At 40.5% G+C, this 144,179-nt stretch overlaps 1 protein-coding gene across 3 annotated transcripts; it reads left to right on the top strand.

Annotated features, from left to right (window-relative positions):
• Nucleotides 1-37,692: 37,692 nt before the first annotated feature.
• Prkg2 (protein kinase cGMP-dependent 2) lies at nt 37,693-130,260 on the top strand. 3 transcript variants are annotated; one of them, XM_050150066.1, is made up of 19 exons: nt 37,693-38,099; nt 45,379-45,852; nt 67,633-67,799; nt 71,007-71,120; nt 71,698-71,803; nt 72,883-72,946; nt 77,343-77,420; nt 79,399-79,493; nt 82,581-82,649; nt 85,328-85,426; nt 86,548-86,701; nt 88,510-88,646; nt 91,053-91,142; nt 93,300-93,441; nt 114,445-114,608; nt 119,233-119,355; nt 120,843-120,905; nt 126,202-126,268; nt 128,012-130,260. In XM_050150066.1, the coding sequence occupies exons 2-19, from the start codon at nt 45,392-45,394 to the stop codon at nt 128,105-128,107; spliced, it is 2,289 nt and encodes a 762-aa protein (XP_050006023.1). In that variant the 5' UTR covers nt 37,693-38,099; nt 45,379-45,391; the 3' UTR covers nt 128,108-130,260. The 3 variants fall into 3 exon arrangements, with proteins under 3 accessions (XP_050006023.1, XP_050006024.1, XP_050006025.1); XM_050150067.1 differs by lacking the exons at nt 37,693-38,099; nt 45,379-45,852; nt 67,633-67,799; ... (5 more) ...; nt 82,581-82,649; nt 85,328-85,426 and having other exon boundaries at nt 86,548-86,678; XM_050150068.1 differs by lacking the exons at nt 37,693-38,099; nt 45,379-45,852; nt 67,633-67,799; ... (6 more) ...; nt 85,328-85,426; nt 86,548-86,701 and adding an exon at nt 86,714-86,947.
• The last annotated feature ends 13,919 nt before the right edge of the window (nt 130,261-144,179 follow it).

Raw genomic sequence — 144,179 nt, 5'->3', positions numbered from 1 at the left:
GACCTCATGCTGTTCACTGAACTTCATAAGGACATAATCACTGTGTAAACATAGCACATCAAAAGCAAAGTAGACTTCTATTAAAGTTCTATGTGAGAATACAGTCTTTGCTGTGTTATTGTTTTAAAAATTGACTTGGCCTTAGTTCAACATGTAATTGAATTGGGCCAGTGATAAACTCTTCTACTCAGAAATGACTTCAAAATTGTTCTTCTTGAATTCTTAATGTAGATGTGAAATTGAGGTCATGCTGTTGAATCTTTCTTTGTTGTTGGTTTTGATTGAAAACAGTCTGATTTTCTGGTATTTTCCTCTAAGAAAGAGCAGTGATAGATAAAGTCTTTTTTTATCACATTCTCTGAGAAAGCACCTTAATTGTGCTCTGGTCATTTTCTTTTCCACTTGGTCTATAGCCAAAGATCTGAATTACACAGAGACCCCCAGTGAGAAGCTTAGTCTGGAAACAGCTAATACTAGATCTCTGGACATCAGAGACTTGTCTCAAATATACCCTTGTACTATCTTGGGGAACATGACACTTTTTTCTTTGGTGTAAGAACCCTAGAATCTTTTGTTATTTACAGTGCTGTGTTATAAACAATTGTGTTCCCATAAGCAACTGATAGGATCACACATTGCAGAGGCAAAGAATGTTCTATCCATATCCTATACAATAAAGGTAATTTCTTTTACTTTATATTAGTGTGGGGGGGTGGGGGGTTGGGAGGGAGAGAGAGAGAGAGAGAGAGAGAGAGAGAGAGAGAGAGAGAGAGAGAGGAGAGAGAGAGAGAGAGAACAAAATTTCAGGAGTCAGGTCTTTTTTTCCATGGTGAGTTCCAGGGGTTGAACTCAGGTTGTCAGGTTTGCATGATTACCTATTATCCCTCAAATTACTTTAGAAGCCACCACCAGTAAATCTACCCCAAAGGCCTTGGGTTTAAAACATGCTGCAGCAGGGGCATCTAAAGCTACTGGAACTGTTTTTTTTATCTCCGTAAAATGTGTTAATTATCTACTATTCTATGCATAATTAGTTTCATCCATCAAGACTTTTCTTGGTGAAGGGGACCCTTTCATCTGTGTTTCCTCCCCGAGTTGTTCTCACATGAGTGTGCTGTTTGTTCTTTTAGTACCATTTGGAGTTGCTTGAGGGAGGACACACAACACAAATGACAAAGACATAATCTAACAACATTTTGAAGCTAGACAGTGGTTGAGAATGAATGTATTTCTAAATCACATTTCAATTCACTGATGGCTTGCTCTGGTTTCTGAGGAGCAATTGTGCCAATCTTTTCCTAATTTTCCTTTTTCTGGTGCCACTTTGGTAGCTTGGTAGTTCTGGTGTCATTAGCCATAGTTGGTGTTTATGGCATAGAAACTGGAAAATTGGACACACAACAGGTGTGTTATTCCTCCCAGGAGACCGTGTTGTTAAACATTTCTCAGAAAGTGGCTTCTGACAGTTAAAAAATTAGGGGAAAGTTAATCATGAGAATCTGCCATTGAAAACCATCATTGTTGGGGATCCTGCAGCTGTCAGTTAGGGATGGTCTGGGTAGACTGTCTGGAAGTGCCGGGGGAACAGCTGCCACAAAGAACAAATAGCCAAGTGTAGTTTTTGAAAAGTATGAAAAATAGTACAGTTTTTCCTGTTAGTTGTCACTTTTTAAGTCTGTTTTGAAGTCTGTTCTTGTACACAGGTTTTAAGGCTTACTATTTACAGCCTGAACACTACATGTGTAGACAGAAGTTTCTCTCCCATCTGGTCCTGCAGCCATTCAATCGCAAAGAAACATACAGAGACATACATTAGATATAAACTGGCCTATTGCTCAGGCTGATCACTAACTAACTCTTTCAATTTAAATTGACCCATAATTCTTGTCTATGTTTAGCCATGTGACTTGTTACCTTTTTTTCAATAAGGCCTTCTCATCTTGCTTCTTCTGGGTTTGACTGGTGACTGACTCTCTGTCTTTCCTCTTCCCAGAATTCTCCTAGCCTGGTCACCCCGCCTATGCTTCCAGCCTGGCTACTGGCCAATCAGCATTGTATTAAACCGATATGAGTGACAAATCTTTACAGTGTACAAGAGTATTATCCCGCAGCACATGTGTTAAACCATTTTCACACATCTTCACTCTGTGGTGTGTGTAGCTGGTGACATTGTCTTGTCATTTATCTCCTGAGTTCTGCATTTACCCACGCTGTTGTGGTGCCATGCAAGACTACAGGCCCTGTGTGCATCTCAGGGCTGCCCCTCTGAATCCTGCCATCTACTACCTCTCAGGGGCTAGGTTCTGGTAGATAGGTATAGGATGTGCCCTTGCTAGCTCCTCAGGGCTTCGGTGCACTGCTTTGTCCTGGTGTCCCTTATTTCTCTCTTAAGAAGTGTTGAGCGGATGACTCAGTCAGGCTCTACAGTGGGTATGTAATGGAAGAATGAAACCTCAACCTGCCTCATGAGTCCATCGTGCCTTTGCATCGATGCACCCCTTCATTTCCACACACTGCCTTGCTGCTCCTTAAACCTCACCACAGATTCTTGTCCAGCTGCCCTCCATTGGACCCAGGGAAGAAAAGTTCATCTTCCCCATAGGAGGAGCTCCAGAGAGTAGTATGTTTTTGATTAAAAGCAAGGGTCCAGTACTTTCCTGAAAGATAAATTCTTTCTGGCTCCCATTTCTCATCTTGTGTTGGGGGTGGTTGGAAAGAGGGGGTATAGAAATACCTCGCCTAACACCTCAAGCCCTGGGGAAGTGTCTGAATCCAAATTTTCACAGTTCTTTTAGGAACTTAACACTTTTATTTTTTAAGCCAAGGCCCAACCTAATACTAGGAATCCTGTTGCAAAAATAGATTTATTTCTTTAACAGTTTTTATGCTTCAGAATACAGAGAGGGGACAGGCAGTGCAACACATTAAACATTGAAATGCTGCAGAAGAGTGTGTGGTGAACCCTTGTGTGGGTTTGTGCATGTGGAATCTATGTCCACGGAGACCCAGAATCTGCTGAGCTGATGTGAGAGGTCTCCTCCGAGCTGCTAATGTTACTGTTCACTCATCCCACAGTTATCCCAGAATCTCTTGAGGAGCACTTTATCATATTTTGTGAGCTTATCTTTTAGCAATCCTCTTGCTGCTCGGAAAGGACGCATGGAAGGCCAAGAAGAGCAGAAAAGCTTTGAGATATCCTGTGATAAGTCACATTCATTTTTATCCTGTTGGGAGAATCCCATTCACTTCCAGTGTGCCCCTGATTCAAAACAGGTGAGCCTGCTTTTAGAGAAAAGGAGGTATGTTAGAAATCTGCTCGCTACCATAGCACTTTCTCTGCAAGGTCAGTTTTAGCATCAAAGGGATATGTATGCTTTTATTTCCCTTAGAACTAGCCTGGGTTTGGTCAGAGCTTCCCTATAGAAAGAATGAAAACAGGAAGGAACACAAGCGCTGGGAGGTTGAGCTGAAATGGTCCCAGGATGGAAGTGATTGAAAACAAGGCAGGTAAGTACGATGAAGGATTCTTCTGGGAGAGGGGTGGTTAATTAAGCCGAACTCTAGTGTAGTCCTGCAAAGTATTGATGGATACTGAAGGATGATTGGCTCTGGGAAGCAAACCACTGAGTTTATGATATGAGCTGAGCAACACATGCAGAGGGTCTTTGAGACGTACCTGACACACCATAGAAATCATTTAGTGTTTGCTTCCCTTCCCTTCCTGCTATCAGGTGTCACATAAAATACACGTGCAAGCCTGGGCCGGAGCATCATCATGACAGCTTTGTCCCAGCAGCATTTTCAGTGCGCGTAAACGATGACCTCAATGTGTGAAAAGGCTAAGTGAGAAAAACAGCGGAGTCACAGGTCAGGATAGAAATAAAAACCCCAGCTCTTGCTGGAATGGAGAAGGAAATAATAGCAGTCTAGCATTTGAGCAGGCAAGAGCAACTGTCAGCCCAAAGTTAGTATCCTAAGGGACCAATCCCAGAACTAGGGACAAACTAAGCCTGGGGAAGAATGCTGAGATGTCATAATAACAAGCAGGTGCTATGGTGATAATGAACCTTAGCATTTGGAATGTGTTCAGGAATTAAATTCAGTTCTATCTGAGGCGGCCAGGAAGCTCTGAATGCAACCAATGGGCCCTGAAAAGATGAGTGTTTCTATTGCACTCTGGGTAAGGCTCAGAAGTGAGAGTTTCTTACTCTCCAGCAAACGAATATGAGTCTATAGTGTCTTGAATATTTGCATTTCTTTGCAGTATTTTTTGTAGATATGATATTTACACCTTTCAGTAAAGATTCCAAATGAGACTTCTCTTTCACTTCTCAATGTACTCAAACTTTTAATACATGTGTGCCCATGCACACAGACAGAGTATAGACTCAGTTCTGGATCTCATTCCACAGAAAAGTCTTCAAATTTACTTGAGCTGGAAGTCCTGGATCAGATGGTAGTGTAGGAAAGTTGTGACTCCTCCCACAGAGTAGTTAAACTCCTCCCACACAGAGTAATTAATCTCCTCCCACAGGGCAGTTAAACTCCTCCCAGGAAGTAATGAAACTTTCAGAACAGTTCAGGAATTCTAAAAACTGAGGCCAGTTCACGCCCATCTTATTTTAATATAAGTTTTTTTTAAGAGCAAACAATCTTTTTTTATACATACCAATCCAAGTTTCCACTCCCTCCCCTCCTCTCATTACCTCCACATATCCCCCCACCCCACCCAAATTCACTCCTCAGAGAGGGTAAGGTACATTGCTTTGGGGAAGGTCCAAGGCCCTTCTTACTGTATCTAGGCTGAGCAAAGTATTATCCAAAGAGAATAGGTTCCCAAAAAGTCAGTACAAGCAGTAGGGATAAATCCTGGTGCCACTGCCAGTGGTCCCCAGTCTGCTCCATGCAACTGTTAACCGCATTCATAGGGACTAATTTGGTTCTATGCTTGTTCCTTCCCAGTCCAGCTGGTGTTGGTGAGCTCCCATTAGCTTAGGTAGACTGTTTAGTGGGTGAACACATCATGGTCTTGACCTCTTTGTTCTTATTCTCATTTCTACCACTCTTCAACTGGGCTTTGGGAGCTCAGTCTAGTGCTCCTCTGTGGGTCTCTGTCTCTGTTTCCATCAGTTGCTGGATGAAGGTTCTATAGTGCTAGTTAAGATGTTTATCAGTCTGACTACAGGGCAAGGCCAGTTCAGACACCCTCTCTTCTATTGCTTAGGGTCTTAGCTGAGGTCATTCTTGTGGATTTCTGGGAATTTCTCTAGAGCCAGGTTTCTTGCTAACCCCATAATGGCTCCCTCAATCAAGATTTCTCTTTCCTTGCTCTCATCTCTGTCCTTCCTCCATCTTGACTATTCCATTCCCTCAAGTTCTCATAGTGCCTCTCCTTCTCCTTTCCTCTTCCCATTCCACTCTTCCTTCTCCCCCCTCCCCTGCTCCCAATATTTTCAGGTGATCTTTTCTATTTTGACTTTCTAGGTAGATCTATATATGTTTTTCTTAGGGTTCACCTTGTTACTTAGCTTCTCTAGGAGCATGAACTATAGGCTCAATATCCTTTGTTTATAGCTAGTATCCATTTATGAGTGAGTACACACCATATTCATCTTTTTGGGTCTGGGTTACCTCACTCAGGATAGTGTTTTCTAGTTCCACTTATTTGCATGCAAAATTCAAGATGTCATTGTTTTTTCCCACTAAGTAGTACTCTAATGTGTAAATGTGCTACATTTTCTTTATCCATTCTTCAGTTGAGAGTCATCTAGGTTGTTTCCAGGTTCTGGCTATTACAAATAATGCTACTATGAACATAGTTGAACAAATGTCTTTATATATGATTGAGCATCTTTTGGGTATATGCCCAAGAGAGATATTGCTGGATCCTGACTCATGTTGACTCCCAATTTTCTGAGAAACCACCATACTGGTTTCCAAAGTGGTTGTACAAGTTTGCATTCCCATCAGCAATGGTTGAGAGTTCCCCTTACTCCACATCCTCTCCAGTATAAGCTAGCATTGGTGTTTTTGATTTTAGCCATTCTGACAGGTCTAAGATGGTATCTCAGAGTGGTTTGATTTGCATTTCCCTGATGGCTAAGAATGTTGAACATTTCCTTAAGTGGCTTTTGGCCATTTGAGATTCTTCTATTGAGAATTCTCTGTTTAGGTCTTTACCCCATTTTTAAAATTGGGTTATTTAGAATTTTGATGTCTAATTTTTTGAGTTCTTTATATATTTTGGGGATCAGTTTTTTGTCTCTTGTGTGGTTAGTGAAGATCTTTTCCCATTCTGTAGGCTACCTTTTTGTCTTATTTACTGTATCCTTTGCTTTACAGAAGCTTCTGCATTTCAAGAGGTCACATTTATTTATTGTTGCTCTCAGTGTCTGTGCTACTGGCTTTATATTTAGGACATGGTCTCCTGTGCCCATGCATTGAAGGTTACTTCCCACTTTCTCCTCTATCAGGGTCAGTGTGGTTAGATTTATACTGAGGTCTTTAATTCATTTGGACTTGAGTTTTGTGCATGTGTATGGACATGGATCTATTTTCATTTTTTTATATGTTGACATCCAGTTATGCCAGCACCATTTGTTGAAGATGCTTTTGATTTTCCATTGTATAATTTTAGCTTCTTTGTCAAAAATCAGGTATTCATAGGTATGTTGATTAATATCTGGGTCTTTGATTCAATTCCATTAGTCAACCTATCTGTTTTTATGCTAATACCAAGCAGCTTTCATTACTGTAGCTCTTTAATAGAGCTTGATATCAGGAATGGTAATGCCTCCAGAATTTCCTGTATTGTACAGGATTGTTTTGCTTATCCTAGTTTTTTTGTATTTCCATATGAAGTTGATTGCTCTTCTTTCAAGGTCTGTGAAGAATTGTAGTATGATTTTGATGGGGGATTGTATTGAATTTATAGATTGCTTTGGTAGAATTGCCATTTTATTATGTTGATCCTACCTATTGAAGAACATGGGAGATCTTTCCATTTTCTGGTATATTCTTCAATTTCTTTCTTCAAAGACTTAAAGTTCTTGTTGAATAGATCTTTCTCTTCTTTGGCTAGTGTTACCCAAAGATATTTTATGTTATTTGTGACCATTGTGAAATCATGTTTCTCTGATTTCTTTCTCAGCTTATTTATCATTTGTATATAGGAGAGCTACTAACTTTTTTGAGTTGATCTTATATCCTGTCACATTACTGAAGGTATTTATCAGCTGTAGGAGTTCCCTGGTAGAGTTTTTGGGGTCCCTTATATATACTATCATATCATGTGCAAATAGCAAAAGTTTGAGTAAGCCCCTCTTTAAATGGCTTTGATTTCTTTACAATTGTGTTGCTTGACAGGATGGGTTCTGGTTGATTATTTTACCCATAATACAGTTCCCTCCTGCACCTCATTTTCTCATAGAACAATTATTTCTGGACATGCCACTTTGGTAGGGCTCCCAATCACTACTTGAGTAGTAGGTACAAAAACAACAAGGGTATATTGACTGACATGGAACTATAACTAGCCATATTTAAGCAGAATAGGTTTTATTAGTAGACACCTGTAGCTCCAGGAATTATTTTCAAAACAAGAGTAGTCTGTGGAGTGATCTAATTATGATTGGGAGGAGAGTTGGAAAACACAATGCCAACTCCTGAATATTTTTGTAGCTCTTGGTTCCAGGAATGCGCTGCCCGGTGTTTTGCTGGATGATCAGAAACCATAGCCAGAATCACAGGCTACAGAGCCATGAAAAGTGCATAGGACATGAATGATTCCTGTCCTGCATGCTTCTTCTCAGTGCCTGTTAAGCTAATGTCTGGTGTTAGAGACCTCAGCTAAACATGTTGCAAGAAAACAAACCCTCTGACAACCTTGCTATACATGGGACACTGTACAAACAAGACAAGCCTGCCTCTACCTCAAGCCATCTTTCATGTGACATCAGCTCACACAAATGCATAGGAATAGCTAAAGATTTAGGTACATTCTGGAATGTTGGTTTTAAAGAAGATGGTGTTATGCTTTTTGTAATTTATAGGAAATAATTTTTAGAATTTTTAGAAATATAATTTTTAGATTTTTATTCTTCCCAATAGTTGAAGGGATGCTGAAATGGGGCAGAATGAGAGTTGATCATCAGTCTATCATATGAGTAATGGAATTATTCCCTAAAGTTTGAATCTTAAGCGTGAAAGGTAGAAGGAAAACGGGCAGAACCAGTTGGTCCCAATACAATGTCTTGAAGACTGGCCTCTTGCATCCCCACAGTGCTGATTCCTGTGATTTAGAGTCTCAGATTCTGTAAGTCTCCTTTTGTGTCTGTGAGCCCCATCATAGCTTTACAATGACGTTTCCTCTGCCTGTAGATAGAAGAATTGAGTTCTACTGGTGAAGAGGCCATCGTATCCAGGCTTGTGATCTTCCACTGTATACCCCCCTCGCTGCCTAAAAAGCATTAACTCTGCTGTTTGTCAGCGTGAGTAACTCTGGGTATTTTAGTTTTTAGTGCTCACAAGCCAAAGGATGCCTCAGATATCATCTAAGGCAAGTTAACCTTTGTTGTAGGGGAATCCCACTTCAAACCTTTTTTGTAAAAAAAAGATGAAGAAAGTGAAATGATTTGTAAGCTCATTTCTTTTCTCCTCAGAAGCACTCCTGTGTAAGTGGAGACTTTTCTGTCCTATCCAGTCCCACAGCCACTTTAAAAATAATTACTCAGACTTAATATTTATTTACAAACCATTTGGCCTATTGCTCAGTCTTATTACTAACTAGCTCTTACATTTAAATTAACCCATAATTCTTATCCACACTTTACCACATGTCTTGGTACCTTTTCTCAGCAGTGCCCATCTTGCTCTCTCTGAGTCAACAGGTGACTCTCTAACTCTGCCCTCCCTCTTCCCAGAGTTCTTACTTTGATCATCCTACCTATACTTAAGGTTCTAAAACTTACTTTTGTAACTCTGTTCTTGTGTGTTGTGGTGTGCATGTGTAGGTCGGGGACAACTTTTCAGGAGTCACTTGTCTCCTCCTAACATGTACGAGTTGAACTTAGGTCACGAGAGTTGGCAGCAAGGGCCTGTATCCTCTGAGCCCTGTCTCTGACCAGCAACATGGGATTTAAGCTATTCGTGTCATTGTTAGGTAGGAGTTTTGTTATAGGAATTGTAGGCTGATATGAAAATACTTAAATGTCACCCAGGAATCTCTTTGAAAAGCACACTCAGTGAAGCTCCTGGGGCTTCAAGTTCTTAGTGGAAAGGCTTTGGGGGTTCTGGGTTTTCAGGGGAAAAATTTCTTAGGGTTTTAATGATCCCCCACCTAAATTGGGCCTGAACCTGTCTATCAATGTTCACTGGAATATAAATGTTGCAATTGGCCCAGCCACAATTTTAACCATTGTTCATACTTCACGTGTTCTTCTAGTCCTGCACCGAAATTCATTCTAGCAATTAATATTTAGCTGGGTTTCTCACAACTGATTCAAAGCCTTTGAAAAGCCTCCCCTCAAAGCTGCTGTGGGATTTCAGCCGAGTGAGTTTTAACAGCTGTGTCTGCCCCTCTGCCTGTAAGTGGAAGTTAATTTCCCCTGGGGCCTTTCCATTAATTTGTTTTTATTTTTTTAGGATAGCCAATATGCTTAAGCTGGCTAGGTTCTAACCCTGGACATGATGTGGGTGGCATCATCGCTCTGCTTTTAATCTGTGTCCCTTTGAGGGTTTTCTCTGAAGACCACCCAGATGGAGGGATGAGGCAAGGGCAGTCTGAGTGGTCATGTGACCACTTCTTGTCACTCACATACATGCAGCACCCAGGGTGAAATAAATCTGTCAGATGCTGGACGGGATGTGGAGAGGGGAGGAACTGTCAAGAGATCAGGGCACTCAATAGTTTTTCCAGGTAGGAGAGAAATATTCCTTCCTCTTGATTTCTTGTATGCAAACCATCCCTCAGGCTCTTAAACTCATACCGATAGGAATGTGCCAAGCTGGAGAACTCTCTTCTTGTTACAGTTTGCCTTGGTGAGGCCTGAGGATGTCCTTGGGTTATCAGTAGATTAAGGAAAATGTGTGTCTGACCATTTTCTTATGTGAGTATATGTGCAGTATTAATACTTTGGGCATGAGATGAAAACACTGAAATGAAGTTCTGCCATGCATTCATCAAGGTTTTAGATTGTTCTTACATTTTTATTTGGTGTGATTGGAAACACACGAGAGTCTGCCGTGAAGATTAACTAAAAGCAAGCTTCAAAGAGGCGATGCTTGGACACTTTCTTGAAATACCCCAGAAATTCGAAAAGTAAGAATTCCTTAAGTGATTTCATTTTAGTCCCTTTAAAATAATTGCAGAATGGAATCGGGTTTAATGCACTTCATCCTTTTTAGCAAATTAATCTACAAACTCCTCACATAGTCAGTTAAGGCAATCAGGGTGCTCTTGAATTGATAGCATTTTGAATGCATTTTGGTGTAAAGACAAGGTTTTGATGAGAGTATGTTAGAAAGAATTGGATCAAACAATCATATCACCTCCGTGAGGTCCGCATTTGATTACATTTTCACCATAGTCCATTGCTTAGAGGTGCCTGCCTCATAGACTAAGCTTCAGAAGCCAATGTCTCTGCCATTCATTGAAGTAGAAACAGTTTCTTTCCTCTTGATTGTAAGACCCAAGGCATCCTCGGGCACTGTGCCCATGCTTGTAGTGACGTGCTGAGGAAAGCACTCTTCCTGTAAGCTTGGCTTTAAGAAGACTGAGTGGGGCTGGACAACCAAGTGGGCAAAATGGTTGTCTTCATTGTTACATCTCTCTTCATAAGTGTAGTTACTTGTTGAGTACTGTTAGGGAATGTGGCGCCGGTAAGATGGACCTAGGAACTAGAAACTTCAAAAGAAACCCCTCCCCCGCCATTTCCCCCAAACTTAAATGTTTACTATAGACAACACGTAACACCGCCAAAAAAGATGTTAGTTTTAACGCGCTACTTGGTATAATTAAGGTGCTGATCAAAACAAAAGGAACGTGAATTGATTTCTACTCGGAAGAGCCCATGTCCCACCAGGGAGCTGCGCATGACGGTTGCTGTACCGGCACGGTCTGAACTCACGGGAAGACATGACTTCCTCTGGGGTCTGGAGACTGGAAATCCCAGATCACACTGCCTGCAGATTCAGCTTCAGGGATGACCTCCTGGCTTGCACGTGACTGCCCTCTTACTGTGTCCTTAAAAGACCTTTACTTTCTGTAGACTGGGAAAGAGGGATGCATTCTGAGAAAGAGAGATCCCTGCCATCTCTTTCTTGAGGCAGAAGGTCTCTAGTCTTATTGGCTTAGGAACCATTTTTTTTTAAACCCCAATAAATCTAACTTGCTACCTTACAGATGCTGTTTCCAAATAAAAGGCACATTGGAGATTAGAGCATTAAGATGGATTTTGGCAAGGCATAATTAAATTTATAACAGAGATCAAATCATGAATATAAAGACCTATTTATTTAACAATGCTGTAATAAAGATATGAATAAAGTACTATTATTTCTTAAACAAATTAGGAATTAATTCTGACTAGGGCTGGGGCAAGTGTCATAGTGAAGCTAGCATTTTAGTTTGTCTAGGAAACCCCTGGACACTGACTCTGACATGAGGATTTATATGCTTTCTAGAGGAAGTCCAGGCAACACTTGGCGTAGAGTGGCTTCAGCTGTGTGCTGTATAGGAACCTAGAGTTTGGTTGGCATCTGCCAAAACTGGCCTGATTCAGGAGAGAGTGCTGGATGTTCATTCTCTTACACTAAGCAAGATCTAATTGCTGCCCCGAGGCTGGGCTGGGGTCAGGCAAGCTTTGAACTCCCAGGCCCTCCAAGCTCTGGCTCTGCTTCCACACTTGTTCCAGGAGTTTCAGGACAGTCCTCTACAGTCAAACACAGAAGCAGACTCTGAGCTCTGGCTCTGCTTCCACACTTGTTCCAGGAGTTTCAGGACAGTCCTCTACAGTCAAACACAGAAGCAGACTCTGAGATGTGAGGGGACAATCTCTAGGGCCACACTGCTAGCGGCTACTATTTTCCTGGATTATTCAGAGGATGTGTTTGGCCACAGAAAAGGTTCCAAAGGATAGCGCTGTATCTGACCTGGTAGTAGTATAAATCAAAATCCTGGACACCTGAAGACATAGGGCCATAAAAAAAGATGGATGGTAGGAACACAGGCTGCGATAAAACTATGAAATGTTTTGGAACTATTGACTGTAAATCTAAAAATAGAAATTATTCCATGGGCACTTTCTATTTTAAGGACCTACCATGAGAACAGATATAAAAGCTGGGAGTATACATGCTTGTGATGCTATTTCGCCTCCATCCCTGGTCCAGCACTGAGTTTCTTTGTGCTTTTAGCTTTTGAAAACCTTGTGTTGTATTTGGTGTTCTGGCCTCTTAAGCCGTAGAGAAATGACTCCAGCAATTCTCTGTCACTTGCTCACTTGGCCAGGTAGACTCTTGAGTCTTTACCTAGTTTAGACCTCTTATCTAGCATTTTGAATTTCCTGCTACCTTTTAGGAATCAGCTTCCTAAAGTTAGTTAATCCTAAGTATGTATAAAGTCCCAGTTTTTTATATAAAGCTTTATAGTACTAGAAAATGATATGGTTGAGTGAGACAGAATCCGACTGATGGGTCCAGAAGGGCTGCGAATGTTGGTTATCCTCTGTTCCGTCAATGAAGTCCTGAGTTGCTCCCATCTACTAGCTGTTTTGAACAATGTCCACGTTCTGCAAATAATGCTGCTATGAACATAGTTGAACAAATGTCTTTGTAGTATGATTGAGCATCTTTTGGATATATGCCCAAGAGTGGTATTGCTGGATCCCGAGGTAGGTTGATTCCCAATTTTCTGAGAAACCTCCATACTGGTTTCCAAAGTAGTTGTACAAGTTTGTATTCCCACCAGCAATGGATGAGTGTTCCCCTTACTCCGCATCCTCTCCAGTATAAGCTATCATTGGTGTTTTTTGATCTTAACCATTCTGACAGGTGTAAGATGGAATCTCAGAGTTGTTTTGATTTGCATTTCCCTGATGGCTAAGAATGTTGAACATTTCCTTATGTGGCTTTCGACCATTTGAGATTCTTCTGTTGAGAATTCTCTGTTTAGTTCTGTACCCCATTTTAAAAATTGGGCTATTTAGAGTTTTGATGTCTAATTTCTTGAGTTCTTTATATATTTTGGAGCTCAGTCCCTTGTCTGATGTGGAGTTGATGAAGACCTTTTCCCATTACTTAAGAAGTAGCTGGGCAGTGGTGGCACATGCCTTTAATCCTGGCACTCAAGAAGCAGATTCAGGTGGATCTCTTTGAGCTCATGGCCAGTCTGATCTATAGAATGTGTTTTAGGACAGTCAGAACTACATAGAACAACCCTGTCTTGAAAAATCAAACAAAACAAAAACGAATTAGTGTATATTGAGCACACTGACTTTCACAGCAGAAAAGGAGTCTACATAGTGCCTCAACTCTCACTAAGCACTGAAATGAAAGCTGATTATGGAGAACATCTTGCATTAAGTAGAGAATTCACCTCATTAATCAGAATATTTTAAGCGTTCCGATGTTTACTGCCTATACTGCAACTTTAAAGCACTAGGCTTAAAGGATGTGAACCCTTGACTTAATCAGATGTTGAAAGAGTAAAAATAGCATTTGTGTCTGGTTAATTCGGGGTAGTATGCCCTCAGCCAGCTGCAAGAACAACATGATTTCAAATAGGCCCTTTCATGACTGAATTTAACCCCAATATATTAGGCAAATCTTTTCAGACACATGAATTCCCAGGCGATTCAGCCAAGTCGCACCAACCATAATTTTTGCTGTCATGAATGTCTTCTCTTAGGATTTTTGTTCCTTTTTTGGAATCTGTCAAATTGCACGGTGAGTTCTTTCTGCACCACACACTGACTTGTGGTCCCAGCCCACCGAAGGCCTTGCAACGTGTCTGTGCTGGCTGACAAACAAACTCCCCAAACTGTCTTCGTGCCTTTGGTGCCTTGGTGAACTTCCACATTGTAGGATCATTTCAGCATGGAGGGTGCTCTTGGATGAACTGGCAAATACTCAGGCTCGTACATGATCTCTGGGAGGAGATGTGTAACCAACCGTATTAACTTTGCTATCCCAGAGTTCATCTTACCATAGTTTGGTTCATAACTCCAATCCCTTCAGGCTTGTCAAGATATTTATATTTGACCCGTAACTCCCTCTCCATACCCATCATGAAGCTGTTACTGTAATATCCTGACTTCATGCCTCTGTGAGAAATCAACCTGGCTGCCTTGCTCCGTGAAAGGGATAAGTTTTATATTTTTCACATCTCAGCACTCTTTTAAAGGAGCATGACAGATTCTAATGACCAAAGTGGAGCAATCCCAGACTGCAGGCAAAGCCTGGGACTGTGGTGGCAGCTTCCATGGCTTCCCACATCAAGTCCCATCCATGAGAGGGCATATCTGTTCCCTCTCTTTCCAGTTCCTTCCCAAGGGATATAATTTTGTCACAAGGGCACTGCCTACCAAACCGGCACAAACAGACAGTGAGTTGTATGACTGTGTACATGGGCAAGGGATGTGAGAGGAATTTGAGGCTGTGGTACACAGTGACCCCAAACCCCAAAGGGGAGGGAGTTCCTGGAAACTGAGCTTCAGCTGAAACCCAGGAGTTTAAATAAAGTAAGAAAGTAAATGTCAGCTTACACCACAGGAGTGAAAGCTATTGACAGTGGATTAGGGGGAAAATCATAGCAATTATCTACACATTCCTATCAAGAATGTTTTCCTCATAATTTAATAATATTCCCACTAGCTCTAAATGGGGTTTCAATGCTCATATTTGTGTGTGTGAAAAGAGACTATTAGAAAAATAAAACCATGAAATATAAAAATGTTTGGTTATGTTCCTGCTTAGCTTGTTTTCAGAAATCTCTTGAAATCTCAACGGGAACTCAGTCACCTAGTCAGTGGGAAGACTTTTTATGACTTTGGGACTGCAGATGAAAGACGCACGCAAAAGATGAACTACCACTCACCTTTTATCCTTCTGTCTACTTTGAAATTGTATTCTTACTTTTAAGAAAGGTTCCTCCCCTGTCTTTGTGTTTCACTTCGACTAGTGTAACATCTATGGGCAGGACCTGTAGGATACCTGTCCTCCTGTGGTCTCTAATAACTCACCTGAGACTTGAAGACAAAAGCAGGAGGACATGGGAACCCAGTCCAGAAGTCTTTACTCAAAAGATCTGGATTCAAGTACTGGCTATTATCATTGATCAATTTTGTGATTGTGGGTAAATCTTTCTGCCTTTTCCTGTAACTTAAGGACAATAAAGCCTATCTCATGAAGCTATTTTGTGGAGTGACCGAGATGAGGGGTAAGCTTTAGCACACCAGGAGGGCTTAAGAGACACTGGCATAGCACTAGGGTAGGTAAACTAAAAAGCCCATTTAGCATATGAATTTCTGGTTCTGGGACTCCAGGTTTTAGATACCCGCACAGATGCCTTTCGCATTTCCCTTACATGCTCTACCAAATATGGCTTGGTTAGTCCTCACTATGCTCTTGGGAAGTAGCTATTTTCCTATTTCAGAAGAGAAAAATTCAGCCAGGTGGTCCTGCCTGTATTTCTAGTAGACAGTAGAATTAAGGTTCACATCCTGATTGAAACCATTATTCTCTGCGAACCTTCACAGTTATCAGCAAAATAGATCATGTTCTTCTAAATTCCACAGTTCATCTTAGGGTCATTTAAGACAATCTAGTAATATCACCATTGGTTCTCATGGCTAATGTTCATGACAGAGATTTATAGATGCTTCAAGATTCTGAGTCTAATGATAAGAAGTATCCTTTACATACCTGTTATATGCTACAGTGCTTTTAGTTTACTGCCATGTGTGTTGTGGGTAATTCTTTTCACCTCTGAAAGTAAGGTGTGCTTTAAAATCATTCTTATTTCACAAACAAGGAAACAATCACACACACACACACACACACACACACACACACACACACAGAGAGAATCAATTGTCAGAGTATTCCGTTGGTGAGGGAGGAAGAAGACCTGATATGTACGGTCTATTCCAAGAAACCCACAGCACTGTGTCCTTGATGGTCTGTGAGAACATATTTACAGCCAGAAAAGCTATGTTAATCCTCATCAGTCCTCAGTAGAAAGAGTTTACCTCTTGTGTCTTCATATTCATAAGATGCAGCCTCGCGTCTCTTGTCTAATCTCTGCATCATCTCATCTAAGCCCCCAACATACTTCATGTAGGAAACAGCAAGAAGATGAAAGAATCCCATATCTCTGCATTTTCTCTTTAATTCTGCTTTGTAGCGATCTATGTAAGTAGAGGAAAATGGCCATACCCTTTGGAGAGAACCACCCTTCAATCCTGGCTATAGATCTCAGGGTTGTTGTTAGTATATGTCTCTCTAGCTTTCTCACTAGTAACTTAGAGAAAGAATACTTACTTAGAGATTTATTGTGAAAAATAATGAGATGATTATGGACAGTAACTTCCTTAGAGTAGATGTCTAATGAATATCAATGCCTTCCATTTTGTCCTCTATTCCAGTCAGCTCAAATGCCACATTACAAAAACAAACAAACAAACAAAAAACCAAAAAGAACCAACCCAGTAAAACCATCAATTTATTCTAATTTATAGGACTATATTATGTCTATAAAGTTTTCCAGGACATGTGGATTGCACATAGTGATCTGCAAATAGTGATCTGCTATACAGGTAGCTGTAGATATTATTTGATGCCTCAAAGGCTGGCTTCATGATAAACTTATATTAAGATTATTTTGACCATTTCAATAAGTGATTGCTAGCTGACACAAGTTACATTTATCATTAAAGCTGTCAAGATACTTTATTTGGATTAATGTTCTATGTCCTAGTTGTTGGAGACTTTTTTTCCCCCTTCCAAATACAGAAGCAGAGGATGTAAAGGAAAAATTCTGGCTGCTTTTATTGGATGCATCTTTTATTCATTTCCAAGGAAAGATTATGTCCAGTCCTGCAAAAATTCTGTTGAGTGGGAAGATAGCTTCTTAAAGAGAGAAGGCTGAGGAAGCCTTGAGAAGCCAGACTCCAAGGTGATTTCTGCAAGAATTTACATTAAGGGTTTTTCAACTTTGAAATTGGGGAAGAAAGTCTCTAATACCTCCTGGCACACTGGCTCTCTATTCAGAAAGAACTATAACAAGAATCACTTCCTTGTTGATTCTGGAAAAATCAAAGAAATTGGATTATGAAAGAGACCTTGTTGGATCTAGAGCTTTGCCAGGTGCAGAAGGGATGCAAAGCAAAGTTAGAGAATTCTCATGCTGTCCAACCTGCTAAGATAAAAGCAGAATTTAAAACAAGAAAGAAAGGGGAAGAGCTATTGTGCCACTACTAAAGATGAAAGGAAGAAAAAGGGCCCCAGCCAGAGAGGTGATGAGGATGTGTGAACTGACCTTTGCCCAGCTAGGGACTGTTAGAATAAGAGATGAAAGCTCAAAGAAAATCAAAGTGACCTAGCACTGAGGTTAGGGTTTGTTACCTGGGATGGCCGATTTGCAATCAAAAATGAAGTTATCTAGGGCTTAATCTGTGTCTTCAAACCAGATAAACTCTGTATATTTGTGAACGAAATTAGAGTTGTGTAACCGCTGAAGATTTCCTGGAACATTGAAAATGGCCGAAACTCAGTTAAAGCCAACACAAGGAAGGCAGTGTGGAGACCAAAGAAGGCAGAACCTATCCATCTCCTCAGACAACCACAAGGGGAAACTGTTGACACTTTGAAGCACACAGCAGCAGCCCACTTACAAATGGTGGTGGTGGTGGTGGTGGTGGTAGTGAGAGAGACATGGCTAACTTTTTGTTTTTCCTATTCTGGGTGTGGAACAAGGGCCTAGTACATGAAAGGTAACTCTTCTACCACTGATTTACATACCCAACCATCAAGACATATTTGGGAGTAGGAAATATCCAAGAGTTTTGTTTTGGAGTTTGGAGCATCCCGATGAACCTACATTTTTGCAACATTTTCCCCCTAAGGAGAAAAACGTAAATTACATAAAGCACTGACATGTATATTATATTTATTATGTTAGTAATACTTCTTTAGAAGTAAAAACATAAAACAAAACTTAATTCTTCTAGTAGTTTTTTACTAATATTTGCTAAATTCTCTATGAAGTTGGACAATAAGATACATGGTTAACTTCCGAGGGAGATTAATCCAGTTAGAAATAGAATCACTAACTAATTTTCCAGGAAGAGAACTGTAAGGCTAGTTTGTCGAGCATTTCTTGGTTGAAAGTGTCACTGTGCTTGCACACACATGTGCCCACAGACACATACAATACAGACAGAGAGACAGACAGACAGACAGACTCACACACACATATACACAAAATGAAAGCAGAGAATATGGACTTGCAAGTAAAGGTGAATTAACTAGAAAACCTCCTTTCCCTGAGAAGAGATTACTCATCAAAGCAACAGTTGTTGGCTGGAGACTCTCTGGGGCTTTGAGACACTGCCAGAAACATCTGGATACCCTTTGGAATACTCAGTCAATCTTGACAACCAAACACATTTAGCACTTTCTGTCGAAAAGCAGCATTGGCCCTTTCAATATTTACCCAGTTGAGGAAATACCTCTGACATGCATGAAATTTAACTTCACAGGACTAAGTGTATTCTGGCAAAAATACTGGAATTTTAGAAATACAGCATTGGCATAAAAATAAATAATGTTTTCTGTTGACTTGAGAATGCTGGTGGGGGGACCTTGATCTAGCTCTACTATAAAATAGGTCTTGTTAAACTTGGAGGAAAGCAAATTTTCAAGCACATACTTCAGGCATCCATACTAATTGAAAAACAAGGCCTGTTTGAGGTGATGATGAGGATACAGCTTCTGCCTTCATAACCTGAAAGAGGTAATAAAAACCCTTGTGGCTAGTCACAGATAGCTTATCTCGGAGTGCCAGAGAGATGAAGTGTGCTTCTAGGAGATGTTGATCTCAGCAGGTTTCTGCATAGTGAGAACAGTTCTTGGAACTCAGTGATATCTACGAGTGTACCTTCTGAAACCCAAGCAGCAAGCATGCCAAAGTTCAATGAATGACAGCCCGGCAGTTGTGCAATGGAGTGCTTTAGTAACACAGGACAGCGACTGGTTATCTGATTCTTGATTTCATAGGTCAGAAGTTGGGGTTAGGCTAATCAGGTCCCTTATCTTCGCTGGTCTTTGCTGGTGTTATAGGCTGGATTGTGGCCCACCTACAATCACAACAATTAGGTTTAAGTTCTAAGCCCTAGGATCTCAGGTTGATATCTGTTTGGGGATAAGTCATTTTCAAGAACAACTAAGTTAAAGTCAAGTCTTCAGGCTAGCATCTATTCCTGGATGGGCTGGTATCCTTATAAGAAGTAGAAAGAGGGATATNATATAATCAGAGGACGATAATGTGGAGACACAGGCAAGACAGCCTGAACTGGGAGGCACAGTCTACAAGCCAAGGAAAGAGGCCTGAGGTAAACCTTTCTTTCTTAGGCTATAGAAAGAACCAACTACGTGTGTGGTGGCATAGGTCTTTAATTCCAGCACTTGGAGGCAGGTCTCTATGAGTTCAAGGCCAGCCTGGTCTACATTATCAAGTTTCAGGCCAACCAAAACTACATAATGAGACCTTACCTTGAAAAGAATAAAAAAAAGCCAACTTGGCTGGCACCTTTGCATTGTACTTTACACAGTAATAACATGAAGTTCACTTAACTCAGTCCACGGTGCTATAGTGTCTACTATAAGAGCACTGGTACATGAGTATCATGGTTCTCTCATGACTCTTCAGGCAGCTGGTGTTTGGCCAGCCTGCTGGTTGTTAGGCTTCAGTTGGGGCGTACAGAGCACTCAGGACCTCTTTCTACACGTGTTCCTCTTCCAAACATGCTCATTCATATGGCGCCTGAAAACTTCTAAGAAAACAAGAACAAGTGTTCTAAGGTCTCATAAGATATATAACTGGCCCAGTATTGTTAAATTAAAATACATTGCTGTATTTTATCGATCAGAACAATAAAATGGGCCAATTGGTTATTACAGGAAATAGACTCTCCTTATTACAGGGAGGACATGTGAGCTACCATGACCCCTGTCCTCTTGCACAATGGCTATTTGACACTGCCTCACAGTACATCTTCCCCAGAAGAGATATGTGGGATAAGATTATGCTCCAATGCAAAATCTGGAAACATTTACAGTCAAAAAGTACGCAAGCTACTATCCAACAATTAGGAATAGGATGTTGAACATCATGGACGATTTTAAGAATATTGATTCTTCATTAGAAACAGTGTTTTGCAGGGCTAGAGAGATGGCTCAGCAGCTAAGAGCACTTGCTGCTCTTGCAGAAGACTTGGGTTCACTTCCCAGTAGCTTCCAATAACTCCGGTTTTGGTCTCCAAGCATTTGGTGCACATACTTACACACAGGGAAAATGTTTCTCCACATTATAGGTGATTTTAAAATGGTGCTTCCTTAGACACACTGGACATGAACCTACTTCTGGTACAGTGTTTATGACTCATCTGGGAAGGAGGTATGAGATGACAGACTAAGGAGTGGCAGTCACAGTGAGCAGCCTAAAACTTCCAGGATAATAGAGCATGGGCAGAGACTCCCTCTTCACGGAACTATCAACCCTTCTTCCATAGTTCTTGCTAAAAAAGGATTTCAACTCATGCTTCCAACTTCAGGGTCCCTTAGGGCATAGCTACCTTGAGTTCCAGAAGCACAGCACAACATAGCTTCAACCTGATGAATCCCATGGAAAACTCAGCGTCCAGCATCTGCTAGAGCACTTCTGCTTCAGAAGACAGGGTTATATAATTTTCCCAGCAGACCCACCTCCCTAGGAAGGGGCAGGAGACAGAAAGTTTGTTCATTGTCCTGCAGTCTGTGTCGCCCTTCCATGCTGTGCAGGTACATGTGGCCTGGGCACTGTTTAGGAAATGGGTGAACAGCTGGAACTATGTGAAGAGTAGGTTACTGGGGCTCTTGGGTTGTGTCTCAGAGGTATCACTGTCAGTAAAACCTTGGCCACATGAAGCTAGTGGTCACATAAACATGCTAAATGGCAATAGTGACTTCTTGTGTGGTTATAACCTTGGGTGCAGTTTATTGTAAGGTGCTGTAAATGTCAGCAGGGCTTTATGTATCTGAGAGTGGATGATTCTGAGGCAAAGAAAGAGTATGTTGACATTCCACTGAGTCTGAGGATGCCATGTGATGAAGGCTCTCTTCCTCAGGTGATAACTGTTGAGGATGAAGAGGAAACCACTGTGGAATCAGGAGGGCAGGGAGAAAACCTAGGGGATGTTGAAGATGTAGACACTCAGAAAGGGAGATTCTGAGAAAAAGCATAGGATGAAGATTTGAAGGTTATATCTACATCACCAAAAAAAAAAAAAAATAACAATAGCTACCTTGCTCGGGCCTGCTGTAACTCTTGCAAAGAGCTTCTGGGCAGCACTTTTGCCTTGTGGAGTTTGGTGGAATTAACAGAGAAGCCACAAGCACAGGAAAAGTGAATTCGGAGAGTGAACGCACCTGTAACCTGGGGTGTTCTGACCAAGCGTGCTCTGAAGGCAAGCTCATCCAGCTGAGGGTGGCTATAGACAAGACTTACTCAGTGTCAAGTGTAAATAAAAGCAATCACAAATGATGAGCCCCTGGGGACTGTCTTAGTGATACCACATACACCCATTAATTGCACTCTTCTGATTGCAGATGCAGTGTGGGCAGCTGCTGTGAGCATTGCTGCAGTGGTGGACTGTGAGCGGGATAATCCTGTGAGCCATAATGACCCCCTTTCTCCTCGATTTTGTTTCACAGAATTTTATCACATCAACAGGGAAAGCGATTGACACCCAGACCTATGTGCCTCTTGGCATCTGATGGTGCATGAACTACGCATCTGTTGGCATCTGTTGGCATTCGTTGGTGTGTAGTCTATGCATCTGTTGACATCTGTTGGACTGTGTCCATTGGTAGTTGTTGGTGCATGGAAAGCTTTGATGTATGTGTGGGAAGAGTCACCAGCTCTGAGTGAGTCATCTAAGTAAGAGCATATTACAACCTTCTTGACCCTTTGGACATACATTTAGGCCACGATGCCTGAGATGAGAAAGGACATATACTGAAGAGTGGATGAGAATATGATTTCCTTTCTTGTACATGATCCACCTACTTCATTTTCCAGACCAGTTTTCTAGTGCAGAGAAGGAGAGTCAGCTTTCAAGCCTACCTGCTAAGAGGGTGCTACTGTTCTAATATCTCCGTCTCTGCCAACACTTGACCAAAGAATGTGGTTCTTTGTTATCCCTGATGAACACGATGGTTTGTTCTATTGATAATCCCAACAAGTTTAAATAAAAGGCAAACAAAATGGTACAAACAGTGCATGAGTAGAAGGGGAATTCGTGGAACTGGCCCGTGCACAGAGACTGGAAGCCATGCAGATTCCTGGTGAGGAGGAGAAAGGCCAAAGAAGGAACGAATAATGACTAAGGAAGATTCCAGAAGCAGCACACTCTGGAGGAAGCCATTTTGGGGTGAGATGAATAGATGGAGTAGTAAATGAAAGTGAGACTAGTAAAAATGAAAGGCCTGAGAAGTCAGGTCAGAGACAACTCTTGTGGCCACCTGTGAGCATTCTCAGAACACAGAAGGCGCGTCATTCCTGGTACAAAAGTTTACAGTCCTTGATCACTGAGGAATCTTGATTTTATTATCTATTCTACTCTTGGTTTGAAGTTCTAAAGAGGTTGTGCATGCAATAAAAGGGCTCTATTTCAGTCATTGTCTTATATTATATTGATAGAATTGAATGAAAATATATGACAAAGGGCTTACCACTTGCAGAATTCCCAGAATAAAGCAGTGACCAAAATGGGACTTCAACTTGAACTACGAACTCATCGATCCTTAGTGCAGATCATATATCCAAGTAATAAAATCCTATTCAATTATAAAAAGTTCCTTTAAACTTATCAGAAGACATACAATTAAGATTACCCTCTCAATAAGCACACATTGAGTGGCCATTAGTAGGTGCTTATGGTAAGTCCTGGGAATGCCAACTGGAAAAAAACCCCTGTTGTAGTATAAGAGGAAGAATAAAGGAATAATAAGTTAATTAAAAACAAAAGTGGTGATCATTAGCTCTTGTGGTAAAGTACATGTATTCCTACAAAGGAAGTATATGGACCTGAAACAGGACAAAGTCTTCACTGTCAGGGGACTGACAGGGCCAAGTGAAGGTGATACTGAGCCAAGAACTAAAGATGAAAAAACCCATCACTGTAAAGAAAGGTAGACAGCGAAGTGCAAAGCCCCAGTGAGTGAAGAAGGTGATAGAGTAGGATTGTTTCCATGGGAGACCAGAGGCTAGCTACTGCCATAGGGCCTAAACCGCAAGAAGCGTGAGTCAGACCATGCTGGGCAAGGACTGCATTCATTCCTATAATGGGGAAGCCCGCAGGAGATTTTAAGTAGAAAGTGACTTAGCCTATTATAGAGTACATACAGAATAGAGCAAGAAGATGAGAACTAGGGGCAATGAAAGCAAGTTTGAAGTGGCTGCTATAGTTCATTTACAAAGGGATGGTAGCCTAGAGCAAGGCCTTAGGATGGAGGACTAGACAACAGATGTGGGACCTAGGTGGGACACCCTGATGGGGAATAAGAAGTTTGGTTTCAAGTGAAGGCAACAGTGGACCATGAAGCTTTCACCCAACTGCAAAGCTAAGACTGAACTTAAATCTGAGCCAGCCGCAAGTTTTGAGAAGGTCATTGCTCTACTTCCCCAGGTATCTGAACATAAAATCATTTTCAACAACCAAATAGTCAAAATCAAATTCTCAAGATTCCATCTCCTCCCTCAGGATTCCCTGTGAATTTACACCTGTGAATTGTCAAATGCTGAATTATTTCCAGATATGCTGTTGGTTGTTCAAGTGCAGTTTAGCAGGGCCCCTTGAAAGAGAAGGGGAGTGAGTGTTTCAAACAGAAATCAGGCTGCATTCCTGACCCAGGGGTGGTAGCCTAGGGAGATCTATGCACCGATCAGCAAGGTGAGTTGAGGATCCTATAGTACCTTAGGAGTCAAGAAAGAACTGTGGCGGTACATTAGAGAGCAGGATGAGAGCAGGGGGCCTGCTTAGACCAGGAACACCACAGCCAAGTTTAAGGTGTGGGTGTCTGGGTGGGAAGCCTTGGGGCAGGGCAGTCACGTTTGTAGTCAGAAGCCAGGTCAGATATCTTTGGGGGGCAATTCTAATCAGAAAATGAATAACTTCTCTACTCTATTTTTTCAAAATAAATGTATTTTTATACTGTGTCTCTATTTTGACTGGAGAGAGGTAGTATGGAGAGTTACTTTGCCTGGTGTGAATAAAATATCAAAAGCAATATATTGGTCTGCTGACTCCTTTTTTGAAAGACCTAAAAAATGACATCAATTTTATATTTGGAAATTCTCACTTTGTTCTGACTCGATCTATATGGTTTGGTTTATAGATAATTCAACAGCAACCTCGTCTTACAAAAGCTTTTAACTAAGCACATTAAATTCTGATATTACTTATAATATCTCAGTTTGGATTATACCAACTTATTTTTCTTTTTATATTCCCATTTTCTGACTTTCAGTAGCTGAGTTGACCAATCTTCTGCTCCACAGGTTTTATAAACCTGAGATGACTAATCCGTTCATCTTCCCATCATGAACAAAAACACAGTGCACACAAAGCCTGCCTGCTCAGTCTGTTCGTGGAATGAAACTCAGGTAGTTGCTGTTGCAACTTGTTGCAGGAGACTTGGAGGAACTAAACCGCATTAAAAATGACATGCAATGTTCAAGTGTAAGAAGGAAGCATGCAATATAGATGGAGGAGAAGGAATGAAGGCTAGCTATGCTCAGAGGACAGAGAGAACTTTCAAAAGCAAGTGATTTCAGAGGCAAGATGGAGAAGGCTAAGTGAGGTAGAGAAAACACCAGGAAAGGGGGAGCAAGAATTACTCTGAGACTACAGTTTCAAGTCCTTAACTGTGTTAGATGTGTTGAGGAAGATAGGGAGCCCAATGATGAGCAGAAGCAGAATCCTTCAAGGCTTGTAGGCTGTGGTGTGGAGTTTGGACTTTATTTTGTGTATCAGGAAATGGGGGATAGGGAAAGATCTTAGCAGAATTCAACATGGTCAGACCTCACATTCTTCAGAAAGTAAATTGTCTGCATTGTGTGCATGAGAGAGAGGCCAAGAATATTTGCAGATAGCATTGGTTGGTGGTCCCTGTAATGGGACAGGGGGAGGCATTTAGGAGCATGAGTAAACCAGAAGCTAAGGAAGAAAATGGCCAGGCCAGTTTAAGAGACTCAAACACTGAAAAACTGAAAACTTGATGACTAGATATGAGAGTTTGCTGAATGGTAGGGCCTGGTGGAAGGTTTGAGGTCTGTGGCTTCAGAGACAGGAAAATGATGGTGCTACCGTGAGGGAAGATGCAGGGCTGCTCTGGGGCAATGGAGCAGGCTGACTGCGAAGGGACAGAAAGATCCTGAGGAAGCATCTGAGTGTTGAGTGACTGCATGCTTTTTGAGAAAAAAAGGATGCTATGGAACAGTATCCTTATAAAACTCCCCTGGTGCAGGAGGTTCTCAAAAGTGGCTTTAATAAGCTTCATGCCTGGGAGAGCCTTGTTTGGTATCTTAACATAGTGTCTTCTCTCTGTCTCTTAGAGAACCTGCATTTCCTCCTGTGGTTTCTGATCAGTTAATGGTGACTCGTCCCCACCTGCTTAATTGAGCTCATTGTTTCCGAGTCAAGATTGGGTCCTCTTTCTTACCAGTGTCCCCGAATCTTGTTGACCCCTTTCATTCATTTCCTATTATGGTCAGTATTGGACCGGATGCACCCCCTACTCCCATACCCTCAGACTTCCACAGACAATGACCTTCTCCAGAGTCTCTCATCAGCTTGCTTAGTTGCTCTTTCTTTCTGATCTTCCCCATTCATTTCTATCATTCAGACTACTGCTGGAGCCACCTACTCACGGAGCACAGCTGAGCACAGCACTTTGCCACTGGGGAACATCAGTAGCCCCTCGGTGCTAAAACAGTTGCGTAAAGACCCCTTTGTTTTCTGGTTTCAGTTCCATTCTCTAGCGCAGATGCCTGCTGTGTCATTCGCAGTCGATGCAAAGATTCTCAGACATCCACATTCTTAGAATGCGTTATTTTTCAGGCAGGCTCTGGATGAGCGGAGAGAGGGCCTTTAAGCTACTCTGTCCTTTCGCCACCATTGCACACAGATTTAGTTTCTTATTCGTTAAGGACGCAATTAGAAGTGGACTGTGTCACCCCCAAAACGTAGGCTGAAGCTCCGGCCCTTGGATCTTGTGGGTGTGGTCTTATTTGAAGATGAGTTTTTGAAGCTATCATGAGAGGAGCTCATGAAGGCGACCCTAATCCAGTACAGCTATTGTTCTGAAAAAGGAAAACCTTTCACACCGAGAGAGGCAGACTGCTATGGGACGACAGAAGCAGAAGCTGAAACTGAAATTCTATGGTTATGAGCTGAGGGACACCATGGCCTGGTGCCTGTCACGGGAAGCTCAGATGAGGGTAGGTATCAGAGGGAGGGTGAACTGCTAACATGTTTAGAAATCTAGTTTCTAGGATCGTGACACAACATATTCCTCCTGTTTTGTGCTTTCAGGGTATAGCTCATTGCTATGGTAGTCTGAGGAAATTGATTCAGAAAGCACAGTTCAGAGAGTAAGCAGTATAGTAAGCAGGACGTAGACTTCTCCCGGGTCCACCCGCCTATGCTTGGGACACTGTCCTTGAATGCCTCAGATTTGCCTCTGCATGCACGTGTGCATGCATGTGTGCTTGCAGGCGTGTGTGTGTGTGTGTGTGTGTGTGTGTGTGTGTGTATTTTAATGTATGAGCTTACTGCAGCATCCCTGAAGAATTTACAACAAGGACTTTTGAAGAGAATATTTACAAATGCTATGCTCCTCAGAAATTCAATGTGAGCAAAGCCTGTTCATGAAAGAGTGAAAGGCTGGGGCATGCGTGCTCAAGGAGCTGAATCCTGCATCACTGCAAAGTCCATTGCCACACCACATCCTTAACTGATAAAGGCTGCGAGGTGCTACTTAACCCTATGCTCACACATGAGACCTCTTGGTCTTTCTTTTCCGGCCCTGTGATTTATTCTATCAAAGACTTTATATTTTATTTTAATTTACTCTGTGGGTGTTTCAAGGAAAAGGTTCTTGTACATGAGTTATGGAATTCTGACTTCATCTCAATAATTACTGTAGCGTGTTTGACTGTACTTATCAAGTTTGTTTCTTGAATATTGTATTATTTTCGATGTCCTTGCTTTCACACGTATAGGCTTCTTTACTTAGGATGTCAACCCATTCATCTCTACCAAAAGAATGCTGCAGAATATTTGATTGTGACAGACAATATGTGTTAGGGGTTGTGGAAACGCGGCTTCATTTGTGCTCACAAACAGGCGAGGCGAGGGTAGAAGGTGGTGGCAGCGACATTAGAAGCTGTGTATTTCAGAGGACAGAACCAGTGGCCCCATCTCTTGACATCTTGCCAAGACTAATGTGATAACACTCAACTTTCACTAAATACTTTTGCTTTTCAAAGTTCCTATGGTCTTTGCACTTCGTTTTACATTTATTTGCCATGCTTTATTGTAATTATTTACTTGGGTTTGGAGTCCACTAACTGGAGTTCCACGATCATCTTGTTGTTGTTGTTGTTGTCTGTGTTTCAGTAAAGCTCCATGCATGGAAGTAATAGTTCCTGAGAGGATCAGCATAAGACAAAGGCCAGAATTTTCTGTTTTACTCTAAAATGTCCAGAAAACAGGGAACTTGCTCTTTTTTCTACTTTGACTCCTCAGATTACAATTCTGGTTGTTGAATCAATAGTATGGTCAGTACACGAATGAACGGTTTCAGCTGTTAAAAGTCCTCCATGTGGTTAATTTTCCCTGTGTATTTTCCGGGTTTTTAGAGCAACAGATAAATGATGATGCGAAAGGGCCTAAAGTTGGCCTCATTGTTCTTAAACCACACATAGAGTGAAGCTTATTCAGCTTCATGATGAGGACTATAATCTGATTCTAAAATCAAGAAAATGTGTTATAACCGAGGAACACATCTTATTTCATTCATATGTTGTCTAACTTACTTGCACTTGGGAATTGAGAATATTTTTCAAAGTCGAGTGATTCCCACACATTTTCTTTATTTTATTTTATTTACCTGTTGGAAGGTGGGACTTGGATGAGCTGATTATGCCATTGGCAGAAACTCAGAGACACCCAGAGTGATAATTAACCTAAGAAATCCTTGCGACCTAAGGAGTCATGAGGAGTCCTAGTCTGGAGCACTTCTCAAAGTGTGGTGTGCTCTGGGAACCATGGGTACCCCTAAGACCTTGGCATCCAGGCATCCGCCATGGTCAGTCTTCACTGTTAACTCAACTAGGTTACGGTTTTTTCTAGGAGACACTTCTGTGCTTGTCTGTGAGGGTATTTCTACCTTTCATCCGAAGTCTTGATTGGATGAAGGGGGAAATAAGAGAAAGCTGACCAAGCAGCAGTCTTCGTCTCCTGGCTTCCTGATGGAGGATGTATCCTCATATGTCTGCTGACATGCCCCCCCCCCCATGGGGGACTGCATCCCCTCAAACTGTGAGACAAAATGAGCATGCCCACTTTTGGCTACTTCCACCAGGCCACAGTAGTGAGAGAAGTAATGACCCAGCTTCATGGATCAGAATGGCTGTCCTGACAACGCTGAGAACTTAACCTTCTTTTTCCCTTCATGCAGTGCCCCATCCACCTCGTGAGAGATGATAAAACATTAAATCAAACACAGACATCAATATACAAATCTAGACTTTTGCACCTTCTATCAGGTCAGCATTAAAAAGATTTACTGAAAAAAAGAATAAAACAATTCTTCTTTTCATTAATTTTTGGAAAGCAGCTATTTTTATGCTCCTATGTAACACTTATTAATAATAGTTATTTAAAAATGAACATATGTTTATAAAATTTCTTAGCTTTAGTTTTGAATATGATAAATATTGATAGACAGAACCCACATAAACAAAAATATGAAAAGGGCCCTTAATAATTTTAAGACTATAAAAGTCTTCTGAGACCGAAAAAAATCACAACCTCTGAGCTAGACAAATATGGACTCACAAGAAGTTTCAAAGCCCACTGTCCACCCAGAAAGCATTGCGTCCAGCAGGCTTCATTCCTGCTGGTACATAAGTTGGGTGCCAAAGCTGTCAGGGAACCACATCCACCCCATCCACCACTATGTTTCTCTAACCCACTCCCCCCACAAAGCAGTTCCTTTTCTTCCCAGGAACCTGCATCCAGAACCAGATGATATTTCACCTCTGTCCCAAGGCTAAATTTTGGTACCCATCATCCCTGTTGCAGATCCCTCAAACAATTCCTCTCTCGAGGCAGATGGACTTCAGTTCCTACGCAAAATCTGAGGACATATCATTGCAACTGACTCTTTCAGGGGGGACACTGATTATGTCATTTTTGAAATGTTCCCTCAGTAAAGGAGGAAAAATGAACCAACTGTTAATCATGGCTGCACAATTTCTAATAAAAATCTACAATTTAAAAATAATCAGTGCATGCCTTTTTTCATTTTTCTTAAATTTAAATAAAAGTAGAAGAAAAAAAGAAATTAATCACTGATCTTACCGCTAACAAACCTAGCAATATTGACATCCCTGTTCAAGAATGTTTGCTGATGACTCCACCTACGTGTTGGATGCTTAGCGAATGTCGGTAGACAGCCAGTCTGCATGCTGTCATGCATCCTTGTGGCCTCTGAGGAGGAAACTAGAGTCCAGGACCATCCATGCATACACTTTATTGTATTCCATCAACACAGGAACCTGGTCTTCAATGGATCACCCTGGACCGTTAAACTTGTCACTGCTCCCAGTTAAGCTCTCCAGAGGAACATCAGATAAATAAGCCGCAATACTGGTAGCACATAAGCAGGAGAAAACAAAACAAAACAAAGCAGACACATAGGTTAGGTCACCTTGTAGTATTCCCATTTCCAAATTCATGAAATGGAAATACTTGGTGGCATTTGACAATGTGTTACGACAGCGGAGGAGCTGCATCTTGCACCATGCTGGCTGCACACACGAGGTCTGGAGATGATCTATGGTTTGCTGTCTCTGAGCAGATGGTTCTGCCTGGCATGATGGCATCAAATGAGTTCATTTAATGGTACACTGTTTACACAGACTGCAAGACCTGCGAAATAATTGACCCAATGAAGGACTGACTCCTAGCAGTTATCTTTATTTCAGGGAAATAGTATTGCTTACGGATTAAATGAAACTTCTGGTGTTTTAGAGGATTTTCTGGAAAGAGCAGTTTGAATTTGGGAAATGAAACTATTTTATATCTCCAACGAGGTCCTAATGGATTTAGCTTCTCTTGGATGGTTATATGAAGAGACAAACATAATGCATTTCAAACTAAGGTTCTGCTATTTGGCCAAGATAGGAAAGTAACAGTCCATATCCATTTAGTATTTTACTCCAGAAAAGCCAACGGAAGCCAAATAATAGCACTCACATTATTTTATCTTCCTTATTTTGGCATTAAGTCCACATTACTGCTAATGTAAATTAGTGTGTAATGACAATATAAACAGCCTATTAAACAAATGAAAATTCAAAACCCAGTGCCCTACTGGTTTCCAGGTATGGGTGTGTGTTCTTTTAAAATGTACACTTGGGAGTGCCATTTATAGATCTGTGGCTATCTAAAGCCATTTCTACTGTTTGGAGCACACGGCGGTTGGGATTCCAAACAGCTAGCTTACCTCTTGTCACTGGACTCAAGGACGTGCCGGGTGGAGATGTGTATACTCAAGCCATGCTGCATTCTAGATGCAAGTTATGACTAAATAGATTTCTAATTCTATTTTCCCCCATAGATCTTCACTGATTACCATGGAGGAAATGTTGGTTTGGCCCCTTAGGGGTTTACAATTTAATCCTACTAGGTCCATGAGAATCTGGATTACAAAACACTTTGATGGAAGCTGTCACAAAGGGAAAGAATCTGCCAGGATCTAGCATCTTAAAAATAGGCTTGGGGGGCATGGGTGATTCTGAGTGCGAAATGTCTGGAGTGAGTGCATAGTTGTTTTTTCTGTTACTCACCCCCCATGTTCGGCTCCAATGCTGCACCAAGACCTCGATCTTCTAACCCTCAGTCATTTCTTAGAAAAGCTTAGCACAACGTTATCATTACCTCCCAGATCCTGAATGTCCAGGTCAGTTGAGGTCCCGTAGAAATCTTCCTTTCAGTGGGGCATCCACCAGAAAGAGCAGGAAGGGGTTGTAGGCCAAAAAATGTGATCCCTGCGTCAGCTACATAGAGTAGGGAGCGTGTTGATAGTGCTAAACAGGATCTGAGAGAAGGACCCAGTAAATCAGGACCTGCATTTTCACACACTCCCTGGGAAGATAAAGTCCTTTGAGAGTCAGAAACATCAGTCTGGATCCTCCTAAGACACCAGTGTGTGTTCCTCTGAGATGAAGGCCTGATGTGGATGCCCCTCTGTAAGCTGCGACTATGTTTTATTGCCATTGAAGGATGGAAGGGTGTAGTAATAGAGTGGAATACTCTCCTGGCTTGTGTTCCCTAGAAAACAGAACTCAGAGAGACCACACTTACTGCAGAGACTTTATTCGGGGGATTGCTCCAGGGCAGCAGCAGGGAGGGAGAAAGTGGAAGCAAGAAGGGAAGAGAGCAGACATAGGATGGTACATTGCCCATTTGACCACAGCGCAGTCTCTTTGCAACCAAGTCGGTTGCTGAGTCATGGAAGAGCAGCCAGAGGTGAAGAACCATTAAGTCTCAGAACAGCTCTTGGGTGGGCAGACAGACCAACAATTTATCTGTTGTCTTCTTTCTGGCTCCTTCCCCTCAGTGGTCAAGATCATCTCCACAAGGCATGGACTCCACTGTATTTCTGGGCCGTGCTTTGGTCCCCTCCGACCAGCATCGAGGACAGCCAGAACTCCTGTGAGTTCAGATAAGTCAACCCATGAAGCTGGAGTTATTGAGGATCCCTCCACAATGAGTGTTAGTTACAGAAGCTGTGTTAGTGTGGTCCTCAGTTGCAGGGAGGTTGAATTCAATGGCTATAATAGCTCCAAACTTGCAACCATAGAGATAGCATGAGCCACTGCTAGCGCTGTTGTAGCTGAGGAGCAGAGCCACAGGCCCTGATCTTGAAGGGAAACAGGTCTGGGCTGCTATTGGTTGCATATATACTATCAAAATCAGTCATCTCAGTAACAATTCCAAGTATGACCGTGGAAGTGGATGGCTGAAGCTGAGTGAGATGTATATTAGGTGTGAGGTTAATTGTGGGGAAACAGAAGTGTTTAGAGGCCAGCGTGTTGGATGTGTGGTTTTCTGAGACAGCGCAGACTGGTGGGATGGTAGGATGCCAAACTCTAGGGACCTGGTGCAGAGTATGCAGGGGCATGATAGCTGCATTTTGGTTGCTGTGGCTGAAATATCAGAAGGAAATGACTTGAAGTAGAGGATAGAGTTGTTTTGACTCAGCTTGGGTGGAGTTGTTTGAATGTTCCTTGTACTTTGGTAACAATCACTGGGGTAGGAAGACATGGTAGAGGCAGTTCTTCACTTCCTGCATAGGACATAAGAAGGATCCAGGGGCAAGGTATTTACCCACCCCTTAAGGACCCACCTTTGGTGTCCTACTTTTTCAAGCTAGGTTTTACCTTCTAAAGTTTCAAAAACCTCTCCAAATAGAGCCATTAGTCTAGAGCCAATCATTCAATACCCAAGTTGTTTAGAGAGATACTTCCTATTCCAAAAACTGTAATATTTAAAGGGCATCCACAACTAAGGAAAAACACTCTTTAATAAAAAATCAATGCAGACAAAACCAGATAGCTAGATTAATTAATATTTTAGTACTTTGTGGAAAATTTACTATCTTTTGATTCCTGATTCAGCAGAGTGCTTAATGAAGTAATTATCATTCCAAACCATTGTCTTTATCTCATAAGGAAAATCAAGAACATTCCCCATATTCCATGGCATCTCAGAAGCATAAGTTTAATTTTCCCGGATGATCTATGACCGTGGGAATCAGCCCCGCTGCATGCGTGAGGAGTGACGCAGCAAAGGCAAAGCAAAGGAGAGCCATGTCCTTGTGTGCTGGCAGCTCCCACCAGGGAGGTACAAATGCAGATCGACGGGGGTAACACAAAGCAGAAAATAATGAATGCCATGCGAGGAGCCGAGAAGAAATGTGGCGCTGGGGGTTTCTGACATGGGGCCGGATACCCACAAGCAAAGACTGATGATAGGAAGGGCAGCAGGGTTAAGAGCAGAGTCTTGGAATCTTTCAGACTGGGCAGAAGTTGAGGTAGTAAAAGGAAGAGGGGAGCGTGGTCTAGATAGAAGCCAGTTTAGGGACAGGGCACAGGGAGGCTCTAGCCACTGCCTAGGGAGGCAGGAAAAACGTCCAAATGCACCTGTAATTAACGCTTATGAAGCTTATCCTCCTCACTCAGATTAGAGAGGAAGGCTAGGCAAGTGAGAGGCCACTAACCCCTCAGTAATGCCAGGCTGGAATAAAGCAATGATCCCAGTGACTGGGCTGGCATGATCATAAGACATTAGAAACAGTAAAACTTTGTTTGCATAGAAGAAGAGACACTATGTGTGTGTGTACAGATACACACACATATATTATATATATACATATATTTATTATATATATGGGTTTCATACAGGTCTTTGATATCTTTGTGAAAAAATGAAATATAGGGAGGAGTTTAATTGTTAAAATTATTTTCTAAACAATGAAGAGACTTGAACTAGGTTATTTATGGAACTGTAAGGGTCAGTTCTGCAAAGTCCTTATTTTCAATTCTAGTAGGAGAGGTGGGAACACGTCCACAAGTCTGGAACATGGTGCATCCCCATGCTGTGGTGTCAGAGAGGGCCACTGTGCTGCATTCATGGGAGTCAAGGAGGCACTGGATGGTGGGGTGGGCATCCTAGATGCTCTACAGCATGGAAACTGGTGGAAGTCATTGCCCAGCTGACTTATCATGCCAAGTAATGCTGGAACCCAAACACCAAAGCACCAAAGGCACCTGCTACATTTCCTAGATTAGAATTTGGTGAAGCCAAAAGAAAGAAGATACAGTGGTCAAAACACTTGTAAGGACTGCTCAAGAAGTCAGGTTTCAAACTTGTATGGAAACATGTGAATGAGGAAACTAAGAAAGGAAGCCATTGCAGGAGATGGACAAAGGAGATAACACAGTATGAGCCACCGGGATGCTGGTTTTGTTCTTTTTGCATCCCAGATCTGCTGATATCCAGAAGAGAGCTTGGCTTGATGGTTTTAAGTTGAACTTTGATGCTAGAAGCACTGAGCCAATTTGATTGTGTTTTGTGGAGGGGAAGGAGAGAAACAAGACTGTGTAGTGGATCTCTAGAGGCTCCTCTCTGGAAATTCGTCCCAGGAAAAGATCTCCAGTTGAAAGAGACTGAACAAGAATTTAGTAGTTCAGGTGCTTGGGAGTCTGGAAGGATTCCTAGAACCTGCTCCCAGCTCAACCTGCTCCAGTGTGGTTCTCTGTGGGAAGGGGTAACAGGAGACACTGAGAGACTTTTGTAAGGCATGGTGGCTATGCTGGGACTTCTATCATTGGGTGCAAAATGAGGAGAAAGTGAGCCATTTTGTTCCGTACATCACTGCAGGCTATGCCTGAGCTTTGACGTCATTAAAATGCCCATTCTCTCGTGAGAAGCTTTAAGAGAGGTAAGAGGAACCAAGTGTATCATAATCACATATAAGAGAAGGTTTATACATCAACACTGACTTTTTGTGTCTGAGGACCAAAGAAATGCCTCTGAAGGTGCTTAGAGGTAAGCTGCATTCCTCTGTCAAAGGCAGAGAAAAGGCGATCGGTGATGTCATTTCACTCTCTGATGAGATTGAAGAGGTCAAGATCATCAGCTTTATCAACTCAGTGATTCAGCTCCTTGAACTTGCTTCTATAGTGCAGTATATGGTATAAGTGACAAAGTACACAACCCTTTACCACACCACCAGGGTCAGACTTTACACAAAGGGATTCCCTCCTCTCCTCCAACTGATTCTTACTCCTCTTCAGTTTGAATGACATTGCTTCTCCTCAGTGAGATGTTTCTGAGCTTTCCTAGCCTGCCTGACCCTGCCTATTCGGGATCATTGCCACCTCCTCCTCTTCCGTGTAGTCATCCAACTAGCAACTGCAGTCCTGAAGATTTCATGGGTTAATCCTGAAGAGCCCAAATCAAACAACCAAAGTACCACGCCACTGTCCCTGTTCTCTGCCTCGGGAGCCGGGCACACGACCCAGTTTTGAGAAAGGGGAAGGGTGAGAAGCAGGCTCACTGGAGGTTTCTGAGAGAGACTGTCCTGTTCTTGAAAAAGACACTGTGTTGCCTTCTGGCAGGGCCAGAATTGCATAACTCGAGTCTCCAGTCCAAAAGCTATGGGTGGGGCAGTTCTGGGGATAAAGCTGGCATGCCAGGGATAGCAGACAGAATAACGGAAACAGTTCACAATCCTCCCTGGAATTACTCAGTCGGTGAATTGACCAACTACAGCCTCTTGACCTTGGGACTTCTTGCTGCATGGAACAATAAATGTCCTTATCATTTCAGACATTTTACTTAGGTTATTTATTAATAGCGACAGACTCCCATGAAGACCTCATATTCTCTCACAGTATTTATCACATGTATAGTTTCGGGTTTAATGTCGGTGTCTCCCACTGGATGAGAGACTCTAAGCTGGCAGGATAAGTTCATTTTGTTCACCATCGAATTTCCAGGAGTAAACACTAGTAGTGAATCAGGGCTTGCTTAAAACTCTCTGAGAAGAAAAATGGGCGAGAGCCTCAAATTCTTAAGCAATAGGGCTCCCCCTTCCCTCTCCTCTTCCTCCTTGTCCTCTTTCTCTGGCTTCTCCTCCCCTTCTACCCTGCCCCTCTGCCCAGATTGTATGTTTTTCTTCCGTTTCTCTGCTGTCCGTGAAGATGACCTAAAAGAACATCACCTGGGTGCTAGGAAAGCGCCCAAGATCTTCTTTAACCCTAGTTTTTTATTTTTTTTTATTTTTTTATTTTTTGCCGCTGTCTGTACCCAATACTGGCTTTCAAGCTTTGACCTCATTGACCAGAACTTACCTGTTGTGTGGTTGACCTAGCAGCATGCACACACTGAGCCAACAGATTTCATGACTCCTACTGTTTCTTGTATTCTTTAAAAATGGTAGCTTTGGCTCAATGTGTCAAGTCTGACTTAAGATCCCTTCTAAACCAGGACTTACTCATGACTTAATTATTTTTCCACGGATTTACCCCTTTTCTTTAAAATTCTTTAACCCCATCTTCTCTGGTTAGGAGGTATTAGAGGTCAGCATAAAATGTACAGGCGTGTGAAAAAGTACCGGGGCTTATTTTATCCCCACTGAGGAGAAAAAAAACCAACAGCCGTTTTTCCTCCTCTGAAACTTAATGGCCCTATTCAACAAGTGTACACGGGCCTTCTTCTATGTGGGTTTATGTATGTAGTGCATGCCGGAGTTACAGGAGACCCACAGCCTCCGGGTGGTTGACCCCCCCCCCCAGGGAATCCAGTTCTAACATTCTCTGGATACAAATCAAAGCATAGACCCTTACTGTACTGTCCACTCCGCTAAGAAACTGTTCTTGTCTTTGTGAATTTGCCAGGATGTCCCTCTGGGAGAAGGAAGAAAGGGGGACTTGCTACAATGGGATCTCACAACACTGGAGCCCAGCATACTCCGGTGGTTGATTGTATCTATTTATATTTAGAAAACCATAATGCACTCCTTGTGATACTGTGCCTACAAGGCCACAGGAGAGTATTAAATTACCTTCGTGAATGCTAACAAAGCCTTACAGATTTTAGGAGGGATAATCTCAGTCACTTTGAAACTCAGTTCAAACACTGACCCACCAGGCATCACATACAATAGGCAGACCAGAAGCGAGTTAAGGCTCCGAAGTGGTGGAAGCAACCCGTGGGTCACATGTCTTCTACAAGGGCACCACTGTGACACCAGAGAGCATGTCCAGGATGTGTGCGAGCAGATTTGCGCTCTGGAAGGGAAGGTAGTATAGAGAGAGCCAGGCAGGCAGGCAGGCAACGAGAGCAGGAGCCTGCAGTGAAGCAGGCTGGAGGCACAGGGGTGGAGAGGGAAGGCGATGATGAATACCCCCCTCAACTTTCCTCTCCCTCGGCCCACACACTTGAAATAGAAATAATAACACAACCAACCACCCGCTTGCATCCACGATGTTATCGCCCTACTTAAGTTGCCTCACTCCGGAGGTTCGGGGTATAAAGTGCAGACTGTCGCCTTTGCTGCAGGCTGGCTCCGGAGTACAGGTTCGCGCCGGCGCCGGTGACCCCACCTTCAAGGAAGCGGTCTCCGGGCTCTCCACGCCACGCCGGGTTGACCCCCGCCCTCCTCCGTCCCTCCTCTCCGCCGAGCTCCCTCCTCCCTCCGGCGCGCCTCCTTCTCGCAGCGGCCCCCGCAGACCAGCGAGGCGGCAGCACCCACGTCGCCGCAGCTCCTGCCCGCAGCGCGCCCGCCGCGTCCCTGGCTCCCACGCAGCGCGAGCGGCGGCGCCAGCAGCCGGGACCCCGCACGGTGCGCACGGTGCGGCGGGGGAGAGCCGAGTTGAGTCCAGCTGGGGCCGCAGGAGGGCGGCGTGGCGGAGGACGCCGAGACGCCGCGGCCACGCGGAGTGGACGAGCTGCGCACCTGGAAAGTTACGCGGCGGCCTGGTGAGGCTGGGGGGCTCGGGCACCCGGGGCCGGGGCGCGGAGAGGGACGGCATGGGGACACGAGGGTGCTGCCGGGCGTGCATTGCGCGGAGTGTGTTTCTCTCTCACTCAGCGGGTCTCTCATGCTGTTTGCATGTGGACATGTGGGCGCTTGCTTTGGCGCCGGTGGCTCCGTACAGCAACTGGGTTCAGAGCACAGTGTGACTGCAACATCTTTGAGCTCTGCTGGGACTGAGGGCTCAGGACTGCTGTCACGGTGGCCATTCAGGCTTTGTTCTCCAAGGTCTGGCTAGCAGACTGGGGACGCAGGATTCCTGCAAGGACTTTTATAAGTGCTTGTAAACTTGTTTGGGTGTCCTGTCACTCAGCACCCTGAGGGACTTCCACATTTTTGCATATCCTGGCAAAGAAGGGAAAAGAGCAAGCAAACGACAAGAAACCAGTCTCTTTGGAGGCGAGAGAAAAAGACAAGGGTTCCAGTTCAAATATGAGAACTGAGTGCCTAGGCAGAAGAGGGGAGAGGCATGGGGAGAGAACAGAACCAGCTCAGGGGACCCTTAGGAAGGATGCTGCCTAGCTTACTGCCTCTTCGTCTTATTTCCCAAGTTCTGTAGGAAAGGGGCAATTTCTCTTAAAGAGAATAAAACATCCACCTGCTCCCTGCCACACCCCCATACACACAAAAGCCTTAGAAACCGTTTCTCTTCTTTGCGTCTTTGCAAGTTTCTATTTAGCTCACGGAGAAGGCGAGCATCCCACAGAATAGACAGCAGCTGTTGCTCCTGTTCCTGTTGTTTCTCACACCAGGGTAATGGGGTGATGGGGTGATGAATCTCCTCGGAGAATTAGACTGTTCTCGGAATTGCAACAAGGCGTAACTAAGAATAAACACTTGCAAAGACAATGCCTGGGAGCCTACCTTTAACAGGCCTGGACTCCAGGCCTCTGCATTTGCAGGAGACAGACGAGAACTCACTTCAGAGGGGAAGCAGATGTGTGCTGCCCAGTGGTTGCCCAAGCCCTGTAGTCCCCTATTGTCCGATTCCTCTGTGTTGTTCTCCAGTTATTCCCTCTTCCCCCATGTTTTCATTTTCTCTACTTGCTTGGCTCATTATCCTGGGCTTCTAAGTCTCTTGTTTCTATTATTGTAAAAATTCTTTGCATGTTCCGTTAATATCATCCTGAAGTCCCAACTCTTGGCATCAGCTCTTTCCGCGGGACCTTTTAAATGAGGGTCTAGCTTCACTCTTCTGAAATGTCTAACGTCTGTGCTTTCGTCTCTGATCTCATTTCTTTTTGATGCTTCTGGGATTTGAGCTGCTGCCTGCTGGCCACTTGAAATTTCTCTCTCCATGGTGTCTATAGGACTTCTCTTATTCCTACAATTTTTTCCTTATCCCTATTCAAACCAAAAGGGATTGCTTCTCCTTCTCTTCTCCCATAAATTATAATCTTGCAGGTTTGATGTATGTCCTCATTTGACAAGGATTTTCTTTCTTACCTCCCTCCGTGGTCTCATCTCGTCATGTGAATTCAAGTCTTTTCTTTGTAGAACTTATCTGAGTTTTTCCTTCTTTGCTTCTTGCATAGGCATCCCCATCTTGTATAGGCATCCCCATCTTGTTGGTGCAGGGGCATCTCAAACTCACTAAATCTTCTTTCTCCACTGCTTGGCCCCTCTCTCTGTGTCCTGTGTAGTGTCATGGCGGATCACTGTAGATGGTGCTCCGTGGAACACCAAGTGAATGAGGGACACAGAATGGAAACACCACCTTCCTCCAGCTGCTCCAAAATCAAAACATTGGAGCCGACTTGCCCCAGTGTCATCTGTGCAGTTAGAGACTCTACCCCAAATTTGACTCTCGATCGCTTCAACTGTTTTTGAGATTATAATATAGTCATAACATTTCCTTCTTACCTTCCCTCCCTCAAAATTCTTCCTTATGTCCCTCCTGCTCTCCTTCAAATTCATGGCCTCATTTTTAGTTGTTATTATATGATATACATATGTATCGATCTAGATATGTATATTATATATGTATTTTAGATATATCTATTTAGATAGAGATAGATCAAAAATTAGATAGATACGTAAGATATCCTGTTCAGTCCATATAATGTTGCTTGTATGTGTGTTTACTTGTTTGTGTATTTTCAGGGCTGGCCACTTGTCACTGGACAACCAATTGGTGTGCTCTTCCCTGGGGCGGATCCCCTCCTCAGCTTTCAGCTGTCCTCAGTTGCCTGGCGTTCTCTGTGTAGGTGTCCTCCTCACTTTAACACATAGCTTCTGACCGCAGCTCTACTTTTCTTTCCAATCTAATGCTTATGTTTCGATGCTACTGCTCCTTGTGTGGTCATGAATCCCTGGGAACTTCTTCAGTTTCCACTCCCTTGTCAACTACAGCTACATGCCTTCATTTCTCCCTTTCGTTAGACTTTCTAGTTCCTTATTTATTACTGCTTACTGCACTCCTGCGCTTGAAATTCATGCAAGTCTCTCGTTTTGAGCATGTCCAACATTAAACTGGTTCTCCATCTCCCAAATCCACTCCTCATTGTGGCTAATGGCATCGGCTCTCATCCCGTTACCACAAGGTGAATATGAAGTCTTGATTCCCTTTCTTCCTGCCATCACTCAAATTCCATTGGCTCTAATGTCCTGACTTGTGCACCCCAGCCCACATTTCTGTGTTTATTGTGTATATGTTTGTGTAGCACCCAGCCCACCATACCACCCCCCCCAAGAGAGTTGAATGAAATGCTACTAAATCTTTTAGTATATAGGATACATAGTATTCAAACAATCCATCCTGTGAATTCTGCTGGGGGTGAGTTAGTCCACAGATAGCTGGCAGTGGCTGGAAGTTTGGTATGACAAGCTCATGCGGTTGTGAATTAGGAGGAAAACATTCTCCAGATCAGGATTCTGTGGACAGATAAAACAGCAGCAGACTCCAGACTGGGCCTGCTGTCCAATGTCACAGGGCAGGTGGAAATGGGGTCTCAATTGTGGCACTGCCAGGAAAATTAGCTGTTTCTCATGGGGTCGGTTCTGTTTGGGCGGCTTTAGGGAGAAGAAGCAGGGATTTAGGTATTTAGTGATGGCTAATTGTTTTCTAAAAGAGCTCTGGAGAGATCAGTAAATGATAGTCATACAGATACATGCCAGTTTCATATAATCCTAGAATTTATCTAAGGAAGCCAGTACAATCCCCTCCTCCAATTTCAAACTAAACTGCCAATTTGATTTTTTTTTTAAATCTACTCTGCTTTTCATGATTTATTGAAAGAAAGGAAGTTGCAGTTACCTATAACGATCTCTCCTGTGAAATCCTCTATAGTAATGTTTTCCTCCTCCCAGTTACCATGGAGATAGTCTGTATTTTCTCTAGTTCAAGACGTTTGAGTCATTAGGATAGGTTTGAGACTCTGGGTTGGCTTTAATCTCATAAGCACATCTTACGTGGATTGGCGCAATTGTCTCCGTTTTCCTTCCCCTAAGCCTTCTTCGTTTGCTTTCCTAGTTATTCCAGGAGCATTATCTTCTAAAGGACAGATATGACTATACAGCTTGAAAAAGAACTTGGCTTGCATTGAAACCCAGATACCACAATAAGGCGTGTGCATTTTTGGGTTCTTACTCCAGTATATTACTTTTTTAAGCCTTATTACTCATTGCTTTCCTTCCACCCATCATGCTTTCATCCTGTTTCTTCAGTAAGTTAGGCTTTATGTTTTCTTGCATGTATTTCATCGTAAGTGTTCTGTTTTCTAATGAATAGATTCCCTACTTTCTGGCAGTTTTAGGTTCATAGAACAATACAGTAACTAAGTACGATCCCCATCAGTTTTTGTTGTTCCTAACAACTTAGAAAATTTTTTTTTTTATTTTTTTCTTTTTTTTTTATTTTTTTGTTTTTTTTTTTTTTTTCTTTTTTTTTTTTTGTTTTTTTTTTTCTTAGTCTTTTTTTTTTTTCTATATTTTTTTTTTTTTTTTTTTCATTTTTTTGTTATTTGTTTTTTTTTTTTGTTTTTTATTGTTTTTTTTTTTTTTTTTTTTTCTTTTTTTTTTTTCATTTTTTGTTTTGTTTTTTTTGTTTTTTTTTCTTTATTTTTTTCTTTTGTTTTTTATTTTATTTTTTTTTTTTTTTTTTATATTTTTTTATTTTTTTTTTTTTTTTATCTTATATTATTTTTTTTTTTTCTTGTTTTTTTTTTTCCTTTGTTTAGTTTTATTCTTTTTTTTTTGTTATTTTGTTTTTTTTTTTTTTTATTTTTTTTTTTTTTTTTTTTTTTTTTTTTTTTTTTTTTTTTTTTATTTTTTTTTTCTTTTATTTTTTTTTTTTTTGTTTTTGCTTTTTTTTTCTCATTTTTCTTTGTTACTTTTTTTCTTTTTTTTTTGTTTTTCTTTTTTTTTTTTTTTTTTATATTTTTTCTTTTTTTTTTTATTTTTTTTTTTTGTTTGTTGTTTTTCTTTCTTTGTGTTTTTTTTATTTTTTTTTGTTTATTAATTTTTTTTTTTTTTTTGTATGTGTTTTGTAATTTTTTTTTTTTGTTTATTTTTTTTGTTATTTTTTTTTTTTTTTTTTTTTATTTTTTTTTTTTAATTCATTTTCTTATGTTTTTTCATTTATTAATTGTTTTGTTTTTTTTTTTGTTGTTTTTATATTTTTTTTTTATTTAATTTTTTTTTATGTTTTTATTTTTTTTTTTTTTAATTATATTTTTTTTTTTTTTTTTTTTTGTTTCTAGTTTTTTTTATTTTTTGTTTTTTTTTTTTCCCTTTTTTATTTTATTTTTTTTTTTTTTTTTATTTTTTTTTTTTTTTTTTATTTTCTGTTTTTTTTTTATTTTATTTATTTTTTTTTTTTTTATTTTTTTTTTTTTTTTTTGGTTTTTTTTTTTTTTTATTTTGCTTTTTTTTTCTTTTTTTTTTATTATTTTATCCTTTTTTTTCTTTGTTTCTTCTTTTTCTCTTTTTTTTTTTGTTTTTTTTCTCTTTTCTTTTTTTTTGGTGTTTTTTTTCTTTTTATTTTTTTTTTTCTTTTTGTTTTTTTTTTTTTTTTTTTTTTTTGTTATCTCTTATTCTTTTTTTATTTTTTTTTATTTTCTTTCTTTTGTTTCTTTTCTTTCTTTTCTTTTTTTTTTATTTTTTTTTTTTTTTTTTCTTTTTTTGTTTTTTTTTTGGTTTTTTTTATTTTTTTTTGTTGTTTTTATTTTTTTTTTTTGTTTTTTTCTTTTTTTTTTCTTTTTCTTTTTTTGTTTTTTTTTTTTTTTTTTTTTATTTTTCTATTTCTTCTTTCTTTTATTTCTTTTTGTCTTTTTTTTTTAATGTTTCCTTTTTTTTTGCTTTTTTATTTATTTCCTTTTTTTTTTATGTTTATTTTTTGTTTTTTCTTGTGTTTATCTTCTTATTTTTTTTCTTTTGTTTTATTATTTTTTCCCTTCTTGTTTCTGTCTTGGTTTGGGGCAGCCTCCATTGGCTGGTAGCATCTATTTAAAATTTGGAGGCTGTGTTACATTTTTGCACCTAGCCAGCCTCTGTGGAGGCCACAATTAATCTGGTAGAAGTAATGAAATCAAGTCAAGAGCTCTGTTTCTCTCTCAACTTGAAATCTGGAAGGGGGAGTGGGGGGATGCATGTTGATGAACTTCAGCTCTGATCCTCTGTTCTGATTTTATAAAATCAGAAGTATTTCAGATGATTTTCACAGTTCTGTATGGTTACCCAGACTATGTCATCCAAAACCGCGGTGCTTGGTGTGCAAAGGGCGGCTAGGGTAGCATCGGCTGTCTTCTGCTGTGCACATTTACTTGATAAGCTTATGACCTGCAGGTGATTTACTTATAAAATATTCTATTTTTTAAATTTTAATTATGTGTAGGCGCCTGTGAGTGCGGTATTTATGATGACTGGGCATTGGATCCCTGGGTGACGGAGTTACAGGTGGTTGTAGGCAGTTGGCACTCTGCTAAACCCTGACTTACTTTTTAAAAATCTACTATTATTTATGTGGAATTGTCTCAGTAAACCTAAACACACATCTTAATTTCCCTTGGAGTAATAATATCAATGAAACAAAATGTTTTGGTGCTAGCTTTTTAAATTTGTAATAAATGTTAAAATAAATACATAGCTTTGGATCTTTAGAACATGACAAATGAACTAAAATTATTCCTTATAATCTCTAATTTTCCTCTAGAAACCTGAGACCCACTGGATTAACGATAACAACTTTGGGTACTCCACGAGCCTGACTCTGAGTGTGTGTGTGTGCGTGTGTGTGTGTGTGCACTCACACATACGTGTCTATGCCTAGGCAGGCTGGAAGTTGATGCTGGCTGTCACTGTAAATTCATTTCTATCTTCTTATGCATTAAAACATGGTCTCTCGCCCGACCCTAGAGCTCTCCAATTTGGCTAGGCTAGTTACACAACTTGCTCCAGGTATCTCCTGTCTCTGTATCCTGGGCACTAGGAATACAGGCAGGCTGACTCACGTGCCTACCCAGCATTCATGTGGATGCGACCTTAGTTGTGCTGCAAGTGCTTGACCCCCTAAGCTATCTTTTGAGCTCTGAAGGTTTTCCTAACAAAAGGATAGACCACAGGCCATCACGTTTTGCATGACGTGACGGCGATCTAAAGCGAAGGATGTAGTAGAGACTTCATGTGGATGTTTTCTTCTCAGGGACCACGGTTCAAAAGTTTTTAACAACTAGCGTTGTCAGAGAGGCAACACTTACGAGAGTGCCAGGCAGGGACAAAGTGCTAATAAAGAGATACCCAGTCTGCCTCTACTCTGGGAGGAAGGCAGGCATGTTTTTTCTAAACCGAGGGGTGCTCTTTACTAGAGCCTCACTGGGACCTGCAGGAGCTGTGACATTTCCAAGCCTCTGTCGCTGTGGCTGCCCCTTGGCATCTAATCTCTGACGTGCTGACATTCACACCGCAGTCTTGTTGGATGCTCTTGACAATTGTCCAGAGGGAACAACCAAAGAGAACAGCAGGCGACTCAGGTCGGTTGTAGAAAATGCTCAGGTGTGATGCTTGTACTGGTGAAAGAACAGGGGAGAAGGAACCCAAATGCTAACTGCTCCCTATAGAGGGATATTGAAACTCCGTCATTCGTTTCCTCTGTACCCATGGAGGAGTTTATTGTTCATCAAAGGAGGGCGACTGCCGTGTGTCTGTTTATAAAGCAGACTGGAAAGGGGAGGGCTGTTAGAAAACGGAACTCCACTTTCTCATTCCCAGTTCTGTGCCCTCCCTTAGATTCCTGAGCAACATGGGAAATGGTTCGGTTAAACCCAAACATGCTAAATATCCAGAAGGCCGGTCAGGGAACCTCGGCATGGATGCCCTGCGGAGCAAGGTGGCTGAGCTGGAGCGGGACCTGAGGAGGAAGGATGCGGAGCTTCAGGACCGGGAGTACCACCTGAAGGAGCTGAGGGAGCAGCTGGCCAAGCAGACTGTGGCCATCGCGGAGCTCACCGAAGAGCTGACGAGCAAGTGTATCCAGTTGAACAAGCTGCTGGATGTCATTCACGTGCAGGGAGGAAGCCCTCCACAGGTCTCTCCTGACAAAGTGCCTCTGGAGGTCCACCGCAAGACCTCGGGGCTCGTCTCTCTCCACAGCAGGAGGGGGGCGAAGGCTGGAGTGTCTGCGGAGCCTACTACCCGAACCTACGACCTCAACAAACCCCCTGAGTTCTCCTTTGAGAAAGCAAGAGTCAGGAAGGACTCCAGGTAAGAAGTTTCTGTGTTTTGTTCCTTCAAGGGTTCTTCACAGTAGGAAGGGCCAGAGAGGTGGCCATAAAGCTTCCCAAACGGCCGAGGGCAGGGGAACCCCATCTGTGGAGAGCTAGTGGAAGGGGTTTGTCTGGGGACTTGCTCTTATTATGCAGCCTTTTCTTCAAATCTGGAATTGTGCTTTACCTGGGGTGTGAGGTGTAGAGTTTCAGAGACAGGTGCAGCCGAGGGGCCAAGTTTAGTAGACACCTCCCTGTTCTCTTGACACTCCCCGAGAAAGGACCCTGATGGAGACACAAAGGATGAGGACGCCATCCGTTCACAGCACAGTCCATGCTGGTTGTTTAAATAAGCAGCACAGATCTCGCCTTGTGTGGAGAGATAGCACACAGAGAGAGACACACGAGGATGCTTGGTTATTAATTGGAACAAAAGGCACAGTGGCTAGAAGCCGCGTGGTAGGCAGTGTCCAGGGAGTGGGGTGTAGGTGAAAGATGGGCAATTATCGTGAAGGCCTGGCTGGTGGATGACATGACCTTTAGCTCAGACACAAAGGACAAGCGCTGAGCAGAAATCAGGTGAAAGGCAAAGGGAATGAATTAAAAGTTAGAATTCATTTTTAAAATTTGATTGATTGCCATTTAAATGTTTCAAATCAACATGTAGTATTTCAATACGTGTATACAATGTGCATTGATCAAATTGGGCATTTAGGATTTCTGTGTCCTCACCATGTATTCACGTTGGGGACAAAACTTTGAACTTTTGAAAGAAAATGTTCCACTGTTTTCTTCTTAACTGTATGCCAGTGTGTATATATGGGTAGACTTTTGTCTAAAGTTTGATTTCCTGATTAGGAGAGATTGATTAGAAAGGTGAGTTATGGTCTCCTCTCTGCATTGTCTTCCAATGAGTAAGTGCTTTTAATTGACATGAGAGCTTTGCCTTGGTAATGTCTTGGCTGAGCCTGTATCTCTGCGCATCATCTATGAAATTAAATCAAATTTTAATTTACTCACAGGCACAAGTAACATAAATCAAGACAAAGCATCCAAGTTAAACAAATAGCTGATTAATCTTGACAACAAAATTATGAAGGGGGGTTTAATTCTTCACCTTGTTGACAGCAGTTGAAGCAGTGGATGATCAATAAATACTTGAGAGGAAAACCAGTCATGCTGAGTTATTAATCATATGATTTTGTAGGTGAAATGAATCTGGTTAATAGTAGACATTGGTAAGGTTTTGTGAGGCCCAAAGTTTTACTATCTAAACCAACTAGTAATAATTATTTTAGTAGTATGGATTTATAAATTACAAACATGCATATTTTTCAGAACTTGAACATTAACCACTATTCTTTTTGATAGACTCTATATTTTGATATAAGGATGTATACCTATACACTATGCATTATATCATTACACACACGTATCTATGTGAACATGTGTAATAGACGATTTACTCTCATTCCCAAATGTTCTCAAATTGAATCTGGTTTTATATATGGGACAGTGTATGAGAAGCTTACCTCTAATCCATCTCTGTCCTTCTATCCACATAAGCTACCCTCTCTCCTGTTGAAACCAAGGGTTTGCTTAGTTGCTTCGTCTGAAGACTTGCACTCACCTTGAGAGTAAGACACTGCTCTCCCAGAGCTGAATAATAGGAGACAAACGTATTCCTTTGAGCTGTTTGGTTAGCTCGGTTGTTACACGGCAGAGATGACTGATACCTGAACCCTTTGAATTTCTCAGCGAAGCCCCCATCATTTTTCTTCAGTGACGGGGGTCACTGGAAAGGCAGCGATTCTCTGAGTAAGGGTAGCTGTGAGTCCTCTCACCCCCGCGGCAAGCCAGACGGTCACATGTCTATGTGTAGGTCAGGAAGAAGAGAGGCAATTATTGATTCTCTTTTATAGTTTTGGAGATCCAAAGACGAATTGATTTTCTTTAATGATTCATTCTAAGCAGAGCAGCAGATCATTCATGCCCTAATAATTGTCATCTGCTCTCATAGAGCCTTGAGGTCATAGGTGAAATGCTTAAGCAGAATATGGGCCTCTCATCTTTCATTGACTGACTTGTGCTTCAACTTCCCTTGATAAATGTACAAACACATGGCTCCTTCAGTCCGAAACAACTGGTTGAGCCCAGCTAACTCAATCCAAGCAGAGCTGTGATTTTCCATAGTCTTAGAAGTAGTCACCACAAACAATTCATTTCTCCATTTCTCAACACTTCTGGTTTTGAGTCTATCAAAATAAATTTTGTCTATTTCTTGTGAAGTTCATGAATAAAAATTATAAGAAACAATGTTCTAGAAGTCAGAGCATTAGGAATATGGGGTGTTGGTCACTAACAAGACCTAATACACGTAACCCATTGATTTGGCCACTTTCCAAGCAGAATGCAGTCAGTTAAAATGGCTGTTCTGTTCATTCCTAGGCTCTCATAATTTATTCATGGAGCTTCTGTAATGTTTCATGAATGAATTGAGATCTAAATTTATAGCTAATATATATGTACCAGATATACTTTGGATAACTTTTGCTCTCCACGCCAGTTCAAGAAAGCCGTTGAATATCACTGTGGTATGTTCTTGTAAAAGAATGCCTTTGCCAGCAGTGGTTCACAGCTCCCTTAGAATCAACAGTCTTGGAGCTGTGAACCATTAGGAGAAATCAGAGGATGACATTTGGTGATATGACAAATTAAGAACTTTGAAGTTCTATAATCCACGAGGAGCTGACACTCACAGCCCCACACCTGTGACTTTGAAGACCTCTCCACAGATACACTGTGGCTGCTGAGTGACCCTCAGTGACCTCAAGACAGCCTTAGCCCATGCCAGCTTTGTTGACCTGGACCTGCCAAGTGCACTTTTAAAGTCTGAAGAGGCAACTTGCACCACTGTACTTCTGTGCTTAAAGCGGGGGGACATGTAGTGGCATGGCAGGGGGCCGAGGAGGTCTAGACATTTTTCTCTGCTACAGTTCAAGGATTTGTTCTTAAGGATTAGCTTCTGGTAGAACTTTGTGCAATGACTGAATGGCTCTGTAACCCATGCTGTCCAGTGTGGTACCCGGTAGTCAAATGTGGACCTTGAATACTTGAAATGTGGGTAGAGCCTGTAATGAAATGCATTTTCAACTTCAGTTAATTATGGTTATATATCTACATGCATCTAAAGACTATTGGTTATTGCCATTCTAGAATATGTGTTTCCTGTAACTTCCATTGTCACTGATAGAATCGAGGTCTCTATGGACTCTTTGGGAATACTTTATAGACAAAGTAAGGCCAGTATAGGTAAAGCCACAGAAAATGTAAATGTTCACTGTCCTAGCAGACTGAGGTGGACACAGAGCAGAATCTCTGTGAAGTGGCCTTGGACTTACGGGGCCCTTTGTAGTCACTTGGCATTGAGCCTGTGGACCAGTTTAGATCTTCAAAAGCAGACAGCTGAGTAGGCAGGCAGTCTGCTTCTATCACAGGGACCAGGTTTACCGGAATGCTCTAACTCACAGGAGAGTCTCTCCATTCTATTGGGAGTCTTGGTCTCTGATTTAAATATGACATAGGTGGATGTCAGAAGATCTTAGAGCTAGAGGAAGCTTAGGGATCCTTTCATGCTACTTTCTTCTGAAAAGAGTGTAGAAAGACACACCTGGACATTACAAAATAGACCACGGAAGGTGGTGAGCTCAGATGGGAATCTTAGCTTTGACTTAGCAATTTCTGATGTTGTAGATCTGCCCACAGACCTCAGTCCTACAGTTCAAGTGCCAAGATGCTTTATGATGACAGATTCTGTGGTTTATTAATGGTGGTGCTTGCTCCTTCTTCCGTGTGGAGCTGAGTAGGACCTGTCTGCTGCGCTGATGGTCAACATGAGCTGTGCCCTAAGCTAAGGCCTGCAAGTAAAGGTGTGAAGAATGGATCTAACCCAAGCTGTATTGCACATGGCAGATCACGTATGGTTATGTGAACGAATCCTGTGCTTCTCAAGGCAGAGACAGGAAAGGGTTCAGTATTTCTGTCCATGTGAGACTCACCATGAGCAGCAAGTTATTCAAGTATCCAGAGTAAGATCAGGTGCTGAAACTGAGTTTTCTGTTTCTGTAGACATTGCTTAGCCAACCCCAGCATTGGCAGAGCAGAATTATAAGCTCATGTCGAATTCACAGGCAAATTCATCAGAGACATCTGGTAAGGAGCTGGTCTGAGCGCCTTTCGCTAAGAGCGCTTAGACTATCATTTGGAACAATTGTTCATCCGTGGAAAGGAAAGCGACAACAAAGCCTTGCCCTCGACCTCAGATGTTGACTCCGGTTATAGCAAGGACAGTTTTATTAGTCACTCCTACTGCAGGCGCTGAATAGGTGACGTGGGAAAGGGCTGGTGAGTCACACGTTGAAGTGAGATGTGTGAAAGGAGTGAGGAACAGTACGCTGTTTTCACTTGTGCTTCCTTTCTGAAGCAGTGCTGAGCAGTTAGTGTGCACCGGAGAAACGTGTCTCCCTTCCTCAACGGAGAAGTACCTTTGGAAAGAAATAATGTATTAGTAAATGTGTGTTGATCACCAGTCTGGTGCTTCACAAACATGGAGATATGTAATCCAACGACTCTGCAGATCATCGCCGCCCCACTTTACATATTACACACACACACACACACACACACACACACACATGATGTGGGATTCCCCTCTGTATGCTGTGAATACTGTTGGTTAATAAAGAAACTGTCTTGGCAAAAGAGTAGAGTTAGGCAGGGAAAACTCAACTGAATTCTGGGAGAAGGAAGGTGGAGTCAGTGAGATGCCATGGAACTGCCAGAGGGGAAAGATGTGATCTGACAGCTGGAATCTTGCTGGTAGACCACGAGCCTCATGGTAAAATATAAAATAATGGAAATAGGTTTAATTAGGACGTAAGAGCTAGCCTATAAGAAGCTAGAGCTAATAAGCCAAACAGTGATTTAATGAATGAATACGAGTCTGTGTAATTATTTTGGGAGTCTGGGTGATCGGGAAGTGAACAAGCAGCCTCATACAAGATACACACACACACACACACACACACACACACACACACACTAGCAACTGCGGGCTAGTCACCAGCCTAAATGCTGCATAAATGTGGAGACATGCAATGCTTACAGTAGATCATCATATCCCACCTTCTGTATGAAAAAACTGGAACCTTAGGCATGACATCACTTATTTAAGGGGGCAAGTTCCTTCGTTTCTGAACTGGAATTCAAAGACACAGATGCAGAGGTCTAACCTCTGCTACATGTTATTTTCCAAAAATTAGAATTAGAATAACACTTGTCTTACTTTGGTTGAAAAACCTTGCAGTAAATTACCTGTTAAATAATTATATCTAGATAATTAAAATGCTATAACTAGCAAAACAAATAAAACACTATCAAGTAAGCAAATAAACCCCTCTCTGCTTTTCTTGATTCTCCATGAAGAATGATACCTTCAGAAAGGGCTTCTCTGAAATGAGTAGGCAGTACCAGGGAGTTGCATGGGGATGGGGCACAGGGGCTGAGCTGGTGACTTATACATTGCTACCCGAGAGCTTTTAACAGACAATTAGAAATGTTCAGAACAAATTCTAGACTTTTGCTTATTAAGTTTCGTAGTTAAAAATCTGGTGCATACGCTTAGAATACTGCTGCTAGCTCAGCCTCACTATTTATCCAAGCAAACACTGAAGCGCCGGGTCCAGTGAAGGCCTGGGAAGACAGAATTCCAACTGTTTGATCAGATTGCTAGAAGCCATGGGTGATGCTTGCCAAGTGCCATGTGCGCAGGAGGTTGTCATGGTGTTTGGAAACAAAGGTTATGATTTATAACAACAATGCTCCCATAGATACCCAGATCCAAGCTAGCTGCTGAGGGATGGGATGAGAAAACAAAGTTATTATTTAACTATTAGATGCCGGCCGCTTTCCATACATTAGCTCTTTGATGCTTTGGACTTGCCTAATCGGATTTCTTTCTTGTACCAAAGGTGAAATTAAAGCTCAGGGTAATTTATCACTCGACTTGAGCTTGTAGTGTTGATGGATTGTGGAAGCAGGTTTGCACTTTGAGTCTACCTGGTGCCTAGTGCGTATCTCAACCAGATGCAGCCTACAGTATGAATGGCTTCCCTTAAAGTCATATAAGCAGGCTTGGGGAATTCTAGGGGGCTAGGGTGGGTAAGAGGTACCCTTAAGCTTTATGGAAGAGGGTAGGTTAAATAAGGGGCCACCATCTAGAAGTAGTTAAATGAATTAATGGCCTCCCTAGTGCGGACAGTTGGCTCCTCTCACTTTCAGGCTCTTCCTTTTTTTCTCTAGGAATACAGGGTTCTGAGCTGGTACAATCAGCCTCTCTCTCTCTCTCTGCCCTCAACTCGCAAATGCTCTACTTATTCATTTCTACCATTTATTCCTTCTTGCCGTGACCCTGACTTCCAGCTGTCAGCAGCTAGGTTTCAGGAAAACATTTAACGAAGTCTCAGAAAATACCCAGTACTTGAAGTCTGACTGTTTTGAATATTCTGAAGTTAAGTGTTCACTGTAAGAGTTGAGGATATGCCCCCTTCCCCAGGCTACATTGTTAGGAGGAAACTCTGTGATATTTTTATACTGCACAGAAACTGTATTGATTCTAACCAATAGCTTCAGGTTACAGCAAGCAGTGGATGACCCTGCACAGTAACAAATTCAAATCAATGCTTATTTACTGAGTACTCAATCAATGACGCTCCATCTTTTAAATAGAGTTAAGCCACTTTTGTCATTGTAACCCCACGGGGTGCTAGTACACGAGGCTTAGTAAACTGCCTAGTTCTTGGTCGTCATCTGCAAGTTCTTTTAAAATACATTTTTATTCTTTGAGAATTTTATGTAATATATTTTAATCATATTCTTTCCAATGTCTCCCATATCCTCCCTCCCAGATCCACTCCTTCCTCACAGATCCACCCCTCCCTCCCAGATCTATCTCCACATCCTCCCCCCCAATTCAACCTCTACATCCCTCTCCTGATCCACCACTATATCCACATCTCTCAAAATTTCTGTCCCCTATTTTCTTCCTTTTAATAACACATAGACTCCAGTTTGCACTGTCCATATATTCGTGTGTATAGGGCCATATACTGGAGTGTGGTAAACTTACCAGGATCCACAACCCTTATGAAAGGTAACTTCTCTTTCCTCCATAGGCCATCAGCTGTCCGTAATGCCTCAGTTAGGAGCGGGGTTCATGAATCCCGTTCCACTCCAATTAGGAATATTGGCTGCCTTGGTCTTGTGCAGCAGGCAACCGTATCTCTGGCGAGTTCAAGAGCACAGTGGTTCCATTATGTGCAGAAGACAACATTTTGCTGTGCTTTTCCTCAACCCCTGGCTTTTAGAATCTTCCTCTCTTTTGAGATGGCCCTGAGCCATGGGAACATGATATATTACAGTGGTTCCAACTGTGAATGAGCACTCCAGAGGCTCGAACAGTTGTAAGCCTCTCTATTTGCCACCATCATTGCATGAAGAAATTAATCTGATCAGGTCTGAAGCTTGCCCTGCTCTGTGGGTAGAAGACACACACATTTATAGGGCAGTCTGATACGATGTACGTTTAGTAAAATAATACAAGCACAGTCCCCACTGGGGCTTGTGAGCTCCACAAACATGATTTCTTGGCTAGATTTGCAGTATGAGGCATGTGTTTCCTCCTGTGGAATGGACCTTAAATCCAACCAGAAAGCAGCTGTGTACTCCTATAACATTCATGCCACTATTGCATCCATGGGCATATCCTGACACTATTGCTGCAGTACACAGGTTCACAGTGGGTAAGACCATTGTCTTATATTCTCTCAGTAGCCTGCATAGCACCGTCCAGAATCTAAACTATGTATCACCTCACCTAGCTGTTAAGCTAGCTACAACATAACCCCAGCAACTTTGACATGTGTTTTATTTTGCTTTCTGGATCCTCAATTTGTAGCTACTATAGACTTTCTTGGTCATACGAGTTTGGAACTGTGTAAGCTGGCTTTGAACCCCTGTCTTGGAGGCCTGGAGGGGGAGCGTCTAACTTCTTTTTGAAGTCTTCTGATAGAGGGAGTGCCTTTCAGATACACTTCCTCATTCAGTAATAATCGCTGTCTTCTAGACACTGTGTGCTTTCCTTGCTGTGTCCCCACAGAAGACAGTAGTAGAATCAGAGCAGTTGGGGAGACAGTATCTTCCTTTCTCTGCTTGTTAGACCAGAAAGTAGCATTGCCTTGGCCTAGGTCTCACTAACACTGCAGTCTCTGTGAGCCAACACCACTCCCTGCCCGCCTTCTCTGAGTTAAACAGCAGTACAGTTCCGAGGCAAGAAGAGCGGAGACAAGGTCAGCCTCTCGGGTGCCTAGACTTTAGGGGAGTCCCTTCTTTGCAAAGGGTACCTTTCTTATCCTAGGACAACACCTCTCCCATTTGAAAATGATCTGTCTTTGAAGTATTTTTCAGCTGTAAATCTTTCAGTGTGGTCCTAACTGACAGGTGTCTTTTTTTCTTCTTTAAATCTAGAACCAACCACAGCTGGGGGATGTTTTATATATAATTTATGTCTGAGTATGAGTGGTCAGGGATCCCTGTCTCCGTGTAGGCCTCTCAGGACAATGTTTTGCCACACCAGCTCAGCCTGGGGCTGTATTTTCTAGCAACAGTTTGACAATCTTTTCAGAAGTTATAACCAAGCTCTGAGGGTGGGAAGGAAAACAGTCTCTAGAGCTCCCAACACCCCCCCCCCACATACACCATAAGACAAGGGATGGGGAGCTAAGGAGAGACTAGAAGTGGTCACTGTTTGAAATGTCTTGGGACTAGAGATATTGGCACTAGGAACTTGGAGAAAACCAAGTAATAAGTTGCTGCCCAATTAGCAATGTAAACAACAAGTATGTGCTACCTCAGAGTGTTCCCGGTTTGTGTAGTTAGGTCACAAGGCTGTGCTCTTTTCTAGAACCTTCTAGAGAGAGGTTCTCCTCCAAGCTCATATAACTGTTTGTAGTATTAAGTGCATTGTGTTTACAGAGATTTCTTCCTGGTTTCAGCAGAGGTCTGATGTCAGCCACTCAGACCTGCTGTGTGTGCCTCTCACAGGCTCCTTACCACAGGGCACTTCTTTGTGGCAGTTGGGGAGTCTCTTTACAGTTGACTTAGATAGGGGTAGCCTTCCACTATTGTGTGTTTTGTTGGTGAGCAAAAAATCCTTGGCTTTGTATGGCAAGGTGTTATGTAACAGTGTAGAGGCCATCCCAAAATCTTTTATTCAGGAGTCTCCCTGATCAAAAATGGCCATGCAGGTCTAAAAGGCACACATGCAAAAAGTTCAGAGTCATACTTCTGTGTCCATGACAACATTCATCACCAGAGCCAAATGACAGGAACCACCCAGTGTTTTCCAGAGAAGGAATACAGAAACAGGATGTGGTGTGCAGAATGCAGACCTGGGGAAATTATACAGCCTTAGCAAGATGTTATATCTCATGCTATAATAGAAATGATTTTTTAAGACATCATGCAAAGTGAAGTAGACAAGGCTCAAAAAGGAAAAGTGTCATGTAGTTCCACATAGGTGAGATACCGAAAGCAGTCAACTACATATAAACTACATATAAAGCAGAGTGGAGATGGCCAGAGAGATGGACTGTGTAACAGGCACAGAGCTGGGGCAGATAAGTGATGCCTACAGACAGTGGGGATATACCTAATGCTACTGAACTATGCATCCTAAAGTAGCTAAATGGCACACATTTATATAACATACATTTTATCACAATCGAAAAAGTAAGTATTAGAGTCCTAGGCTGATTAGCAGTGTACTCCCAAATGCTAGGCCATGCTTCAAGTTCCAGATGTGGGGACTTGGAGGACAGAGTCAGGAATACAGCTGTTCTCATTTTTGTTTCCATTTGTTAGACCACGAAAGAGAACATGACATATCAAAGTGCTATAGTAAACATTGGTTAATAATCAGCTATTAATTACTCAGTGTTACTTGATGGCTTGCTTGACAAACACACCCATTTGTTAGATACATTGTTGCTGCTTTATGCATCATCCCCATCCTTCTAGTGTTGCAGAACTAGAGAGGAAATGATGGCATCCCTTGTCTATACCTATAGCTCTTCAGAAAAAGAGTTTTACATTTGCTTATTCATTTGATGTGTGTGAATGCATGTGTGTGCACATACGTGCAACCCACTGAGCCATGTCACTGTAGTAGTTGCCTGGGGCATTATTTTTAAAGGCATCTGGGTCCAGCCCTGGGAGAGGCTGCTTAAATTGGTTTAGATGAGATTTCAGGCTCATCCTGTAGATTTATAAACACTGCTCACCTCTAGCACTGAGAACCCCTGTGTTATAAGGAGGTGTACTCCTCTCCCCGTTCAGATGACTTCCAAAATAATCAGTTGAAAGATCTAAGATCGGAGCTAATTAGATACTTAGAACTGTTTATCCTTTATACCTAATTGCCGTGCTGCGCCATCAAGTGCACACATATCATCAAGTGTGTCAGGCTAAGCCCCTTGTACATTTCGGTTGTTTTCAACATTTCATTATTAATCTCTGTTCTTTAATGCCCGTGGGGAAAGAACCATCTGCAGAAACCCGAGAAAGAGACAGAGAAGTGTTTGTTGTAAGCAGGAAGAAACAGCAACGTGATTAAATTAGAGGTATGCTTGATTACATGGACAGCAGGTATGAGAATGGGCAGGAGAAAGTCATGCCTGTTTTCTCATTTCCACGGAATGATGGCTTCCCTATGCAGGCTGGCTTGTCAGTTTGTAAATACATACATTTATTAGATATCGTTCTGTTGTTTTGTCTATCAACATTTAGGGTGTGGAGATAGGAAACGAAGAGAAACATACTCTGTTCTATCTGTTTTATTAGGTGACTGGCATCATTTGTACCCACTCTTGCCCCTCCGTCCATAATATTTAAACAAACAGAAGTAATTTGAATGCTTTCCAGATTTTTTGATATCATTAAATTCCTAATATGTGCCAGGCATAGCTTGAGAGGTTAGGTAGTAGCTGGGGGAGGAAAGCATAGATTTGGTCTCGATGTTCTGGCTCTCTTTAGGGAAATTATTATATTTCTTCCATGAGTGGTAAATACTTGTAAGAGATAGCTCTTTTACTATATATATATATATTTGTGAAATGAGTTTTCATTGTTGGAATTCACCTGTCTGGAACTCAACATAGAGAACAGGCTGGCCTTGAACTCAGCAATCTTCTGCTTTTGCTTCCAGAGTGCTGGAATAAAAGGTGTGTACCACCACACTCAGTCTTAAGAGAAAATATCAAAATGGATATTGAGGAAGATGTAGATATGGGGATATAATGTGGGATGGCACACTTGGGGACAGCAGATAGTTCAGTGAAGTTCAGTGGGTCTGGATACCATAAAATGGGAAGAGACTTGACAAGTAGAGCCGTTAAGCCAGTAGGAGAGTTCTACCAACTTTTGGAAGTGATTTCCCTGGATGAATATAGGCAGAACTTATGTAAAAAGGAAAGGGTTTTCCAGTTCTCAGTTTTGAAGTTGGTGGTGAGCAGCTGAATCATCATGGTAATAGCTAACTCTTGGGCAGTATATTTTATGTCCCGGTTACTGTTCTAAGAACATTATGCTCCTAACTTGTTTAATTCCCATAGAAATCCTACGACCTGTGGACTGCGTTTATTGTTGTTTTACAGCTGAGAAAAAAATCTAAGGGGTTAGTTGACGTGCTCAAAGTTCCACAGCTAATAAATGGGAGACCTTGGATTCAGACTCTGATATCCCAGTTCAAGGTCATGTGTTCACAGCAAGAGTGTCCTATGTATGTCTCTTACTCAATTATATAATTAAGCCGTGAAATAAAACCCCATGCTGCATATGATGTGGTCACAGAATTGATGCTTGTAAGAAAACCTTGGTAGTAGGAGATGGCCAAACCTCACATAAAGAAGGACATCGATGACATGGTGATGAGGCAGTGTGACAAAGACGAGACCAGATGTCACTGCCATCCAGGACTCAGAAGCTGGGCTGAGAACTGGGCAGTGAGAAATGTAGGTGAACTTTGACAAAGGGAATTTCCTGAGCCTGCTTAGAAGATGGGGATTTATGGCTCAGAAGAATGTTGATTATGCAGGTTGGTGCTGTAAAAGGATTAGGAAAGGTTGCGATGTTGCCTCAGCTGGGATGGATTTGAGATCCCGCCCACTAGAGGAACTTGCAGTGGAGTAGAGTTGTCTCAGAAATGTGTGTTTTTTTTTTCCCTAGAACCTTGGTTTTTCATGACTCTCCAGAACAGCATGCTATAATTTCTTGTGTTGCCAACTGCTGATGTTGCCATGTTGTTGCAAGGAGGGGGGGGGGGGGCTTTGTTTGTCCTGGCCGCCCAGCTAGCTTTCATCCAAAATAACCATGCAGAAACTGTATTCATTAAGACACTGCTTGGCCAATTAGCTCTAGTTTCTTATTAGCTAATTTCTTATATCTTAATTTAGCACATTTAAACTAATCTGTGTATTGCCATTTGACTGTGGCTTACTGGCAAGATTCTAACCAGCGTCTGTCTCAGGCAGAAGATCCATGGCGTCTCTCACTCTGTCCTTCTTCCCAGCATTCAGTTCTGTCTTCTCCGCCTACCTAAGTTCTGCCCTATCAGGCCCAAAACAGCTTCTTTATTCATTAACCAATGAAAGCAACACATGAACAGAAGACCCTCCTACACCATTTCCCCTTTTCTGTTTAAACAAAAAGGAAGGCTTTAACTTTAACATAGTAAAATTGCATATAACAAAACAGGTATCAAATAAGAATTACAGTTATATACTTATATTTACTTTATCTTTTATCATAACTAAGGAAAACTATAACTAAAACTATCTATTCTTCAACTCCATCAAAGACTTCAGAAGGATATAATATTTTCTAAGTAAATAGGAAGTGCATTATAAACAATTTCTAAAACTCTAGAATTGACAAAGACATCTTGCTACCTGGACATTTACCCAAAGTTCTTCTGTACAGTTGGGGCATCCATCTTCAGCCTACAGGCCCATAGTATCCAGTAGACTTTTCCATGAAGCTGGGAATTTCAAAGACAGATCAGTCACTTTCTTCTGTGTCCTGAAGAATGTCTCACAGACTCTTTTATGAAGCAGGAACCCCGAAGGATCATCTCACCTTTAGACAAGTTTAGCAGTCATCTCTATGCAGGTTTTTCATGTCCAGTTTATGCAACAGTCCAGGCAAGAGCAGTTTCCTGCCCAAATGGCTAAGGAGCCTCTTCAATGTCCATCTTCCTCTCAAAGTAGCTTGGTGTTGCCAGGAGCAGATGTGTCTCACTGTCATGAAAAGTCCTAAATTTTTTAAAACATTTAAGTGCCATATTCTGTCAGTCTCTGAAAGATTTGAAGAATACTTAACTAACTGAAATATATCTTTATATATCTAGAAAATCTAACTAACATGGCTACAAACTTGACTATTATAGATGATTATCTATTAACCTATATTTCTTAATTATACTTACATTTTAAATGATTACACAATCACAACACCTCAGTCAAGAGCAGAAATATACATATAACAAGACTGACCTTAAATTTATATCAATAAAGCAAGATCCATACCAATGCAAAATATTCATCTCTATATCATATCCCCCTTTAAATGTAAAAGAACATTTACAAACAATATTTGGGAATATGGGCACTGTTTTTTCTCTCCAAACTGTTTCCTGCTGTATGGGGGCGCTTTTAATCAGGTCTTTCATGGTGTATCCTGTGTGCTAGGTTCATGCCAGTGAGCAGTTGAGCAAAATAATTTTTCAAGGGTGTTTACGGAAGCCTTTCAGGAGACTTTGGCCCATAAAACCATATTGGTATAGAATCAATCCAGAGGTTCTCATCTTGTGAAAAGAAAAGAAGAACCTCTTTTCCAAAGCACCATATCCTTAGACCCAAATTCTGAAGTCAAAATACCTTTATAATATGCAAGCTGGTTTAGCTTAGCAGCCCATATTGTAAAAAGATTAGGAAAGGTTTGATGTTGCCTCAGCTGGGGATGAATTTAAGATCCTGCCCACTAGAGGAACTTGGAATGGAGTACAGTTGTCTCAAAAATGATTTTTTTTTCTAGAACGTTGGTTTTCCTTGACTCTCCAGAAGAGCATGCTATATTCCTTGTGTTGCTAACTGCTGGTGTTGCTGTGTGTTGTGGATTTTCTGTCATGTTATTGGTGATGAGGTGCAGAGTATTCCCATGGAGCACGTGTGGGTGCCATGCCCCAACCACAGTGGAGAAACCCACAATTCAGAAGACTGAGTAACCGGCCCAGGGTTGTGGAGCTGGGAATGAGAGAGCTGATATTTGAAGCTAGCATTTTCCATTTCCTGAGCCATAAACATTTTAACATACATTGGGAGCAATGGTGATTCCGGGGAAACAGTTCAATGGTTTAAGTGCTTTCCAGGCAAGCACAGGTACCTGATTTCACATCTCTGGTACCCACATAACAAGCCATCTGTGCTAATGTGCACCTGTAGTCCCAAAACTGAGAGGCAGAGACAGGGGGACCCCAAGCATTTTCCCTGCCAGCTTGTTTAGCCAACTGGGAGGCTCTAGGTTTAATGAGAGACTTTGCCTCAAAAAAAAAATTAATGTGGAGAACGGTGAAGGAAGCCTTTCAAAGTTGGTCCCTGGCTGCACATGTGTGTGTGTTATCACAGTGTACACAGACTGGTTTCTTGTCGAAGCACACAAATAATAAAGTGACTACATCCATGTAATCATTGATCATTGCGTGAGAATAGAACATTGCCTCAGAAGCTCCTAGTGCATCTCCCAGTTTTATCCATTATCCATTTCAAAGTTACTCACTGTACTACTGTTCCCATAAGTTGAGTTTTACGTGTTTTCATAACTTACTTTATTGGAGCTATAGATCACAGCTCTACAGGCTCTCCCCTTTTCTTTATATAGCAAAACTCATTTGTGTTACACGTAGTGATGACTTAAGGATTATCATTGCTGTGTGGTGGTGTTTATTGTATGATCCTAAATAACTGACCTTCTCTATACTGGAAATTTCTGGTTTTATCTTAAGGTAGTTCGTTTCCCATCTAGTAGCCGTACAAGTTTCTATTTCCACAAGCGATGGAAGATTTTCCCCTTGGTCCACATCCTTGCTATCATGAGCTGTCACTTGTGTTATTGCTCTTAGTCATTATTATAGGTGTAAGATGAAATCTCAGAGTCATTTCGATTTGCTTTTACCTGATGACTAAGAATGTTGACTATTTCTTTAAGTGTATCTCAGCCATTTGAGTTTCCTATTTTGAGGAGTCTCTTTTTCGATATGCATCCCATATTTTAATTGAGTTGTTTGTTTCTTTGATAAACCAGTTTTTGAGTTCTCTATATATTTTGGATATTAGCCCTCTGCTGGATGTGTAGCTGCTAAAAGTATTTTGCCATTCTATAGTCTGCCACTTTGGCCCATTGATGGTGTGCTATGCTATGCTGAAGCCTCTCAGTTTCATGAGGGTCTGTTTATTAATTGCTGATCTTCCTGTGATTTAAATTCTTGTTTATTTTTAATAATTTGATTTATGAATATTCAATTTAGAATAAATGTATAAATGGTCTATATTATATACATTTTCTGTATACTTTTCATATTAAGAGTATTGTAATTTCAAGAGGGACATAATGGTACATTTACATGTAATCTTAGCTCTTCACAGACAAAGTCAGGAGTGTCTAGAGTTCAAAGCCAATCTGGGCTACATAATCTGATTATGTTTTAAAATAAAAATAATAAACAAAAGGATATAAAATGATGGACTTTTAGGGATAGGAAGCTGTCTATCAAGTTATTAGTAATTTCTTTTTAACGTATTTTTATCTTTCTGAGAATCTCGCCCATGATAGTGTAATTACACTGTTTTGACCCATTCCTCTTTTTCTGCTCCACTCCTTCCACGTCCTTCAATTCCTCTCGTGTGTGTGTGTGTGTGTGTGTGTGTGTGTGTGTGTGTGAGAGAGAGAGAGAGAGAGAGAGAGAGAGAGAGAGAGAGAGAGAGAGAGAGAGAGAGACCACTTCATGTAATTCATCCACATGGTTTTAGGGCTGACCTCTTGGTATTGGGTAGTTGTTTTCTCTTTCTCAGCAACTGTTTATTGCCTATAACTTCTCATCTAGGGCTGGGGTGTGTCAAATGGTGTCATCATGTGGAGGCTCTGTTTAGGCAGCTATATCATTATCATTTCATGGGTACAACTTCCCTTTCATGTCTAAAAGGCTCTACCTAGCAGAACATTCTGCTCTTCTGGCTTCTGCCAACTTTCCAATCATTTTTTTCACCACCTTTCTAAGCTTTAGGTGTAGAGGTTGCGTTACAGATGTACTAAATTTGGAGCTTCTTTGACAAGAGGGTAAAATCTACACTTACCTGTGGCAGAAGAGTAAATATTAAGCATGCATTGAGAAATAATTTTTCTTTAGGTAAATGGTAGCAGTGAGTTCCCATCTAGTGTATATGGCCTCTCTGCCATGTTTAGTTGGCTAGGTTTACAGTACCAGTCATAAATTACCTCCCATTGATATGGCCTTAAGTCCAAGTCGACAGCTGTTTGCTACCCCCATATATAAGTGCCATTATTAAACCCTTGAGGATGACTGTGTTGCCATGCTGGTCAGCATTGTGATTCATAGGCTTTTAGCTTCGCACTCCAGAATGTTAAACATGTTTAAGATAGATTTAAACATTTGATCCCATATTGGCACTTTTCGGTGATGGGGTGTAGACTTCTGGAGGAAGTTAGGCACTGGGAGTGGACTTTGAGAGTTTATAGCCTTACCCAGCTCTAGTTTTCTCTGTGTTTCTGCTGGTTCTCATCTGGGATCACATCCCTTCGGTCTGGAGTTATCCACTATTAGGAATCTGTTACCAATGGAAAAGTACTTTGAAAATGTGTTCATTTTGCGTTCATTTTTGAAGTCAGTTTTCAGAGCAGAGATATTGAAATGGGCTCTGTGGAGCACTTTGGAGATTTTCTATTGTGCTCTGGTTTCCATTATTTCTGCTGAAGAGTGAATCAGTCCTCTTGTTGGTCATTTGGAGGTTATGTGTCTCTTATCTTGCTGCTTTATTAACTCTTCTGTTTGTATTTTGTTTCCAGCAATTTAACTATGGTGGGCTTAGATATAATTTTAAAAATATTTTTATTAAAAAGTATTGTGGTGTATGTGTGTGCATGATTTGTGTATGATATGTGTGTGTGTGTGGTGTGTGTGTGTGATATGTGTGTGGTGTGTGTGATTTGTATATTTGTGATGTGTGTATGTGTGTTATGTGTGTGTCATGTTTGTATGTGTGAGTATGTGTATGATGTGTGTATGTGTGTGATGTGTGTATGTGTGTGTGATATGTGCATGTGTGTGTGTAATGTGTATATTAATAGTACGTATGTGAGTGTGGGGGCAGCATTAATGTGAAGGTCAGAAGACAACTTCAGGACTCAGTTCTCTGTTTCCACCTTGGTTGCTGGAATTAAACTCAGCACTTTTATCCACTGAACCATCTATCTGATACCATACGCATAATTTTAATTGTATTTGGTCTGGAGTTTATAGTGCGTCTTTTCTATGGCTTGGTATCTTTTAATTGATTTAATGGCAGTGTCAAATATGATTGTTGTAGGTGACTAATGGCAATATGATTGTTGTAGTTGAAGTTTGACTAGTTGTAGCTGGCTAGTTTTATGTCATCTAAACGCAAGGTAGATTGGGAAGAGGGAAACTCAACGGAGAAAATGCTCTCACCAGCTTGTTTGTGGATGAGCTTGTGGTGCGTTTTCTCAATTAGTGATTGGTACTGGAGGGCCTAGCTCACTGTGAACAGTGTCATCCCCAGGTAGGTAGTCTTGGGATATATGAGAAAGCAGGCTGAGCAAACCATGACGAAACAGCCTGTCACTGGCAGCCTTCCACAGTCAGTGCTTCCGCTCCTGCCTCCAGCTTCCTGCCCTGACTTCCATAAATGATGGACTACAAGCTATAAGATAAAATAAGCCCTTTCCTTCCTAGATGATTTTGATCATTTTTTATCACAACAATAGAAATTCTAATAGTACATTGAGTTTTCATGTCTATTACAAAACTACCCGAGATAAACAGTGTAAAGGAGGAAAGGTTGGTTTTATTCAGTGTGTAAGATGTTTTAGTCTGTTTGCAGCTGATTCTCTTTCTTCTGAGCATTCAGTGAGATCAAACAGAGTGGTAGGAAGGCTATGTCCTCCACCTCCTGTCTTCCGTGAGGTGGAAAGCTTTGCTGCACCAAGAGACCCTTCCTATGGAGTCACTGTTCTGTTAGCATGCCTCTAAAAGTCTCAACAGCTGGATCTGTTTTCTGTCATCTGTCTGTCTATTAGCCACCTATCATCTTCTGTTGTTGCTTTGTGCAACCAGAGAAAGTTGTGCTGATAATTAGCTGGTGTACATTGAAGTGAAAAGTTCATATTCATGAGTGTGTGTGATGTTTGTGTACGTTTGTATTTGTGCGTGCATATACAAGTAGAAATCAGATGCTGGTGTTAGGTGTCTTCCTTAGTCACTCTCTACTTCTTTATTCAGATACAGGGTTTCTTTTGAACCTGGAGCTCTTCAATTCTTCTAGGCTGGCTGACCAATTAGCTACCAATTAGATTCACCTGTCTCCCCCACCCCCTCACCGTGGATAAGGATACGTGCCACCCCACCTGGCTTTTACCTGATTAGTGGGCTCTGAACTCAGGTCTGTTTGATTTGCACCATAAACCCTTTGTCAACGGAGCCACCTCTCCATTCTATTTATATTCTTGATGCCTGTTACATGTGTCCTGTGTAAGTGTTTGAAAAAGTGGTCCAGTGCATTTGGCACAAATCCAAACATCCTGAGAGTAGAAAGGAAGCTTCGTGTGAAATCTGCATCCACTCAGGACACTGGAGACCTTTTTTTGGTTGATAAATATGGTATGAGTAGCTTGAGGAGAGGAGAAGCTAAGTCACACAGGAGGAGAAAACACGTTCCTCTTTTTAAGGTAAAGCTGACAGAACTAGGAGACAATAACAATCCTACTTCATTAAAGGATTTGTTCAGGAAATGACCTATGCTGTAAAAAACAATGAATAGTATACTCTAGAATATTGATTGCCTCCACAGACAAATGGTATTTCATAGCAGTTCTATAGAATGTAAGCAGAAGTCAATATACAGATAAATGATTTAAAATGATATTTGAAACACTGCTTCAAAGATAATTGTTTACTGCTAGACTTTTGTGAACTTTCAGTTTTTCTTCATCTCGGGCACTTTAATGTGTCCCTAAAAAATGTATGCTGGGAGACCAGGGTTTGTGGGCACTGAGAAACAATATTGGAATGCTACATGGGCACTGAAAGTTCACTGGTGCTTGAGCCTTTGGACACTGTTCCTATCTAGCACTTTAGCCAAAAAGGCTGCCTAGCTAAAGTATGCGCTCAGTATATACCAGCTGGGGGATTTTTATGCTTGTGGATAAACTAGAGTTCAGCCCAGACTGAAACATTCAGTCATTTTTTTTTCTAGCAAGATTATTTTTGTAATATGGTGCAGGATGCGCTGCAAGGAAAAGTCCCAAGAAGCTGAAATCTCAGAAGAGAAAGCTGTTAACTTTGTCCAGAGCTGTAACTTGTTCTTAGATGGTGGTGACATCATTGCCACCTGAAAATTAAAAGAACAACAGTGGTTCTTTTGTAACAGAATCCAAATAGCTAGATGCCCATCGGTAGATGAATGGATAATAAGAATTATATTAAATATATAACAATTATATTTATTAGATTATTCTTCAGCTTTCAAGAAAGATGAAACCACAAACTTTGCAGAAAATGCAAGGGCTTGATGTGTAATATTAAGCAATGTCACCCAATCCCCCAAAGAAAATTAGCTTGCACATTCTCCCTCATTCATGGACCAGCCTATAATGTATGCATTCGTATATGTAAATGCACTATGTGTGGCCACGTGAAGCATTTAGGTGATAAGGGAGAAGGGAATGTACATAAAGGACACATGAGCTATGGAAGAGGCTACAAAGCTAATTGTTTCTCTGGTTTCAAATCTCACATGGTTTTTCATAGTGGATAAATGCATAAAAATATAATTGCTACTGAAAGCATAAAATCCTACTTGAAGATCCAGGGCTTCAGAATGGCCCTTCTCACTGTACATACATGAAAATCTAGGTCTTCAGAATAACCCTCTCACTGACCATACGTGAAGGTCCAGGTCTTCAGAATGTCCCTTCTTGATATGCTTATGTGAAGATCCAGGGCTATTATTCAGCATAGCCCTTGTTACTGTCCATAGGTTCACTGAGATGGACAAGTTTGGATCTGGGCAGGAGTCTGCTTGAGTGCATACTTTATTCTAGCAGTGCGATACTTGTATTAAACATGCAATTTTTACATTTAAAATAGAACTGTCAAGGTTCAATGATGGTTTAGATGGAAGAGGAGGGAGTTCTTAAGATGGCCCCTGGGTTTGGATGTCTCTATGGATGGGGGAGACACTCTAAGAAGGGAGGGTTCCTACGTAGGAGATCATCTGTTTTCTTCCAGTGGATGAGGTCATGAGTGAAGTTACTCATTTTAGGAAGACTTAGCTTGTGTTTGAAAATCATTTGTATAGAAAAAGGTTGCTAGTTTCAAAATTAAAAATAATAATCTACCTTTAAAGGGTATTTGAATGAATGATGCAGAAAAACTGATTTAAAATCCCATTGACAGTAAATGGACTATGTACAAGCTCTGACAGCTCATGGAACAGCTTTTCCTCTAGAGCAATACTTTGTATCATCTCCGATGGAGTATGCTAATTAAATCATTTGAAACACATGGCAGTTGAGGAACTGTTTTGAGCTGCTGCTTTTCCCACAGAAGGTAGAGGATTCTAGGATTGACAATAAGGAAGACTTGAATCTGAGCAGTGCAGGGTGTGTCTCTGGAAACGAAGTTTCTCTCCAGGCTAGTCATACCTAGAAAAAAGAAAAAAAAACCAGGCAAACCCAGACTTGCACCCCACCCCATGTCAATCAAACCTAAGGAGGGGCTGCCTTTAACCTTGGAAGAGGAAGTGGGATAGAAGGAAGTGTCATAGATGGCAGATTCACAGGCTCGGATTTAAGTCTATGGAGGAGTAAATTTCTCCTACCTCTCATTCTGCTTCTTCATAAACATGGGACTAGTACTATTTTATAGTATATAGGATTAAATAAGGTATAGAAGAACACTACCCCTGCCCTGTATGTGCACGTGTGCAGCAGGGAAGGGATGCATACGTGCACCCATGAAGGGTACTGCTTTGTAATCTCACAAATGCAATTTCTTCCTGTTTCCTAGATCTGCTCCCGTGTGACAGCTGCATGGCATGGGAATTTTCCATTGAGAGATAGGATTATAAATGATAACTAAATTGATATCATAATTACTACCAGTAAAACATTCCAGATATTTTTGAGGATTTGATGCATAATATATGGTTATTCTATAGGTACAGTTTTTGATGAGATCAAGAAACAAATATGTCTCCGCAAAAAAATTTATAAGCTTGTAGATCATAATATCAGAACCCAGAATGTCATCATGAATCATTCATGCTTTTCATTACTTCTGTTATTGCCCCCACAGTGAGAAAAAGCTCATCACAGATGCCCTCAATAAGAACCAGTTTCTGAAGAGACTGGACCCCCAGCAGATCAAAGACATGGTGGAATGCATGTACGGGAGGAGCTACCCACAGGGCAGCTACATCATCAAGCAAGGAGAGCCGGGCAACCACATCTTTGTGCTGGCAGGTGAGTTTCACATTTTTTTTTTTTGAGTTCTCATATGAAATGTTTTTGCTGATTTTGGCCTTTTTAAATTTTAATTAAAATTTATTTTACATTCTGACTGCAGTTTCCCCTCCCTCCTCTCTTTTTAAACCATTGCTCTTCTGTTCCTGTTCAGAAAAGGGCAGGCCTCCCATGAGTATCAGCAAAACTTGGCGGCATATCAAGTGGTAAGACTAAGCACTTCCCTTTGTATTCAGGCTGGGCAAGGCAATCTAGGATGATGAAGAGCCAGCCAAAGCACTGGGGACAGGAATTGCCAGGAGTCCCACAGTAGACCAAGCTACACAACTGTCACATATATGTAGAGGGTTTAGGTCAATCCCATGCAGGATTCCTGGTTGTTGCTTCAGACTCTGTGAGTTCCTATGAGCCAGGTTTGGTGACTCTGTGGGGTTTTTTTGTACTGTCCTTAACTCCTCTCCCTCCTACAATCCTCCCTTCCTCTCTTCAGGAGGATTCCCTGAGGTCTGCCTAACGTTTGTCTGTGAGTCTCCACATCAGTGTCCATTAGTTACTGGATGAAGGCTCTCTAATGACAATTGGGGTAGTCACCAATCTGATGACAGGAGATGGCCAGTTACATATCCATTATTGATAGGAGTCTTAGCGAGGTCATCCTTACAGATCCATGAGGGTTTCCCTTGCACCAGTTTTCTACCTGACCCTGAAGTGCCCCCTCCATTTCCAGCCATTTCTTTCAGTACTCTCCCCTTCCACCCATCCCCCAACTCAATCCCTCAAGTTCCCATCCCCACCCGCCCCCACCCAAACTAGATCTCTTCTATTTCCCCTTCCTGGAGAGAGTCATAAGTCCTCCCTTGGGTCCTCCTGGTTCCCTAGCCTCTCTGAGTCTGCGGATTGTAGCAAGATTATCCTTTACTTTATAGCTAATAACCACTTATAAGTGACTACATGTTATGTTTGTCTTTCTGGGTGTTGGTTACCTCACTCAGGATGATTTTTTTCTAATTCCGTCCTTTTGTTTCAAATTTCTTGATGTCATTGTTTTCAGCAGTAAAAAAGTCCTTCACTGTGTAAATCACCACATTTTCTTTATCCATTCTTTTATTGAAGGACATCTAGGTTATTTACAGGTTCTGGCTATTACAAATAAAGCTGCTATAAACATAGTTGAGCAAGTGTCCTTGTGGTATGATTGAGAATCCTTTGGGTATATGCCTGAGATTGATATATATGGGTCTTGAGTTAGATTAAGTCCCAATTTTTTGAGAAACCACCATATTGATTTCCAAGCTAGTTGTACAAGTTTGCACTCCTACCAGCAATGGAGGAGTGTCCCCCTTACACCACATCCTCTCCAGCATAAGCTATCACTTGTGTTTTTGATCTTAGCCATTCTTACAGGTATAAGATGGATTCTCATAATCGTTTTGATTTGCATTTCCCATATGGCTAAGGGTGATGAATTTTTTTTGTGTGTGTTTCTATACCCTTTGAGATTCTTCTGCTGAGAATTCTGTTTTAGGTCTGTATCCTAATTTTTAATTGAACTATTTGATATTTTGATGTCTAATTTCTTAAGTTCTTTATATATTTTGGAGATCAGCCTTCTCTCAGATGTGGGGTTGTTGAGGATTTTTTCCCACTCTGTAGGCTACTGTTTTGTCTATTGACAGTGTCCTTTGCATTACAGAAGTTCAAATTTTAGAGGGATAGGTGACTCACAGAAAATACTTTCTTCTTACAACCTTTTTTCTTGCCTGTTTCACACTGGTTTTGGCAACACAACAGCTTTCTGACAGGAGAAGATAGGTCATTAAGTCAACAAATATTTATGGAACCTGCTAAGAGAGGACAAGCACCTCACTCCAGTCCATCTTGTTCCTTATCAGTAATTCGGATCAGTCTTGGTTAGAGATATTACTGCAGCCTTTGAGACACACAGCCCACATGGAAGTGAAAATTAGTTGGTTTCTTATTTGAATTAATTATGGTAACATTTAAGGACTGAATTGCCTGGCTTAATTATCTGCCTGAGCAAATTAATTTGATAATTAAAATTCTCTCCTTTATAAAATACAGCATGAATATCAAATAGTACAGCATAGTTATCTTAAACTCTTGATATTCCATATAATCCTTCAGTATTATTCACATCCCATGAGCTATAACCAATTAAGCAAAGAACCTTGACATGAACTAAGATTCAGCATATCAACAAGATAGCTCCAGTAAGTGGTTGTGATGGAGTCAGAATTAGCTGTGATAAGAAGTCATTGAACTGCATATCTAATCTGTGGAGTTTAGAACCAAAAGAAAAGACCTTTTTCTTCCTAGAATATAGTTCTGCCCTAGCAAACATCTTTGTTTCTCTTGTCTGGCACTTATAACGAAAGGTTCCTGGAACAATATCAGCTCTTATATCAGGTTTGTTGAATTGAGTGGATGACATAGTGATCCAAGCTATTTGGGAGTAGGACAATGAAAGGTTGACATTGCTTCCCCAATTTTTCTTCCTTCAAAAATTTAGATATTTTTGCTTATGGCTTTTTTTTTAGACAAAGGTTCGTTTAAAGATGAAAGAAAAGAGGGTTTCCAGGGCAAAGCAACAGTAGGAAGTGTGCTTAGTGCTCTGTTTTCTCTGCCCCAGCTTTGTGTGGGTCTAGATATGGACCCAAATGGGAGGTTCAGCAGCAGAGGATCTTGGGATAACTTTCCAGGGTTACACAGGCAACAACTGATGCAAGCCAGTTGTAGCACTAGGTAATGTGACCTGGCATGGCTCTGACAAGTTTTCCTTTCTTCACTGAAACAGCTGTGCAGGGTTTTTAAGAACCACTGATTGTCGGGCTCCTGGTACAGGAGAAATAGTTACATTTTTCATTGGGCAGAATGAATATTGTTAGTATTTACATAACATTTAACCTGTGTTATCTATTGTTTTAAGTTCCTTACCTGTATTAACACTTAATTCTCATGATTACATGAAATGTATGTGATTCTCCCCACCTTCCATGATGAAAAGCTGCTCGGAGTGAGTAAATGGCAGGTCTGGATTCAGGCTGGATCCTTCTTTCACCCACTGTGATAGACTCAGCTTCCTAAGTAGCTTAACTGAATGCCTTGTATGATTTCTGGTTATTTTTTTCTCTATGAAACCCAGGTAGATTTTGATGATTTGTGTTTCTCTTAAATGATACTTGACAGAGGGTAGACTAGAGGTGTTCCAAGGAGAGAAGTTGCTATCGTCCATCCCAATGTGGACCACTTTTGGGGAACTGGCAATTTTGTACAACTGTACCCGTACTGCCTCTGTGAAAGGTAAGAAGAGAGAAACTGTGGGATCACCACTGTATCTAAGGTTGTCTCCTAGCCAAGCTGGTGGCATTCTGCCCTATATACTCTTATTTATAAAAACATAATTGCATTAAAAAGATTCATATGTGATCTTTGATACGAATAATTCAGGTTAAGAAGAACTTTCTCCAGGGTGGGAATTAGCTTTAGGCAGCAGTGTCTAAGCATCGTCAAAAGACATGCATTCACATCTTTGTGCGTACAAGGCTTTTAACTTCCAGATACCTGCTTATGAACTCTTTAGCATCTGGCTTGGCTTCAGGCTGGCCAGCATGACTCAGGAACACATCCTATGGATGTGGTGTGTAACTGGAAATTGCAAACTATTTGAATATCATCCTACCCAAATCAATCCTGGTACCCTCTTCCAAATCTTGGCAGATTTCAAAACTGAAGTGATGGAAAATTACCCACTCTTTCATTGTTTCCTCTCATTTGCATGTTTAAATGCAATGAATATATAGTCACTGGATAGCATTTTGGAGGATTTTCTTTTTCTGATGCTAAACACTGTTGTATTATCTTCTCAAATTTTCTAAAGCTATTACCAATGTTAAAACGTGGGCACTCGACAGAGAGGTATTCCAGAACATTATGAGGAGAACAGCCCAAGCCAGGGATGAGGAGTACAGAAATTTCCTCAGAAGGTGAGAGTAACCATGTGACAGAAGCAGACAGGTCAATATTTGCCAGTGTAATGATTTTCCTAAGTTTCCCCAATTCAAGCAGTTTCTATATAATTGAGCAAGCAGCAAAAGATTTCCCTTGCAGCAAATGGCAGCAGATACCAAAAATTACATTTGCTTATGCATGGAGTTATTTTCTTCTATTCCTTTTATTTCTGTATTGAAGGAGCGAACCATAGCATAAAAGATCTAAAAATTTATCTGAGTTTGCTCACCAGGCTTTGAAAAGCACTTATGGTCTGAGAGAGTCCAGCAAACGACTAATTCTTTTCAAAATAATTTTAGTTATTATTATGGCGTTTTGTTTATTTATTTGTGCATGTGTGTGTGTGTGTGTGTGTGTGTGTGTGTGCAGGTGTATGCACTTAGATGTCCCTGTTACCTACCTCTGGAAACACTGTACAGTAAGATTAATAATCAAAGAATTTGTCACCGATAATTTTCATGTCCCCAAAAGTTCAGTGTTTACTTAAATTACAATGATTTAGATGAAAATCTGATCCTTCCTTTTTGAATAGAGCAACTAACACAGGCTCTAAGAGACATTGAGAAGGAGAGAAAAACATTTTTCCAAATGTTAGACACTTAGAAAACCAACCACAATGTTTACATGTTTCCCCCTAGAGCTGACGGGATAGGATTATTGCCATTGTAGGATCTTGGTACCTTCGTTTTTGCACACATGGCAAATGCCTGGAATAGTATAGTGCATATGAATGATTTCCAGTTGTCAAGAAATTCTGTTATTTATGGGTTCTCAGTTATTTAAATTCTTATTTTGGAAAAACTGACGTGCACCACATTATAATAGTAAGTGAATGTAAAACTTTAGTGACTGTATGCCATGTTTGTTTTTCAGGATATAATTAATTAAAGGTTGGGTGTGGTGTTGCCTGCCTGTAATCCCAGGGCTTAGTGGGCTGAGGCAGGAGGATCATGAGTTCAGGGGTAACCTGGACTACATACTGAGACTTTATCTTAAAACTTTTCCTAATTAAAAAAACAGATAATTAATTTAAGGTTTCTTTTTAACTTCTAAGTGTTTCCTTGCTGAAGAACTTACCTGAAGATAAACTAACCAAGATCATTGACTGCTTGGAAGTGGTAAGAAATGTTTAAGTAAATGTCATTAGAAGATTTTAGAATCTAATCATATTATTAGTACTATAAATAAATAAAGAGGAAAAGATGGTAGAACACTAACCTACAGAGACCAGGAGCAGGTTTTGATTGTGAGACCAGGAGCAGGTTTGGCCCACTCACCCTGAAATAAGGGACCAGCAAGGGTTAGATAGCTTTGGAACTTGCGAAAAGAAATTGGATTTGCATGGGTAAGATGAAATTTGATTTACATATTTTAATCTTTTTAGTTCATTTTATACAACTAATCTGCCTTACTCAAGAGACCTTTGATTTTCTCCAATTAACATCACAATCCCCGCAGAGTTTTCACAATATAATGGAATCAGTGAGGCATAATTAGAAAACAGGGTACAGAAAGGGCATGCTGGGGCTGTGGGGGAGGTGTCTGGAGCCAGACCATGCAGCATGCTGTACTCATTCTGGGCCATGGAAACACGCTGGAAGAGATTGCAATCGAGCGCTTTACCTCTTTCGATATCTAGAGGCACACAGCAGATTGGAGCGTGTTCCAAAGCTTATTCCTGGCATCCCCAGATGGCTGCTTTTATGCCGTGTTGTCAAGCCTTATTGTGAATAATGCTTTTATAATGTACCTTGGGTTTTGATGATACTCAGTTTAGCAAAAACCTCTTCAGATTTCAGAGATTATAATTCAGAGCAAATAGCCTCTCTCCCTTTCTTGGGGGCCCATTTCATTGAAACCAAAATGACTTTTCTGAGGTGACGAGGAGGTAGGGATTGGTGGCAGTACCGTAGCTGGAGGTGACACCCGTGCAGAGCTGTTCTCCGTTGTTATGATTGACAGGGGCCCACCTGCTCTGATCGTTGACCTGCCCCTGTCAATCATAACAATGTAAACTCCTATGTGCTGAGAAGGAAGCAGTGACCATTTCACCCTAAACCTAAATGACGTCAGTAGTGTTTACACATAAGTCACGAAGCATTCGATAGCTTGTCAAGGACAGGCTATGGGGACATCATGCCCTTTCTTCTGTCCCCTGCGGCTTTGGATGTGACATCAGCTTCAACCAGCCTCTGTTGTCTGTATCCTTTTGGGATTTTCCCAGTGTAACATAAACCAGTCACAGATGTTACAAATTAATAATTCATCCTAATTTCTCAGGATGTTTTCTTTTCAGGCCAGAGAAGCCCTATATATACATATTTATTTTGTTGTTGTTAACCAAAAAAGTCTGTTTTTCATATTACTAATAGAGGAGATTCACCAGACGGGAATCCCATGCTGACAGCAAATATATAAACTTGATGTCATTAAAAATAAATGGTCAGTTAGACATATTGATAGTAGCCATAGGCAACAGCTACAGAATATGCACATGAATTTCTCAAATTATTAATTTGAGTATTAATTAGCAGGCAATTCAAGTTTGTAAGCTTCGTCTTTGAAAAACACCCAGCAAAGCCTGATTGCATCTCAGCATCTGCAGACTGCGGTGCCGTTTATAAAGGCTTCTTTATTCTACCTGGCAAACAAGCGTGTCTCTGTAATGTGTGAAAATTCTCGGATGTGCAAGTGATTAGCAACGGGGTAACAGGATCTGTTTAGTTCTAAGAAAAACACATAATTTCCCAGCAAAACTTGACTCCTGACCCATCCACGGGGTCCTCACCACAGTTGGCCCCACCCCAGTGTGGGCAGGTATGACTGAGCACCTACTGAGTTCTCAGAGCCCATGTCCCGAGACCCACAGTCTTCCAGAAAACAAAAGGTATCTGAACTGCTGTTTGGTAGAGAAGCCTTTTGGAGTGGCATTTCATTTGTATTTTAATTAATAAAGCTTGCCTGTGGATCAGAAAAGTAAAACAGCCACACTGGCCAGCCTTACAGACCAGGCAGCAATGACACACACCTTTAATCCCAGTAGCCACACCAGCTTGCCATAGAAACCAGACAGAAAGTCATGCACACCCTTAACCCCAGAACTAAAGAGCAATATAAGATAGAAGGAGACAGCTCTTAGTCTTAGCCTCACCCTGAGAATCCTGAAGGCAGGATCGCCACTTCCGACTTAGGTCGAGGTTAGAGCCAGTGGTTGGCTGCTTTGCTTTTCTGGTTTTCAGGTAGGCTTTATTTATTAAAGCTCAAATGAAATGCCATTACAGCCTTTTCCCCTTTTTCCTTTATGTATAGGGAGAAAAAGGCAGAGAGAAGGGTTGAGAGTCTTTGTTTCTCTGTCCTCCAGTTCATCACCCCCCACCACACACACACACACACACACACACACACACACACACACACACGCGCGCACACACACACACACACACGCACACACACACGCACACACGCAAGGACAAGTGCACGAATACCAAGCAGTGGATCCTGTGAGGTTCCAAAGACACTCAGCACAAATGGCTAACTCTGTAGCCTATTACTATGCCAAAGCACTCTGCCACCAGGCCTGCTCAGTACCTGTCTACGTGTGTGTGTACCTTTATGGGTATATCAAGTATCCATGTAAAGCGAACCATCTCCCTACAGGTTAGAGTCCATGACTTCTCGGTCTTCTAAGGGAGCCAGCGATGTAAGCACAGGACAGTCACTGTTTGCACTTCTCTTTTTGGTTGCGGTGTCTGCCCTGGCCTGACTGCCTGCATTCCTCAGTTGGCAAATACTGGGCAGTCTAGCATCATAGCCAGCACTCACCACTATATATTTTTGGTCTGACCTATTTCCACAGCCTTTCCTCATCTATGAGTTACTGTCCAGGCACCGGGAGGTATTATTTGCCTTCCTTCCGAGGTTTGGGGTGACAAAGAATCATCCCTGGGTTGGTTCTAGCGGGGAAGCCGCCCGCTAAGACATAATAAGACCCTTCTCAATGTCCCCTTTCAAGTTTGTCCCCTTTCAACTTAGCTGGTTAGCAGGAATCAAAGCCACACCTCTGCACATATAAGGGATTTTGTCATGGTTGAAGAGCAGTCTGTTGGCCCCTCAGTAACTTTCTCATGTCATGTCTGCTCCACGTGGGTGTTGAGGACTGAGGCTGGAGTGGGGATAAGAGACTAAAGGTGAGTTCCTCAGGTGTGGGCTATCTTCAGCTTAAATCAAGAGACTGGTGGTCCAGAAGGAAGACACCTTGGGTTGTAGGGTTGTGGTCATCCTTAAGGGTCACAGTAAAAAAAAAAAAAAAAAAGTAGCTGCTCGACTCTGACTTTAGGCTGTCTGGTCCCCAGAGTCAGGAAGCTAATCAAAGGGTGTTGCTTAAAGTCTCTAGGTTCGTGCCTGATTGTTTTAGAATCTACAGAAAACTAGTGAATTTCTCTAACTTTGAAAGGAATGTTCTTAGTTGATGTATTTTTTTTTAAAGAAATTTCGTGTAGAGCAGGGCTTTGAATCTGGTTCTTCTGGTTTTCTTCTGGTTTCATGTGCCTTTCTAAGAAATGTTGAAATGTCTTATTAAGATATAAAATGATAGGAAAATTAAAGCTGTGTTCATTGATATGAGGAGTAATATTCAGTCTATATTTTTCCTAAATGATCAGAAAGTTATTGAAAGGCAAACACATTAAAGTAGTTAAGTTTAGAATTTATTTCCCAGTCTAAAAGATACAAATAAGTGAAATTATGTTGTCAGTTTTGCCATTTAAAAAAAATTAAACAAAGCCACTTTGTTAATGTAAATAAGAAATCCATTTTAGTTCTCTGACTTGAGACAACATATTAAGGCCATACAGGGTAGTATCTGTCTGGATGTGCTAAGGATACCAGCTTGCTCCTTTGCTCTGTTGAGTGGATACATTACTTCTGCTCAATAATTCTCAAATTATACAATTGTGTATGAAAAACAAAAAAATTAATACAAGAAAGAAATAAACGATCATTTGCACTTTCATGAGGATAAGGCAACAGTAAATCCAGCATTGCACATGTAGGTTCTGATGTTTCTGGGACCTTTCGTGTTGAGGGTTCTTTAGAACTAATGAACTACCTGTTCTGTGTACAGATTCCTTTTAGGTATCATTGCTGCACAAAGGAAAATAGAGGATGCTGTTCCTCATACCCACTGGGAGTATTTTCAAATCATCATGCAATCATACATTCCTTTAAGAACCTCTGACCTACTCTCCAGACAGTTACTAGACATTGTAGTTCAGCCAGAGGTGATATCACATTGTGTCCCTGGCTGTTGAATGTTGAATACATGAAGTTTCTCAGTAAACACAACTCTTCTTTCTGATCAATAAAGCAACTCTCCTTATTTTTTACCACAGCATTAATGGCAGGGAAGGGCATCTTACTTGCCATCCGCATTCATTCAAAGACACAAAGGGTTCTATTTCTTCCGTCATACATCTCCACCTGAGCTGATGTTCTGTGTGCTTCTCATCCCGATAGGAATACTATGACAAAGGTGATTACATTATCAGAGAAGGAGAAGAAGGAAGTACCTTTTTCATTTTGGCAAAAGGAAAGGTAAATGCTAAGTAAAACTTAAGTTATTAAGACTTCTGCTCTGATTGGTGTGCCATCAATGTCACTGTGTTCTGAGTTGCCTTGTAAGAAGCCCCCTGACTGAAAGAATAATCAAGTACCACTGATAGAATCCCTGGGGTTTTCTACGAGGCCATCTGCATTTGGGGATGAGGGCACAGAAACTTGTGATGGACCACAGCTGACATAGTAGCTTATCGGTAACTGCGCACAGGTTGCTCTGTTTTCTGTGGAAGCCTCTCTGTGTGTGATGTCTATAAAGGCTGGTTTATTTCTAGATGCTCATTTTAGGATGAGTATGTGATTGCCAGTCAGCCCAATGGTTCAAGAACAGGCTGGAATATCATATTTATGTAACAGATATGACCACCAGTTTGGAAGAATGAACTTAACAAGTAAAGTTTCATTCTTTGGAAGAATTCTGGCTAATAAATAAATTGCATTTGTTATTATCATTTAAAGTATTAATTTGTTGTGACATTTATAAATATCAATCACAAATTCTAGCTAATATGAAACAACACTTATTAACATTTAACTAGAGTAATTCATAGAGGGAATATTGTGAGTTTAAGTTTCTGTGCTGTGCTCTTCTAGCCCGTGCCTAGCCCATGCTTCACTTTGAAATGGCCACTGAGTTGTGAGCCCTTTCCCAGTCACCATTTTGCACTGTTTTGGAGGTTCATAAGATGAAGCCTACCTATGGAGAGACTTCAGACTGATACTCACACTATTATTGATTAGGTTATCAACTGTGATAGAATTTCTGAAGCAAAAAAGTTCCCCACAGGACTCAGATTATCTATTCTGAGGATCTCTCAAAAAGAATCACTGGGTTTACATTTTAAAAACTGGAGTTTGGAGCCAGATGTGGTGGTGCATACCTTTGATCCCAGCACTTAGGAGGCAGGCAAATCTCTAGTTTGGGTTCATTCTAGTTTAAATACCAAGTTCCAGGACAGCCAGGGACACACCATTTGAAACCCTGTCTTTAAAAACCAATCTATATATACTGTCCTTCGGTAGGTGATTTGAATGAAACATTCTCCTGTTACAGTGGGCTGTCTGTACCTGCCTTAAAAAGAGCAGGTATAGTGGATTACAAGAGCACAGTGCAGGAGTGGATTACAGTAGTAGTGTAAGAACTGTAACAGTGTGATGACTGTAATAGTGTAAGGACTGTCATGGTGTAAGGACTGTAACAGTGTGACTACTGTAACAGTGTAAGGACTGTAACAGTATAAGGACTAACAGTGTAACTACTGTAACAGTATAAGGACTGTAACAGTGTAACTACTGTAACAGTGTAAGGACTGTAACAGTGTAAGGACTGTAACAGTGTGACTACTGTAACAGTGTGACTACCGTAACAGAGTAAGGACTGTAACAGTGTAACTACTGTAACAGTGCAAGGACTGTAAACAATGTGACTACTGTAACAGTGTAAGGACTGTAACAGTGTGACTACTGTAACAGTTTAAGGGCTGTAACAGTGTAACTACTGTAACAGTGTGACTACTGTAACGACTGTAAAAGTGCAACCACTGTAACAGTATAACTACTGTGACAGTGTAACTACTGTAACAGTGTAAGGACTGTAACAGTGTAACTGCTGTAACAGTGTAAGGACTGTAACAGCGTAACTACTGTAACAGTGCAACTACTGTAATGGTGTAACTACTGTAACAGTGTAAGGGCTGTAAACAGTGTAAGGACTGTAACGGTGTAACGACTGTNTAACAGTGTAAGGACTGTAACAGTTTAACTACTGTAATAGTGTAAGTACTATCACAGTGTAGTGACCGTGACAGTGTAAGGAATGTAAGGGTGTGATGACCGTGACAGTGATACAGCCTCCTCTTTTCCTTCCTTCACAAGGTTTTGCTGAGTTTGTCTGATGGGTGTGTGGTCAGATCTCGTTTACTCTGATCTCTCTTCTGAATTGTTTCGCTTTGCTTAGGTGAAAGTCACACAGAGCACAGAAGGCCACGATCAGCCCCAGTTGATCAAAACCCTGCAGAAAGGGGAGTACTTTGGAGAAAAAGCTCTGATCAGGTGAGTCCATAAATTTATACAACACTCAGGATTGGACTGCTTTCCATGTCAAAACTACTCTCTAACCAAACACTAATTTTGCCCAGTAAATAATTGGAAGGTCTTATGTCACTAAAAACAAGATTGGTTTTTAGCTTTAAAATATTAGCAAAAAAATATAAAATGAGAAAATTATTAAATTAGAGCAAGGTTTTATGTTCCTGTTGTTTGAAATACTATCCTACTCAAAATTTTCTTTTTAATTAAAATGTGTAGAGTGCTGGCAATATGGGTCAGTGGGGGAGGCACTTGCAACCAAATTTAATGACCCGAGTTTGATCCCCAGGATCTGCATGGTGGAGGGAGAGAACTGACTGCCCTAGATTTTCCTCTGGCCTCCACATGTGCATCGTGGCATGCAAACACACACGTACAGATACCACATGTAAACTCAGAGCAAATAAATATCTGTAATAAAATGTTTTAAAAAAAATCACAGCAACTTTTCATATTCTAGGTGTCTTTAAAGCATCATGTCAAAAATAATCTTATTTTAAAGAAATTTTTGTGAGCACAATTTATAAGTGTTAGCATCAGCTCAAAATAATGCATTTGAAATTTCTATGTGACCCTTCTATCTTTTGAAGTCTAAATTAATTTACTATTGACCTAAAAGATGGAAATACGTTTTTAAAGGCTGACAAGTGGCTCAAGGGACACTTTGTACTCCCTCCCTCAATCAATCAATCAATCAATCAATCAATCAAACAAAAAACCCCACCATATCTTAAGAAATGCATTTCGTAAATAGAAATTGTTTCATAAAATGGAAAATAGAGTTCAGAAAAAGAAGCATTTTTTGAGTTCTATATGTTTTTAAGTGAATAACATGGAGTTATTTAGGAAATCCTTAGCTCTTTATATTATCAGCAAATGGTTTTTGTTTCAAGTTTATGCTTGAAGAAAAGAGTTACTGAAGAAAAAGTTATTTCTGCCCTTTTATTGTTTCCTGAACTTTCACCTATTAAGCTCTAGTATGGATGATTTCTATGACAGGCTGCATAATTACAGTGCAAAGACAAAGTGCTCCAAAATTATCCAAAGACATATCTGCTTATCTAAAATTCATATGTCTTTTATATTTCAAAGAATGCCCAAGTACTAAAACATAATGCATTGGGCTTTAGTTATTATGCGAGAAATTTCAAAGTGGAATTTAAAGACAGGCTGAGTGTTTTTTTCTTATTTCCTAGCTGGTAATGGACTCGCTGTGATAATGAAATTATCTTCTTTTTTACACTATCATAATTATCTAAGACTTCAACATTTTTGTTCTTAATACTTACACATTCAAGTAATAATTTCCTACCCACTTTCAAGCAAAACAAAGAAATCTTGAAGATTCCCAGGACTCTATAACGTAATATAACTACTAAGTAGCTTTTGAGAGCTGGTATGCTAGTTGGTTTTGCAGGACCTGAGCTGCGGCTAGCCACGTATGGTTCTTTTCCTATAGGAAATATGAAAATTTATGTTTAACGCAGACAACCAACTCTTCAAAGCATCGGAAAGCACACGGCTAAAATGAATGGGAAGGAAATGTGTGTGCAAAGGTTTCTTCTAGCTTTATATTTTGCACGCTTTTATGATTGTCTTTTTTTAGGGTTGCCTACCATGGCTCAGTCTAGCATCTAATTTATATGTTTTCAAAATTTGACATTAAATAGTCTCAAAGGTTCTTTCATAATTTTATTCATAAAAATAAATCCATGGCGCTTAACCTACATATTCTGAAAGCACACGCGGGAAACCGTGGTGGTTACGGGGTGTGCAGAGAATGATCTTTGTGACAGCCGTGAAGTGGACGTGCCAGACAAAAACCTTTATTATTCCTTTGCTCTGAATTCATAAGCCAAGCTCATGATTCTGTCTGTGTCTATGCTTGGTTCTCTCTCCCCCATTCCTGCCTCTGTTCATACTTCCACCTTGACCGCTGGTTCCGTGTGTTTAAACTGATCTAAAGCTGTTTGTCCTGCCTCTGACTGAAAGACCCTAAGGCGCGGTTCATTCCACTGTTACCCCTAGAAGGAACCCTAAACCCTGAGGGCAGATGGTAAACTTCATAAGATGGTCTTTGGATATCATCTAGAAAGAAAGGGGGTTTCTTGGGCCTCCAGGAGATGGGCTACCTGAGTCTTCTCCGTCCTCCCACTAAGGAAATGCGAAGGAGTCTACACAATTGCTACTGTTGCTGAAACTGTCCAGAGCTGTCCTTGCGTTGACCGCATTTCATTGGTACTCCTGGGTTACTCTTAGGGAGTCTCTTAGCACTGGATGCTATCAATATGCAACTTTGTTTAGTGTCCAATTTATGACTAGTAGAAAGAGAGAACTAACATGTGAGCCAATGTCACTGAGGAAATGTGGGATGCTTCATCCATCACTACTGACATAGACAGTTTTACTGCCTTCAGTTCACTGTCTCTCATTATATCTAAAATATCCATGGTAAGAGTCTCCACTCCATTTCATAGAAGGAAGTTAGCAGTGCTAATTACACTATGGTTCATCATCAACTCTAACACAGATAGTAATTTCAGAGATTTTACTGAGAAAAAAGTATCCATTTTATACCCTATGATATGAAGGCTTTTCAGTTCTCAGTTAATGTGTTGGCATGGCTTTGTAAACATATACGTGGATTCTATTTCTACTGATTTACTGTATGATGCTCACATCTCCCTGGTCAGCTGCTTTCTGTGCTGCTTCCTTGTTCATTAGGAATTCCCCTCTGATGTGGGAGAGCTATTCCATTTCAGCTGTGAGAGAACACACACACGAGATTCCACATTGCAGTTGGTGATTGTTCTGTGCTTCCTGAGCGGTTATTTTCCCTGAATTCTTTGTGTACATAACCTTTACTGGGACATATTTCAAATCCATTTTTAAAAGGTTGAATATAAAGTACAACGCTATTAAAAAAACAACTATGGTTTTTGGATGGTTTAGCTGGTGGATGTGAATTCACATAAAGTCACGGGTTCCCTAACAAAACAGACTTTTAGTTTCTAACTGTGTTGAGAGCTGACTTCTCTCTTTCATCTGCAGCGATGATGTCAGATCAGCCAATATAATTGCTGAAGAAAATGATGTCGCGTGCCTCGTGATAGACCGAGAGTGAGTATCCTGATGTTGGAAAACGCAGGCACCTGCTACTTGGAAGACTTGGCTTCTGTTCCTCGGATCTCTCTCTGTTTGCACATTCATCGCCACTTGGAAATGCTGGTCAATGCTCAGCTGCAAATGTATTCCATTAAAATTCATGAGCAGGAACTGGGCCTTCTGATCAGAATCTGTCTCTGTGGCGGCAGATGCTGGCAGGCTAAATATTTTGTGTGCAATGTTGGTACATAATTATCAGCAATGGGCTGAGTTAAATTCTCTGTCTTTTAGGGAAATCAGTTTGTTAGTGCTTTTATGGATTTATTTGTGTTTCTGTGGGTGTGCCCTGAGTGTGAGTATCCAAGAGACCAGAAGAGAGCTTCAGATCCCGGGAGCTGGAGTTAGAGGATGTTGGGATCCACCTCATATGGGTCCTGGGAACCAAATATGGGTCCTCTTCAAGGGCAGCAATTTCTGCTAACTGTTGAGTCATCTCCCCAGCCCAGAATCTTCCTGTGAAGTCATTAACTAGTTTCATTCTAGAAAGACATGACCATCTGTAGTAATTTTTAATGATATGATTCAATATTGGTATCATTCTTATGTAACTTTTAAAAATAAGGCTGGCTTTTTAGCCCTTACTACTTAAAAGCCCATTTTAATCTGACTCCTTGGACCCTTCATTAATCAGTTAAATATTCGCTGGTTATGTAATCAATCTAAAGAATAAATCACATAAACCAAAACTGAGCCATTGTCTATGTAGAGACATGGTGTCATGAAAGAAATCAGATGCACTCCTATGAAATACTAACAAAACCAGTAAAATGACAGATATAACAGTGCTATATAGTCAGCGGCTGTTTGTTGATAGCATTTACTGAATCGTAGATGTGAAACACCAGAAAGAAAATTAGAACCCTAGAAAAATACTTTTTATCGTGGAAATTTTCAGACATTGAAAAATAGAGCAACACTGTAAACTTCATAACGCAAGAAGTTCATTCATCATCAATGCATTTCTAGTGTACGACCCATTCCACAGATTCATGGTGTCTTTTTAGTACTTTCAAGGAAATTTAAAATATACATTTATTTTGTCTATATATTTCTGTACTGTCTCCAAAAGTCAAATACTATGTGTAAAACCTCACAATCCTAATGTTAACGTATCTAGAATGTAATTTTAGTACCCCCAAGCTCTTATAATTCTTTCCTACAGATAAGACAAGTGAACCCCAAGTGAGTTGAAGGTCTGCTCCCAGCAATGCCATCTGTGACCCGACAGGGGCTACTGCCCAGGTCCTCCGGCTCATTTCCTCCTTCTGCCAACCATGCCACAGGGCTCCCGTAGCACCTGGTCAGAAAGAGAAGCAACCGTGGTTCTTGGAGGTGGAAAAGGCTTTCTTTGATTTTAAATTGCTGAAATGTTCCTGAAGACGGGACTTCTCTAAGCTAAGAGAAAATGTAGAAATCACTCTAGGAGAGGCAAACCTGCGAAGGCGCAGGGCTGAGAAAATGCAAACTTTATTTAGATAAAAGCAATCCTGAGATGATGACTGTTGGAGGGAAAATGTGTTAGTTCAGTTACATTCCATGACTAAATCTGTTTTCTATGAGTTTTCAGAAGCTATATTCACGTGCTGACTAACAGCTGTGGTATAATTGCTCCAGAAGCCAGGAGAAAATATATGAGAGAATGAACTTCATCTATTGTCACGTATATCAGATAATGTCACTCAGAATCCATGAAAAAATGCAATACTTTTATGTGCTTTGCGAATTATTTGTAGGCTTACCGTTTTAAAGTGTTTAATTTACATGCATATTGGGTTGAGAATATCCACCTGGCGCAGTGAAAGATGAAACGTTGTTGAAGTAGGGGTGAGGAAGATGAACTGTCAGGTACGAATAGGTTAACCTGCAGCCTAGGTTTCTGGGGCCGCTGGGGTTATGGATCTGTGAGTAAGATCTCATTTCGCTCTGGAAATTATTTCAGTTTTGTTGATCAATGAAATGATGAACTCTACTTATGACTTAGAGAATAAATTAAGATCCTACAGCAATAGCAGCAACAGCACCATTTGTGACACTCGGTGCGATCATATTGATCCTTAGAGTTTAATTTATAAAATGCTTGTCCTACCAACCTACTATCAGCCCCAGAAACAGAGAAATATGTCATTTGTACATTGTGACCGCAGAGCCAGCGTCTGGTGTAGTTCTTGGCTCAGCAGATGGTGGCTTGACCAAAGGGCACCATATTCACACTAAAACAGAGTGACAGAAAATCTGGAGATCCTTATTTCTTCTGCCCTAGTTCATAATTTGAAACAAACTCTTGATTGTTGTGCAAGAAGAATATGGTTGAGTTACCTTTCCTATTTTGAAACTGTGAAGAAATGTGTGAAATAGCTGGATGGTAATAAAAAAAAAAAAGGAGGGATGTAGAGAGAGTCATGTATCTGGAGCTTGCTGGCCAGCAATCTACTCTAATTGGCAGGCTCCAAGCCAGTGTGAGACCCTGTGCTAAGAGAAGGCTGACAGAGAGCTTCTGAGTAATGACACTCAAGGCAATGGCCAGTACACACACGGGTGTTCCCCCGTGTCAACGTAGAACCACAGGGAAACGGGAACAGTGTTAAATTGCCGTGATACCGCCACAACAGAACATTTCATTTTATTTTACTTAGGACATTCAACCAAACTGTTGGGACATTTGAGGAGCTCCAGAAATACCTTGAGGGGTATGTGGCCAACCTGAACCGTGATGATGAAAAAAGACATGCCAAGTAAGTGAGCCAGCTTCCTCTGGCAGCAGCAGCAGCAGCATGTGCCCTCATTAGAACATTCTAGGGACACCATTTCATCTCCAGAATGGAGAGGTTTGAAGCCTCTAACTGAAATCTTTGAGGCTGGGTAGGAATTTGAGGGAGAAATTTCCAGATAAAGGGAACACTTCAGAATGCTGCCTTAGTTCAAAAGAACTTGATTACGGGTGAAGAGCAGGCTCACAGTTTGAAGTTTTTGAAAATTTCCAAGGATGTGTTTGTGAGTGCATCACTCCAAACCTAGTAATAGGGATTGATTATTTTCATTTATAGGGAACTTTTGTTAAATTATAATTGCTTGATAAAGCTTTTAAATTTTACTGTAATATTTTGTGCCGAGAATAGAACCCAGGGCCACATACACCCAAGCTGGATGCTCTCCATTTTGCTAGCCCCAGACCTTAGGACATCACACGTGAAAGCTGCAGCTCATGTTCATGAGAGAGGCTTCCAGAGAGGTGCACTCGAACTTTCTGGAAAGACTACATTTTGAGCTAAAGTGTTCAAATCAGTACTTTACTTTTCTTCAAGAAATGCATTTGCAATGTTTCTGTGCCCGTGGCCTCTTATAAGTCAGAACCATAAGTTTTAATTCAAAAACAAAACATGCATTTTGTGAACAGCAACACTTAAATGTGAAGTGTTCGTTCATGGTTCATAAAGCAGTTATTCTGTGTAAGGCGTGAAAAGCTTTGTTGACAAAAAGCAGAAATTCTTAGCGTGGCCTTATGTGAATGACAAAGGAGGTTCCTGGCTTTGTTCTCTTCAACTGCCTGCCTGCCTGGGTTATTTATTAACAGCTTATTTTGAGTTGTGTTTCAAAGGGCTACAAGAGTTCCCCATTTTACCTCTCCTTGTCTGTGTTTGACTTTTGTCTAGTCCTTACGTGTGATGTGTCCCAGATTCTATTGCTTTTCCCCCTGGATATGACTAAACGCGTCCCTATCAGGGTTGAGATAGTCTTTGTTGCACTGATAGGCAGTGTTCCAGGTGGAAAGGAGCCCTGGGAGAGTAGAGTTTGTGAATGGCAGGGTAGCAGGGTGGCTCAGGGTGTTTGTGTGACGTCTCGTTTCTCTCTTCAGGCGCTCTATGTCTAACTGGAAGTTGTCCAAAGCCCTTTCTCTGGAGATGATTCAGCTGAAAGAGAAGGTGGCCAGATTCTCCTCAACGTCCCCATTCCAGAACCTCGAGGTTATCGCCACACTGGGCGTTGGTGGGTTCGGAAGAGTGGAGCTTGTAAGGGGTTTACGTTTCAAGCATCTGAGCGAAGCATTCTGACGTTTTCGTTTTGTTTTGTTTTATATCTAGCTTGTGTTGGAGGACTCTATGAGTTATCATTGCTGTCTGACAGTGTTCTGAACTGAAGGAAGTAAATGTCTCAGTCTGTCCTTGCTTGCAGATAGTAGTTAGATGGCTGTCAGTTTTCTTACGTCACATCCTGTGATGAATGTCTTTGATAGTAACTATTGAAGAGTGTACCGAGTAAGCATTCTGAAAGATTATGAGATGTAAAAGAGAAATGTATTCCCTAGCAATGAATTACATGTACTTAGATGTGTGTGCAATCATAACACATGTTCTTTCTCCACTAAAGAAAAAGAGAATGTGGCCCCATAAGTGCCATAGATGGGATCCTCAATATTATAGTCCTATTCCTTAAGCAACCCTACCTCTATGTCTGTGTTCGGCTCTCATTACATTAGGGGTTGTGTAAAACTTCCCATTAGAGAAAAGGGAAGGAAGATGAATGCAAAAGGGTGTTTGAAGAACAGCCTTCCGCGGTGCTCGACCAGACAGCTGGGAGCCAGAGCTGATTTCCGTTATCGTCCACGCCACCACCTGTATGTGCTTAATAATCAGCTCCCAAGAAATAGCAGAAGTCCTGCTTCAGATCAAGTGTTCTGAGGAAACTGTGGGATAGGAATCCTTGCTCTCATTGGGTGCAGATGGCTCCAAGCCTGTGGCAATTACCACGCCCTTCTCTACCCAGCCAATTTTTAACAATTCACTGTACAGCGACCTCCGGGAGCTATGTCGCTGCTTTTGTCTGCAGGAAGGCTGGGCACGAACAGATGTGGAATGATACCCCAGGCCCCAGTGACACAGTTCAAACCCAGTTTAGACCTCATCTGTGATGGTCTAAGAGCAAACACTTTTGTAATGGGGAGAAACATTTGGAGTGTGACTGGGGCTCTGGGAAGTTACTCTTCTGCACTGGTGTCTCCTACCAAAAACACAGCTCAAGGATGGAATTAACTATGCCAAGATCTGCTTTCCTACGTAGATATTACTGAAGCATTAATTTCTCCACTTATTTAAATCCTATAGACATTACTAATGGTAAATATGATTAAAATATGGGCTGGAGTAATTTCCATTTACTAACCAGTATTGCCTGCGTATGGATTTTTATGCCTATCAGGAAAAAAGTCTAGTTGTTTCAATCTTGATTTTCTTTTAAGAAAGAGTTTCTTTTAAGAGTTTCACGCACAGAGGAGGCCCTATCTTAGTGTCCCAGGCCAATATCTACCATGATGGACATGCATTTCCATACTTTTATCACCACATGTGCCCTTTGAGCTTTGGATATGTGCCTACTCCAATCAAGGAACTTAATTCCTACTTTTAATCAATTTAATTTAAATGACGTCATGCGATTAGTAGGCTTCCCACAGATATAGAATTTGATATGAGTTTCTGTGAAAGTTCGAGGTGAATATCAAGAAATAAGAAGCCATGGCAATTCTTATGAAAGCTGTTCATGTTACATAATCAAAACTGTTAAAAAAATCTCTCAATGAAATTCAACCACATTTTTTTTCTTATTTCAGTACAAAAATTTTAGAACCAAGTTATATAAAGTATTTTGAAAATGATCAGAAGTGTATAAAGTTATATAGAAATCAGTCCTAGAGAGATAAGTAGTTAAAAGCTTATATACTCTTTAAACGTATAACAATTTAACTCTTATTGATAACATGTTACATTCCGTATTGCAAATTGCTGTGATGTATTAATTACAAGAGTCTTTCATTTTCATGTAGGTTAAAGTTAAGAATGAGAATGTTGCTTTTGCTATGAAGTGTATAAAGAAGAAGCACATAGTTGACACTAAGCAGCAAGAACATGTCTTCTCCGAGAAGAGGATCCTGGAGGAGCTGTGCTCTCCGTTTGTAGTGAAGTGAGTGAGCAGTTGGCTTGCCAGGACGCATTAAGTCATGTCTCTGAATTTTCCTAGGAGATCTTGAGCAGGAGTTTCCAATTGCTTTTATTCTAGGGAAACCTTGCTAATGTGGTCATTCTCTCTCTCTCTCTCTCTCTCTCTCTCTCTCTCTCTCTCTCTCTCTCTGTGTGTGTGTGTGTGTGTGTAGGGGGCTCTTATAGGATAGTTGGAGCTAATTATTCTATCCAAAGGTAATGCAGAATATGGGAAGAGGAAGCAAGACCCCACAAGCTGCTGCTCAAGTGGGTGGATGTTAAACCTCTTCAGGGAGGAGCATTTGGGTTCACACAGTTACCAAAGCACAAAGCTACAAAGTGACCATCTTCTAATAGTTACTCCTTTATCCCCCCCTGTAATTGTTATTGGAGGAGATACTATCTAGGCCTCTTCATTTGTGTATTGATAAGCTGCTGACATAAGCCGATTTTGATTTTCCTTTACTGTTTAGTGATCCCTGAGTGTACTTCTGGTGACTTCTGATGATGTACAGCTGATAGGAAAGGCCAAATGCCTTGCGAGAATCTCCTATCCATCCCTAGTTCCAGGCTCAGTTTTCATTGTTAAAAATATTAGACTGATTCCAGGCATATAGGCTGACAGTATTCATTCAATTATATTTATAACTTTTTTCCAGAATTTTCTTTTAAAATTCATATTCACTAATGAGCTGTGATGGGCAGTTTAAGGATTGTATTTGTTTTTTCCAATACCAGCTCTTAGCAAAGGGCTGACATGCAGGACAGTAGTGATGGTATTTAGAATAATATCAGGGAAGACATTTACAATGCTGAGATTTACACAGAAGGGACTGTGAGAATTAAACAGGGGTGGCGGTGAGATGATCATGTTTGCCTCACTGGTCTCTCATGAGGAAGTGAATCAGAAATGTCCTTGTGTGTTTTCCAGTAAATGCTTACCAACAGCAATGTATAAATAATATATAATCAGTTTGTAATCTTATTCATCTATATGTAAAATCAGAAGCTGCAGTTCTATAACTGATGGAGGAAATAAGTGTTCCACATGGCAACCAGCCTGGGTTGCAGCTCTGGAGTCTGCGTACTCAAACCGTTTCATTTTCTGACTGTGCTGGTACTAACTACGTGGTCCAGGATAACCCTGTACTCCCAGAAATCTTGCTGCTCCTGAGAGCTAGGATACAAGTGTGTGCCACCGTGCCACCATGCCCAGCTTCTAGAGAGACCACCTCCTGGAGTTTCTGTGTCTGTGCATTATCTGCTAGCTGTCCTGGCTGCTTCCATTTGGTGCTGGCACCAGTGAGAAAGGGGACTGCAACTTTTTTCTTTTCCTTTTTCCCCTCCTCCCATTCCTTCCCCATTCTCCTCTACCTCTCCCTTACTCTTCCTTACGCATTCTTATTTTGTGTGTATGAGTGTTTGCCTGCATGTATGGATGTGTACCATGTGCAGATGGGGTAGCCATGAATGCCAAAAAGAGAGTGACAGAAACCTGGAGCTGACATTCTAGATAGCTGTGAGCTGTCCTGTGGAAGCTGAACCCAGGTCTCTCATGAGAGCAGTGGATGCTGTAATTGCTGATCCATCTCTCCACCCCCCAAAATGGGTTCTTTTTGAACTCTAAGCCCCAGAAAATGTGTTCACCTAAGCGTTAAATGTGGTGCAGTGCCCAGGCACACTCCTCCAGGTCTGAGGCTCTCTTACCGCAGGTTTGAGTACGGAGGCCTGTGAAGTCCAGTAGCTCTGTCCTTCTCGGGCATTGTTCTCAATGATCAGATCATTTGACTCAGCATCTACTTTCCAGGGTCACCCAAGGGCCGCGGATCTCCTTAGAGGTGGGTCTTTGCTGACACTAGATCCTACAGGAAACCCCCTCTCCCAAGCCGCTCCCCGCCTCTAGGTGTCCTTGCCACATCACTTCCCACCAGCCTAACTACTTAGAAGTCTCTGTCCCTGAGTCTGTTTCCAATACTGGCTTTACAGTTAGGGGACATACAACCTGAATATAATGACCTGATGTGTAAGGGACATATTAAAGTGATACATTCTCAGGTCTGTGACTTTGGGGAAGAAGGGGGGGGCTATTTGATGGTGGGATAAGGAGTTGCTTTATGATGAAGGTGGCCTTGGTACTTTCAATGATAACACTTTGGCAATGAAATGGGGGTGAGGGTGGTCAGTCTGTTGTTCTACGTACAGGATAAAGCCAGAGATTCAGGGCAAGAGGAATGAATGATCTAAGAGGGCATGTCGCCCCTACCCTGCGTGTGGCTGTTGGATATCGGTGTGGAAATGGGAATCGTTTTTCCAGATGTTTCTGGAGTAACTTAAGCAACTGAAAGCGGTTAGGACCTCCAATTCTGATCTTATGTTTTCATCTCCACAGATTATATCGTACTTTCAAGGACAATAAATATGTGTACATGCTTCTCGAGGCCTGCTTGGGTGGAGAGCTGTGGAGTATTCTAAGGGACAGGTAATGAAAAGAGATGTGTGAACAGTAGCTCTTATCAGCTCACATCTGGGCTGGGCTAGGAGGACGTAGTCTAGGGTGCAGCTATAGGAAGACATTGTCACTAGGTATATCACAGTAGGAATCTGTTAGCTAATGCCGCAGAACCATCATGGGAAACTTCCAAAACATACTAACTTCCAAGTATATGGACTAAAGGTTTCAGGCATGTGTGAGCTGTCTGAGGTCACATGGATGGTAGGAGGTAAACATGAGTTTACACACATGGATGTGTGTAAACTCAGATTTAGAATACTAAAAAAAGGGTGTGTTGGGGAGCGACTGTGTCCTCCTCCAAACAAAGGAGGGTCAGATGTCCACAAAGGTTGGCTTTTATTAAAGGAATGGTGTTGATATCGTCGTAATCACAGGTGGCTACTAAACAGCTTCTGTGTAGAAGGAACATTGGTGAAAGCTTGCAAGTTCCCTAGACAGTATAGAATGTTCTATGTAAACGGCTATACAAGTATAAACCTTAGAAAAACAAGTTTAGAGTTTATCTGAAGGAAATGGCTGATATTAAAATATTCCACCAATACAAAAGCTGAATAATTCCAGAGAAGCCATATATCTATAAGGAAATGGTAGATCAGGGGCACTCTAAAATGACGAAGACTGGACAGGGCAGAGGTGAGGGAAGACAAAGCAGGAAAGCTGTGGACCAGGAGCAGCAGGAAGGAGAAGACTAGGACAGCTGATGAGGAACGGGAGCTGCGTTAGAGCGCCGGGAGTTACTGGCAGGCCGACCTTTGCACATTCTTCTCTGACACAGTGGCTCTCAAGCCTGGCTGCGTTGTTGTGTGCTAATACACTTGTATTGTGTTCATTTTACAATGAACATTTGTCCAGCAGATCATTTGTATAAGTGCTTCTCAGTGCACTTGTGACTGAGACCTACTGAGCTAGACATGAAGTAAATGAATATCGTGTTCAGAGCATGTTGTTGGATTCCAGTCGGAAGAAGCAGGAAAGTGAAGGAGACCTTCGGGATTCCCTCAGAAGCGTTAGCAGAGTGCATCCTTGCTTCAGCGGGTAATTCTGCTGAGAAATCTGCATCCTTAGAACAGAGTGTTCCTGTCACCTGATAGGCACTTTAGGACAACCCTGGTCACTAGTAGCAAACCCATCATTGAGGCATGGCTCTCCAGGCTCTGGAAACTTGAATAATTTACCTGAGGATATGGAGAGTGGAGAAAACAGTTTTCAGGAATCAAACTGAGTTTTCTTTCCAAAGTCACACCTCGGTTATAAAACATGAGGAATCACTACCACATTAAAAAAAATCAATGTATAAAATTAGAAAGCATCCTTATATAGAATAACTCTAATAAAAGATTAATGAGAACCCAGCAGGGAAGTTTGACTAGCTTTCTCTTGGGGCTACTCGTTTATGCTGTGCAGACAAGAATGATAGTGACCACTTGAACCATTTTTAGTCAAATGATAAATTATGTAAGTCTTGGTCAAGCTTTTCATCAAAATAGCTGCCATCTCCACAATATGCCGCAGGTGTCTAAAAGTCTTCCTCCCTGTTTTCAGGGTTCATATGTGATTACCAGAAAGAAATGCATAAACGTAGGGATTTTTTTAGTGTAATTATTGTAGTTTTATAAAGTGTTCCCATCAATTTCTTTATGATCTGTTTATAGCCATTTTCGTGTAAATTAAATTTGAATGTTTGTGATATAAAAAGTTCATTGACATAGCCTAGGGAGATGACTCGGGAGTTAATCTGCTACTACACACGAATCAGGCCCAACTGTGAGTCCCCATAACCATGTAAACTTGAGCATGGTGATAGGCATTTGTGACTTCAGTGACTCCTGTGACGTGGTGGGTAATTCCTGGAAGCTTGGTGACCGTCTACCGTGATATATGTAGTAGCAATCAGCAAAACCAAGGCCTTAATCAAATAAGGGGTAAGTCAAGCATTGGCACCTGATTTCCACATGTGCACCATGACACACACACACACACCCACACACACACACCAACACACAACTCTGCATTGCACACACACACATGCACACATACACATACACCATGTACTTTTTATAATGCAATCTAGATGCGCCTAGAAGAGCACCAAAGAGCGTTAAGAAGAAAGCAATGTCATTGCAGGGGCAGCTTTGATGAACCCACCTCCAAATTCTGTGTTGCCTGTGTGACAGAAGCCTTTGATTACCTACATGGACTAGGCATTATCTACAGAGATCTGAAGCCAGAAAACTTAATCCTGGATGCCGATGGCTACCTTAAATTGGTAAGGCAAGTTTTCTTACTCATAGTGTCACGTGGAATATTTCTGCAGCAAAATTGTGCTATCCTTGCAATCTCTTTTCAGTTTTGCTGCAGCTGCTAATTTCACAGTGGGGGATACAACCCTTGAATACTTCCTGCTTAATACTGTGAGCCATAGCATGCATGTAGCCGATTTAAGTGTTTACTTTTATGTGTATGAATGGAGTATGAATGGAGCATGAATGGATTGCTTGCATGTGTGTATGTGCACTGTGTTCACACCTTGTGCCTGCAGAGCCAGAAGAGGGCATTGAACACCCGGTACTGCAGTTCCAGGTGTGAGCCTCCATTTAGGTGCCAGGAACTGACGCATGCCTTCTGCAGTATCAGCCAGTGCTCTTAACCTCTGGGCCATGTCTCCAGTAACTATGTATATATTCTTTTCTGACCCAGTGTATCTGACCATATCTACAACTCTTACTGAAGAGTCACACCATACAATGCCTTTAGAATTTGTTAGCATTGTTTAATCATTTTAACTGTGCTTCATTCGGTGCTGCATATAAGAACTGCCTTGTAAAGAACAAAGAAGTTAGTAAGGTTTCTGTCTCAAGGCATCCGCCTTCCAAATAGGGAGAGAAGGAAACAAGTGACCGTTGGTGGCTGGTTTGACATCTTCCTAGTTGTTCTAATAGGCAGCGAGGGTTCCTAATCTCTGAGACTGCAGCTCAGTGAGGATCAGCTTTCCTTGCTGTCTATGTCTGAGGTCCATTAATTCCCAATAGGATTCCATTGCATATCAATGAGAGCATAAGAGGATACTACATAAATTTCTTTCAGTGAGAAATTAATAGAACTTGATGGTCAAACTGAGAGAAAATTAAGGCACTTTGGACCTCAGGAGGCAGCTTCCCGAGGTCCATTTCCGTACCTCCTTGAAGGCATCAGGCTATAGCTGAACTTAACACTCATAAATACATTGTCACCCTATGATGTAGGAAAATACTACTATTTGCTGCTCAGATGTCATAGGCAAATGCTATGCTCAAACTTTCACAGTTAATCTATTCAGTAGTGCACAAGATAGGTTTAGTTAGGATAATTGTGTAATTTAGCCCAAGTGACTAAGTTTGTTATGTTCAAATTTTAAGAGATCTTTTCCTCTGAAGTAAAATAAGAGCCCTTTCATGTGCAGCCTGGCTCGCTTCCAAGAAACATTTTGATCCATTCAAGCTTTATTTATCCATGAAAGACAGCTTTCAGAACTGGGGAGGTATGAACACGAGGCTTCAATCACCGCTCTCACTCACAGTTCCTGCATTGACTGCGCCTCCCTCAGATCTTTGGGGAAAAGCCTCTGGGATATTATAGAAGAAAGAAAGACTCATGAGGGCTGCAGACGGTTTACTAAATTTATCTCTCAACCTTCCATAGTTGTTTTCTCCCAAACCTCAGGTAGTGTATTGACTACTTATAGGACTAGATGGCAGTGACTGCCCTGTTTGATGCCATTGTCTAGCCTTCTCATTTATTTATCTTCAAAGCCAACAAAATAAACAGTGATTTTAGTTATTCAAAAACTCAATGTTGAGTTTTCAATTACTGATTACATTTAACACTAGATATCCTGAATTGCTATTGCGACATAATACTCAAAAATACCAGATGAGACATGAGAAAGAGTGTTAGTGATGTATGGATACATACATTAGACAACACAGGAGTTTCTGTGGGTCGGGGAAGAAGATAGCTCGGTGGTAGATGGTGATCAAACACCGAAGGGCTTAAGATGTACAACAGTTGCCTTGTGTGGTCAGAGCCCCAGGTTGTGTCTTCAGCACCAAGCCGAAGCTTGTGTGCAACAGCAAGTCTAAGTGACTGGTTTAGTAGCTGTGTCGTTGAGGAATGGGCGACCTCACTCTGGGCACTGTGGGAAAGTGAGCTAGAGAGCTCTATAGAGCAGCAGGCACCACACAGTTTAAACAAACACCAGACTTATGAAGACAGTACATGCAAGCAGATATGCGTCTCTCATCATTAGCTCATGGTAGAGGGATGGAAAAAGGCAGCTCTAAGAATTCCTGGCCACAGGCTGCTCTTAATGGAAAAGTCCATGCAAAGATTTAAATGAAAACGGATCCATGCTGGAACTATGCCCATGTTCCTGAGCATCACTGTGTATTCTTTTTAAAATAATATGCTGTCAGCTCAGGACACAAAGAACTTCTGGAGGTGAAGTTCCAGGAAAGACAAGCTCATGCTAGAAATATATCAATAATAAATGTATGAGAAAAAGCCATACTCACTGCTATGGGCACTGGTTGCCAGAAGAAAAAAGAACAGAAGTAGATGCTTAAGTGAACTTGCAAAAAGAGATCTAAGAAGTTTGCAGAAAGACCTAACAAATGAAGTGCCTGCTGAGAAAATAAGGCTATAATAATTAAGTAAATGTACAATGGAAGTTTTTTTTATAAATCTATAGTTTTATTAAGACAAAAACTGACAGTATGGTATGAAGTTTACATTTAAACAAAATTTTCACATATATCTAACACATGCTTTAAAAGATTTTACAATGTAGTCCTAAATGCAGGTCTAGACAATACTATAAATTGATGGATCTCATGATTCAAGACAGGATCTTGGACATCAGTTAATCTGAAGATCTTGTATTTTTAAATGAACCACTACCCCAATATGAAAGTTAATCTCCTGAGACCAGGGCTTGTGAAGTCATTCCACCCTTAATTGACTCAATGGAATTTGTGCTGTCAGTAACTGAACCTGCCACAAGCAGTTTCAGGGTTCATATCTGAAGAAAAAAAAAAACCCAAAAACAAAAACCAAAACAAAACAAAAAAAAAAAACAAAAAAAAAAACAGAGGCTCCAAGAGTTTCCACCCTAAGAGCACAGGCCCTCTGCTCCCATCTCCCATAGGCCCTCCTGCAATACTTGAGCCAGTGGCTTGGATGGACAAACTGATATTGTAACTTCGTAATTGGAGAAAGGTCTTTTTCTCCAATTTCAGGAATTAGCACCTCTAAGGCAGAATGATCTGCCTGCTTATACTCTCCAATAAAACTCCCTCCTCAGTCAGTTTCCATCTTCAAATGGCAGCTTTGGTAACTTGAGAACTGGCTTTGTCCTTTGTGGGCCACAATGAGCTCAGGTAGGGAGCACCTTGGCTGTAGGTTTCAGCATTCACAGATTTTTTAAGTCTCTCAATCCTCATTAATGGTGCCAATATAATTTTTTGAAAAGGCAAAATATTGACATAGAACCAATTGATTAGTTAGCTGTTCTTTCTACTGTTTCACCATTTCCCCAATCAGGTCCCAAATTTTAACCAAAATGATTCCACCCATCTCCCTTCCTCCCTGCCCAACCCTCCCACCCCTAATGAATATACCAGTAATAGCCAAAAACTACACACATGCTAGGCTGTAAAAATGCAGTTAACACTATTGGGAAGAAGGCTGTGGGTTGTGGAGATGCTCTTTGAAGATAGACAGTATCTTTGCTCTCCCACACCCCAGTTCTGCAGGTTTTGTCCTTCATGGAAGGCCCTCCGCTTTCTTAGCAAAGCGCAGAACGGGTTGCCTTGAAACACTTACCCCTTCCCCTCCACTGGTATGGGTGTGCAAACTATACAGCTTGAAACGAGTTAAAGCACTTGGGCTGCTGCAGGGCACAGAAACTATGCTGGCTCTTCAAAGGACATCTTCTCAAGCCACCTCTATGGTGTCAAGACAAGTAGAACTCCTTCCCTCCCCACTTGGAACCCACAGTCGAAGGTGACAGGGGCTTGCACTCAAGAGGGCTAATTCTTGTCGTCTTTTTTGTCATCATCCTCTGAGGGGTAGGAATGCCACGTGAGCCTTTCCTCATAGAAGGATATGACAACCTGTGGGCACTTGACATTGGCTTCCTTGGCAGGGACCAGGTCAGCCTCATCAGAGTTTTTCCATTTCATCAGGAACATGAGTTCTCCACTGGAGTCAGTAGCTCCAATAATCTGCTCAGGCTCCAAACCCCGGGCAAAGCCTCGTGGCTTTTCTGACTCTTCTTTCTTCTTCTTTGGTTTGCTTTCTTCCCCCTTATCTTCAGATTCAGAATCAGCTTTGCGCTTTTAACTGTTGGTGGAGTAGCTTGCATTGGACCATCCTGATGCAGCTAATTTAGGTATAAAGTGTGAATGCATTGAAAGACATTAAAAATAAACACCCAAGCCTTGATAGAGGGTATCCTGCTACGTGAGATCCACATTTAAAAACTGCTGCCTAGGTGTTTGTTGGGAACATGCCTCAGTATATGAGGAGTTAGGATTAAACCTGTAGTTAACATCATACCCAGTGAGTGACACTGGGCATTCTTCCATTAGATGGAGAACAAGAAGAGAGGATCTGATCTTAGGATCGGAACATTGTAGTAGGTTTCAGTAAATGAAATAAACCGAGAAAGGGCAACAAAAGGCCCCATATCAGAAAATCAAATATGCCACCTCTTTTTATTTGAATACAGCATGAATTTTTATTTATTATTTTATTATTTATTATTATTTTATTTATTTAAAATTATTTAGAGATGTCTTAAGAACCATCAAAGAAGTACTTAGAACAGTAGAGTTATGCATTGTTGGCACAAGATCAATAAATAAAATTCTCTTTTTTTACATGGCAATGATAAAAACTCATAAATGAAATAGTACTTATGATATCAAAATTGTAAAATATTATACTTGAACAGGATCATTGTGAATAAATAATAAAATAAATTGTATAAAGGCGTGTAATAGCTCTTCACTGAAAATTGTAGAATATTAATACAAATAATTAAATGGTACTATATACTGTGTTCATGATTTGTAGACAGTAGTAGTGTATAAAGCAAAATTGTCTGATGTTATCTATATTTTCCAAATTTATAATGTCAGTAATATGAAAATCTGAGAAGACAAGTTTTAGAAATGGAAGTTACATGCAAATGTAGACTGGCGAGAATTAATAATTACTTTGTTTTTTGTTTTGTTTTTAGAGTTTCTCTGTAGCTTTAGAGCCTGTCCTGGAATTAGCTCTTGTAATCAGGCTAGCCTGAAACTCATAGAGATCCACCTGCCTCTGCTTCCCAAGTGATGGGATTAAAGGCGTGCACCACCACCACCCCTGCTAATAACTTCTTTGTAAAAGAAGTGCAACAAACAGAACATTACACTTTCTGGTATCAAGCCTTAGTACAAAGCTACAGTGGACAGTGATGTGACATTTGTTTAAGGACAGACACATGGCCTCATAGACAAAAGGTCATAGAGAGACATTCACATGAGTGAGAGAATAGGTTGTCCTTTATAAAGACCCCGAGGGAACACCTGGAGACTATTCACATGTGGATGAAAGAAAACCCCTGGTTCCTACCTCATGCTGTATGCAACAAGAAAAAAGTGTTTTTCTCTTATGGCTTTTGATGGGTACAGATTCTTTAGAAAGCAATTAGTATTAATATTAAAGGAGAAAAGGATTCGTTGGACTTCATAAATGTCATAAAATACTGATTATTGGAATATACTGCCAAGAAAGCACATAGGCATGACATAAACCACGAGAAATATGTTCGCTTTATTTGTGTTACAGTGAGCTTGTATCTAGAATATACAAAAACTCCCACAAGTCCTTAATAACAAGAAAGAGCAACTATTTTTTAAGTAGCCAAAACCTTGAAACCCCATTTCATTAACACAGATGTGGGAAGGATCACTTGGCTCTATTCAGTCTTCAAGAAAATTCAATGTAAAGCCACAAGGAAATGCCATTTCATAGTCACTACAATTACTATATTAAAAAAATGCAAGTGTTGGTGAGGACATTCTCTCACACTTCTGGTGTGAAAAGAGAATGGTAATCCACTCTGAAGTACGACTGGCCAGTTTCTTCCAGGGCAAAAGACAACTTAGTAAGGAAATCATACTTGGCATTTACTTAAGATAGTTGAAACCATGTTGTGGAAAATATTATGTAGGGATGCTCAGAACACCGTAGTTTCTAATATTTCTCAAAGTAGAAATAGCCCAAATATTCATCTTTAACTGCACATAAGTAGATTCAATCATACACCCAGCAGTAAATGTTTCTCGGTCATACAAAGGAATGATGAGTTACCACAGGTAACACCTGTGTTGAACAAAGGAAGCCACATACAAGAGTACCTTATTCACAATCACAGTGATACAAAGTTCTAGGATAGATGGCAAAAACACAATAATGGTTATCTCAACGTTTGTAGGGAAAGAAACCCATAGGAATTTCCCTGTATAGTGAGAGTGTGTGTTTCCTGTGGGGGTGGCTGCTCTCGTAGGGGTTTAATCTGCATCAGATTCAGTGAACTGCACACCAAAGAGCAGTGTGCTTTATTACCTGTGAATTGTTGGTCTGTTAGGATAGTGTATTTGGAATGCAGAATAGAAAATTATCACAAAAAGAGAAATCAGAGAGTTAAAGAAAATTGACTAATTACAGAGAATGTAACAGAGACTTAAAAATTGAAACCAAAAGAATGAAAATGAAGAAATTTGGTGAATACAGTGAGAAAAAAGATTAGTGTCCAATACAAAAATAATATAGAGAGTGGAGTTCAAAGAAATATTTTAAAAAAATCAACTAATGACTATGCAAAAGGCTACTGGTGCCAAGCCTGGTGGCACACCTGAGTTTGATCTCCAGGACTCACATAGTGGGAGGGGAGAACTGACTCCTGCAGGTTACCCTCTGATACTCACATGCATACTGTGATACCCATGTCCATAGTTGCACACGTGTGTGTACACACATACACACATACATACAGAGAGAGAGAGAGACAGAGAGAGAGAGAATAAATAAGTGTATTCAGGTTTAAATTTTAAAGAAATAATAGCTGAAACTTTCCCAACCACACAGTCATACACATAGATCACATGCACGAATAACATAGCATCACATACTTACACACACACACATATGAACTGATTATGAGGTAGAGAAACATCAACAGATCCACAGTAGGACTGCTTGTACTTGTTTGACCTAGTTTTTGCATGTCAATCTAAAACAAATTTAAAATAATGATAATTATTTGTGACCTCACAGGCTTTCTGAGTTGGGTCTTTAGAAATGGATTGGTTAGGGTATTCGTCACTTTCATTTTTGCTGAAACAAACATCTGACAAAAGCAATGGGAGGGAGAATAATTAATTTTGACTCACAGAGGGAACCATATGACATGTGAAGTCCCGAAAGTGGGAGGTTGAAGCATCTCGTCACGTTACATCCACAGTTAGGAAGCAAAGAACAGGGACTGCTCTTGATCAGCCTCCTAGCTCCTTGATAATGTCCAGCAGTTAGGAGAGGTTTCCCCATGTCAGTTAACCTAATCAAGAGACTGTCTCACAGACATGCTCAGAAGCTAACCCAATCTAAACCATCCCTGACAGGCATGGCCAGAGGCCTGTCTCCTAGGTAACCTAGTTTCCTAGGTCTTATCAGGATGACAATCAATATTAACCATGACATGATTCAGTATTGCTTGCGAAGCTTCAGCTAGAAGTTGGCTGAGGCAATGTCACTTGAAGAGATGCAGACTGGATAAGGGTAGAGGATCCAATCTATCATGGCTCACAAGTTGATATTAGCTGTCTCTTGGAGGCCATAATTCTCCATATGAACCTCTTCATAGGACTGGTTGAATTTCTCTAAGATGTGACACACGGCTTCCATTAGAGTGTATCATCCAGGTAACTTTGGACAAGCTGCTTGCCTTGTAAGCCCTATCCCACTGGTCAGCACTTTACTGTATTCTATTGATCATGCAGAGCCAGCTCTGGTGTTCTGCGGGAGGGAGGGCCTTCAAATTCCAGGGTGAGCTAATCATCAGAGCTCCTTGGATGTTGGCTATTGTAGTCTGGGGATAAGAAACAAAGAAAACCTTAAACAAGAAAAAGCAGGTAGGTGTAAATGGAAAGATAGAAAGGGAAGAAATATCGGAGAGGAAGGGACTTTCAGTTGGTATCTTACCAGCAGCAAAAGGAGTCAGAATGCAGTAGACTGTCATGCTAAAAAATGTTGAGTAAGAATAACTGGCAAACTTTAATTATAAGCCCTCAGGAAGGGTGCAATGACGTATTTTGACAAAGATGAGAGCTGTTTCCTACACAAAAAGGACAGGATTGCAGAAAGTGAAGAAATGAACACCTGTCCCCACCCAGGAGTGCAAAGCAACAAGGAATGGTGGTCACAGAACAGTGGTAAATCTGTCAACTCATTAAAAATTATGGTGTGACTCAATCATCACAGTAACGCATCACATTCAAATGAGAACATGCTAACTAACCCCACAGCAGCAGCGTATACACTCAAAGTAGCAGGGACTGAATTAAAATAGGAGGATAAAATGTCATCTTCACAGAAAAGCAGCAAGAAGTAGGAAAGCCAGGGGGCGGGGAAAGAGTATAAACTAAGAAATTAGAGAGAAGTCCAAGGTATGTAAATGAACTTAACTCTCTAGATTAAAAAATGTATTGTTAAATAAAATTATAAGATAAAAACCAGCTATATGGTGTTTACAGCAGAACAGCTTAAAATATGAGGTGCAAGAAGTTGAAATTAGGAATGAAAAAAAATACATCTGGGAAATATTGAATCAGTTCTAAAGTAGGTGTCACCATGTTGCTATCAGAGAGGAAGTATCCCTAAATATGAAGACATATGATAAGAGGGTGCACAGTTCATCAAGGTCATAGAAAAAGCCTTTTAAAAAATTCCTAATAAGATGCTTCAAAAATAAGCAGCAGACTGGTAGAATTAGGAGGAACAAACATTTTAATACACCACTCAGAACTTGATAGAACATTTGGACCTGAGATTGCTGAAGCATTAGAACACAACACAGTCAATAAACTTTATCTAGTAGGCTTATGGAATATTGTTCCTAAAAAATAGAAAGCACACAAGCAAAATTTTAGCAGACACTGGGCCATTAAGCAAGCTTCAGCAGAGAAAAATTTGGGGTTTGTACTGTTGGCAGGAAGCCACATAGAACTGCTTTGACTGAGGGCTCCTGGGATGGTTGAAAGGTTGGGGGTACCCGCCGGCAGCATGGCAGGAATCACAACGTCCTTGTAAAGGTGATCTTGACCTCATATATATGTATGTATGAATGCATGTATGTACATATATGTGTATGCATTTCTCCTTCATTTCCTGAAATGTTCATGAGAAGTTAGACACCTAATGAAGTAAGAAGTTTTCATTATGAAAATAAAACAGATATTCTGAGGAAAAATACCTAAGTAATAGAAAAGCTTAGATTTGGCTGTGTGTTTTTGAGAGTCATAAGAGCGTGCCCGCTGCTGGTAATTACAGACAGTATGTCTGTGGTGAGGAATGAAGACCTCATTCTGTTCTTCCTTTTCAGCCACGAGTGAAATGGTCTTTCATTTTGGTTTTGTTTCGTTTGTTTCATTCATTTGTTCCAAGTCGAATTCTACCTGGGTCCAGTCTTCACCAGAAAACATACTAGGTACAGACCGAAGAACCAAAGAATCATGAATATTCTCACACATGTCTTTTCCCTGACCATGCCATAATTCCTTAAATCTTGCTTCACTTTCTAAGCCAAGGAAAACTAATGAAGCAGTAGTGCTAAGAACCTTTGTCTGGTTCCAACGGATGAATAAATCAAACCAGTATTAAAATGTATTTGTGCTCTTTAAAGTTAAAAAAAAAACTCACTGTGTAGGGGGAAGTTTCTGTCCAATAAGATGTCTCCAAGTAGCCAAACAGAGGCTTAATATTAATTATAAATCTTGGCCAATAACTAAGGCTTTTTTATGAGCTAGCTATTACATTTTTAATTAACTGATATATTTATCTATGCTTTGCTCCTGGACTTTGTACCTTTCTCAGTACGGCATGTCCATTTTGTTTCTCTCTGTATCTGCCCACTATTCCTCTGACTCTGCCCTTCTTCTTCCCAGCATTCTCTGTTTGGCTCTCCCCCTAACCTTATCCTGTCCAGCTATTGGCCAGTCAACTTCTTTATTAAACAAATCAGAGTGACATATATTCACACAGTGTAAAGGAATATTTCACATTTCCCCCTTTCTAATTAAAATTAAGGTTTTTAACTTTAACGTAGTGAAATTATAGACAACCAAACAGTTATTAGGTAAGAATTGCAATTACAATATCCAGTTCATTTGTATTTGGCAAATTTAAAGAAAATACTTTATCTTTGTGAGTCTAAAGTTTTTTTTTTTTTTTAGCTAATTTACCTTTTATCAAAACTAGGAAAACTTTAACTATGACTATCTAGTTTCCAACTCCATCACAGACACCAGAAAGGTTAAATGTTGGCTGCCTGGACAAGCCACCCTAGGTTCTTCTTTAATGTGGTAACATTCACTTTTGCCCTTTGAGTCTAGTATATCTGATAGACATTTCTGAGAAGCAGGAAATTTTAAAGAACTATCCTATCTTGTCATAGCGAAGTTTGGAAGTCACCTTTTCTGTATTCTGCTAGTCTAGCTTGGAGTATCCTGTAAACAAATGAGGCAAGGGCAGTTTCTTTACCCACATGGCTAGTTTTTGCCCTAAAGAAAATAAACCCCATGCAGAGTTTTTTCAGTGCCCTCATTCCCAAGAGGTGGGGTGGGTGGTTTTTGTCATTTAGTAAGTTATGAATATTTTTCATTGTTTAGGGGAATTAGTTATAAGTTATTGGGAGTGGACAGGAAAAAGTTTAGTAAATGAGATTAGTTTCAGGGATATCATTCTGAAAAGAAAAAAAGGGGATATAGAAATGATAGAATAAAAGGACAAATTGTTGAATCTATTATGGCAGATTGTTGAATCTATTTCTAAACCATAAATGGTAACTACTAACCTTAAATATTTAACATTGGTATGGATTTTCAGATGTTGATATAAATTTGAGGTTATTTTTTGCTATGCTGTATATATGTTTCTACTCTTAAGATATCTTTGTATATCAATACAAATCTAAGGTTATTTTTGTTGGGACATACTATACATGTGTTTCTACTCTTGTAAAGCTCATTTAGCAATTTAATGTAAATTTTTAGTCCTTAGAAGTTATTATTACAAATTATTTAAGACAATAAAGATAAATAAATAAGATAAATAAAAGATTAGTAGTTGTCACCTATTACAATCAAACTTGTAGTCATGTTAGGTATGTTTTCAAAGTTGAGCAGAGATATATTTTAGATAGACACTTAAGAGATCTGTAGAATATGTCATTTAAAATCCTTTAATAATATAAGTTTTTATAATAATGAGATGTTCCTGCTCCTGGCAACACCAGTCTACTTCAGAGAGAATGATGAGCATCAAATAAACTCCATATGGAGTTTACTTTTTTTGAGGCAAAACTTAGTTACTGGGCAAGAAACTGTCCTTGCCTCAACTTTTGACAGCATCATGTTTAAATTAAACAAACAGGACACAAAAGAAAATGACTGCTGAATTTTTGCGAAGATAAGTCCTTCAAAATTTCTGCTTCACAAATAAGTCTGTCAGATATTCTACTTTTAGGGCAAAGATAGATGCCCCAATATTACAGAGGAACCTTGGGTGACTGCCCAGGCAGCCAGCTGTTTCTGTCATTTCTTAGTTTTGGAAGTTATTTGTTCTATACTTCCTGTTTACTCAGGTTCTATTTATAGTCTTCTCAGGTCTCTGATGGAGTTGAAGACTAGATAGTTATATTTTCCTTGTTACCAAATTCAGAAAAGAAACTCACAAAAGATATGTAAAATATATATGTTTGAGATACATAAAAATTAGTTTGGGGTTCATAATGCAAATTAAGATAGAAAGTGAATTATGTACAAAATATTGGACTCACCATGATACGATAGATAGTGGAGTATTTTCTCTGACTTTGCCAAATGCAAATGAACTGAACATTGACAATGTAATCTTTACCTGTATGCATGTGTATATCATTATTGTACTTACTGTATATGATTTTACTATGCTAGACCTTCCCTTTTACTTAGACAAAAATGGGGAAATGTGTGATATTTTGATCTCATGTCAGAGAGTTTAGATGACTGGTTCTACTCTTTATTAGCAGCTTCTCTCGGCAAGTATCCCATGGTTCTGGCATTTCCAACATCTTGGAGTCTCTAATGCAATCTAGGCTTCACCTACACAGTTTTTGGCTACTCAAGGCCTTCAAGCAGTGTTTCCTCAGCCACACATCTGTCCTCAGTGGCACTCTGTAGCCACAGAGGGAGATTCCACAACATCTTTACTTGTACACCTTTCTTGACCCTAAAGCTAGAACTACGTAGACAGCACTTCCAGATTTGAGTGCCCACTTGCAGTGAAGCCTGGCTCCATTGAAGTGCACTTGCAGAAATTTTCCTTGTGTCACTCTGCAGAAGCAGAAGACCCTCCAGGCTTTGCAGGTCAAGGTGACAACACTGACCACCACAATGGGTAAATTAAAAGGTCTCGCAATAACTTTTAAATATTTTGATTCAAATAAAAGTAAAAACCCAATGAATTATAATTTGTTTAATGTTCCCCAAAGCAGAATTTATAGGGAATCATAAAACATTGAACACCCTTATCATAAAAGGAGAAGGATCCAAAATCAACCATCTCTATATTCCTGACTGAGAAAATACCAAACAGAAAACAGAAGCAGAAGCAAAACATTACATTCAAAATGACTGAAAGATAATTAAAGATCATCAGTGTGTATAAGACATTATGATTGAAAACAGAAAATTCATAAAGAAAATTAATCAATTAAAAAACTAATGCTTTGAAATGATCAATAAAATTGATAAATCTCGAGTTGTATTAGTAAGAAAAAAGAGAAGGCTCACAGATTCTTAGTATTACAAATGTAGGAGAAGATGTTACTACCTTCTCTGTGGATTCCGAGATGGTGATAAGGCAACTCTGTATGTAGCCCACAGGATCAGTAGCTTAGATTAAATAGGCAGATTCTCTGAAAGACATAATGTTCCAAATGTTATGCTGGAAGAAATAAGACATAAATAAGTTCATATTTGATAAATGATCAAAGGTGATCTGTCTGGCCAAGATAATCCTAAAAACCAACCAACAAGCAAAAAAAAAAAAATAGAACCTGACACTGGAGTAATTGCATCTATAACCCACCCCACAGTAACCCACACAGAGAACGTATACCCTGCATAAAGCTAGGTCAACATGATCCCAGACATAAGTAAGATAACAACTCATCAGACTCTTGGAAAGTGATGCTGGGGAACACATGGATGACCTCGAGAATGGTGATGACTTTTTAGGTACATATGGGAGAGATAATTGATAAGCTAGTCTTCACTGATATTAAAAGGAACTGATCTGTTAAAGACAGGCCAAAGAAAAATATTTTTAAGAGACATACCTGATAAGGACCATTGTAAAGAAATGTGTAAAAAATTTAAAGCAAAATGATTAGCAACTTGATTAAAGATAGACTAATGGCATCTGTGATGGCTTACCATAGAAAATTTATGGAAGGGAAAGAAACATGAGAAACACAAAATCACAGATCGATGGGGAAGGGATTTAAACACTAAAACAGCACTGTACCACCACATGCCAGTTAGAGTGGCTAAAGTTTGGAACATGGACAATACCAAGTCCTGAAGAATGTGGGTTGTCGGAAACTTCCATTCAGTACCGGGATAACGCAAATGGCACGGCTGCTTTGGAAGGCAGCGTGTTCAATTCTTAACGAAGTAAGCATACGTTGACCAACTGTGCAATTATGTTCTTTGTGCTTACTGTAAAGAGCTGGGAACTATGATCACTTAAAAACCTGAACATAAATGTTTATAGCTTTACCATAATTGCCGAATCTTGGGAGCAACCAAGGTATCGTTCAGTTCAGCGCATTTATGGGTTTACCACGGAGCTGGGCTGTGGATAAACTGTGGTAAATGCAGGTAATGGAAACTTATTCTGCGCCAAAACAAGTGAGTTCTCAACCCTTGAAAGGGTGTGGTGGAAACTTCATATGCTGTTGGTAAGCAAACGAAAGCCGTTCTAGAAATGTTGCATGTGGTGTTATTTAAACTGCAAGACATTTTGTAAAAAAAAAAAAAAAACTACTGGACATAGTGAAAACAGTAGTTGTTAAGATGCAGGATACAGGAGAGGCTTGAGGATGGCTGGTGTGAGGACAGTAAAATCACACCGTATGTATAGAATGATAGAAGCATGGAATTATATATTTTTCCAAGTCTATTATACATCAATTAGGAATCCTAGTGTAAAGTAGGGACATTTGGGGAGGATGGTGTGTCAATATAGGTTCATCAGTTGCAGAAAAAAGTTCTGCTGTGGTATGTTGTTGAGCTTGAGAGAGGCAGAGCATGAAGTGAACAGGAAATATATGAGTAAACTCTGTAGCATCCATTTGAGTCTCACTGACTGATATACAAGAAAATAAAGGCTTAAAATATACATACTAAAAACCATAGTCAGCAAATTAAAATAGAAGCAATTTTATAATGAACTCAAAAGCTCCAGCAAAACACACTACATTAATAGATTTCTCCATTCATATATGTTTAAAAAGATCTCTTAGAAAACTAAAAAAAATTCTAGTAAAAGGTACCTAATATAACTTAGTACAAACATGTGTGTGTGTGTATAATTGACAAAGCATTTACAGTATTGTCTTAAAAATCTTAAAAACTTATAACTTGTGAGCTAACAGAGACTATGGCAACATACACGTGGCCTGCACAGGCTCAAACCAGACAAAACTCAAGCAGTGAGAAGGGGAAGGGAACACAAAGTCCTTTGCAACTGACACTTTCTGAGAAAGAAGAATTTGGTTTTCTCCAGTGGAGTACCACAGGGTCTCTCAGGCTCACTCCATGGCCCATGCCAGGAGTACTTGGCCACCTCAAAACAGACACCATGTTGATTTGTGTGTGGTTTTGATTTTGCTTTGATATTTTTGAGAATCTTTTTTCTTTTTCTTTGTTTTGATTTTTGCTTTGGAGAGAGAGATAGAGACAGAGAGAGACAGAGATAGAGCTATTGCCAAAGACAGAGGGAATGAAGTTGAGTGAATAGGGAGGTGGGAGGACCTGGGAAGAGTTGGGAGAGTAGAAAGGATATAATCAAAATATGTCACGTAAAAAAGTTAAAAAAATTTTTAAGATTATTACTGTGCTTGCATCTATTCATTCTTTTACTGTGTGCTCTACCTAATGCAGTAAGACATAAGTTTATTTAAAAGATACGTTAAAAAGTAAGAGCAGAACTTATCAGATGGAATGATTTATTATATAAAAAACTAACTTTTATAAAATCAGACTTTACAATTAAATGGGGGAATTTCCAGTATGGTTACAGGATATAAAAGTCTTGATACATAGTATATTTTAAGATAATCAGAAACTGAGCAAATAGGGATACAAATGCCACTGACAAAGTGTGAAAATATAATGTATCTAGGGCCATGGGTAATGAAAATGTTTAGCAGCTTTACTGAAAAACTTGTAAAGTATTATAGAAAGATATTAAAAGATCATAATTAATAGATATGACTCATTCCCTCGTCTGGGCAGAGCTAGACAACTCTTCTTAGCCCTCTTTCTGGGTCATTGTGACCAAGTGACATCATTGTAGTTCATGAACTATAGCAAAGTGGTTCATCCACTCGCAAATCTGGCTCATAAGTGATTGTGATGTGGGTCTCAGTGCCCTTCCTGGCTTGTTGTCAACAAACACAGAGTTAGCAGAGCCATCAAATTTGAAGTCTGTGCCCCTGAATCACTGCTTTAAGACCCACATATATCCCAGGGAAACTCATCTTGTGAGTAATAATTAATGTACAGTTAAAACTTTAATATCTTCCTGGATGTATTTTTGAAGTATCTATCATTACTTATCCCTACTCAGATAGACACATCATGTTTATAAACAGGAAGACTCCTCATCCTTGCCAAAATGGTCCTCTATAAGCTGATCTACAGTCCCGATAGCTTCTAATGAAATTTCCACTAGAGTTGTTCATGATGCTTGTCAAGCTGATGCTAGGAATTTATGTTAGAATACCCAAGTGCTCAGAATATACAAGGCATTTATGAGGCCAAATAAGGAAACCCAGGTAGAATGAGATTGTCTCCTCAGTTATGTGAGCTAAGTATAGCTCAGTTACTCACCAGCAGAGGAAGGGAAAGTTGGAGCTATAGTGAGTTTATGCTCACAGATAGTAAAGTTGTTAATTAAATGGTGTTACCATGCAGCAACAAACGTAAGTACACATTGTTCAGTAAACTCACCATCATGGCTTTGAGTGAGAAAAATCATGCAGACCAAAATTGGTATGATAAGATTTATTTAGCGATTGAAATCTAGAAGGTGTATAATATTTGGGAGAGTGGGTGTGTGGTGAGGCTAGAAATGGGAAAACTGATAAGTGTGTGCTTTAGAGTGTGGGTGTTCAAGAGGCCATGGGCAAGAACACAGGGGATGGGGCTTCCATCTCAGTTCTCTTCCAGTGACGGAGCTGCTGGGGCACCAGGGCCCTCTGCTTCCCATGCATTTGTGCCACGTTTTTCACGTACCAAGAATTTCCTAATGTAAAATATGAAAATGATCACTGGCCTCAACCATTTTCTACAGATACAGCATTACATGCTAACTTGCTAGGTGAGAGTTGAGCTTTCTCCATTAATTATGCCTACCACATACAGCTGCTTCTCCTTTAATTATCTTCTCCTGCAATTTACCTGCTGCAAGACACTTGTCTTTGAATGCTGAATGGGGTCTTTATTTCATGCAAGTGTGTATGGTGGCTTTTCTAACCCAATTTATCACAATTAATCACCTTTTACTCCCCTGCAACAAGCACAAGTTGAACACCCATCACGTTTCATAGTCTACACAATGAATATATGAGGACTCTCCTCAGTGAGCTAGGTGTAGTGATCCAGTGAGAATCTGCTACCAAAGGCATGTGATGACAAACTAGGTGGTGGTGAGGAACGTGGAAGGGCAGAGAGTCAGGTTCTGTGATTCAGGGAAGGCTTCAAGGAAATGTACTGTGACATGAGCCTTGAAGGATTTCCCTAGTTTTCCTGTATGAATAATATTCTTCCTGTTACCTTACCCAGCTCAGTGCTCTGAGTGTTTCAGTGAATCACTCTGCCCCGTCGAGAAGGGCTTGTTTTGGAAATAGGTTTCTCCACTGCCTCTACTTCTGCCTCTCCTCCTGCCACTCAGAGAAAAGCACTATTGCTGTCCACTAAAGAAGAATGCTAGTCCACTGTGAGAGTTGGCAGAAAAACAGAGGTTCCATGCCCCCTTGTCTAGCCTGAGGTAAAGAAGGTGCCCTAAAAATGCCAGATAAATACTTTTATGGAGCGTTATGTCTCCATGAGTCACCTGCCCTATTGAGACTGGTCACGTAGTGCCCAGTTCTTACGTGAATGAACCAATGCCTGAGAAATGTACTACCCCAGAGAGAAACTTCTGAGGGGAAAATAAAAGATCATTGTTGCTGGACACAGCTTTAAGGAGTCACATGCTGATTTTTCTGTTTCTGAGTGATGCAGCCACAGCTCTAGGTTTGGAAGTATCTCAAATCCTTCTAGTTTATTTCAGCCATTAGAAGTATGTTTGAAAACTCTTGGCTCAATGTAGGCCATCCTTAGTAGTGGAAATTTAATGCAGACTGTTAAAAAAAATCTGTGTATAGTTTTTTAGAGATCCCCAAAGCCTGGTGTTTCAAACAGAATTTGAAAACAAAGGGAGAGGGCATCAGCTTTCTTCTCTCCAAGATCCCTCGAGGATGTGAATTATCATACTCTTTCTTTTTGTGGCTTGCCAACCCATGACAGATCTGCATGCATATCTTCCTTGCCTCCATGTACTGTGGTAGGAAGCTGCTTGTTTGGTTTCCGGCTGCCCAGACCTGAAATAATCACACAGAAATTGTATTATTAAAACACTGCTTTGTCTGTTAGCTTAGGCACATTCCTGGCTAACTCTTATATCTTAAATTAACCCATCTATTAATCTGTGTATCACTACGTCACTGTAGCCTACCAGTAAAGTTCCATCCATCTGGCATCTGTCTCCCGTGGAGGCTACATGGCTTCTCCTTGACTCTGCCTACTCTCTCCTCCTCTATCTGCTTGGAATTCCCACCTTGCCCTATGCTGCACTGCAATAGGCCCAAAGAAGCTGCTCTATTAACCATTGGCATTCACAGCATACAGAGGGGAATTCCCCCGTCAATGTACCATGGCTCAGTCCCATTGATTTTGACAGGCCTTGAACTGAACACCGGTGTTTGTGTCTTAGGCCTTTGTGCTGTATCTTCCTCCTGGCAGGACCCTCTTAGATGCTTACAGAACTCTCTCTTATTTCATTCAGATTTCTGCTCAAATCTGCTCAAATGCTGCCTTACTGAAGTATGTTTCCTGGTCCCCTTATCTCAAGTGCAATTTGTCTTGCCATCTGCACCTAAATCTTCTGTAGGCTTCCCCACAGCATGTCTTATCTGGTGACATTGTATCATTTTGATGACACATTTCCATGCTCATTGTGTTGCTCTCCTTTTTGACGGAAGCTCCTTGAGAGCTAGAGGTTTGCGTGCATCCTGGTACTTGCTCTAGGATGATGTTCACTGTCACTGAGTAGAGGAAAAGGGAGCTTACCTTTCTGCTGCCTAGAGAAGGGAAAAGGCTCCTTGGTGTAGCCATGGTGCTGAGATGGGTTTGGGGGCGTTGCTTCCGATATAAAATGCGCAGAACTTAGCATAGGTCTGGCATCTTCTACATTAGTGACACAACTTTGGGTAGCTCTGAATGCCAAATGTATTAGATCAAAGTTGGTACGGCCCAAGAAGAGGAAGAAAGTGATACAATCTTGTAAATCTTCAAATGCTAATATAATTGTTACCACCTCATTGAGCCAATACGCAAATATTGCAAGAGCTTACCAGCAATTCAAATTAAAATATATTATTTTAAAAATTAAAATAGCTCTCCTAAATATCAAATAAACTTCTAGTAATTCTTAAAAGGGAAATTAAATGCAATTAAAGAATAGTCTAGAGGCTGTTATAAACCAACAAAATGCAATGTTTCTGTATATGCATATATGCAATTACAGTTATAAGTGCTGTTTCCTCACCTCTTAAACTTCAGTCTTTATAAAATTAGCGAGGGCTTTCGTTATTGTTTCTTTCTCTGAGGAATATGTAGATATTGTCATCTCAGCTGGTTACAGAGTTTAATTTTATAATATTCCCAGCCATCTCTTAGATTTAATGTTTGTGAGTCATGCTGTATAGTGGAAGGCATACAGGAAGAGCCCACTTTGAGGTTGTTTGAATTCCCCTTTTCAATAAAGAAATTGTCCTGCCTCAACTTGATGTGCCTTGCTTTGTTGATGTCTGTGGGAGGCCAGTCCTTTTCTGAACTGAAGGATGTGGAGGAGGAGTATCTGGGGAAGGGAGTATATGGGAGTTGGGGGGAGGAAATGGTAGGAAAGGAAAGAGGGTAAACTGGTCAGTGTGTAAAATAAATGAAAATGTAATTAATAAAAAAAGAAAAGAAATCTTTGTCTGTGATAAGTATGAAAAAGTCTCAGAAAAGAGAGGGGTGTGGAGTTTTAAGAGATTTACTTCTTTAAGGGAAAAACAAAAGTGTTAAATGTGAACAACATTTGAACAAACAAAGGAGTTGGGTGTTTAAGTTTCTGGCTCCAGCTTTTCAAAGTGTGGGCTGATCCTGATGTTGACTTTCTCCATTTTAAAGCATAGATTATTGCCATGTTATTGAAATTATCCACATGCAATGAAGCCATTAAAATGGGCATGGTGAGCCCAGAAACAATGTCTATGCCTTTTACCTGAGGGTGGTAGAAGAAAGTTAAAATGAAATCAGTGCACACTAGAAATGAATGGGTACATGCTCACCTCCCCTGTGTGAAGAAGCCAGCTGTTGTTCTGCAGGGCTGAGTTTCAGTTATACATACTGCACCATTTAATGAGGGGCTGCTGAAGCTCTGACCTCCTTTCTTGTCTGGTCTTCAGAATTCATTGGGTAAAAGCTTGGAGAAAAGAGAGATGCATTGCAAAAAGGAGGTGGGGGGACCGCTGACCCCTTACCAAGGGAGAGAATTCCTAACCCACAGTCAGGGACAACCTCAGGTGTCACCTCCAGGTGGGTGGTGCCCACACCCTCCCACAGCCCTGTCTCCAAATGTGCTGGATGTTACTCTTCCCTCCACTGTCTCCTTCCCTGCTGTGCATCTTAGAATGCCAGGTTAGCCATGCATGCACAAACTTCCCAGCACTCAGCTTCTCAGTATCAAACTCAGTGTGATAATCCAAGAACAAAATCTACATCAGAGTGAGTGCTGACCCTACATTTAAGCAAGTTAAACCCTGTACTATCTACCACCCATCTTGCTAGTGGGGACGAGAAGTGTTGGGAGCTCAGAGCAGACTTTGGAAGAATGCTATTGACTTCGCTTTTGCTGCTGAAATCAACAGGAGGTACACACTGTGAACAGTTTGTCTTTATTTTAGGACTAGGCAGAGGTTTTAGCCTCCTTCTTAGCAATAGACTCTTTCCCAAACTCTCCACTTTGCTATTATTTTAGTCCATGGTGCAGTCTTAAAGGCACATGTCTCTGTCATTTCCCCTTCTCTATTCAACCCATTAGACAAACCAGCAAATTAAAATATACTTTACACTATTTGCTGGGAGCGGAAGAATGAATTTCAGTTGTCTTCAAGGGTAATGAGGTATGCATGAAAAAACTTTCTCTTAACAGCTTGATTGGCACATGGCATACAAAGGAGTATCTGAGATGGGGTGTGTGTGTGTGTGTGTGTGTGTGTGTGTGTTAAAAAAAAGTTTGGATTAGGTGAAAACTCATAGAGTTACCAGATAATTTATGAGCAGCATTGATTTTTATAACATCTTCAGTTTTATTTGACATTCTGTCTCAGGTTGACTTTGGATTCGCCAAGAAGATTGGGTCTGGGCAGAAAACGTGGACATTCTGCGGGACTCCAGAGTATGTGGCCCCTGAGGTCATTCTCAACAAAGGACATGACTTCAGCGTGGACTTCTGGTCCCTAGGAATTCTAGTATATGAGCTCCTAACGGGCAAGTAAGTGAGAGCTCTCAGTTCAGTGCTGCCCAGCCTTGTCTTCAGACCAGTACAAAACAGTTCACTAATGATAAAAATACAAAATTTAACGATCTGAAAATATCTTTTTAAAGATTTCTCCCTTTCCTCTGTATATTGCTTTAAATACAGGGCTTGAATAGGAAGTTTAAAATATAGATAGAAGATTCAGAAAGCTAAAGCAAAGGAGTATAGAATTGTTATAGTTTACCTAAAACGGAAAGTTTCATTGTTACAGATAATACATTTAATATGTGAAGGTTTAATAATCCAGGAATAGAGGCAACAAAAGCTTTGGACTTGGTGAAAGTTTTCTTTAATTTAATTTAAATAAATGAAGCTGTTTTCCTAGTTCAGTAAAATTCATCGATCAATCAAACTAATTTTAACCAGATTCTTCCATCTCCCCAGATGTCATTAACCAGAAATGTTAAAAGAAAGCTACAGTGGTGAATTTGAATTTTAAATGCCCTGCCAACTTTTTTCTAAGGTGCTAATGAACAGAGTCAAGATACAGCGTGTGTTTCAGCAGTTACGAGTGGACTGCCGTTTCCAAAGAGATGAAAGGATAAGATTAATGAATCTGCTGTGGTTCTTAATATTTAACACAGTATAGCATGTGTGTTCACCCACAAATACACATGAACACACACACACTCCTTCAAAGGCAACACAGCATACTTCACATGTGTAAAATATTTCACTGTTTGCAAGGCACATCTACATATAATCTAGTTTAGTTTTCATACACTTGTGTGGATTAGATAAGGTAGATAAATTTTATTATTATTTTATAATTAATATTTTTGAATATTTTATGGTTTAAATTATACAGGTTAGACAACTAGGCCACAAAGCTATCTGCCTGAGATCAATAATTTGATCCCGGATCTTCTGGCTCTCTCTGTGACTTGCCTTCCATGACACATGTATGCTTTTGGACCTTGATAGCCAGTTGTGTTCAACATTAGTTTCCGAGATATTTAAATTTTCTAAGCAATACTGAAATGGGTTTCTTAGTAGGGGGAGGGATATAAGTATCAGCATGCACGTGAAAAAACACAATTTCATGGAATCTTCTTGAACTTTCTTCTTTTTCCAACAGTAAGAATCTAAACAGGGCTTTGCTTGCTATAAAGAAGTACTCAACCACTGTGCTAGGATCTTCTTAAATGTCTCAAATACTGCCATTTAAGTAGCTAACTCAATGTTAAATTACCTGCAGCATGGTCCACATCTTTGTCCACATACACCGAGGAAATGAAAATCTGTATTTTATCGGAATCACTATTCATTATCTATAACCATGTTCAAATAGTCATCATTTAAGATGTGGGTTGAAGAATAGAAAATTTCCAGGTCATCGTGGAGAAGGACAAGTGTGTTAAGGTGTGGCTAATCTTGGGCTCTTTCTAATATCTTTTTCCCTCGACATAGAAATTTCTAGGGGAGAGGTTGTGACATAGTGGTTCTTGGAGTTACAGGAAAATACACACATCGGTCTTCGTCACCTGGGATGTGTGTCATGTAGAATAGCAAGATGAATTGGGGGAATAAAGGAGGAGGAGAAAGCACAACAGCCTGGAATTGCTAAGGTGGCCTTGAACCATCATAAAGCTATCTGGCCAAACATTTTCAGGGTAGGGCAGAAGAAAAGTTTATTTTTAGTTGCCCAATATAGTGTTTAGGATATAAGGGAAAATGAGAAAGCAAAAAGAAAAAGAAACAAAGTAACCCAATAGCAAATATGCATGTGGGCGTATAGATCTGTGTGTGTACTGAAGATGTCATGTGTATATATCTGTGTGTACTGAAGATGTCATGCATATGTATCTGTGTGTACTGAAGATGTCATGTGTGTCGATCTGTGTGTACTGAAGATGCCATGTGTAAGTATCTGTGTGCACTGAAGATGCCATGCATATGTATCTGTGTGTACTGAAGATGCCATGCGTATGTATCTGTGTGTACTGAAGATGTCATGCGTGTACATCTGTGTGTATTGAAGATGCCATGCGTATGTATCTGTGTGTACTGAAGATGTCATGTGTGTAGATCTGTGTGTACTGAAGATGCCATGCGTATGTATCTGTGTGTACTGAAGATGTCATGCGTGTAGATCTGTGTGTACTGAAGAGGTCATGTGTATAGATTTGTGTGTACTGAAGATGCCATACATATGTATCTGTGTGTACTGAAGATGCCATGCGTGTAGATCTGTGTGTACTGAAGATGTCATGCATATAGATCTGTGTGTACTGAAGATGTCATGTGTATATATCTGTGTGTACTGAAGATGTCATGCATATAGATCTGTGTGTACTGAAGATGTCATGCGTATGTATCTGTGTGTACTGAAGATGTCATGCGAGTAGATCTGTGTGTACTGAAGATGTCATGTGTATAGATCTGTGTGTACTGAAGATGTCATGTGTATAGATCTGTGTGTACTGAAGATGCCATGCGTGTAGATCTATGTGTAAGCAGCGCCTCTGCTTCCTCCTTCGTTGTCTTCACACATGAAGCACAGGCTATTGAAAACTTGATGCACTGCCTTTGCTTCAAGGTTTTATTTTTACTTTATTGTATCTTATCAAGGGTGAATACTATTGCTTTCCAGAGGGCACAAACATAACCAAGATACAACAGTTAGATCATCTAAACCAGACAAGAAAGTGTTTTAGGAATCATTTTGACATATGAATCAAAATGACATATGAATCAAAATGCTATCTAACTTCAGCTCAACCAGATTTTACTCAGCATTCCTTGAAATACTCACCTAGGTGGTTTCCAGGGCCTCTTCCTCCTTCCTTAGCCTACACTGACTGCTCCTTCACTGTCTCCGTTCCAGATTCTTTTCATTTTCCTGAGAGATTAATGTTGGGCCAGTCAGACCTTGGCCCCTTTTCCATCCAACACTCATAGGGTAATATCCTCAAGCCCTATGGCCATAAACCTTATGAGATGACCCAAGTCATAATTCCTTAGTGACTTTCCTCAATGCTAGGCTCATAAATCCAACGGCCTGTTCGGCAGTGCCATGTGGTTCTGCATCGTATCCTGATTCTTTTCCCTGTAACTAGCTGTACCACATGCTGAGTCAGTTGGCTTTCCACTGCTGTGGCGAAATAAAATACCTGAGATCATTTATGAGTAAGAAAAGATTTGTTCTGGTTCCTAGTTCCATTCTATGACTCATTGATTGACCCTGTAGATTTTGAACATGGTGCACTATGACAGGAACATGTAGCAAACAGTTCTGTTCACTGTGCAGTGGCCAGAACATGCAAAAGAGGAGGTGAGCACCCCAATATCATAGTCAGGGTCATCTCCCTAGTAACCTAACTTTCTTGCAGTATGTCTTACTCTCAAAAGTTCCGTTGCTCTCCCCTTGCGAGACAGCTTGGGGATCAGGCCTCTGAGTAGCCCAGATCCAAATGACAGCACTCACCTTTATCCTCTCGTTTGCCTGCCTCTCTTAGTGACAATAGTTTCATTCTGTGGGCACTCCAGGCAAACATGGCCCTCGATTCCCCTTTCTCTCTTCTGCACTGCATCCACTACATTAGAAAATCCTGTTGACTTTAGCACCAGCCTTAGCACAGGCTCTGTAACAAAATACTGTAAGTTGGGTGACTTTTTTTTTTTTTTTTAAGAACATCATCTATTTCTTGCAATCTGGAAGTCTGGAAGCCTTAGGAAAGAGATGAGGTCTAGTGAGGACTCTTCTAGTAGCAGACCTCTGATTTCTTATGAGATCCTCACTAGGAAGAAGATGGACAGCCAGTACTCTGTCTCAGAAGACCACCAAACCTAGTCCTTCATGGCCCAACCTGAACCTCATCAGCTGCGTAAGCTCTCAGCTGCCATCCCTTCAAGATTATGGGATCAATCTGACAAAGGGGCATAAGTAGTACATCTCACGGTTTAGATGGAGCCATGTCTATTTCATCACCTTCAACACTGCTTCCCAGGCTGCCAGGCTCAGCATCCCTATCTGTACTTTATCTCTTGTATTAAAAACAGATGACTGCGGTTGCTATAAGTTCAACTGCTGACTCAGAATCTGCCCCCAGATCCTTACTCTAGCTCACTAGATGCATATGATGCTGCTATAATCTCGCTTCCCCTCAGAGCTTAATCACTCTGTCACCTACACTGCCCACAGCTGCCCACTCCCGACACATTCCTTCGCACTTCCTGTCTCGGAAGTCGGTGCCCACAAACAAGACGAGTGTGTATCCCATCCACTCCCTCTGTCCAGTCAGCCTTCTACTCTTCTGTCAGCTCAAAGAAGAGGCTTTTCCTACTCACTGTCTTAAAAACAAAAAGAAAATTACAGCTACTCTCCCTCTCTGTCTCCTCGGCTTTTTTTTTTCTTTCTAGTGATTATCACTGCCTGACAATTTACCTGTGTGGATCATTTAAGTGATATGAAATTGGTGAAAGTTTTTTCCAGAATATAACCAAATCTGTTGTCAAGTAACTAACAAGGGAAGAGGGGGTTAGAAAGACAGGAAGGAGGAGGAGGAGAGGTAGGAAAAGAGAAGCAAAGTTCTCTCAGACATTCATTGAAGTGTGTTGTATTTTGCATCTTTCCCAGCCCACCCTTTTCTGGAATAGACCAAATGATGACCTACAATTTGATTCTCAAAGGAATAGAAAAAATGGATTTTCCCAGGAAGATAACGAGGAGGCCTGAGGATTTGATCCGGAGGCTTTGCAGGTGAGAATGACCATTAGCAATGCTTGGTGTTGGAGGAAGTATGAAGGCTTTCACCCACTGTGCATGGATGCTTCACAGTTAGGTTTCTGTGTTTGCAACTTGAACATTTTATGTTGCTGTTATAACTGAAGGAAATTGGTTTTTGTGGGTTTTTTTGGGGGGGCAAGGAGGATGGGGTGGGTGTTGGGGCAGAGTTTCTTTGTGTAACTTTGGAGCCTGTCCTGGAACTTGCTCTGTAGACCAGGCTGGCCTCAAACTCACAAAGATCCACCTGCCTCTGCCTCCCATATGCTAGGATTAAAGATTTGTGGCACCATTGCTCACTGGAAGTTTTTAAGTTAAAAAATTATTTTTGAAAATTTTGTGTGTGTGTTGACTAAGTATATATCTGTGCACAAGTACATACCTGGTACCCTAGAAGATGTCATCAAACCTGGAACTGGAGTTACAGACTGTTGTGAGCTATTATGTGGGTGCTGGGGACTCAGCCCAGGTCCTGTGGAAGAACAGCAAATTTCCTTAACCACTAAACTACCTCTTCAGCTCCTTAATAGTCTTTTCTTCCTTCCTTCCTTCCTTCTTTCCTTCCTCCCTCCCTCCCTCCCTCCCTCCCTCCCTCCCTCCCTCCCTCCCTTCCTTCCTTCTTTCCTTCCTTCCTCCCCTTTCTTTCTTTCTTTCTTTCTTTCTTTCTTTCTTTCTTTCTTTCTTTCTTTCTTTTAAAATAGGTTTTAAGAAAAGATTTATTTTTATTTTATGTGTATGGGTATTTTACCTGCATGTGTGTCTGTACATCACACAGAGGTGGCCCCTGAGGTCAGAAGAGGGCATTTTGTCTCCTGGGGCTGGAGTTACAGATTGTGAGCTGTCATGTGGGGGCTAGGTCCCAAACTTGAGTCCTCTGTAAGAACAGTCAATGAGTGTTCTTACCCACTGGCTTATCTCTCCAGCCCCCTAATAGTCTTTTAAAAAATAGTATTTCTCCAGTCTTCTTTTAAATTATTGCAGCCTTCTACTTACTACCAAAAAGCATCATTTTTCAAAAAAACATTGGAGACTTCCAGAGTTTTTGTTTTGTTTTGCCTTGCTTAAACTGCTTTGTTCTACAAGATCCCCTACTCTATCTTGGATGATTTTTTAACATTGAAAGTTAGTAAAGTCATTAAACCTAGTTTGGGATTCCTGCATTGAATTACAGGTTCAATGTAAGTGAAACTCTAAAGTATTTTCCAGTTCTCTTAGCCAAGTTGGAAAGATAGCATTTATTCAGCATCTGTGCAAAGCTCATATAAATAACTGGTAGATATATCAACACTCAGCTATTGCTCCTCGGTGATAGGGTCGTGACTTTGTTCTCTCCCTGTACTCAAGTGGCTGACCCACACAGTAGGATCTCATGAAAGTTTTATGAATTTAAAAACAAATGTTACTCAGTTATCTAACACCACTCAAATATTACTGTTATAAACTTCTTTCATAAATTATTCCAGGCAAAATCCAACAGAAAGGCTGGGGAATCTGAAGAATGGGATCCACGACATTAAGAAGCACAGGTACCGATTTTCTTTGTTGCCAAGATAAAAATAGAAATATATAGAATAACCAGGTGCCTTAAGGTTTCCATTGCTGTGATAAATACCATGGCCACAAGCATCTTGGAGAGGGAAGAGTTTATTTCATCTGATAGCTTGTTCAGGAAGTCAAGGCAAGAACTGATGCAGAGGCCACAGAGGATGCTTACAGACTGGCCCACTGGCCAATCTGCTGGGACCATTTTCTCACTTCAGGTTCCCTCTCCCCAGAGGAGCCTATCTGGTATCAGCCTGACATATGAGTCACCAGTACATGAGGAGATTATGACAGGTTCTCTTAGGAGACCATTGTCTTCCTTTTACAGGCTTTCAACTTTTGGGTGTTTCGGTGTTCATTATTTCTTTGTAGTTTGCTAGTTGTAGTTGGCCAAATCATCTCAATGTGATTTCTCTACTGTCGGACATTCATGCCAAGAAGGGGCAAAGTTATTTTAAAAGCTGTAAAATAGCATCTTTCAGTCATAGAAACAGTTTTTATCCACTGTTATTTTTATTATTGCTAACCTAGCTTCTGCAGAGGGATTAAATAATGTTTTCAGCATTGAGTTTGTAAGTAAGGTGGGATATAATTCTACAAGAGATGTAGAAGAGAACAGTACACTTTGACTTACTGTTCGACACCAACTAATGAGTCTTTTCGTTGTGGTGCCGTGAAAGCAAAGCCTTTGGGAGGGACTATGCAGGATCTTGCTCTGGCGTCACCTCGGTCTTCAATCCTTACAGCCCCATTAGAATAATTCACAAGAGGCAAGTGTAGTAGCAAAGAAAGGGCAAATTTTATGACAGAATAAAGTGTGGCTTCCACGGATAAGAGTATGTGGCGGCCAAAGTGATCATTGCAGAGCTGAGTGCTCCCGTGCCATGGTGAGAGTACCCAAGGTGAGCAGGACTGCCGCTCCAGCCTGTATGTGTAGTTAGGATTTATCATTATTCCTGAAGCCCATGAGCAGACAGCTTTCCCAAGGGTGTTTTCCTGTCCAAATTGATAAGCTCACTTGAATTAGGAGGGGCAATGGTTTGTCAAGTCTCCTACTAGACTGTAGTCTTCTAAGGTTTGGGGATTCTTGATCCTGTTGGAGATAGTACTGATGGCTTTCTGGGCAGTTCAGGAGGTCACATCTCCAGGGCCAGAGAAATGACTCTGCTCATTTAAAAATAAATGAAGTCCTGCAGTTCCAGTCCTCGGCCTTACAAGCTGTGCACTATGAGGGAGGGGCCCAGCGCCAGCTTCTTTAAAGCCTGCTAATGTCTAAATAGCTCCTCACAGAAAGCATATCCTGATGTATTAAAATCCTTTCTGCAGCAATTAAAGAGTAAAGAGATGAGTAAGAAGTCAAACTGTGTTGTGGTTCACAGCCCCTAAGACCAGGAGAGTCATTGACTTTGTTACTTATGATGTTCGGAAGTTTAGTTGTTAAACCTTTTTATTTAATATATTTTCAAATTACATTTAGTTTTTGTCAGTTCGTGACTTATCATAGGTCACTTGTATTCTATATTAGTTTTAAATTATATATATATATATATTTATTTAAAATATAATGTCCTTTGAATGTTTCTGTGAGGTCTGAAACCTCCATTTACTTCTCTGATGACGTACATTGGTTTGTACACACTCGTGATAGTATTCTCTTGGGTCTTGAATGGCTGGTAGACCCCCAATAACTTCCTTGGCATCCTCTCTGATTTAATTAAATATTCATATGTGGCACATTGAACCTTTAAGATTTATGGCTTTTAAACAATCCTTGGCAAGACCTGGAATTTTCAGATGTTTTCATTTTTGTTTCCACTTTGCAGACAGAAAATATCACCTGAACTATACTTTGATGATCCCACATAGAAATATGAGAATTTTCTTATTGCAAGCCTTTGAATTGACTGATATGTCCACTTTGAAAACTAAAAGCACCTCTAATGTTTTATTCCTCCCAGATGGGCGGGTGGTGTTTCTGTGTGCGTGTGTGCTGAGAATCGGGATAAAATCTAGAGTTCCGAGCATGATAAACGCATGTGCTTACTACTAAGCTGCACCTACTGCCCTTCACTGATGTTTCTCACGGATGAAATAAGAGAACATTAGCAGTGTGGGTACAAAAGGAGGCATGTGGCTGTTATTGGTTTTTCTTAACAGCAGCTGCGAAATGAATGAATGAATGAATGAATAAATAAATCCTAAACAGCCAGTCCTGCTGTATGAATTCATGACCCCCTCCCCCACAATCAAGCCGTGTGTGCGCCATTGTGCAACCAAGCTCCCTTATAGGGTAATGAATGAATGAATGAATAAATAAATCCTAAACAGCCAGTCCTGCTGTATGAATTCATGACCCCCTCCCCCACAATCAAGCCGTGTGTGCGCCATTGTGCAACCAAGCTCCCTTATAGGGTGAATTAGAACGAAAAGGGGAGAGGGAGGGAGGGAGACAGGCAGACAGACACAAGACAGACTCTTCTGCAACTTCACAGACATTAAAGTGCTTGTAATACTTTATTCTGTGTCATCCTCTGGATTGCCTTCAACTGCAAAGCTTACGATTTATCTTAAAATCCAATTTATCTTCTCCTTTGCACCTCATACTTTGCCACAGTTTCTTTTCTCATTAGAAGATGACGTATAAACCTGTACTGACAAGTGTCCCACCAATTAAAGTGATTCTTATTATCTTGTCCCCCTCTTTCTCATTAAGGAGTCCTCATACTTAGCTTTGGGGTGGCTGGAAAACAGAGTCTAATTGCTGAGAGGTTCTGTCTTGTGTTTTTCTTCTTATTTACCTGAGGCTCTTTCCAATGCAGCAGCCAGACCGTGGCAGGATGTGCATGCAAATGCATGCTGTTATTTGACTTTTCTTCCCCCGTGAGAGTTGATTTGTTCCTTCTCTGGATTAGGCAGAATCCTGCCACTGACAGCTTCAGAGTCAGAATGCAAGGGATAGTCGGCAAGAGACAACGGATTGCATGCTGCTCTCTGCACTGAAAGGCAGAATTTCATTCTGCTCTCCTCCTGGCTCCTTTTTTAAGCTATCAAGCTAGGCGACAACTTCAGGGCGTCGGTGGGGAAGCCTATGTGTGTCTCTCTAGATAAATGGGGTCTTTAAACGTCATACAAACTCCCAAGACAATAGCTTTCTTAATAACCAGTATATTCTTACGAATCAACAACAGCAGCATTCCTTAAGGTGCTGGAGGGATGGCTCTGTGGTTAAGAACGAATACTGTTCTTGCAGAGGACATGTGTTCAGTTCCTGGCAACTGTGTCAGCAGCCTACGGCTTTCTTGAGTTCTGCCCCAGGGGACCTGACACCCTTTTCTTCCCTCCTCATTGGGCGTCTGCATTGAAGTGGGTGCACACACACACATACACACATACACAAATATATTATTATAAAATTATAAAGTAAATCTTTTGAAAATCTTTTAATGTTTATATAGATTTTTCTACTCCTCTGTCCAAAATTAATTTTTAAAAGAAAATTTTCACGCCAGCTTTCTACAAAAAAACTACATGTGGCTAAGCATAACACCTATTATATGAACTTGCACAATTTGTGCATTCTTTATTAAATCATCTTTGCTCCTTTGTTTATTAGCTAACCTAGAAATGAGACTTCAGTCTTTTCTCTTAATGCCTATTTTTTGTTGATATGTATTTTTAAAAATTGTTTTTATTGGGCTATATATTTTTCTCAGCTCCTCTCCCTACCTCTCCCCTCCCCTTCAACCCTCTCCCTAGGTCCCCATGCTCCCAATTTACTCAGGAGATTTTGTCTTTTTCTGCTACCCATGTAGATTAGATCCATATATGTCTGTCTTAGGGTCCTCATTGCTGTCTAGGTTCTCTGGGATTGCTAGCACCTATTTTAAAGGAAGGCTAGTGAACCTGGGTGCATATAAGTATACATTTCCTGACAGGAGGAGATATCAAATACATTACCATTACGTCTGAGAATAGCGTCCACAAATCTCCTGAAAACAAACAGTTTCTCTGCTCTTAGCGTCAGCGTTTCCTCGCTGAATGTTATTCATGTATGTGTGTGTCCTGGCATTTGCATTGCATAAAATGCAGCCAATCTCAAAGGCCAGGATCAAAGGAAAGGCCACTCATGCTAAGTAAATGTCATCATTAGTCAAATTGCAGCAAGTACGCTGAGAAATTCAGGGATGCTTTCTTCAGGAGAATCACAGTGATGGTCAGCATTAAAGTTTCTTGGGTTCCTTGGAGAAAAAGCATTGGTCGCAATAGAAGATCCTGCAGAAACGTGTACCCAGCAATGTCTGAAGAGGGAGCCCCACTCAGTGCCAAGACTAATAGGTGTGTAGTGAGGAAAACCTATGGCTTCACACAGGGACAGAGGATGGGCAGACATTGGCTCACACTCTTGTCTGGCTCCTCCTTTTTAACTAGAGTTGCAGGAGATTCTATCAAAATGGCATCTAAAGTGGAACGCACTAGATCCCAATTCGTTGCTAAACTGGGCTTGCGCTGGGAAATTCAGTCAAGGACTAGACCAGAACTGTGAAGTGAGGTGAGGCTGTGGAAGGAGGGAACGTTTGACTTCTGGTGTGACAAAAGGAGGACAGGGACAGACTCCCAACTCCTGCCTCGGTCACCGCCATTGCTCCACTCTGCCCTGTGGTCTGTCGGTCGTTCTCTAGGTGACCACCGTTACCTTTGACCCAGACAGTGTTGTTTCCTCATCCTTTTGTAATGTCTTCCTATCCTTCCTAAACTTAATACACCCTAACCTCTAACACAGCACCCAAATACCAGCTGGCATTTCACTGTTTCTTCGACATCTTCTGTCGTTTTTGTTTTTAAGGTTGACTTTTTATTTCTCAATCATGTTTTTATTAATTCTTTGAGAACTTGTACACATAAAATAAAATAAATAAATCTAAAAAATAAAAATAATGAAAAGAAATGACGGCATCATAAAGAGAGGAATAAAGTTCTGAAAGTCTGGAGAGGTGATGGACTATAAGCTATGAATCTAAGTGTGACAAGAAAATATCTAGGATGATTTTTGGGCCGTGTGAGTGCTTAGTAGGCAAGAGTTTAACACAAAATGGGTCAAAACCGTTCCTTCTCCTTTAACTTTCAGCTGCTTGCAGCATCACTTTTCGAGGTAGGTAGTGAAAAAAAATGGATTGATAAATATACTCTGACATGCTGTTTATTTATTACGTAATGCTATCCATTTATTACATAATGCCATTTATTATGTAAGTAATACCCTCCATATTTTTCTCATTTTAGGTGGTTAAATGGTTTTAATTGGGAGGGCCTGAAAGCACGGAACCTTCCATCACCTTTTAGAAGAGAGGTACGGAGTTTGCTGTGACATTTTTTCGATTAGTTTCTGGGAACTAGTTTTTAAAAACAGATTTTTGAAAGAGGGAGAAGGGGAGGAAGAGCGAGATAGCATGTACACAAAAGATTTTAGGTGCCTCTTTGAAATATTACTTAATAGGTGAGGCTGTCCTAGTAATTATAGTATAGGGACTTAGATTTTGTTGCTAGGGCTGGAAAACAGGGTCAGTTGGTCAAGTGCTTGCACGCAGCATGAAGACCCCAGGCATAAAAAGCTGTGCATTGTAGTGTGTGCCTGAAATCCTAAGACTGGGGAGACAGAGGCCACAGGGTTCTTGAAACTCACCAGTGCTATTCTTACCAAACTGATGAGCTCCAGGTCCAAGGAGAGATACTGTCTCCAAACATAAGGTAGAAAGTATGAGTAATGGCTCCTGGAATCTGCCTCTGGCATGCACAGGCATGTACACACATGTGCAATGTGCGGTACCCCCACACATGCATAACAAGCACATATATGCTCCATGAATACACACAAATAAAAATAATAGTATTGCCTATTTGATGAGCACTGAGGTTGCCTCTCGGGAATTAAATATATGGCAGTGTCTCCTAAATCTCAAAGTCATCAGAGTTGCTCAGGTGCCCAGATGAAATGAATTTATTATTAGTTACCATAAGAGTTGTGATGTATTTGTCATCTAACAACACATGCTACTAAAAATGTAATGATATCTATATATGAAAGAAATGCTTGCATTATTACCCAAACAGGAAAAATAAATTAAAATGTAAGGCATATAAACAATGATCAAGAGCAATGGTCAGTCATACAATTATTTGCCTTTGAGAAAAATTTAGAAGGGAGAACAGAATGGAACAGGAAGAATAAGGATAAGGAACAGGAAGAATAATATTGGTGTGTATGTTTTAAATGATCAATAGATATCTAATCTCCCATGGTATTTAAATTACAGTAAGTGTAGTCTAGGAAATTAGGCGAGATCACATTTTTTACATGAATATGTCAGAATAGAATTTCATTCTCTACTACAAAATTGCTCTTGTGCAAACTTTGAGCTATCGATGTCTGAGTGAGCAAAGGGAGACACGACTTCCACAATTCTTTCGGACAACACTCACATAAATTTGGTAGAATGTTGACACTCTGCTCCCAGGTCACGTGATGTTCCACTTTCTCTTAGCCTATGCTGTCCAGCATGACCCACGAGTGGCCCCCAAACACCCAACACACCATAATAAATCACAATAATATCATTAATTGTTCCTCATCTTATTTAATTAGGTGCTTTGCAGTTTGTTTTCAGTAAAGAATTTCAAACCACTTGGTTACAAAATAATTTAATACCAGAGTCATTTTATTCTCTTAGTGACATTTCAGCATTACTAAGATTTTTAATTGTTCATTTGTTTGCTATTTTGCATAGTTTACTCGTTATTAGGGTTGAATGAACTGTTCAAATTTAATATTGGTAAGAAACTTAAATGAAAGAGGAATTCTGATAAATTTTGATATTTTAAAAAATTTGTTTTGAAACTGTTTCTTAACTTGATAAAAGAAGGAAGATAGTACTTGTTTCACCTTTCCTTTGGAAAATACTTCCTCAGGTTTGGTAGCTCCTGAGGAATGTAACAAGAACTAAATAATGGGATGGTCTTATGAGGCTGAGACTATGACGTACTGGCATGCTTGCTCACCCTGATCCTCACCTTTGCTCTGTCCTTTCTCCATTAGCTCAGTGGCCCCATAGATCACAGCTACTTTGACAAGTATCCTCCTGAAAGGGGGGTGCCTCCGGATGAGATGTCCGGCTGGGATAAAGACTTCTGACAGAAGAAAAGTGACGGCAAGCATGTGAGGATCAATGACACCGTGCTGAGTATTCCTCTCATGAGAGCATCAGGAAGATCTCTTGGAAGATCATCAGGGAGAAGATCCTGATGGATCCCGGAAGCAGAGTGGCTAGATGTGGTTCTGAATGAGAACATCTCCTTTAGATGCTGTGAATTACCCCTGTATCCCATTCTGTATTTGTCTCCGCTGTCAAAGACTGTCCCCTCCCTTTTACTTGATCAGATCTATTTTTGCTGGCATAGCATAGTTTTCTCTGAGATCTGTTACTCCCTACAACTCATACTCTCTTACCTCGAATCCTAAGAAAATATTAATATTTTCTTCTTGAGCACCTAAGTCATCCAGATAGAAGCAAGAATATGAACAACTTTAGAAGAATCTTTCCAGGGCTGAACAGACACCAAGGATATATTGTGACATCTTCAAGTGGTGGTTTCCAGAAATCATGAATTTCATCTTCTTTTAACCTAAAAATATACTAAATTGTTTTTCTGAGTACATCCAGGGAAAAGAAAACATTTGAATACTAGTCAGAAATACCAGTTACTTAAGGAAGTCAGTTAATCAAATCAGATAATTACATTATTTTTAATGACTTAGAAAAGTAAACAAAAACTTTCTTTTTCCTTTGGCCAGCTGTGATATCTCAGAGATTTTTCAGTATCTTCATTAAAAATCATTTAGAAAGTATGGCTAAATATTGGGCCTTTGGAAATGTTTTACCTTATATTAAAAAATATTTCCACTAGCAAAATAGAAAACCTGGTGGAACAAAATACGAAGGACATTTCCTTCCCACAAAAGACTAAGCACAATGAACTCTGGTAGGTAAAGTTGCTGATCCTTTCAAACTGAGATATACTATTTAGTCCATTATTACTGCTATTAATAAACACAAAGAACAGAAGGACCACCTTTACTCTTTATTGAGAAGCCGGTTGGCAGATGCTGGTATTTGTTGTAATCACTGAGGCGTTAATGGCTTTGTTTAAAGCATTTGAGTCATGTATATAATTACAGCACAAGCTACTGGGGATGTGATAGGATTTCAGAAGTCAAGGGAGCTCTCAGAATCTGCTCTCTTTCTGCTGTGATTTGGCAGTCTTCCAAAGAGCGAATAGGAGAGGTTCCGTGCCCTGGTCACCCGTCCCTGAGGATTTCACAGGTGAGTGTTGGTGGTTGTTGAGCACAACTGCTTCCTCTCTTCCTTCCAAAATGGTGGCAAATTTCGCTCTATCTTTTGAATCCGGCAGGGTAGAAACAACATTCTGCATTATTCCTAATTCCTGTATCGTTCAAACTTCTGATTGTATTTTCATATGATAGTATTCTATGTGAAAAGCAAACTTCACCAACTCCACATGTATTTTTTCATTTTTTATATAAAGTCGACAACCTATTTCCTGAAGATTTAAGCCAGATAAGCGAGGCCCAGAATAAGAAAGTGCATCCTTAATAAATTATATTTACATATTTAGAGTCCTTTTGCTGAACCAAAGAGTTTTGTTTCTCGGAGTAGATTTTTAAAGATTATGTATTGTATATAAAAAAAGCCATTTTTAATAGGATTAATATAACATGCTTTAAGAATTTCTAAAGTCTAAAAATATTTTATTTGCATTTGGTTTGTAATGTACTATATGTTTTTCCATGTATATATTTTATAATTACCAACATATACAGGTAGAAAATGGATATACTGGATGGACATTAGGACTGTACAGTTATAATAACAATGGTATTCTCAAAATTGTTCCATTATTCTAATTGAAGAGAATAATACCACATGTATGGACTTAAAACCCAACCTAGAGGTTAATTTTTTCCTGTGAGTGGTCATATCATATGTAATTCTCACATATGATTTTTTTTACTGTATTTCCTTTATAAAGATGAAGATATGTAAGACTCAATTATCTTTTAATCTCAGCTTGATTTTTAGCTCAGTGACCTTGACAAGATGATTTGCCTTTGGGTACTCGCATCTTACTTGTAGCACAAAGGTGCAGTGATGTTTACAGACAGATCCTTGCCTGGTGTCTGGGAAGTGATCCTTGATGCGTCGATGGGAACTACTGCTACTGTATCTGTTGAAATTAAAGCGGCCTTATTGACCACTTAGTTCTGAACCATGTGTCAGTGGTGTCTGTATGCAGAATTGTTAAGTTAAATCAAGTCTCTGCAGTGAGGATGATTGATCAAACTTTAGTTTATAAGAAGCATTGATCATCCCCAAAAGGAAGTGCTCTACTGAACTGACCTACATTTTGAAATTCATGAATTAAAGATACATGCACATGTGCTTGTATTTGCACACGTGTGTGCATGAACACACACATGGAAGTATGGAAAATCCCATTATATTTTAATCACTAAATCATTTTTAACTCCTCTTTTCTAGAATATAATACTAATATTTCATTTATCAGATTTTTCCTTATGGGGTCAAATTTTCATCTTTGTAGTTTATTAATTTTTACCTAAGTATTAAAATGTCTTGGAGAATGAAAAAAATGAAGTTTGTAGAAAAGAAAGAGATGAGACCCAGATTTTCATGAACTTATTAATAAAATTCACTCTTGTTCCTCTGTAATTTTAAAATATAGATTTAAAGTTTTGAAACACTGAACCTAAATATTGATACTAGCTGGTCACAAAGAATAATCACTCAGAAATGTGTGTGTATTCTTTTGACATAATAATCCATCCTGTTCTTTATTGCCAAACATCTTGATAGGAGAATTTACAGCCATTGCTTCATTCACAAAAGATTCTACAGTTATATCGAACACCAACTGTTGACTGTTCGCGAAGCCTCATATTGGCCTTAATTGCGTATATTTCATTTCCGATTTAGTTGTAATGTTTTTTGTCTGGGCTGGTACCCGTTGTTGTACACGTCTATTAAACTATCCTTAATCTTAGAACACTCACATCATTTTGTCATCCGCAGATCCTGTGGGCCAGGAACTTAGACAGGTGGCCAAGGTGGTCTGTCTGTCCGTTTCACAACACCAGTGCTGGGAGCTAGAATGACCAGGGACCTTCCTCACCAACACATCTGGTGCCTGAGCGGGAACTGTTTGGCAGCTAAAACTGCACCACTTAGCCTGCACTTGCCGTCTCAACAGTTCAGCATCTTTCTACTATGGTATTCCTAAACTAGCCATATACCTCAAGAGCAGCACTGGAATCTAAGAAAGAGGGTTCTAGCCAACAAGGCAGAAACACCGGTACTCCATGAGTTAACCTGGAATTGATTTAACATTACATACGTCTGCTGTGTTCTAGTGATGGAAATGTAAACCCACCCAGACATGAAGGAAGGGTACAATGTATGAACTTCTACATATGTGACTTCTTAATGAAGAAAGTTTCAAATCTTACGTAGCAAGTCTTTAAAGTGCCACAGTCCCCTTTTGGCTGCATATTGCATTACTCCCATATGCAAAACAAATTTGTTCCCTCCCAGGAGCCTCTATAAAAATATCAACAGGCTCAGTCCCAGCATCCTGGATGTTGTCACCTAATCCTACTCAGGCGTGGATGGAGTCCCTGGGTACAGACCTTGAGTATGTCTTTCAGGTCTGAAAGCCTTTGAAAGAAGTAAGCAAGTCATTTGCCCCTGACCCTCATTGAATGGTGAAATTGATCAGAGGGTAACTGTGACACAGATTTGAGTCCGGAGATGGGGGACAATGCAGGCACAGGCAGACTCTAAGAGGTGTAGCCAACCTGTAGCCAGTGGACTGCATTCATCTCAAGGTATGTGTGAATCTGGCCCACCACACCTGTAGGGACATGATACTGTATTTACATCATTTCTACCCTTCCCTCTCCTTACTCCAACTCTTCTTAAGCCTTCCGTGTGTGTGTGTGTGTGTGTGTGTGTGTGCGCGCGCGCGCGTGCGTGCGCGCACAGAACCTACTGAATCCACTTAATGTAACTCTCATGTACGTGCATGTAGCGGTGACCACTTGGGATTGAAAAACCTATCAGGAGGCTCGTTGCTGGAGAAGACTGATTCTCCCTCTCTAAGCAGCTGTTGATTGTCTGTACCTCTTTATCTGGAAGTGGGACCTTGTGAGATTTCCTCATCCACATTCACATGTCTGCTGGAGTTGTCATTTGGCAGGTTTAGTTTAGGCAACCATATTGTCAAGATTTCATGGGTGTAGCGTCTTTGTTATATCTAGAGGCACAATCTCCAGGCAGTTATTCTAGTTCTCTGACTCTTGAATCTTGTTTTGTAGATGTTTTTGGTTCACAGTTACACTTAGGAAAGAAAATAAAAATATTAAAAAGTTCCTAGAAATATTTAAGACTTAGATCTATAGAACAAAACTAAGGGTGTAGGAAGGAAGTTGCTTGTTTGTCCCAGCCACACAGAACTGAAATAATGACACAGAAACTATATTATTAAAAACACATCTTGGCCCACTAGCTCTATCTTCTTATTGGCTAACTCAAATATTAATTTAACCCATTTCTATTAATCTGTGTATTACCATGTAGCTGTGGCTTACCGGCTATAGTTCTGGCGTCTGTCTCTGGCAGGGCTACATGGCATCTCTCCGACTCTGCCCTTTTTTCTCCTGGCATTCAGTTTAGTTTTTCCCACCTACCTTTCTCTATTCTATGACAGGCCTAAGACAGTTTCTTTATTAATCAATGGTATTTACAACATACAGAGGGGAGATCCCACATCACCTCCACTTTTCTGTTTCCACATCATAAGGGGAAAAAAAACAGTAAAAAATTTCTCTAGAGTTTGGTTATGAGTCAACTTAAAAGCCTTGAGGTACAGAATATTCACATAAACCAACTGTAATTTTTTGGCTGGTCTACTTTGCTTTCTTTTCCCTGTCACTGTGTCTCAAAGTGGCTCAACTGACAAAGGACATAGAGGAAACTTCCAAATAAGGCAGTGTCTAGATAAGGGAGACTCCAGTGGATTTCAGTTCAGATTTTTAATATATCTAAAACTTTTATGTCTTTTTGTAAACTAAAAGATTGTGTAAACTTCAGAGAATCTAGGGAGCCGTAAGACTTGGATCCACTTCTCACAGGTGTAAAGGACGCCAGATAAGTATAGCCTAAGTTTCCCCATCTGCCTATCTGTCTGTCTATTTCTGAGAGTGGGAGGGTGGGATATTTCTCTGTCTCTATCTCTCCCCCCACACTCCAACCCTGTCGTGGGACTCCTCCCCTCCCCCAACTCCCAGGGTCATGGTCCTGAAAGTTTCAAATGTAAGATTTTCTTTGAAGTTACTAAATTTTAGCTTCTATCCTTAGTCTATATATCTCTCAGCAGATTTTCACAGGGCTGGCTGTTACCATCCACACACATCAGATGCTGACTACAACCTGCTACAAATGACTTTGAGCCCTGGACTTGCTGGAAGCTGTCCGGCCAATGTCCCTTCAGCTGGGTCAGTGAACCAGATGCTTCTGATGAATGCTTCTGATGAATGCCCCAATGCCTGAATTCTGTCCTTGCCTTTATTAGTATTCCAGCTCTTCTGGGCCCTGGCAACAATGTGCTTTCATCAGAAAATAGTTACAGAAGAGAGTACTTTACCCCTTGTCCCCAAATGGGCTGGAATTTTAGATCAAAAGGATAGTCCTTGACATAGGGAACAAAATAAATACCTATAGTGTCTTTTGATGTACCGGGTACCTTTTGAAACCAAGGAGACCCAGATCTATCATTAGGTGAAATAGTTCTATAGTATGATAGGGCACTCAACCCGCTCAATTTAAGACAGAGAAGTCATTGTTTAGCTTTAAGAGAAAACTGCTGTTTCTATATAAATCACTCAGAAATCATTAGCAATAATCTGGCTGTACTAAAAAAAATATTGCAAATAAAGGGGACCAGAGATGAAGAAAAGAACTGTTCCCCATTCTCATCTCCAGATTCTTTCTAGATATTAACTCTGTGTTAGCCATCACAGGGCCTTTTGACGTTCTGTTTCTGCTAATTACTGTTGGCTCTTACATCATTGACGCCTTAACTAAATGTCAATTCCTTTCTGGGTGTCATTAAGCTGATGTTTATTAGATCCAAGTGAAAATAGTTACCTGTCACAGAGTCAAGGATTTGACTCTCAAGGGGAGTGGGGGGATGTGAGAGCCAAACTTACACTTTAAGTTTCAATTACTATGCCTACGAAATCCATGAAACAAAAATGCCTCTGATCTGCAAACTCCTTGTCCAAGGACATCTGGAGGCTATTGTTTATGGGAGATAACAAGCCACATGTTTTCAAGTTTGTTTGACCTATCTGCACCTGATTTTGTCAGGTTGTACCCTTGCCCCTGATTGGGTGTAGGCAGTAGGTAAACAGGCAGGAAGTACATATATCAGGATGTATATACTTGCCCCTGATTAGACTTCATGGGAAATGTGGTACTTATGGATTTTGCCCTCTTAAGCCCCTGCAAAATGTGATTTGAGGCCATTTTCTGGAAAACCAGAGATGGACCTGGCCAGAGAGTGCATCAACCTGGACAGTATTTAATTAAAGCTTGCTTCAAATTTGACTTTACGTTGTAGTAGCAATCTTATCCTTGACTAGTGGAATTAACAATGTGTAATGCATAAGCCTAAAATCCATACTGTAGTGGCATTTCAATTGTATTTTATTAAATAAAGCTTGCCTGAAGATCAGAGAGTCAAACAGCCCCAACTGGTCAGCCTTGTAGACCAGGTAGTGGTAACACTAGTTGCCATAGAAACTGGGCGGTGCACCCCTTTAATGCCAGCCCTAGAGAAGATTATAAAATGGGAGGAGACAACTCTCAGGCTCAGTCTCATTCTGAGATTCCTGGAGGCAAGATTGCCATTTTGGACTGAGGTCCAGGTAAGAGCAAATGGCTGGCTGCTTTGCTTTTCTGATCTTCAGGTTGGACCCCAGTTTCTCTCTCTGAGTTTTTATTAATAGTACTTCACTATTAAGTTAGAAAAGCTTTTATTCATGACTGACTCCTCTTTGGGTATTAACCATAGCCAGATGCACACTATTATTAAAGTGATTTTTATTTATCTCTAAGGCTTCTTAGTTCTAGAAACTCTGACTACCATAGGCACATGACCATCTCTGTTCAAAGGCCCAAAGTCTCTTACTGTGACTTCCTCGTATAATCCACAATCAAACTATAGAACTCCAGTGCAATATGGCATTCAATATGCATCCCCACTCCAAAATACAGGAATGAGGGTGTGGCAAGGAAAGATCGGACCAAAGAAAGACTGGAACTGAACAGGGAAAACACCAAATCCTGTTGCTCCATATCTGGTACCTGGGGCTTCAATGTCAAGGGGGCTTAGATGACTCTGCACCTGCAGCTCAGCTGGCTGCACACTCCCTGGGAGCAACCCTTCTCCGCAGATGTCCCGCTGGTCTGCCATCTGTGGTTCCTGTCCCAACTCATGCTTTCCCTTCCAAGCTTCATGGAACGCCCTCTCCGCCTCCTCACAGGGACACCATCCTTGTCACATGTTGGTTGGCTTTCTCAGATCTCTGAAACCGTAGAGGAAGAACCTCATCTTGTATCTCTCATGTCTTCAAAGGCAGTGCAACACAGAGGACCCTGCCCGGTTCTGCTAGTCATTTGGGACCCTGGGACCACAGCTGAATCAGCCTCTGTGTGGTGATGCAAATAAAAGGACTCCTGGGGTTCTACCTTCTAGGAGCAGGGAAGGCATCAGGCTCTCCTCCTTCACAAGTGGGAGCCATGGCTGGGAGCAGTCTTACCCTCAAGGCACCTTTCCTACAGTGCAGAGCAGGGACCTTCTCTTTAACCATGACACTCTAACTATTGCAGCCCCTCTTTCAGCACATGACTTAGCTGCAGCCATAAGCTCCCTAGTGTTTCTCTCCTCTCCGAATCGCATATTTGTGGCCCCTCCCCTTCACCTGTTGCTGTTTCCCTGCAGATCCACATAGGAGGTGAGAACTCAGTTGATCACCCTGCCACAGACTCAATGTTATGAGGGCTTGAAATTTTCTTCACCAAAGAAGCTCCTCTGTTTCTTTTTAAATGCAACTTCATGCAAATTCCAAGAACAGGGTCAGGATGCAGGTTCTCTGCTACATTATCACATAGGTGGCCTCTTGCCACATTGCTGGTAGACATCCTTGTTATAAAATCCCTGGAGATGGCTTCCACTTCTTGTGCTGTACTCAGCACTCCTGACTTGCAGGCTCCCACAAAAACGTCCTTTCAAGCTCCACCCATAGCATTTAATGGCTTTTCTAGCCAAAGACCCAAAGTCTTCCACATCCTCCAAAACCCAAGATGATCGAGTTCATCACGCATCAACGCCACTTTCCTGGCACCAGTTTCTCTATCAGTTACTTTTATATTACCGTGAGAAGAAGTGTTACCATCTGGGGATCTTGACTGAGTTTGTTTTCCCCGCGAGTTAAAAAAAAATTAAAAGGCAGGAAAAATCTTGAGCAGAACAGATATGTCAATGAAAACACACACACACACACACACACACAAGATCTCATCTTAAAGGGAGTAAGAGATAGCTTATTCTTGGGAACAGTTTGAGTCACCATGGCCCAGGAATACAGATTTAGATTACACCAAATTCTATGTTCCAACACAGAAGCAGTTCCACTATTATAAATCAAGGTGACTTTGAAATACTTTGGTGGGTATGTCGCAGCCGAGGTTACAGTAATATAGCGAAAACTTCCCTGTCGGCAAAAGGTGCTATCTGATGGCATTCTAATCTTTGGAGTTGGTGGTATTTAGTAGTCTTCTAAGTTAATAGGTTTCAAGATGTTTTTAATCTAATAGTCACCGGATGTTGGTTCTGACACAGAGGTGCGTAAAGAATGTCTGCTGGAGGTGCCTGCTCAAACTAGCCCAGGATTAAGTAATTGGCCTTTAGAGCTGCAGCTTTCGAATCTCTCCACAGTACCGCAGTTCTCATCAGTGTTTGCAGGCACAGCCTCTGTCCAGAGATTCTTGTTCAGGGGTGTCTGTAGGGATGGGGGTCGTGATAAGAGAATGTGGGTTATCTCAGACATAGCAGACAGAAGTAAGCAGAGTCAATCAGTAAAGAAAGGCTTTTGCTTGGGTGAGGAAATACACAGCAAGGCACATACAAAAATCCTCTGCGAAGCTTGGACTCTCCTTGAGGGCTGGGGGTTTATGGGTCTTTGAGGGATCTGCCTCCTTCAGTTTGAACGAAGACAGGGATGTCTATATTTCCTTGGTTTGGGGTAAACCTGCTCTGACATTGAATTTATGGGACCAATACTCAGGCCGGGAGTTCTTTCTGATAGGAGAAAGGGTTTAGCAGCTTTACATAAAAATAGCAAAAGCATGAGTCTTGCTGAGTACAGCGCATCTTCAGAAAGGAAGCAAGCAATAAAGAACAGAAAACAGGGCCTAGCGACAGACTTTCTCCAGCAAGGCTACTACACCTTCTAAGGGTCCCATCAGCTTGATGAACTGGTTCACCAGCTAAGGGCAACTGTCCAAACCCACAAGAGTGGGAATGTCCTAAGCTCATCTAATCCTCTGCATGGCAAATTCAATTTCTGCTACCTTTTAAGTGTTCATTGGCACAAAACAGAACGGAGGGCACTAGCTTTAAGTTCTATCATAATACAAATTTCTTACACTGAAACCCAACAATTCACACAGCAGTTGAGATTGAATCCCACAGATGGTTTATAGGTTACAGATTTTTTTCCCCCAGAGTTCTTTTATTTTGTCTTGAATCTTGTTAAGTTGGCCTTGCTTCAGTATACTTTTTATATTAGGTAGGAATTTTAAATATAGTGTAAAAACAATCATCGTATAGTTCTTGGAAAAGAAAGTTGAAAGTTATTCTCACTAAGCCTTGCCATTTTGTTCCCTTTTATTAGTAACTATCATTCTAACTTTCTAACTCATCTTAGGAGATACCTCACTGTGGTCTGATCAGCATGATCGTTTGTAACCAGGAAATGGGAACATCTTTTTATTTACCTATACCCACTTCTTAATCTTCTTTGAAAGAAATCTTCTGTTCAATTATTTTTGTCCACTTTTTAACTGGGTTCCTGTTTTTGATTTGTTTTTCTTTTCTATTAAGTTCCAAGATTCAAATATTTAAACACAGAAATAAAAGAAACAGACTCAATTAGATTGGCCTATAGACACGTCATCAGGGCATTTGATTGGTTGTTAATTAATGCAGGAGGTCCTACCTTTTTGTGGGTAGTAGAATCTCTGGGCTGTGTAGGAAAGATAGCTGAGTAGGTCAGAGGAAACAAGCCAGTAATGGGGATTCTTCTCTAGGTTTCTGCCTCAGGATTCTGTCTTGGCTTCCTTCCAATGTAGGGTATGTTTGATGAGATAAAGCAAGCCCTTTCCTCTCCAAGTTGTGTTTGGTCAGTGTTTTATCACATCAGCAGAAAGCAAATTAGTACAGGGAGATGGAATGAATAATAAAAGCCTCTCAATAAGGAAAGCCAAGAATCAATTCGTTTTCTGGTGATTCTGCCAGGTGTTTAAAAATACTTAGGGTGAATCTTTATTGAGATTGTCCAAAAACTTATGATAAAGAGAAAGAATATTTCTAAAATCATGTCATGAGTCTAATATTACCATAATACCAAAGCCAACCACACAAGACAAGACAACAGGAGGCCAATATTCTTAATGAGTACAGATTTAAAAATCTACAGCAAATTCAGCAAACCAAATCCAGATTCAATATATGTAAATCAATTAATGTGACTCACCATGTCAATAGAATGAAGGATAAAAACCACATGATTATCTCAATAAATGCAGAAAAGCTTTACAGCACGTGACCCCTTCACTATAAACAAAAGAAGACAGAGCAATAACTACAGCTGAATTTGGCCTCAACAAAGCTACATATTACAGGCTTGCAGCTCATCATACTCAGTGGTAAAGCCTGAAGGGTTTTTCTCTAAGACCAAAGACAAGGTTAAAATGCTTATTCGTTCCACTTCTCATTCCAATTGTAGTGGGAGCCTTAGCCAGAGCTATCAGGCAGGAAGAGATACAGAACTCATCCAAATTGAAAAAGAAGGAGTGAAATTGTTTCCCTGTGTAGACAACATGAGCTTATAGTCAGAAAACCCTTGGTACGATCAAGCAAGAACAGATGTGTAACTAACAAGCACATTCAATGAAGCTTCTAATTATACACGGTACTAAAATCATGGTTACATAGTCAGTCTTCTGTCCTGTCCTCTGTTTCCAATCCCAGTCTCATCCCAGCCCTATAGCAGAGTACTTGCAGGAGATTGCCCTTCCTCTCTGACTCCACTCCCTGTGGACACACTGCCAAATGTCATGGGAGACCTGGCTTTCCTCTTTTCTACGAGCCCTTTCACACACATGTACACACACAAACACAATCGCCAATTCTAGCACATCCCCATTCTTTTGTTTCAGCCCTCAGTACCTAGAAACACCTAGCAATGACTCAGAAGAACTCCCTAACATGAACTCCACATCCACTACATGTTCCTAAGATCCAGAGAATGCAGCAGAAATTATGGAACCAACCAAACAAAGACAAGACCAGCTACTGTTACTTAGAATCATAATCATCCCAAACCCAGATGGTCTAGACACCAGTTCAAAAATGCAAGAATTCACATCCAAGACAATATGCCTCTACCAGAAGTCAGCAATCCCACTACAGTAGGACAGTAGGCCCCGAGAAACACAATATAGATCAAGCACAAGACTGGAACTACAAATTAGCTATAATGAATATACTTAAGGATCTCAAAGGGGATATGAATAAATCCACTAATAAAGTCTGCAAAACATGAACAAACAGTGGTATGAAATGGGGAAAAGAGAGCAGGAATAGAACCACTGAAGAAAACTCAAACTCAAATAAAATCAGAAATGAAGAATTCAGGTGTTGAAGATAATATAGAAGAAATGAATACCTCAGTCAAAGAAAATGTTAAATCTAAAAAAAAAAAAATAATAATCCAGGTACAAAGCATCCAAGAAATCTAGAACGCTAGAAAAAGGCCCAATCTATGAATAATAGGAATAAAGGAAGGAGTAGAAACCAACATCAAAAACACAGGAAATATTTTCAGAAAAGTCATAGAAGAAAAAGTCTCTGAGTAGACAACACTGTGCTAAACATTATAATCCATCTTGTGTATTCGTTTTCTTACTTGCATATCTTGAAAACAAATAGTAGAAGCAGAAGCATTAGCAAGCCCTATGTGAAAATAGAAAACCAAGCTGATGGCCTAGCTCTGATTTGAATGAATAGAATTAAACTCAACTTTCTATAATATTTTATTATAAATTTTTAGATATTTTCTAATGAGTGAGGTGTGGAGCGGTGTGGGTGGGGAAGTTTAGAGGATCTGCGATGACACAGGAGTGGAATTGTAATCAGAGTGTATTGTAGGGAAAAATATGTTTTTCGATTAAAAATAAATAAAATAAAAAATAAAATCTTTATTTCTTGTGCTTTAAGGAAAACTATTCAAAAAGAAACCAGACAGACAATCTCATTTTAAATAACATTAAAACAGTAATTATTTGGGACCAAATTTAACCAAAGATGAAGAACTGAACATGAAAAAATATAGACCACAATATTGAAGGCAATATAAGTAAATAGAATGATTGTGGTTGTGAACTGTTTGAAGCAGGCAATGGTTTCAATACAGCCCCCAGTGGAACCCCAAAGACATTTTTCTCAGAAATAGAAAAGATAAAACATATTGATTGATGGAACAGAATAGAGAGCCCTAGAACAAACCACATGCATCAGCCATCAATATTTAATAAAGTTTCCATGTAGCATGAATCTAATTGGTCTTAATAATAAAATCCCAGAGTCAGATATTGGGGTAAATTCTGAAAGATCGGAGGAGTAAAGGAGTCAGCCACTAGAAAGATTTTTTTCCTCTACTGAATCCTCAGACCAAAGAGGGCAAGGTCTTGTCTCCATGAATCCTCAGGTAGAATGTTCTGAGCTCCTGTCTTTTCCTGCCTTATATTACTCTCTCTGCCCAGCCCTATCACTCCTGTCTCTATCTCCCCAGTGCTGGAATTAAAGGTGTGTGATCCCAAGTGCTGGGATTAAAGGTGTGTGCTACCTCTGCCTGTCCTCTAGGGCTAACTAGTGCAGTTGGCTCCACACTCTGATCTTCAGGCAAGCTTTATTTGTTACAGCACAAGCAAAATATCACCACAGTACCGATAATGCATTGTTTCATAGAGGTCTGTAACAGTGTATAGCACCCTCCCAATGAGATAGAGGAGTGCACAGAATCCAAGGAAGTTTCCACCATGCTCATTTTGAACTTCTTTGTGTATTTCAAAGTTGAGTTTAATTCTAGTTATCCAAAGAAGAGCTCGGCCATCAGCTTTTTTCTGTTTCTCAGTAGGGCTTGCTGATGCTTCTGCTTCTACATGCAAGTAAGAAAACGAATACACAAGATGGATTTTTTAATGTTTAGCCTAGTGCTGTCTACTCAGGAACTTTACCCATAGAGTCATGTAAGGGTCCAGTATTGCTTTTGCTTCAGCAATTATCTAATGATTTATATAAAAAGAAGAAAAAGTGAATCAATCCTGATAACATTGGCAAGTAGAAAAGTAAAGCAGTGTCGTGTGGTTCAAAACAGTGCTCTACTATCCATAGAAAATTTAATCCAACTGAAGAAAATTATCTCCATAAGTATTACAGTTTTAAAAATGAGTTGGCAAGAATGAATGTTAGGAGGTACACAGGAATTTACAGGGAGGAAATGGGAGTAGATATGATCATATTTTATTCCACATACATTTTATAATTTCCAAAATAAGAAAAAATTAGAATTAAAAATAAAAATCAAATGAACTTAACGAATTATTTATAAAATTGACCTGGAATAGTAGATATAATGAATAATAGAAAAACTTAAAGCCAAAATATACTTTCTTATATTTGTGAAGAAATGTGCAATTTAAATCATTCCCCTTCAAAGCATTATTTAATTAGAGTTATGGAGATTGGTCTGTCTGGCATGAAACTCAAGGTTCAATTATCACGACCTCAAAGAAATTGATTAGAGACATAAGTTGATTTGCTGTGTTGGCTTATTGTTTAAGCCGCTCTTACTTTTTCTCTGGATTATTAAAATTGTCCCCTAGCCAACTTGACACTCATGATTCCTTTCTGACTACTATTACTATAACAGACCACATACACCTGTGAAAGAGGAGCCAGAACACAGCTCCATACAACTCTGCAATGGTTTCTGACCTCACCTAGAAAAGAAGAACCATTCACAAATTGTAGCAGGAGCCAGTCCTCTATCTCTGTCCCTCCCTGACATGATGGCCTTCTGTCTTGTCTTACTCACTAGCCCTGTTCTAGCGTTGGCTTTCTTGGTTTTCCTTGAACTTGTTAGAGTCAATTAAAACGTCAATAAAAACGATCTGCCAGGAATTTAGGTGTTTTTTTTTTTCTGGATTCTGTTTAGAATTCTAAGTGTCCTGCTACTCCACCCCTGTTCCTCTTACATGTTTTAGGGTTCTCTAATAGAAGATACTTTGTATTTGCTTTACTTGCTTTCTGTTTCCCTTTTATAAAATGTAACTTCAACAAAGTGTTCTTGCCTCTCTATCTAGACAATCCTTGGCATGCCAAGTGCATTTGACCTTTGTTTTGGATAAATGAGTGCTTGAATTACTCGTGAGGTAACTGAAACCGAAGAGTTAAAAACCTGCATTCACTGTTAATATAGCTTCTCTGAATGCCTATCTTCTGATTCTCTAGTTCAGTTACTTTTCTGTAACGTTGTTTTACAGCTATGATAACTATTCATCAAATTAGATTTGGGCTGTCTGTATCTTCTAAACATTTTCAAGTAAACATATCGTGTTTTCTTATAAGAGAACCACCTAATACAAAATATGGTTTGGACATGATGTTTTATATAATCCCCCCAAAAAAAATCTTTGAGCATTTCTTTAAACATCAGTGGTGCGATTTAACATTAATCTTTAAATGTTCAACGAAGCATGGTAGCTTACAGTGTACATTAGACCAAGTTGTATATAAATGAAAATTTCCATCATTATGCACAAGCAGAATTTAAATAATCTAAAAACACCCAGCTTGCAAAAAAAAATTGGGTAATAGCAGTTTAGTTTTTATATGAGACCAGGAACATTATTCAATATTCCTTCATTCTGATCTCCAAGACCTGACGCATCCTCATACATTGCTGTTGAGCATTACAGTGTCTGCCAGGGAATTGGCAGGAAGGAAAAGACAATGATACTGTATGACTTTTCCAAGTGGAACCTGCCAAAGAAACTTATAAAAGTTGTCAGGACAGTTACATACTTTAAAATAGCCCACAGGAATTCAAGCTTGTAGCTGACTCTATTTCTCAGGTCATCCATAAGGTGTTGTTCTATTAATGTGTTAAACAATTGGTTCCCTTGCCAAGCCTATCTTTAATCTCATAATCATTCTCAAAGTAATCCATGTAAACATGAAATCAGGGGGCCATGTAACATTTGTTATGAAGTTGAGTTCTTTGGCATGCTAGTAGAAATATTGTTATAACAATTATAATATATTTATAATATAAATTTATATTTTATAATTTATATTTACAATATAAATCTGTAAAAATAATATTTCTTTCAATTACAAATCAGAAATGGGTAACGTGACCTATACGTCTCTTGATGGAGCCTAGGCGATTCAGTTTTCTACAAGTGACCGCCCAGATTTGGAAGTGATGTTCATTGTTCTCTCTGTTCTATTTTCTGTCTCAGTTCACTTATGATTAGATGTGGCGCATGAGTTTCTTTTTATTCTGAGAACAATCAACTCAAAAGAAAAACAGGGAGGAAGGCATTTTGTTAGCATCCGAGTCTAACTTCAAAACTTGAGTGAAGACCTTCACCATAAAATAATTATCTCACGATGAAGAGCGACACTGAGAGCCAAACTTATAATGCCAGGACTAAACGGTTTCCTGACCTCTATGTCTCCATAGTAGTAGGGTCACA

This window comes from Alexandromys fortis, unplaced genomic scaffold (assembly GCF_014885135.2).
Source record: "Alexandromys fortis isolate MF-2015 unplaced genomic scaffold, M_Fortis_MF-2015_v1.1 scaffold_0, whole genome shotgun sequence".
Lineage (NCBI taxonomy): Eukaryota > Metazoa > Chordata > Mammalia > Rodentia > Cricetidae > Alexandromys > Alexandromys fortis.
This window is presented reverse-complemented; position numbering and strand designations above follow the sequence as displayed.

Excerpts from the sequence above, each read along its gene's own strand:
- Prkg2 (XM_050150066.1), top strand. The coding sequence starts at position 45,392 with ATGGGAAATGGTTCGGTTAAACCCAAACATGCTAAATATCCAGAAGGC. Across the intron at positions 72,947-77,342 it reads TCATTGACTGCTTGGAAGTG|GAATACTATGACAAAGGTGA; the intron begins GTAAGAAATGTT and ends TCATCCCGATAG. Across the intron at positions 119,356-120,842 it reads TTGATCCGGAGGCTTTGCAG|GCAAAATCCAACAGAAAGGC; the intron begins GTGAGAATGACC and ends AAATTATTCCAG.